The sequence below is a fragment of the Vicugna pacos genome, chromosome 2, assembly GCF_048564905.1.
Source record: "Vicugna pacos chromosome 2, VicPac4, whole genome shotgun sequence".
NCBI classification, from domain to species: domain Eukaryota; kingdom Metazoa; phylum Chordata; class Mammalia; order Artiodactyla; family Camelidae; genus Vicugna; species Vicugna pacos.
The window spans coordinates 1,811,002-1,936,085 of NC_132988.1; the positions used below are offsets into that span (position 1 = coordinate 1,811,002).

The 125,084-nt window shown below is 43.4% G+C and overlaps 3 long non-coding RNA genes and 1 pseudogene across 5 annotated transcripts; 3 read left to right on the forward strand and 1 right to left on the reverse strand.

Moving 5' to 3' along the window:
* The first annotated feature begins 18,650 nt into the window (after positions 1 to 18,650).
* On the forward strand, positions 18,651 to 25,372 carry LOC140688698 (uncharacterized). 3 transcript variants are annotated; one of them, XR_012063448.1, is made up of 4 exons: positions 18,651 to 18,854; positions 20,248 to 20,478; positions 23,622 to 23,751; positions 25,102 to 25,372. It is a non-coding gene; the product is annotated as an uncharacterized lncRNA (long non-coding RNA). The 3 variants fall into 3 exon arrangements; XR_012063450.1 differs by having other exon boundaries at positions 20,248 to 20,413; XR_012063451.1 differs by having other exon boundaries at positions 18,713 to 18,860.
* A 31,605-nt stretch (positions 25,373 to 56,977) lies between these two features.
* LOC140688703 (uncharacterized) lies at positions 56,978 to 92,823 on the forward strand. The gene is made up of 6 exons (XR_012063453.1): positions 56,978 to 57,242; positions 59,802 to 59,916; positions 64,842 to 64,940; positions 84,300 to 84,441; positions 86,703 to 86,778; positions 92,667 to 92,823. It is a non-coding gene; the product is annotated as an uncharacterized lncRNA (long non-coding RNA).
* A 3,904-nt stretch (positions 92,824 to 96,727) lies between these two features.
* Positions 96,728 to 98,011, forward strand: LOC140688705 (uncharacterized). The gene is made up of 3 exons (XR_012063460.1): positions 96,728 to 96,962; positions 97,413 to 97,559; positions 97,743 to 98,011. It is a non-coding gene; the product is annotated as an uncharacterized lncRNA (long non-coding RNA).
* Positions 98,012 to 104,533: 6,522 nt separating this feature from the next.
* Positions 104,534 to 104,641, reverse strand: LOC140688940 (small nucleolar RNA SNORA40; annotated as a pseudogene).
* Between the last annotated feature and the right edge of the window lie 20,443 nt (positions 104,642 to 125,084).

The window sequence follows — 125,084 nt, forward strand, 5'->3', positions numbered from 1 at the left end:
ATTCCGGAATTCCCAAACTGAAAAATATACTTCAAGGTTGATCATATCACCTGGAGCCTTAGGATAAGCAACACAAAATTGTTCTCTAGGGAAACTTTATAAACCAGGATGTAAGGGACAATCATAGGAAAAAAATTGTACTCACTATAGAGAAACTCCCACAACTCTACACACACACAGACACACAACTATAAACAGAAGGAAATAAATGCCACAGGGAAGAAAGAGCTCACCGTAAAACACAGGATGATTAAGATTCCAGAGCCTAAAATTATGAAACAATCTAAGAGAGAGCATAAATAAGTATGACTGAATCATTAAAAGATAAAATGAATCTTATGTAACATAATGAACAAAAAGGACATCATGTAAAAGAAAGCAGACCAATTTTTTTATAGAACTAAACAGAACTTATGGAAACAAAATACAGATATCATTTGGTATATAAAATTCAATGTTTGGGTTAAGTAACATTTTATTCTTCAATATCTAGGGTGTTCATTAAAATTCAACAGTAATCTCTAAAGTAATTGTTTAAAAAGAGAATAAAAATAAAGAAGTCAAAATGAAGAATGCAAAATAGGCCGGTCACTATTCTAAGTTCTCCATCCATTTTATCACTTAATGCTCACAGTCTTTGAGGTGGATAGTACCACTTTTTGTATATGAAGAAAGTGAGTCTCAAAGGGATTACGTATCCTGGTTACATGGTTAGCAAGGGAGGGAACCAAGCCCGGATAGGCTGCCTCTACACGCCATGCTCTTAACCATGACTGCAAGGGATATAACCGGCAGGAGAAAAGCAGCGCAAAGCAAATAGAAATCACAAAACAAGAGGCCAGAAATACAACATCATCACTAATCACACTGTATTTAGATGAAATAATGAGATAAAAGATTTACAGATTTCATTTGTTTACCTGAGACAAAGCAGAATTAAAACTTAAAACTGGTTGAAAGCTTAGAAGAATAACAGAAAGAAGTCAAAAGTTAGAGCCAGAAAATGAGACACCTGAGAAATACTAATCAATGGAAAGGGAATCACTCAAGCCCCCCTCAGGTTCATAGGTACCTGAAACTCACCTTGGCCTGACACTTACCAGCTCTGAGCGAAACACTCAATCCCCCGGAATCTTCGTTCACTCACCTGTGAATGTAAGGAACGATCCCTCCTTCCATCCGGCCAATTTGTATTGACTGCTGTGCCACGGGTACTGGTCAAGCCACCTGAGGTCCGTCAGTGAACAAATAAGGATCCTTGTCCCTATAGGACTGAGGAGGAGCAGAACATAAATTACAGTCGTGACAGTCATGTGAAATATATGGTATTCTAGAAGGTGATAGAAATAATATGATCAGGGAGAGGGGGTTTCTGGGGCAGAGACAAGGGGAAGGCAGTTTCCAGTTTAAAATGAGATGGCCAGAGCAGGCCTCACTGAGGACCTTGAGAAGGGGGTGCTAGTTGCTGAGCTTCCTCTAACACAGCACCGCACACTGGGTGACGGGAACTACAGAGGCTCACTGTCTCACAGCCCTGGGGGCGGGGAGTCTGCAGGCAGGGTGTCAGCAGGGCTGGTTCCTCCTGAGGGCTGGGAGGGAGAGGCTGGTCCAGGCCTCTCTCCTTGGCTTGGAGACGACCGTCTTCTCTCCACATTTCATCACGTCATCTCCCATGTACACGTGTCTCTGTGTCCACATTGCCCCGTTTTATCAGGACACAAGTCATACTGGATTAAGGCCCACCCTAATGACCTCTTCTTAACCAATGACCTCTGCAACAACCCTATTACCAAATGGGGTCATGTTCTGTAGTCCTGGCGGTTAGGACTTCAGCATATGAGTTTGACAGAGACCGGCCAGGGCAACAGGCCTGTGGGTGCAAGTCTGATGTCCCCAAGGGCCAGCAGGGAGGCCAGTGTTGCTGGAGCAGAGTGAGCCAGGGAGAAAACCGGAGATGAGCTCAGCTAGGGGAGGGGGAGGAAACCTGTAAGGTCACCATAAGGACTCTCGCTTCTTCACTGTGTGAAATGAGAAGCCATTGAAGGATTTTGAGCAGAGAAGATCACACCCAGGGTATCACTCATGCCTGACTTAGGCGATGAGGATGAAAATATTTAGGCTTTTGAGCTGATAATACTTAGACTACATGTTGGACTTTGAGTTGATGGTGTAGTAAATGAGACTCTGGAGGGTGTTGGGATGAGGTGGATGCATTTTGCATGTGGGATGGACAAGAACCAGTGGAGCCAAAGGGAAGAACTTTGTAGAATAATGGCCCCCAATATGTCCACGGTCTGATCCCTAGAACCTGGGAATATGTCACTGTGCATGGCAAAAGGGACTCTGCAGGTGTGACTGTCAAGGACCTTGGGATGGCAGATCACTGTGGGAAAGCAAACGTCATCACGGAGGTCCTTAGAGGAGAGAGGCAGATTGGTCAGAGACAGAGATGTGAAGTGGCAGCAGAAGTCACAGTGACACAGGGCCCTGGGCCAAGGAGTATGAGCACCTATGCAAGCTGGGAAAGGTAGGAAGATGAATCCCTCCCAAGAGCCTCGGTGTGAAACGTAGCCTTGGCCACACGTTGGTTTTAGCCCACTGACATTGACTTTGCACTTCTGCACCCTAGAACAGTGAGAAGATGAATGTGTATTGCTTTAAACCACTGAGTCTGTGGTCCTTTGTTACAACAGCAATAGGAAAGGAACTCAGGAACCAACATGAACATGAACCACTGGCTGCCTGCTGTGCTGGCAGGAAGTCCTTTGTCTCTGAACCTGGGGGAGTCTCCTGTCTTCTGGCAGCATCCACAAACTACCTCATGCTAACTTGGCAGCTTGCAGGTGGTCAAATCTTAACCCTGCACAGTTCTTGATATTTAGTTAATAAAAAAGATGGTGTCATCATGGGTATTTTTCCATCTTTTAAATACACTTCAGTTTTCTAATTGAGAGACCATGTAAATAGTTTTCAATCTTAATAATAAATAACTGTGGTTTTATTTGGTTACTTAAATTATGAATAATAATATTCACATTAGTAAAAGTTATTAAAATCAACATTCTTCAATGAAAATATCAAGTTTCTTTTTGCATGAACATGTATTAACTACAAGAAATGTTCCATGCTTTGTTCTACGATTTAGGGTTAGGGTCTTAAAGAATAATATTTTCCTCAAAAGATATTATAGTGAGGGGATGCCTTTTAGTGGAACAGTTCCTACATAAAATCTGGTGCATGGCTCAGGCCACAGGGAAACTAGAAATGATAGAAATCAGGAGGCATTATAAACACAGAACAATTTTTAAAGGAATTAAAAAACTGGATGTGTGAAAACAAAGAATCAGAGAATATTATGGTGAAATAAAAGTATTTTTCAGCTTAAGCAAGACACTGGGTGAATAAATCTAAAATGAAAAAACCACCCAGGGATTAGCAGCGAGTCATGCATGCTGTGTGACTGATCAAAACCAAGTTGTTTCCAAACCAGTGTGCAGGCTTGCTGCCTTCATGAATCAAGTCTGTGTGGCACCAGGCCACCTTGAATACATGTTGATGAGGTATTTATAAGCCCTTCAACATCCCAGCTCCAAGCCCACACACACGAGCCAGACGACCATCACCTACACATCTGCAAAACACACAGCATGGTGAATAGCACTTTTCTTGTTCAGTAGCCGGTGGCAGGGTAGTGTGAGCAGACAGATATACAGGGACACAGGGACACAGAGGCACCTCCCCTCACTCAGCTGAAAAACTTCCGTGCATTCCTGAGGACAGGATCGTCATAAAATGCACCATGCATTGATCCTCCTCCTAGGAAAGAAACGACAGTGTTGTCCTCAGGTTTGAGCAAGGGTGGCCGGGGGATCTCAGAAGAGCTGTTTCAGCACAACCAATGGAAATCTCGGCCACCGTGACCACGAGAGACAAGTCTCCTTCCATCCCGGTAGGCACTTGAGCTCCTGATAAAACTGGGCTCAGTAAATGGTTGAGTAGAAGGCACAGACCTGAGGGGTGCCCCAGCAAGAGACAGGAGGTAGGGCCTGGTTTATGCTGCCATCAGGAATTTTCAAAACAGCAGAGCTGAGATGGATCATCTACCCCACACTCCTAGCCTTAAGGTTAAAAGGGTGGCAGCCCTGACAGGCAAAGCAGCATGCTAAGGGCAGAGCGTGGTAGTGACAGCGTCAGATGAAACGCACCGTGCCAACCCCATTCAAGGCCACTGACACTGAGGATGGGGCCAGGTTTCCAAGTAGGAGAATGAGACAGTGTAAATACTTTGTTCCCCCCAAAACCCCAAATTTTTTTTTAAAGGCACAAAAACTCACCTTAACTAGCTCTCTTCTGAGGGGGCTCTCTTCTGTCTCTGTCTTTCTGTCTGTCTCCATTTCCCTCTCAGACACAAACACATTCAGTGTTGTGAAAGGGGACTTCCTGCCATACAAAGACAGATTTCACATCTTCAGAAAGACACTTGACAAAGCACGTTTCTCAATTCAAGTCTTTGTGTGAGGTTTGAGCAAATGGCTTATTTTCTAGAACAATCGGTGGTTCCAAAATCAGGAGATCATCTTCCCCAAAGGAAGAGTTCTGGTCTGTATTGATGAAGTTGGGGATGTCACATTTCACGAGCCTGTTCAGCTCCTCCTCTGGCCACCTGCTGCATCCGAAGGCTTCCTGGAGCCGAATATCACTGTCAAGGGCAATGGTTGAGATACCAGCTTTGGCCTTGTCCAAGTGGTCCACTTCATTGATGTAGCAGTGAAAGAGGGACCTAAATTCGTCATTGCCCTACCAGAGAACACCTTGGGCACCAGCGGTCTTCCAAAGTCTGACACAAAGCTGTTCAGTCTGAATCTCTTCTCGGGAGACTCTGCATTGCTATAAAGAACACCAAAATAAAAGATCGCTCACACTCTAGCTCGGAGACCTGAAGAATCATAGTTTTTGCCATCTACTAAGTGCAAATCCCTGCACAGAGCACGCTTACAAGCACTGGAAGTGAGAGACATCACTTCTGAACACATAAAATTAAACCCAAGGCAAAAGTCTCAAGTGAGGGCCCTAGGACCATCCTGAAAAGACATTGCTCCCTGAGAATCCTCAATATTGGTGCTTCGAACACCAGTGTTTCTCAGTGGGACACTCAGATCATCTTCACCAGAATTTGTTAAAGTCCTTTTTAAAATGCAGAATTCTGGAGTACACACCCTCAGAGCCTCCAGAGGTAGGGACCGGTAGTCTGTATTTTCATAGACACCAAGATCACTAACCATGTTCAGGTTTAGCAGCGCGGTCTACATCGGGTCACCTGAGCATCGACAATGCTGTCTCACGTGGTGGGGGGGCCATGTGTGTCAGGGTGCTTTCCTACCCACGTGTCTCCCCTGATTCTCAGAACTGACAGTGCAGCCCCATTGGGCAAGAAATACCACCATTTCACAATGCATACACAGGGCGCCCGACTGACAAATACAATCAGTGATAGGAGAGGGGACAAAGCTCAGGTTCCTGATCCCTTGTTTCACTTACTGTGGGACAAATGATCAGTTCAAGGGTAATAAATCAGTGAATGAGTGAATAACATGACTCTCGTTAGTCCAATGAGTGCCTGGAAGAGCGAGCCTAGGCACACTGAGAACCATAACAGCCCATCTACTTAATTTCCATCCTCCTCAGATGTATGTAAAGGTTACTTCCACCCAGGCAGTGACTCCTTAAAGGCAAGAATCATGTCTGAACAAACTCTCAAATCCAGAACAGAACAACTAGGCTCTGGAGTCTGTGTTTAGCGAGTGTTGAATCTCAGTGATTCCAGCTCTTACACCTTGCCTTCCATCCCACCCCTCACGATATGGCCCTTATGACCAGTTCTCCCGGGGCTGGGGCCACGGAACCCATTTACAGGACTGGAAGAATCTGATCATATAAACCATCCCCCAGATTATCATCAAGAGTCACCTGCATTTCAGGAATCGGTAATCCCAGAAGCTTTGCAGTTCAGGCAGCTGAGGGATTTTTATATCAGCTCTGTCTTCTACTGTGACAGCCTGGGTGACATCAGACAAGGAATTATCAAAAGCCTGAGCTTTTCCTTTCAGGAATAATCTACTAAACAAATCTCATTGACCACTCAACAAATGTGATTTAAAGATCAATGATTTACACAAGAGTACAACATTCACTAGGTCGTTGATTTTGAATCCGACAAAAATCATTTGAGAAAGATTGACAGAATGTAGCTTTAATGCAAATTTACGTATTCTTACCTTTCAGTATATAATCTTCTTCCCCTACTTATCACTTCACCCAAGTTTAAAAGATGTCTGAGAACAGGGATGGGTGTGACAGCAATCTGTGATCCAATAACCTAAAATGTCACCTAGGAAAAAGAGGGAAGTAACATATTTTTAAAAAGTATGGTGAGGACAGCAGGGCCATCCCCCAACTCCACACTAAGAAGCTCTGAGTAATAGCTTTCCTGTCTGCCTGGGGCATCAGCTGATGTGAAAACCCACCTAGAAAGCACACTATCCAGCAGCTCTTCCATAACACAGGCTACACTTTCTCAGGATTAAGAATTGGGCCAAGTAACCCCTTCACTGAAGAATAAAGACAAAGGAGAACAAGAGAGTTCTTCCCCTCCCAAGGGGAGAGCCCAGACCTTGGGCTGCATGAACTGAGCCCATCTACCAGGAGAAGGATAAACTGGAAAAGGACGTCCTGCGAAACTAGGGCAGCAAAGGTAGAGATGGGAACAAATTGACCAGCTTGCCAGGGACAGCCCCCTCCGTTGCTGCATTGGTGGCTGCCTCATTCCCCTCAGCACATCATGCCCACCTCCGGTGGCTAAGCTGTCAGAGAAACTGTGCTTTGCAACCTGGGGCAACAGAGGCTGCCCCCAGGCCAAGCTGCTGGGGAGATGGGAGCTAAACCACTAGCTCCCAAGTGGCAGGCCCCATACTCTCACCATCACCCCGCCGCCCCCGCACCTTAACGCACCCCCGTGACAATATGACCCTGAGATTTGTGACCTGGGAACGAGGGGCAGCAGAGGCCGCCCCCACGTCAAGCCTCCAGAGAGATGGGAGGTTATCCTCCAGCTCGCAATAGGCAGCACCCCTCTCCTCTCCACCCCCTGATCTCACAGCACCCACCTCCCAGGAGCAACCTGACCTGGTGTGGTGTGTCAGGCGAATCTTGGGCAGGAGAGGCCATCCCCAGGCCAGGTCAGGGGAAAGGAGAAGTGGCCCCATTAGGCAGCTGCGACGGATGGCTGCCCCTTCCCCTCGACTTCATCGCGCCCGCCTCCCAGGAGAAAGCTGACCTGGAGATGGGCATCCGGCTTCTTGGGCAGCAGAGGACGCCCCCAGGATTGGCCGCGGGGAAGAGAAGAGCAAATTGACAAGCTCCGCCCTGCAGGCCCTCTACCCTCGACGTCGCCACCCTCGCACCTTAAAGGCACCGCCCAGGGCGCCCCTCCCCAGCAGGCTGAATGGGACAGGTGTGTCTGCTGATCTGGGTCAGGAGAGGCCACTCCCACACCAGGCCATCGCGGAGATGGGAGCCAATCTACCAGCTCCCCAATACATCCCCATCCGCCCGCATCAGCCTCCGCTCCTGCCCCCTGACCTCACAGTGGCCTCCTCTAGGGAGCAGGCTGACCTGGAGATGGACGTCCGGCGAACTTGGAGCAACAGGGACCGCCCCCAGGGCAAACCATGAGGAGAAATGGGAGCAAATGGACCGGCTTCATGGGAAAACGCGCCTCTGCTTCCACCACCCCAAACGTATCACGCCCGCCTCCCGGGGTCAGGCTGACTAGGATACACGTGTCCCCTAACCCAGGGCAACAGAGACCGCCCCCAGGACGAGCCGCGGGGAAGATGGGAGTAAATGGGCCCGCTCCCCCGCTGCAGGCCCCTGACCCCCGCCACCCTTGCACCCTGACTACCCTGCCTCCCGCCCCCAGCAGGCAAAGTGGGACAGGGGTGTCCCGGGACCTGGGGCAGCAGAAGCCGCCTGCAGGCCACGTGGTGCAGACATGGAGCTAATCCACAAGCTACCCCGGGGCAGCCTCCCTATCCCCGCAGCCACCAATTTACCAGATCCCTGACCGCACCGCACCCATCTCCCAGGAGCAAGCTCACCTGGAGTCGGACCTCAGGCAAATCTCTGGCGGCAGAGGTCGCCCCCAGGCCAGGCCGCGGGGGAGAGAAGAAATGGAGCAGCTCCCTGGAACGGCCCCCCTCCCCCTGCCGCCGCCGCCGCCGCCGCCTCCCAGGAGCAAGCTCACCTGGAGACCGGCCTCCCGCCTCTAGGGCAGCGGAGGCCGCTCCCAGGCTCCGCCGCGGGGGAGAGCGGGGCGAATTGACCAGCTCCCCAGCGGCAGCCCCCCTCCCCCCGTTGGACCCGCACCTTAACGACGCCGCCTCCACTCCCCACTCAGCAAGCTGAGTGGGACAGCTGTGTCCGGCGACCTGGGGCAGCAGACGCCGCTCCCAGGCCCAGCATCCCGGACAAGGCAGCTATTCCACCCGTTCGCCAGGGGCAGCCCCGCTCCGCCCCACTGCCGCTGCCGCCGCTACCGGACCTAACGGCCCCACCTCCCAGGAGAAAGCTTACCTGGAGTCCAACATCTGGCGAATCTCCGGCGGCCAAGGCCCCCCGAGGCCAGGCTGCAGGGGAGAGAAGAAATCGACCGGCTTGCCCGGGCAGCCTCCCACCCGTCGCCGCCTCCACCGCCGCCTCCGCCGCCCCAAACCATTACACCAGCCTCCCAGGGTCAGGCTGACTGCGAGGATGTGCACTTGCCTTCTAACCCTGGCTACGTGCCTGAGCACCTCCCTGCAACCCTACATTCCCTGCACCTCTGCACCCCTGCCACTATCTGCACTTATGCACTGTCTGCACCCCCGCAACCCCTGAACTGCCTGCACCTTCCACAGCCCCTGCATCCCTGCCACTACTTACACTTTTGCACTGCCTAAACTCCTGCACCGCTGCATGTCCCACACTCCATCTCTTGGGCCTGTGGCAGAGTCTCTGCTGTTAGACCAATGCACAGGGACTCACATCTTTGCCAGTATATGATGCATCAGTGAACGTCTGGGGTTGGCTGCAGGAAGGTACATGTTCCCGTTCACTAGCCTGGGCCACTAGGGTGATCTCTGTGAGGTCACCCAGGACGGGCTCAGAGATGCTGTTCTCTGGGAAGGGAGGAGTTGAAACCGATCTTGAGGGCAGAGCTGGGCTCACCAGGCCGTCCAGGCTTCATGTTTTACACAGGGCTTCGGAGAAATGAAATGCATCCGGCCAAGTGTGCTGTGCTCGCACCTCAGTCCTGGGCTCTGAGGCAGACCGACTGGCTCCCACCCTCAGGGCCCAGTTTGGGCACCTGAATGGTCCCTTGGAGGCATCCTATCACTTCTCAGGAAGAAGTCTGTCTGCTTCCACCCCATGGCCCTCCCTCCCACTGTGCTGGCCTCAGGAAGTTTCCTTATTTGGGGAAGAAGGCAGCCTACCCCCTACCCCACCCCTCACCGTGCTCTTACCCAGGCTGGTGCTCTCTCTGCCCTTCAGAGTCTGGAAAGCCATTCCCCTTCAGTAATGTCCCTTCTGAGATGGACTTGCTTCCTCTCAATTCTAGGCGAGGATGCACCATGGAATGCACTGGGTAAGAGAACCAAAATAAACAGTTTCTTCTGTGAGGTTTTCTGTTTATCTACTGGGGCTGGGCTGTGTGTAGTTTGCTACAGCTATTAGTGCGAGAGGCTAAAGCCACCTGTGTGTCCTTGTTTTCATCTCCCCGCTGTCTTTGTGTTTTCCCTAGACACTCCTGAGAGATTTACTTCTTCTAATTTTATTCCTGTTATTACACAGTGGCCCTACTGACATGGAGATAAGGTGTTGGGGGAGCGGGACAGAGCAGGGCATCTGTAGTCCTGTGATTAGTTATCATTGAGACTGTGCCCTGAGCTGTGACCTCCACAAATGTTTCTCTTTCCCCCCACCCCAATTTGGGTGAGACAGAAGGGATTTCCCTTCCCCCAGGTAGGTTAAGCTCTGGTAAAATAATTTCTCATTAAAAAAAACAAAACAAAACAAAACACAACCCCCCACAATGGAAGAGAATATTCTGGGTGTATTTCAATAGAGCTATTTTTTCCTTTCCTGGCAGGAAACATGAGGAGTTTTCCTATGCTCTTCATTCTGAGAACAGGGTACGGTCCTGGAGGTAAAATGCATGAAAAAGAGCAGGGGGCCCCTCTGACTGTCCCCCTGGAGTTGTCACACTCAGATTTCCTCACGCTGAGCCTCCCGCTGGCCTCAGGGACCTGTTAAATCTGCCTGCCCCCGGGGTTCTTACAAAAGCGGGTCCTCCCCTGGGAGCTGTGACTCTCCAACCCTGCCCGACTGCCTCTCTGGGTTGGAAGCAGCTTTCCCCCTCAGTTTTCTTGTGGATCTAAGAAGAGCAGTGGGTTTTCAGCTCCCTTGGCTCTGGTGTTGTTTTCCAGACAGAAGGGGCAACTTCTGAGCTCCTCACAAGCTGGACCAGAGGCTGGAAGCCTCCCCTCCTCTGCCTCCATGCAATCAGTGGCTGTGGTTCTAGCCGAGTTTCTGACGATATGGATTTAAACACACACATCCCAGCCCCCACAGGAGCACACAGTCCCATAAATCCCTACAACCTCCACTGGTAACTACTGAGCCGATGGGGACACGGGTTTCGGGGCTGCAGAGGCCTGACTGCACGACTTGCTTTGTGGCCTATTTATGTGGTTGTTCTGGGCCTTGTCTGAAGTGGCTTGCTTACTGTATCTGGTACATGGGAAATATAAAATAATACTAGAACCTCCACTTTTTCTCCCTCTTGGGCCTTCCAACCTATAAAGTAATAAGTGAACTTAGACGGCCTAGTCACCACAATGAGGTCAGAACAGCCTGGCTCTCCTGAGTGACGGGCACTGACTTGCACGTTAACTCGGAAGAGTAGGGGAACCACCTTCCTCTAACTGGGCCTCTCCCCACACCGGGCACGCCCTCAGCTGAGACGGGGCCAAATCCCCCATTGAGGTGTGTGCCGGTGGCTTCAGTGTGATCTGGCCCTGGCGGGACATGAACCTGCAGTGAGGTGGAGGGTCAGGAGGAGGGGGGTCCCTGCTGGGGCAGCAGGGGGCCCGGTGACACCCTGCGCAGCCTGGTGCCTGGGGCTTCCCAACATCTCCTATGGCCCCCGGGTCGGCTCTGGTCCGGGCCACTCCAGGCACCCTCCCAGTATCTTTTCATTAAGTCCCTTTTTTGCTTTTATCAGCCAGAGGTGGCTTCTGTTGCTTGTTCATTGAAACAGTGCATCAGGAAACCAGACTATTTCTAACATCAGTAAAATACCAACTTCGGTCAGATCGCCGGGCAGACTGTTCAGCACAAATTCCCGCACAGGGCTGTGCAAATGTCTTACGTGAAGGGTCCTCATCATATGTCTTCAGAGATACAGAAGCTGGTGGTTCAGGTAAAACCTCAGGGAGGGATTGAGGAATCCAAAGCTGGTTGGTTTCAAAGACTAACCGGTCGGACCAGACCCCTGTGCTGTGGTAAGAAGCCTGGCTCAATGTCACGCAGACTCAGCGCCCTAAGTGTCCGGTGGGGCTGGTGCTGTTCCCTTTACAGCCCCTCATAAGGGAGTCACTGTAGCCCCTTACACACAGCAGGGAATCCATCCCTCTTAGCTCCCACCTTGAGGGTTCCATTACACAAATCTCGGGAATGTTTAATTTTCATCTTTGTTTAGGAGGATGAAGGTAGGTCAAGAAGAGACGTAAATTCACACTTAGTGACACCAAGTCACAGCCAGTACCTCCTCCTCGGAGAGCTATGTGCTCCCACAGTGGTGGCTGGGGGCCTGGGCAGAGCCCCTCCACTGGATCCAGAGGGACTCACTCCTCTGCCTGCAACTGATAGGTTGGACAACCAATCCAGAGGGGACAGAGCATCTTTCCCGGGAATTTGGAACTGACACACAGAAATTAATTTCACTCATCTGGGGATTGGGAGGAGGGTGGGAATCAAATGAAACCAGAGCAGGAGAGAAAGTTACAAGTGAAAGAGAGAGAGACAAAGAGACTGAGCTTGTGAGAGCAAATAGTGGGAAGGAAGGAAAACAATCAGGGGAAAGAGGAATTCCAGTTCCTGGCTGTCTAGTTTGTCCCAGCCCATCAACGAACCTGCGGGATGGTTAATATCATTCCAGTTTTGCAGATTAGGAAACAGGCTGAAAGAGACGGGGGTTGGCTTCAGGTGCACTGTTAATTTAAGTGACACTGGACCCCTCACTTCCCACTGCCTGAAGGCACCATGATCCTCACGGGGACCCTGCAGTGCTGACAGCCCAGCATCCTGATTAAAGGGACCCTGCGGGAGTGGGGACCTCTCTGAGTGTGGAGAGTTCCCTGCACCGAGATTCCATGCTTCAGTCGTCTCCCGCTCACCCCAGATTAACGTCTCCCCAGCTGCAAAGTCTCCCGACACTCTTCCCTCCCTGCCAGGCGCCCCCATCCTTGCCACCGAGTGTACTGCTGGAGTTCAGGCACAGGGATGCCCAAAGGAACACGAGCCCACCGGCTGTACAAACAGCACACTCCCAGCCCCACCTGGGCTCCATGGGGATAGTAGATGTCCTCATCTTTCTTGTATCTAAGGCAATCTTCTTCTTCAGCTGGAGGCTATAGAGAAAAATAAAAGGTCCAAAACATCGTTCAGTGAGGAATTCTTCCAAGGACCTGACTCCAGAGTCTACAACCAGTTTTGCTGGCCGCTCCTAGCCCCAGACTTTGGGTGAGGTGGATTATTGATCAGCACAATCCCCGGTGGCCCAGCTCCTGGGCTTGGCTGCCCAGAGGAGGCTGGGGGAATGAGTAAGGCCAGGGCACTCAGGAAGAACACAGAGGCCCTGCCCTCACACCTCCACACTTGTTAACCTTTCCCCAAATCTCAAGACATCGGACAGAGTGCAGCCACCACAATAATGAGATTCTCCCATCTGTTCACTCACTCCTGTCAGTTCACTTACATGCTGAGCATCCACTGGGTCACAGGACATGACACACAGGATGGCCGAAGGGACAGGCTTGGTCCTTCCCCCTGGATCCTGTTCAATCTGATGGAAGAATGATCACTCATAAACGGTTTCTCAAAAGGATACATAGACAGAAGACAAACTGCAGAGTGAATCAAATTTTAAAATATAAATGAAGATCCCCAGTCTCCCCACCTAAGGTTAACAGCATAAAGAAAATAGATCTTGCCTTTGATCACCAAGGAAGTAGTCACCCCCTCTCAGGAGGAAAGGAGAGTTTTTCTTTGAGCAGGACACAGAAGTGCTCCATCGGATTGGACCAGGGCCTCTGCATTCATTCAGCAAATCTGTATAAGCTCCTACTTCATATGAGAATCTAGTAAGTAGACCCGTTCCCAAGGCTCTTGGGCTTTATTAGTCAACAAAATAGACACAACTCCCCATCACTGGGGGCTCAGAGTTTTAGCAGAGGAAACAGGCTGCATGCTGGGGGTAGCAAGAGCTTGGAGAAAAATAAGAGTGATATGAGCAAACTCAGGTGATGGCGGTGGGGTGGGAGGCAGGCAGGAGGGAATAAGGCAATCCTGGCAGATCTCACAGAGTAATGAACTTGAAGCAGCATAGATCCGGAGGAAGAAGGAAGAGCCAGAGCCAGAAGCCCCCAGAATGATGGGGAGAGTATGTGCGGAGAGGCAGAGCACGCCGGGTCCTGGAAGACTTTGGGACGACTTTGGCTCCTAATGAAATTTTGACCCTTTTATTGAGTTTTGATGGGGTGGGTGATGTCCAGTTTATGCTTTTGTTTTGTTTTTTGGGGGGGAGGGTAATTTATTTATTTTAGTGAAGGTGCTGTGGCTTGAACCCAGGATCTCATGCATGCTAAGCATATGCTCAATCACTGAGCTACACTCACCCCCTCAATGTATGCTTTTATAAGCTCCCTCTGACTCTGTGTGGATGAGATTGTAGAAAAGCACAGATGGAAGAAGGAGGCTATTTGTGTCCTAGAAGGGGCTGAAGGTGGCTCCTAGGAGGGTGGGGAACAGGGAGTAGGTTGTTAATGAATTCAGAGTAGTCAGAATTTTCTAACAAGCTGGATTTGCTGTGTGTGTGTGTGTAAGAGAAAGAGAGAGAAACAACATGGTTCCAACATCTGGACCTGGAAAATGTGATGGATGTCCTCTCCATCCACAGGGGATGGGACAAGATGGGGCTGAGCAGGTGGAAAGGGGCTGGAATCAGCTCAGTTCTTAAATGTCATGGTTAAGGAGTCTATTAGATATTGCCACAGAAATGCCTAACAGGTAGAGGAGTCTGGGGTTTTTTTCCTTTCTTTTTGACATTAAAAAATATAATTTAAATGTATTAAATTTATTATGTGAATGAATTTTGAATTTTATTTCATGCCAAGGTATATGTTATAATAGCCAAATGGAAAATATATCAGAAAAGGGGAGAAATGAGGGATTTCACATAAACTGACTGTCCATAAAGTAGGTAAAATTTCAAAAAAAACCAGTTTTCAGTGCAAAAAACTCATCTTTGTGTTACATAAAATTAAATGAAAAAGGAGTATGTTGATGTATCATTATTTCATGTTACATAATAGCCCCAAACAAACACACTGTTTAACTATGAGGCTTGTAGAAATACTATTCCCTTTACTGACATAAATACAGAAATACAGAAAGGTTCTAAGGGAGAATAAGCATCTTAGTGGAAATAATAGAGATCTGAGCATTTTACATGATATGTATGGACTGATTCAAAATTTGGAAAAGTAATTTACACAGTAGAACATATGCATGAATGTGAAAGCAAGATGAATGAAAGAAAAAGAATATGAATATCAGGGAGAGAGTTCCAAATGGAAAGGGCAAATCAGGGAGTTTTGGACAAATCGAGAAATTGATAGCATGTCAATTTCCAAGTCTGGTTGCTTCCACCAAAAGTATAGCAGAGAGATATAGGAGAGACCCAGGACCCAACTCTGGGGCACATTCGCAGTAAATGTTTGGAAAAAAGAGGAGACGTTGGCAAAAGACCAGCCAGTGGATCGAAAGCACAGCGATGGGCTGGAGGCCAAGTAAAGCAGGAACACGGGGGAGGAGTGATGGAAGAGCTGGGTCAAATGCTGCCAAAGGGCCACGCATGATGAAGACTGAAAACTGACCACTATATTTAGCAACATGGGGTCACTGATGGCCTTGACAGAGCAGTTTCCATAGAGCAAGGGATCAGGGGAAAAGCCAGAGTGGGTGCAAAAGGGGATGGCTCAAGAGAATATGCAGACAGTGAGTTTAAAATACCCATTACAGGTTTGCTGCAAAGACATGGGGTGGCAATTGGTGGGGGGGAATTTGGGTCAAGGAGTGTTGTTCATTTCTTTTAAGAGGATGGACTTTTATATACTGATAGGAGCCAACTAGCAGGAGAAGAAAGTAGATGAGGTAGTGACAGAGAGGATGGATGTGGGAGTGACAGCCCGGAGAAGATTGGATGGATGGGCCCCCTGGCGACTTTTGGATGATCTGGCTTTCGATGTCACCTGTAATAAGAGGTGGGGCAGCGAGAGTGAGGTCACAGACATCAGAAGGCAAGCAGTTGTGCTGGAAGTTGCTGGTGAAAGTTCTCTTCTGTTGGCTTCCGTTTGCTTTGTCAAAGTAGAAAAGTAAACTTACCAGCTGAGGAACGAGGAGGAAGAGTTACTGGAGTCGTGAGCAGAAGATACGAAAGAGCCTTCAGGGACAATGGGATAGTGAAAAGAACAGAGGGAGACGCGGGGAGTGTGCTCTCAGAAAGTTACATTTTATCTTTGAGGTCCCCAAGTGTTGGATGTGTGATTGTCCTTCCTCCTGTCTACGAAATAAAAATTGAATGTGGTTCAGGAAAAATGCTATTTCATTCTAAGAGGCTGCCTGTTTCTCAGGATTGGTCATCTTAAACTGCAAACACTACAGAAATGTTGAAAAGAAGAAATTGTGTACCCAATGACCCACTATTTTCTATAAATTTGGTTGCTATTTAGTTCCTCTATCAATACCACAGAACCGATACTGCCTAGGAAGGAGATACATCGATGCTTAAATGGAAATGAAATCTGTATCTTTTTCCTAAACTCCATGGCTTCCTTAACATCCCATTCCCCTTGGAATATAGGGGAGTCAGGTATAAAAAATGAGAAACAGTTTGAGAAAATCCCAGATCAGAATTGCACAGCACAACCTCAGCTCAGAAGTATACAGCCGTAAAAATGTTTAGAAGCAAAACTCCGTAACTACTCTTAAAGAATTTTGCAAACCTGGGCCTACCCAGATGTTTCCAAACTGGAGAGGTACTCCAATCACTTGACCGGTACAGGAACCAGAGGCTGGTCAGCCTTTTCTGTAAAAGCCAGAGAGTAAATATTTTCAGTTTTGCAGATAATTTTGTTATAACCATGCAGGTCTGCAATAAGAAAGCTAAGAGCACTGGGTGACAGGAAACAAATGGGCATGCCTACACCCTCCCTTCCACTCAGGGCAGATTCTCTGTGGTGGGGAGCTTTGCCACAATGACTTGTTTCTTTGTTTCCATTGGTTTCTTTGTTTCCACCTTACTGCTCAAGCTCAGAACTTCAAGTGAGCCTAGTCCTTCAGCATCCATGCAGAGAGAAGGCTGAGTGGGGGTGGGGACCCCACCTGACAGAGAAGAGTGTTGGCTTGTCACCATGACATGAGGCAATCACACCTTCCGGGGTGAAAGGGAACAAAGATAAGGGAGGGGCACAGCTGTGGGACCCCTGGGTCACCTGCCAGGCTTTCTCTCCCTCCAAGGCCACCCTGGAGGCCTGGGTAGTGTTGGAACTCAGCTACAGTGATTAGGCTGAGGGGACTCAGGATAAAGGACCCTCCGTTTCCACACCGGGTTCCAAACGCAGCCTCTCTAAGTCTACCCTCTGAGTTTCTGGAACTCAGCTGGAAGAATACATGATCAGGCCAGACCCAGAGCCCAAGCCAAACACGACAGGGGTCACGTGGGATTGTAACTCCATGCTCAGTGGTCGGGGTCTCCTTGCAAATCTGCAGAAATCCCTGTCCCGCCTCATTCCTGGGAGAAACCCCAGATCTCCTCCTGCTCTGTCTGTTCTTCTCTTGAGGCTATTGTCCTAGAGGGATGCAGAGTCCTTAAACCTGGCCCTCCAAACGTACATAAGCAGCCTGTTCAATAAAATAAATTATGCACTTTTTCACATTTGCCAGTTTTTTGATTCCAGAAAGGCTGCGGGACTCTTTCTCACTGTCTCCTGTGCCCCCATCACTTGGTGGCCCTCTGCTCATGGAAACACGATTTCCCAAAACTGCACCCTGCCTCCCAGATGGTCAGAGGGGATTGACCCACAAAGACACAGGTGTTTGTGAGGATCCTTTCCCCCAGCAGAAAGCCTACTCCTGGAGCCACGGACAGGGATCTGCCCTCCTGAGCCGCTCAGCTTTAATTGAAAGCCTAAACTGGGGACCCCGAACATTGCTGAATGACTTTCTGAGTCACCTGCGCTGGAGGGGCCTGATATTTCTTTCCAAGAAAGGATGTAGCGCAGCCTCCATTTTCAGGGCTGACATTCATGAAGAATCTAGTTCCCCTAACTGCACCCCTGGAAGGAGAGGCCCTTCCATCCCACTGGTTAGAAACCCAGCCCAGGGGAGTTCCGAAACACCGCATCGCTATCAGGTCCAGCATCGCTGCAGAGTGGCCCCTGTCCCTGAATGTGCCCCTTCCCTGGGCCTTCCCTGCCCCGACATGACCACACACCAGGTGGTGCTGGGGAAGGCAGGGAGTGCAGTGAGGGGTGGGAGGAGCAGAGCCTCTTGCTCTGGAGTGAGGATTCTTGGGGAGACCACAGAGCAAGGCACAAACCACCCCCACCCTGTACCCCAAAATCTTAGCCCCGCCAACACAGGGGCCGCTCTGCGCCCTCTCACCATGGCTCTCCTGTGAGACTGCACCCAACCCGGCATCTGGTACCACAGCCCTACCTCCCCTCTTATGACAGACCCCGACTTCTTGGAAACTGCCTAGCAGCGCGTATTCAAGGCCGGCAGCGGGCCTGGCGGTTCTGCACTTCAGGTGCCCTACCTGGCCAGCCGTGCGTGCCTGGGCTCAGTCCTCTATCTTGCCCACCGTTAGCCTGGGTCCACGTCCGGTGCAAGCGGAGGCCGCGGAGCCCAGGCTGATCCCCACACACAGACAGGTGAGGGTGCCCCTGCCCCGCTGCCCCGCTGCCCCGCTGCCCCGCTGCCCCGCTGCCCCGCTGCCCCGCTGCCCCGCTGCCCCGCTGCCCCGCTGCCCCGCTGCCCCGCTGCCCCGCTGCCCCGCCCACTGGTGGCAGCACCGCCCCAGCCTCCGGCCGGCGCCACCTGCAGGTCAGGACGTCCGCGAGGCCCCGCCCTCCCCGGCCCCGCCCAGCTGCCCCATAAGCCTCCCCCCACCCCCATCCTGGCCGCGCCCTGCCTCCCATTGGCTCCGCAAGTTCTGCCCTCGCACGTCTAGCCTCGGAAGGAGGCACGACGCAAGCGCTAGGGGAGGGCCCCGCGGCGTTGCCATGGCTACAGGCGCCGCGCCCCGCAAGGCCAGCGTGCACTTCTGGGGCGGGGAGCGGGGTCCGGAAATGTGTAGCTGCTAGGGACAATGGCTGTGCTTGCTGCTGGGGATGGCGGCTTTCTCGGTCTGGCGACTAGTTCTGGCTTGGTCAGTCGGCGGCCGACATCCTGTCTGGGGCGTCGTCCCACAGACGGTAAAAGTACGGCCGCGCTGTTGGCGGGGCCAGTGGACATGGTCCGGGGTGGGATCCGGGTTGGTATGGCGACCGGGGAGTTGCTGTGGTGCCGGGGAGCGGGTTGGGGCGGGGGGGGGGAAGTGCTGGGGCATAGACTCGGGCTTTCCTCCCCCTCGAGCGCTGGGGCTGGGGCCGCGAGTCCGGGTAGCCCTGGGTGGCCGCGGCCTCCCAGAACCCCCGGGAAGGACAGGCGGAGGACCCATCTTTTATGAAGCGGGGCCTTATCCGGGTTTTGAAGAGTCCCAGAATCAGATGTTGGAATGGGGTGGTTTATCAGCATTGCTTATCTGCAGGGAAATTTCAGTTCTATCCAGATGTTGGCTCCTTCGGTAAACCTCAGGAATAAGACAAGGGTCAGTGCCGATTAGTAGTTATCTAGGGCTTGACTCAAAATGGACTGCGGGCTGTAGGGATGGTAGATGGGCCCTCCCTCTCAAGGTTGGCAGACTTCTGGGATTAAAGGCCCCACTTGAGGATTACATCCTCATCTGCAGTAATGGAGGTTGTGGGAAACATTAACACAGAGAAGGGAGGGGTGTTCCTGCGGTAACTCATTAAAGAAGTCAGGACACTTGCCTGGCTCTTGTGTAGGAGAGTCTCGCCTAGGGTAGGGCAGCAGCTATCAAAGTGTGTCCGAGACCCCTGGGATGCAAGACTATTTTCGCAGAAACGCCGGGAAGTCACCTGCCTTTTGCACACTCTTGCACTCCCGAGATTCCTGTGGGGATTTCCAGGGAAAACCTGGTCTGTGATATCACAAAAGAGGGAATGCAGAGGCAGATAGAATTCAGCTCTCACCAGTCCAAAAGAGATTTGCAGTAATTAAAATCACTGCTATTCTTCTCACTAATGATTTTTGTTTTGAAAAATAAAATTATATTTTGTTTAAGTGTATTAATGGTAACATACAGTAGATTGTTAATATTTTTAAGTGAATTCATACACTTTTTCTAACTTCTTATTTAACTTCTAACACAGGAAATATTGATAGATTTAACTCACATAAATAGCAGAGTTTTGGAGTTCTCAGTAATTGTTAAGAGTGTATAGGGTTCTGTAGAACAAGAAGTTTAAGAGCCCCTGTAGAACGGGTGCTCAGGTGCTAGTCAGGTGCTTAGTGGTGTTAGACGGATGCCAAGATGTCTTCCGCAACTGCTCCCCTACTTAAAGTAATTGGCCACATGGAGATGGGTGGGCAGTGCCTCCACTTTACAAACCAGAAGCTGCTGAATGTGTCTGGAGTCTAGGCCATGGGCTGTGCAGGGATTCCCGTTGTATCTGTTCTATCTAAGCCGGGATTCCTGTGCAGAGTCCTGGCCCTGAAGACCCGCTCTCCTTTGCTCCCTGCCAGATACTTTCTGTGTTACGTCAACACTCCAGAGGGCTTCAGACTCCGTAGGAAGGTCTGCATCCACATTGCCTTCCTCCTGAAGACCCTGCTGAAGATGGAGGAGCCGGTACTGGTGCTATCCCCTTGGGGCCACCTCTACCACTGGCAGAGCCCCGACATCAACCAGGTCTGGATTCCCTGGTCCGACTCCTTTGACCTCCCAAGTCTCAACAGAAACATCCCTGACATTGAGTATGAGCAGTTCATTGCATGTGAGGTGGTGGTCATTTAACTGGGGCCAGGTGGTCGTTGTTCTGGTTCTGATCTGAATATTGGGCTGTCTTACTTTGGGCTTGTCGGTCTGCTTCGGGACCATGCTCATGTTTCCCACACTGCAGGTGAATTTGGCTTCTCCATAGTTTTTTCGGGAAATCAATTTGAAGTGTATGAGCTCTATGTCCCCTCACCTCTAAAAACCCTGGCCTCCTGGTGAGATGGAGCGGTGACAAGGAGGCCACTGCCACAGAGGCCTTGTCGCAGAAGGACTCGCTCCCTTTGCACTCAGGGCTGTTCTTACCTGTAGGAAAACACGATGTGTGTGTAGCATGGGCCACGTGCTGGAGAAGGTATGTAACTGCCAATCCAGTATAATTTGGTCCTGCTCAAGCTTTCCATTTTAAGTTTTGTAACAGGGAATAGTTCAAGGTTTTTTTTGAATAAAGGTATTTAGAGCTTATCATTTTTTTTAATTGAAATGTGGTTGATTTACAATGTTTTGTTAGTTTCAGTTATACAGCTGTTTTGTTAGTTTCAGGTATACAGCATAGTGATTCAGTTGTACATAGACGTAGTCTATTCTTTTTCAGGTTCTTTTCCATTATAGGTTGCAAGATACTGAATATTGTTCCCTGTGTTCTACTGTGAATCCTTGTCGTTTGTCTATTTTACATATAGTAACTTGTATCTGTTAATCCCAAACACCTAAGTTTGTTTTATAAGTCTGTGAGTCTGTTTTTGTTTTATAAATAAGTTCATTTGTATCTTTTTTTAAATTCCACATATAAATGATATCATATGATACTTGTCTTTGTCTGATTTATTTCACTTAGTGAGATCATCTCCAGTTCCATCCATGTTGCTGTAAATGGCCTTATTTCCTTCTTGTTATGACTGAGTAATATTCTGTTATATCTAAATACCACATCTTTATCCAGTCATCTGTCAGTGGACGTTTAGGTTGCTTCTATGTCTTGGCCATTTTAAACAGTGCTCCTGTGAAAATTGGAGTGCAGGTATCTTTTGGAATGAAGGTTCCCTCTGGATATATGACCAGGAGTGGGATTGTTGGATTAGGTGATAAGTATTTTTTCTTTTTTTTCTTGTCTTTTGAGGAATCTCCATACTGTTTGCCACAGTGGCTGCACCAAACTACATTCCCACCAACCGTGTAGGAGGGTTTCCTTTTCTCCACAGCCTCTCCAGCATTTATGGTTTGTGGACTTTTGAATGATGGCCATTCTGACTGGTGTGAGGTGATAAAATTGTAGTGTAGTTTTGAGCTGCATTTCTCTGATAATTGAGCGATATTGAGCATTTTTTATATGCCTATTGGCCATTTGTGTATCTTCAATGGAGAATTCCATGTTTAGTTGTTCTGTCCATTTTTGTATTTGGTTGTTTATTTTTTTCTTATTAAGTTGGATGAACTATTTATATAGTCTAGAAATTAAGCCATGGTCAGTCTCATCTTTTGCAAATAGTTTCTCCCATTCCATAGGTTGTCTTTTTGTTTTACTTATGGTTTCTATTGCTGTGCAAAAGTTTATAAGTTTAATTAGGTCTCATTTATTTATATTGGCTTTTATATCTGTTGCTTGGGTTGCTTAGATTGCCCTAGGAAATCATTGCTGAGATGTGTGTCAAATAATGTTTTGACTAAGTTTCCTTGTGAGAAGTTTATAGTGTCTTGTCTAATATTTAAGTCTTTAAGCCATTTTGAGTTTGTTTCTTTTTGGTTTTTTTGTGACTATGTATGCTTTTGCTGTGTGGTTACTTTATTCTTCAAATATATCACCATATTACTATATCTATTTCCTTTAGACTGATAATCACGTAGGCTCCAACACATCCTAAGAATAATGAAGAAATAAAATAAAGAAAAAAATCTGTATTTTCTTGCTCACCTCTCCCATTCCCTCCTTGTTTTACTTTGATGTCCTTTTTCATTTTTACATCTTTATGTTTATTCTCTTGTAACTCGTTTTTGCATTTCCAACTATGGTTTTCCTGTTTCTATAGCATCCTGCTTCCTTCCTGTTTAGAATAGAACCTTTTAATGTCTCTGTTAGGTTCAATATTGCTGAATTATCTCACCTCCCCTTCCCCCTCCCCCCAGGCCTCTTAATACTCAGTCCAGGAAAGCTAAACCATTCTAGCCTTCATCGGTTCTGGGAAATCAATCCTCAGAGTGGGAAAAGACATTGAAAAATAATATTCTGTGAGTTGCTTTCTAACTTTGCCCAGAGATGAGAAACATCTGAAGATGGAGGAAAAAAGTTGGTAGTAGAGAACACAAAGCCTTTTCTCCTTTTGCTACTGAAGAAATGATTGCTTTTGTAATTAGTGATGATGCCCTTTAAATTGTTGAGATTGAGATACCACAGCTTCAGCGCCTGTGAATAACCAGCCGGGAGAAAGCTCTCTAGGGCCTCTGCAGTGGGAAAGGCAGCCCCTCTGAGCACCTGTTGTTGTGTATTCTTCTTGCCTCCACATGGGTTCGCTAGGCAAGGTGCAGGACGATGCAGTTAACCGAGGTGGAGGACGGAGGACGGGGAGACCCCTGCTGTGTGGTGAGCCACAGGAGCCCACACTTGAAGGACAAAATGTAGAGTAGTGGGGAGGTCATAGGAACAGAGGATGGTTGAGACCCAGGATAGTGTCCTGGAGTCCAGCAGCCAAGGCTGGTGGGGCAGATGGGGTCCTGGGGCATGGGCAGCACTTGAGGGATCTGAAGCAAAGATAGGAACCAAGAGACTGGATTCGTGTGGGGGTACGGCGCCCCTTGGAGGCTGCAGGGCAGCACAGCGAGCCCAGGGTAGCGGGCACTTCCCTAAAGCTGGGTTGACAGGTCACAACCAACTCACTGGGGACCGAGAGGCACTGAGTCATTTTTAACTTTTTGTCCCTCTTCCTGGAAAAGAAACTACTGCCTGTTAAATAGCCTGTGTCGTTAGTGAGAATTAAAGACATGAAGCAAGATTGCCTCAAAAGTCATCCATTGTGTAGTTGTTAATAAGGGTCAAATGCAAACTTGAATAGATTAAATCAAACATTCATCATCAGATTTTAAAACCCTTTAAAATAAAAATTCTTGCTGCCTTTGTTCTTCATTTCAGGGTTCACTTGGTGATAATAATAGTAACCAAAGCAACAGCAAACCCTTACAGAGCTCTGTCCTGCTGTTCCAGGAACGCTGTGTTCATGACAACCCAATGAGGTGGCACCAATATGAGTTGCACTTTAAAGGTAAGGACATTCATTAATCACACAGCTAAAAAATGGCAGAGCTGGGACTTGAACCCAAGCTGTCTGGCCCCAGAGCCCCCTCTCATGCCCTTCACTGCAGCTCATCATTTGGCATGCTCGACACGGGCCAGCATTTAAGAGCAGTTTGACCTTGGCCAAGGCTGCTTCACCACTTGGTCTCTGTTTCCTCATCTGTAGAATGGGGGTGTGGGCAGTGAACTCTGTGAACTCAGTGGTCAGTCACTCCAGCTCTGCTATTCTACTGCTTTGAGTTAGTTTGGTAAGTATCTGAGCCTCTGAATGGCCCACCCATAGGCTGGCGCTTTGCTAGGCCCTTGGCTACGGAGAAAAGTAAGATCAGCCTGCTGCTCCGAGGAGCCTGTGTCCCTCCATGGGAAGCAGCTGCGAGGCCCAGGCTCCCTCGCAGGCTGTCGGGGGCTGGGCAGGAAAGTCTGATAAGAGAAGATGGAGGCAGAGCCCATCCGGGAACAGTGGTGGCCACACAGCTCTCAGGAGCGAGAGCCTCTGTCCAGGCTGCTGAGAGGGGGGTCCTCATGAGGCCAGTAGTCCCCCCAACCTAAGACCTCAGGACAAAGATCCAGCCATCCCTGCAGTGTCACCATAGAGCCAGTCCATCCTCATCACTGTTCCTCTGTGCTCCTTTGTCCTGGGTCCTCTCTTCCCCCTACACCCAGAAGACTTTTCTCCCTCTCTTCTCTGAGTGTCCCCTCACTTCACCCGTGGCCCCTGCTTCCTGGATAACCATCTCTGGAGTTGACACTTTGCCCCCTCACAACCCTCTGTTTGATAAAGAGCCTGGGTTGACCTCCTTGTGCTCACTTTCCACCTTCAGTTCATTGCTCCTCCTCTCTTGGGAGCAACTGGAAAACCCAAATCCTTTCCTAGCAGTGCCTTCCACCCTGGCCTCCCTGCTCATCTGCCTCATTCAGGAGCACCTGGACCACCAGCTCTGTATTGCCTCACCTCCTACCATCAAACGTCAAAGTTGACTCTCCATCCACCACCCAGTATGGTCATTTTAGGGTCTTCTTCTCCTTCAGCCTGAGCCAGCCACCGCCCATTCACCCTACCCCCGGTCACATACCCGGGCATGTCTCCACCCCAGTTCCAGCCTCTCGCCTTTAAGTGCCCACCTCTAGCCGTCCAGGTGCATGTCCACCAGCCTCCCTGGCCCTCCTTCATCCTCACTGGGGCATCAAGCACTGAATCCTCTGCTTTTCTGCCTATCCACATTCCTCTTACTTCCACTTCCCCACCTTCCAGCTCTGCATCCACAGTCAGCCCTCTCTTTATGACAAACAAAACCCCCTTGACCCTTGATCTTTTCAGTTCCTCAACAGGACGACTTCCATCTCGGTTCACCCAGCTCTATTTGTTCTGAGGCTGCAGGCAGCAGGCTCTCCCAGCACAGATTTCTAAGACTACGAATCAAAGCCTACCATGCTGCCACTGCCAGGCAATACTCCAGGATTTCTCTAGTGAGCACATTTCCCCACTTATCACTTAGTGGTGTCAACATTCTCTGCCCTCTGCACAACTGTAAGCTTCCCTCTGACTCTTCCCTGACAGCCAGCAGATGGCCTCGCCTCCTGCTTCAGAGAGAATGACATGTCACTGGAAAGGAACTCGCTCACCTGCAGCAAATCTGCTCACCTCACCTTTTATCTATCCCTCTCCCACCTGGACTCTAGCTGTAGTTGTTCTAATTTAGTGAGTGTAGTTGACATATATATACACAGTTAAAAGCATAGCACACTATAGGCTACCTTCTAGGGCTTACTTTTTCAATTTAACATAGAGTGTATGATTCATCCACTTCATTGCATGTACCTGCAGTTCATTTGTTTTAACTGGTCTTAAATGTTGTGTGTGTGAAAGTAACACAAGGCAAGGGTAAGCCAGGATTCAGGATGCTGGTTACTTCCTGTGAGAAGAGTCCAGGAGCAGGATAGGGAAAGAGGACACAGTATGTCACTGTCAATAGTCCTGTTCTGATGCTGGGTGATAGGTTCAAAACTGTTTCTTATAATATCAATTTTAATACATAAATACCTCTGACAGGCACCTAAGGTGAGAATGTGTCATGAACCAAGACATACAATGGACAATATTACATCATTGTTTTTATGTAATCTTGTTATAAAATATATTAATCATAATCCTACATTGTTATGTTATATATTATATAGATGTATGAATTATATATTCTGTATATAAATACATACATATGTATTATATACTATCTGATATTAAATAAACAAAATAATATGCTTGTATATCTACTATTATGTATTATTTAATAAATAATAACATAATATTTCCTGTTATATGACATGGCACCTAATCTTTAATCAGATAAAAACATGCCACTATATGTAATGGTAATTAATGAAATTAAATGAAAAAGCCCGCAGCTTTAACGCCAACATCGCTCCAGCTGTCACTGTCTTTTTTCTTCCCTTTCATGGTCGAGGTCCTCACGGTGCTATCTGTTCCCCCTTCCATCTCCTTATCCTGAACCTTCCTCCTCCTCCCATCCCGTGCTGGCTTCTGTCCCGGGGCCCGCTAGTCACCAGCGGCCTTTGGGGCACTGATTTGCGGGCACGGTCTCAGGCCCCAGCTCACCTGCCTGTTCGCCGCCCCTGCCACCGCTGGTGGGGTCGGGGCGGGGGACAGAGTGCACCTCTTGTCCTGGAAGAGGACACAGCACAGACTCAGTGAGCAGCAGCAGGTGTGGCAGGGACCTGCAGGACTGGGGGGAGAGCCAGGCTGTCTGCGTCCAGACCTGGGGCACTTGGAGTGTGAAGAAGCCCAGTCCTTACTGCCCCTGTAGTGAGGAAAACATCCTCAGGTGAGTTAAAGTGCTTATGACCTAGGTCTGTTGGCTGGAAAGGACAAACGGGCCACTAAGGGGAGGGTAGTTGATGTTCCAGGCCCCACGAAAGCCCTAAGGGCTGGCGGGGAAGCAGGCTGGACGCTCCACTGGATCCAGTGCCCCTTCGGGGGTGGGGCCTTCGGGAACAAGCTGAAAGCCCTCGGTCTCTGGGGGGAATGGGGCAGTGAGGGAGCATCCCTGCAGCGAGTCAAGTGAAGTCAGGGCTTGTGGGATTTGTTTGTATGGCCACATCGAGCCTCAGCAGAAGCCACAGCAGGAGTGGGTTCCTGTCTCTCCAGGTGCCACCGTGTCTGAGTGCCAGGCTTCAGACCAGATACCCTGGGGTGCTAGGACAGTTATAGACAGAGGCGGTTCGGGGAGGCCTCAAGACGGCGGTACTGGCCTTCCTGCCGACACGATTACACAAAAATCAATCTATCGATGGGAAGAAAATAAGAAACATGGTCATATCTGGACCCCAAGCTTACACGTGGTATATGGGTGACATTTATCGACAATCCAGTGAGGTTCTGGCCAGAGCTAGAGGCCAGGGCATCAAGCCGGGAGTGGCATTAAGGAGCATCGTGGTGCAGAGGATGGACTGGGAGCCTGTAGGTTCCTCCCAGGAGGAACCTCAGTGTTTGGGTGGTGGCTAACATGCCTGCTTCTTGTCACCAGCAAGTGATGCCACCTGCGGAATATCAGCTATGATCCTGAGCCGGGTCACCCCTGGGTGATGTGATGAAGACTCCTACAAGAGGGGGCACCAGACGGATAGTGAACCAACCAACAAGCTGATGAGTTTCTGGCCTGTGTTTATCGTGCTTTCATATCAAGAATGAGGAGAGAGTTGAATGGCTCACCATGAAGATTTTAATAATTTAAGAGGTTTCCGTGTCTCACTGCATTTCAGTGTCACCCGGAGGAATTCAGGAGGTGTTTAGACCCAGTGGAGTCTAATGGCCTGTTGGTTCCTCATCAACCTGGCAAACCCACCAGCCCTCTATGGCCAGACCTTGACAAGTGCCTTCCCTTGTTCTAACAAAACCCTTTCTAACCACACCTGTGGTAAGCTTTTACTTTTTTTTTAATTAATGGGGATGAAGATACCTTACAGCCTTCTCAGGCCTTTTCTTAGGCCTTCTGCCCTTAGACCCCTGCAAGGGGGCTCGCTGCCTTGAGTCCTGCACTACAGAGGGTCCCTCTGGCCCTGACACTTCCTCTGGCCACACCCTCCACGAGGTGGAGTCAGCAGGGCCAAGGGGACATGGTCATTGGCTCCATCCCATGCTCTAGAAACCCAGGAACACAAATGCCCTGCCTCAGCAGCCCCTGACCCATTTCTAGTGCCTGCACCGGCTGTCCCCGGAGTTCAGATTCCCAGGACTCACAGAGAGGCCAAAGGGCAGCTGTTTGCATGGAGGGTATGAGCAGAGCCCGGACGTGAGGTCTGAGTTTCCCCCTGTGCACATCCAAGGCCCCTTGTGGCAGGGAATGGACCCAGCATTGGGAAGAAAAGGGTCAGGCTAGTGATCAGAGCCTGGGAATCAGCTCTCCCCACACACTCACTTTCTTTGCCGAACTCCCCTGTGTCTGGGAATTCTAAATTTGAACCTGGCCTTCCCCCTTATAATGAATGTATATTTGTAAAGGCAGGACTTTAGAACCTACTGCACTTAACATGTTTACATGTATAGGATGTGAGCTCCCAGGTATGCTCTGGCCCTGCACTTCCAAAGGTCCAGGGCAGTTATGGCTCTACTGAGACTGTAAATGGTAAAGACTATCTCCAGAGAGGAGGGGTTCCTGCTTCACGCTCCAAAGTCAGGATCTTCTGAGTGGATAAAACAATGGACACTGTGACCCTCAATTGTAAATTGATTTAGAATAACGGCAAAGCGTGTTAGACGTGTGTGTGCGCATGCACGCACCTGAGGACGTGTGTGGTACATGATTCTGTGTGTGTGTGTGTGTGTGTGTGTGCGTGCGCACGCCTTGGGATGTATGTGGTTCTGTATGTTATGTGTGTGTGTGCGCCTGAGGACGTGTGTGGTTGTGTGTATGTTATGGGTGTGTGTGTGTTACATGACTCCATGTGTGTGTGTGCCCGTGGGGATGTATGTGGACCAGAGCCAGTGTGTCTGCACGTGTGTTTGTGTGTACGTGCGTGCATTAGTTTTAATATTAGAAGCTGTCCTTTAGAATTATGAAGTATTAAATATTGTATGATGTCCTTTGCTGTATAATTCAAAATTAAAATAATCTTCAATCACAAGAAATTTAGTCCCTCTCAGATTCTGATTTTTTTTCCAAATTGATTATGTCTTCATTTTACTGATGAGGAAACTGTACCTTAGAGATGTTAACTGACTCAACCAAGGGCATGGAGCTTGCGAGCCCAGGACCAGGACGCAGTCCAAGCTGTGCTGCTCCAGAGGCCTGGAGCCCTGCTCAAGATCACACGTGGCCTCTTAGCGGGGGAACAGATTCTGATGGGCTGTGGCCAGCGTGCAGGCTGCCCAAGCCGGGGACTCGGGAAGCCGGGCGGAGAGTACCAGACAGCAGACAAGAGTGAAGGGCTGCTCAGAAGTCAGATAGGTTCCTAGGTCTTGGATGAGGAAGGAGGCTCACTGCTCATCCTTGATCCCTTTGCTGGTGGCTAAAAAGGACCAAGACCCATGAAAGCACTTCTGGGAGCTGCCTGCCAACACCTGGAAAAGGACTGCTCAGGACTGGCTCTGCAGTAGGAGCAGAGGAAGGGAATGTCGCCTCCTGGTGGACATCCTTGGTGATGACAGTAGGAGGCCTAGCAGCCTTGGTATAGAGGTAGCAGGGCAAGATCCTAGTGGATGATCATTTTCACGTGTCTTAAAAATCATTGATTCGTATATTGTATCCATTTTGTGGTTTATTGTAGGGTGGTAAATATGGTCAGTGTTACTCCATATTACCTGGATTAATTAATTTTTTATTGTTAATTTTCTCTTCAGTGATATCGAAGCTATATTGCCTCTTAATTGAAAGTCTCTCTAAATTTTTATAAATCATCTCTAAGTTCATAACTTTATATGCAATTGGACCAGTATACCTATAAGAATCTCAGAAATGAAATAATCTATTAGATCCTGTTCCTCAATAATGAAAAATTTAGCATATTTTACCTCTCTGCTGTTCCAAATTGTGTGTGTGTGTGCGTGTGTGTTTGTGTGCTCCAGTTACTACTTTTTAGACAGTTGCTTTAAGTTTGTTACATTAACAAAGAAAATATAGGTAAAAACATCTTGGATTTCATTGCTCACTACCACTATTTAATCCCATGTCTTTCCCACTTTTGAGTTATTTACTTATCGTGATTTCCCAATCAACTGGTCACGTGATTGACTAATTTTTTTCGACTGGTGGACTTGGAACACTTACATATCTATATGCAGATTTATGTTCTCCTCATCAACAGCTCTCAGTGTGTTGTTGATAGCCCAATCCTTTTTTTAAATTAAGACATTGTTTTTCATCACCAAAAAAAAAAAAATTCTTAATTTAAGGTGCTGTCTTTTTATGGCTGGCTAGTCTTGTATGCTGAGTGGATATTAATAGAGATTTCCTTAACCTTCCTCCTTCTTTTTGCCATATCTAGAATTCATTGAGAAGCATGTTTTTACCATTTCTCAGATGGGCTTCCACTTTGACTTCCACTTTAAACCATCACTCCACTCTTTTTCTCCATGCTTATTCCTGAAAAAGTGAGCTCTTTCAGTTTAAAGGTGGTTCCCGTCAAAGATGTGTGACTCCCCGCCCAAAGGTCCAAAGGAAGAGAAAAGGAAAGATTCCTGTTTCTGGTGGTTACATTTTGTCAGGTTAGAGATCTAGTTATCCATGTGGCTGCAGTGGAATCTGCAATATCTTGGCTCAGAGTTTCCTTTTTCTGGCTTACTAGGAGAGCCGCATTAGCTGGGATCACGGCGCTGTGGCCGTTGTCAGGATTCAGGGACTGAGGCAACCCCTCTCCCCCCTTCTTATTTTGATCTTGCAAACTGGATCCCAGTTATGCGAACCCTGCACATGGTGGCCAATCGCCCCCCATGTGACGTGTCTCCAGTTCCTCGGCCTCCCTCACGGCTATCAGCTAGTTCCAGTAAGGGTACGAGATGGCTTCCACTGCGGTCTTTCCTCCTTCCTCTCCAGGCAGGCCCTCCTTTCCCACTAGTTGGCCCTAAGCCTTCTCTCCTGCGCTACATACGCTGTCGGAATTCCTCAGCGTTTCCAGCAGGTAGATGGGTCTCTTCTATGTTTGGACCTCTTCAGTGCTTGCAGTGGAAATTTAGGAGGTGGGAAGGAGGAGCTTGGGGGTTCTCCGTATCTAGGGGCTCCCTATCCAGCAGATTCAACAAACTGTGGATTGAAAATATTCGGGAAAAAACAGAAAGTTTCAAAAAGCAAAACTTGGATTTGCCATACACTGGTACTACTTACATAGAATTCATGTTGTATTAGATACCATGAGTAATCTAGAGATAATTTAAAGTACACATGAGGACACAGCGAAAGAGAAAGTGACAACAAATATATGTGTATATTCATGTATAACTGAAAACTTGTGCTGTATGCTGGAATTTGATACAATGTTGTAAAATGACTACATCTCAATAAAAAAAGTTTGCATATATATAAAAAAAAGTAGATGGAAGGGTGTACATGAGTCTCATGCAACTCCTAAGTCATCTTATACAAGAGGCGTCAGCATCCATGGATGTTGACGTCTGGGGGGAGTCCTGGAACCAGTGCCCCATGGTTACCAAGGGATGACTGGAAGTCCAGGCTCCTTATCCCAGCCTGTCAGGTCCCCACGTGGTCTGAATCCTACCTGTACCACACTTCCCTTGACACTCTCCTCCAGCCCTGGCAGACTGCCCTCTGATTCCTGAACAGGCCACACTCACTGTGCTTCATGTCTGGCCCCTAGAAATACCCGTTAGTTTCTGAGCATGGCTCTGCTTTCACAAAATGGGCTGCTTTGTCACTACAGAAGACAGTGTGGAGATTCCTTTAAAAACTGAAAATGGGCTTAACTCATGATCTAGCCTTCCCACTACTGGACATATGTCAGAAGAAAACTCTAATTCAAAAAGTCACATGCACCTCAATGCTCACAGCAGCACTATTTATAATAGCCAGGACATGACAACAAACCAAATGTCCATCGATAGCTAACTAGATAAGAAGTAGTAGTATATTTATACAATGGAATACTACTCAGCCATGAAAAAAACCAAAATAATATCATTTGCAGCAACATAGATGGACGTAGAGATATTCATTCTAAGTGAAGTAAGCCAGAAAAAAATAAAAATGCCATATGATATCACTTATATGTGGAATCTAAAAAAGACACAGATGAACTTAGCTACAAAAGAGAAACAGACCCACAGACATAGAGAAACAAACTTAAGGTTACCAGGGAAAGAAGGGGATGGGAAGGGATAAATATGGGGATTCGAAAAGTGCCCCTCTTGGGGAGTGATGGAAATGCTGGCTATCTTGATCGTGGTGATGGTTTTCTGGGTGTAGACATTTATCAAATTCATCAAATAGTACATGTGAAATATGCGTATTTTACTGTACAGGAATCATACCACAATAAAAGTGCCTGTAAAAAAACAAGAAAAGATAAGCGGCATTGTGTCATACATTTTTATGTGTCTTCAGTGAGTGGGTCTTCAAGTTCCTGGTCTGCCATATTTTCTGAACCAGAAGTGCCCTGCTTCCCTTTTCTTTGTTAAAATGTCAGTGGGTGGCATTTATTCCCGTGGCTTCAACTGCTCTCTGTGCACTGATTAACTGTCAAATCTTTTTCAGCATGGACATCTCAGTACAGTCCCAGATATATACTTCTAATTGACAAGTAGACATTCCCACTTGATTAGTCCATAAAAATCTCAAGCTCTGCATGTTTGGATTTACTCTCACTCAGAACTAGGTTTAGTTTTTCAAACAATGGCATCACTATCCCATCTGTATTCTGTGACATACATCTGGGAGATTTCCTTTACTTTTCCACTCCCTCACCCCCATCAGTACTACAATTCTGTTCCTAAATGTCCCCCAACTAAGTCCCTGCTCCTCGCTCCCCACTGCATTAATTCCCACCCCTTGCTAGTCTCCCCAGTGCTGTTCTTTAGAGTGAACAATCCACTTTTCTCACTTTTAATGACTAATCTGTGTCACTCTCCTCCTTAAAACGACAAAGAAATCCCTGCTGCATATGTGAGGAAGTCCACGCTCCCTGACTTAACGTCACACCTTCTCATCACCTAGTTGCTGCTTTTTTTCAGCCTCAGCTTCCGTTAGTTCCTCACAAACTCTAGCCTCACTGACCTTCCTTTCCTAGTTGCAAAGTGCTGTTAGACACGACAAGGCGTCTGCACGAGACACGCAAGCTGCTGAGAATCCCGTCCCCACCACGCACTCTCCGGGTCTACAGATTTGATGGAATCCTTCAGATGTCAGTGCAGAAAGCATTTCCTCTCTGACACCTTCCCTTCCTTCTAGAACCCAGCCCCAGGCAGTGCAAGAGCCCCTCTGAACATATAGTATATATGATGCCAAGTGACTCTTACCTCATTGTTTTGAAAACCTATTTAAATTTGTCTCTTTCACTACACACTGTGATCTCCTTGAGGGATGGGGGCTGTGCGGTATTTGTCTAGACAGCTAATGTCTGGCACAGACCCCAGGCCATCGGAAACAGTCTGCTGACTCATCAAGAATTGTCATCTTAGCGATGTAAGAAAGAATACATGATCTCTCATCTTACACCATCCGGCAAGGGTCAAAATAATTTCACATAGAGCTACGCAGGCAAAGTATGTGTATTCTTTTCCTCTTTGTGAGCCCGAGATCATAGGCATCCTGGAACGTAGGTGTCACTCTAAGCTGTCTGTCCCCTAGGCTTTCATGTCCAGATTCAAAAATTTTTTTAGAAGTTGTAGGGATATGTGTTCATCACCCCGTCTTAGAGCAAACGGTGCTTCAGCCTGACCAAGTTTAATGTCCATATAAAAATCAGAAATCTTCCAAACTGAAGCCTGAAGAAACATTTCCCATCTCTCCTTCCAGTATGTCTGCCATCTGTATCCCACATCCCCACTGCTGGTCTGCGTCAGGACACCTTCCATCTAGAAACGTTTTTGGTGGGACACTTGGATGAGAACTAATTACAGCAGTCATGAAAATGGCCCCATGAACGTAGGCTCTGCACAACAACGATGATTTGACCTGAGGCCTCAGCCGTGCCCTGCAGGGTCTGTTCACGTGTTCTGCCTGGCTTCCCTGCAGACGTTCTACAGAAAATCAAGCCGCAGTTAAAGTCATAGAAGGCCCAAGAAATCCAGAAAAATGGAATGAGATTCATCTCCTTGGAAATATTTTTGAAAACCATCCACTAATACGAAGAAGAGCTTTAAGAGGTTCGTTTCAGAGCAGATGATGTCCAACTGCAGGGGGGTCAGTTTTGTCATTGTTGCTTGCTAGTTGGCTTTCTGCTGCTTCTAACACGCCGCTGTTGAGAGAAGTGGCCTGAGTCAGCCCTCAGAGCAGAAAGATGAGCTGGGCCTGACGACAGCCAAGCTCCTCTGCTGTTTAGTAACCCGCTGAGAAGGAAGGGATGGCCCAGGGATTCCTCTCTCTCTCTCCCTCAGTTATAAACTCTATGAAGGGAAAATGGAACAAAAAATCTTAATTCAATATGGTATTGCCAAGTATAAAAATAATTATATTTGGAGGGGTTGGTATAGTTCAAGAGTAGAGTACGTGCTGGGTTCAATTCGCAGTACGTCAATGTAAAAGAAAAATAATAAAAATTCTTTAAAAAAAAATAAGGAAAAGAACAAAGGAGAAAAGAGATCTCAAACAACCCAAGTTTAAAAAGAAAATAAAGTCTTTTAAAAATAGTAGTCAGCTAGGTCTTTTGCTAGATTAGGAGTTTGGGATTAACAGGTACACACTACTATGTATAAAATAAATAACCAACTCTCAGGTCCTTAATAACCTTGTTCAACCTGAATCCTTTCTCTTTCTTCCCCTAAGCAACCCGTGGAAGCCTCTGAAATTCTCATCTTATAAAAGAATTCATTTAAAGGCGGTTTGAATGTTACTGGTTGAAACAGTTATTTGTGGTTCCATTAATATAGGATTAGTAAGAAAGACAGACAATAAACCAATAAGCAAATAAATATATGATGTACTGCCAGGTATTAATAGTTGCCACAAAGAAACATAAAGCATATTAGGAGAGAAAATTATTGAATAGGAAATATGTGCGTGTCATTTTAAATAATGTGGTCAGATAAGTCCTCTCTGAGGGTAAAATAATTTGAATAAAGTCCTGAATGAAGCAAAAGAATAAGCCACTTAGGTAACAGACAAAAAAAGCCTCCCAGGCCGGGAGAAGTGTAAGTACGAGACTTGGAGTTACAAACACAGCTGTCCTGGTGGGGACCATCGGGGCGGTGAAGATGGGCTGGAGCAGAACGTTGAGAACTGAGGCTGCAGAGAAGGGTGAGGGTCCGGATCACACAGGACCTTGGTAGGGACTATGGATATCCTTCTGAATACAATGGAAAATCACGAGAGTATTTTACAAAGCGGAACAACTTTATCCTATTCATACTTTAATAAGACTGTTGTGGGTAACGTATGGGGAATAAGCAATGGAAGCAGGGCAAGGTAAGCTGATGGGAAGCCAGTGGGAAGAGTGCTGCTGACCTGGAGAGAGACACCGAGGTTTGGCTGGGATGATGGCGGGAGACGGGCTGAAAGGGGGACACGATTTGACAGTGACGGTCACAGGCCTTAATGCTCGAGGTGGACACAGACACAGAATGGTTCAGGGTGATGGGTATGTGACATTTGGGGCTGAGCCACAGTTTTTGTGCAGAGACCTGACAGGAGAATAAAATGGGGACGTTGACGTCGGTAAAAAGTGTTGGTGGGTGTTTAATTCCCCCTAGAGCCGCGTCTCTGTTTCTCTGTAGATGAAGTCAGCAGAGCAAGGATAGGTGTTCCTACCTCTGCAGAGAATTGCGTGTCCTCCTCATCGACAAATTCGAGAGGCCGACCTGCCCATCCAATTGCAACATCTTGAATCTGCTTCTTTCTATCCAGGAGGAGATTTCCAACTAAGATGCCAATCAAAAATTCCAGTGTCCAGACTTAGAGCTGTGTGCCTTTGGGAGGATCTCAGAGATGCCTCCACAGAGGCTCGGTGTGCTCTCTCCCTCAGAGCACACAGTTCCCTTCAGTCGGTGGGTCTCAGCAGAGAAGATTTCACAAATAGCCCCTCTCAGGCCCTGGGGACCAACCTCTCTCTTGGCCGAGTTCTGAAAATGAGCACGAGTAAAGACCTTCTCCAGGGCGCCATCTGGCAGATTACATGAGGACAGTGTACAAAAGATTGGGTGGGTTGATGGTATAAATGGATTTTAATTTTTGCTCTGAATCTGATTCTGTCCTTCCATTTTGTTAAGAAAGAGTTCTTAGGCCAGACATGATTCTTCATTTTCTTTGTATTTAATCATCCAAGAGGTTTAGATAGGCTATTTGTTTTAGTGTAAGAATCTTTAAAAAAAAAAATCCTTGAAAATAGCGTCTTGTTAGGCATTTGGACAAGTAAATTCTCCCAGCAGTATTGAATCCCCTTGTTCCTCCAGGGGGTCTCCAAAGGTATACATGTTCCAAATCTGACCCAAAACCAATGAGCCTTTTCTTTTTTTAAGCACTTCACCATGGACAAAAGATGCCACTAAAGAAGGTGAGAAAAGAGCAGATCCCCATAATCCAGAGTCCCTCCCAAAGAGCCCACAGAAGTAAAGAGGAGATGAACGAGAGAAACGGTTTATTTATACACACTCAGGAGCCAACCAGAAAAGTACCTACCATGTTAAATTGTGAAAGTTAAAGGCTTTTTTACCAACTGAACTTAATAGGACAAAGGGAGAGGAGAGAATTGGTTTCCATGATAGGTTTTCTTCTCCATGTATTGAATCTCAGGTTTCTTCAGCTTAAAGTGCTTTTGTATTAACCGTGGGTTCCATCTGACTTTCCATTCCTCGAACTTTGTTCTTCTTTGTCAAGATTCACTCATGTATTCTGACCCCCTGGATTTTCCACGAGAATTTTAGATTGATTGTCAATACCTGCAAAACACCACCTGGGATTTGGGTTAGGCATTCTTTGAATCCTTAGATCTACTCGTGGACTATTCTCATCTTAGTAGAATGAAGCCTTCTGCTTCATGAATATGGGATTATTCCCCGTGAAAATAGGTCTTAATTTCTCTCAACAGAATCTCTCATCTTTTGTAGTCTTCAGTGTCCAAGTCTGGTGCTTCTTCCTCACCTCTATTAGATGCTGATTCAGAAGAGACACGACCTCCTGGAGAACCTCTGCTGCCACAGATCTGACATGGAACTGAGTCCTGAGAAGGCTTTAAATTCTTTTAAAAATAGGATTAATGTATTTTAATTACTCCATAGATGAGTAATGAATGGGTCACATTAACATAGGATTTTAATCCTTTTAGAATTAGTAGAGTAATACAGACACATTACAAAAAATTGAAATATTGCCTAAAAGAGAAGAGATTTGTAATTCTCACACACAGAGGTGAATGTCATGAATGATTTGGTGCTTATGTCTCAGTCTCTGTGTCTCTCAGTCTGTCTCTCCTCATCTCTGTCTCTCACACACTCACAATCAGATCAGTTTACATCTATGCTGATTTCACACATATGTGGTCGTGCAGATGGGACCCTGGGTGCAGACGGTGGGTCTGCATACTTCCACCCTGAGGCCTCCCTTGACATTGGGTTGAGACCAGGCATCCACTTTTCCAACTGCACAGCGTTCATTCATCCACATGAACCAGAATGAATGGACCCCATCCCCTCTCCAAAAACATTAGTGTTGCTTTAATTCCGACTGTTTCAACCAGTGCTGTGATGAACACCCTTAAAAAGGCATCTTTGAATAGGTGTGTAAGGATTTTAGTGGGATGAACTGTAAGGATCAGAACTTCTGGGGAAGAGATGCATCTGTGGCCCTTTGATGCGTCCTGCACCCTCTTCTCCTGGAGAGGAGCGTCCCTTCACTCTTTCCTCCAGGGGATCTGCTAGAGCCTCTGCCTGCTTACATTGTCACCAGGGCTGGTTGTCACCTGACTAAAGACCCTCCAGTGTGATGGTGACCGGTGCTGTCTCTGCAGTGTTTCCGTCTGCCTGTGTTCTCACCTGAGAGATCAAGCATCTCTAACACACACTGGCCACCTGCATTGCCTCTCATTGGAACTGCCCATGTCTCTTCTGTTTCTGTTTAGAACATTGGGTTTCAAAAGGATTTTGGACTACAGGGATGGGAAACCTTTCTCCAACCTTGGGTTATGAGGAATGCATTTTCCAGCTTGTGATATGTATTTCAAGCAGTTTTTCTGGGCTTTTGCTAATGTTTTTGATTTGTTTGGTTTTGTTTTCGCCACAGGAAGAGCTAAGCATCTCCCTTGTGTCTTCTGGCTGTGGTGTCACAGGGGGAACAGCAGTGTCTACCATGAGATTTTGCACAGAGTTACTAAAAGGGCTTCACTTTGTACGTCACAACTTTAATCAACCTGGATATCCCCTTAAAATAATAAAAATGCTGTTTCAAGTGAAGACAAAAATAATACACACCCCAGCTTGAAACATGTGGGCAGGGACAAAAAAAATTTTTTTTTAATTTCATTGACAGGGAACACCCAGGAGAGTTAAAGACACGCAGAGAGAAAGAGGACTTGGGGTTCTCAGGGGCTGGGTGAGGAGGGAAGGGAGTGAGTGCTCAGGATCCAAGGTTTCACTATGAGGAAAGAAATAATGTGAAACTAGATGGTAGTGATTGTCTCACAACATTGTGAATGCCCCTAATGCTCCTGAGTTGCACAACTTAAAAGGGGAAAAGTCTATATTTTATTAATGAAATTCTAAGAAGAATAATAAAGGATGCCATAAATGATGTGAAACAAACAAAGGAAACTAAAGAAAACCAAACAAAAACATCTCCAGAGGAAGGGACTTCAAGTTTGGGAAGGGGATAGGGAGGGAACTGATGGTGGGATTTTGGAGAAGAAGGTGTGGGTGGATGCAGAGGGGGCTTTGCCCCAGCTGTCCAGGTGCAGATGCAGCTTCAGGAGGAGCTGCAGGAGCGGCAGGAGGGAGGTCGGTGTCTCCTGCTGGATCCAGATCGTCCTTATTTTGGTCTCTGACATCTTCCCCTGCTACTGCCTCCTCTGTAACTATTGGATGTGGAAAGAGTTTTAAGTCTTGTGGAAGAGCTCATGCTGTGAAAGAGGAAAAATTTACCTACCTGCCTCCCTTTCCATGTGCCTCTTCAAGGACAGATATCTTCCCAGAGCTTTCCAGACAGCTCCCACCCAGAAAGTGCCCACAGGATGTGTTCTGTAACTAAAGTTTTCCAGACAGGTGGTCTGAGGCCATTCTTTGCTCTGGTCCCAACAGTAGCCTCTGGGGACACCTCCCTTTGTGGCCCAGCCCTCGCCCCTCCCTGACCTACACACAGGCACCAGCCCTGCCTTTCTGAACTTCGGGCTGTGCTTCGGGGGCTCCTGGTCCTCCACCTGACTTGCAGCGAGGTGGGCACGGTGCTCCATTTCAGAGCTGGTTGTGCTGAGCTACCCGTAAGCCCAGGGCAGTTCCCTGGGGAGAGCCCTGGGTGAAGTCTGGGTCCGAGGCCTGCCCCACTGGTTTGTGGGCCATGGCTGTGGGGACCCCTCCATATCCAGACCCACCTGGAGCCTGCGCTGGCCCTCAGAAGAGTGGCACAACAGCCCTTCACTTGTGGAGGGTGCTTTGGTGTTCTTTTTCATCAGCTTCGGTTCAGTATGTGGTATCTGGCTCTGCAATGACAGTGAACAGCAGCTGACCCAGGCTGGAAGTCTCAGAGCCCTGCCCGGTCAGGAACACTCCTGATTCTGTCCACTCGACCCTCTGCTGCCAGATTAGACCGGGACCGTGTTCAGCTCAGACACCCGGGAGGGAAAAGACATACCCAGAATGCATGGGCTCCACCTCGGGCAGCAGGACCCTTCCCCGGCTCTCCACATACCAGCCAGCCAGCTTTGACCTGGGCTGTGGATGTGACTGGCCCCCCAGGCCTCTGACATGCTCTTGCTTGAGGCAGAAACCGATCCCCAACATGACTGCTCCACCTCCACCAGCCAGGACGGGGCCGTGGGGCTACCTGGGTGGGATCTGAGTGGTGGCCCGGCCTGGGCGTGCCTGCCCTGGGCCTCCCTGTGTTACCTTTGTGTCTCTCTGGCCAAAAGGCCAGAGGCCCCTTGAGTGAGACCTGACCCAGCGCCGGCAGCGTTGGTAGAGCACCTCGCTGCGGGCTTTCCGGGGGCTGCGGCCTCGGGATATTGGGATGCAACAGAACATGCCTGTCTCCAACCAGGTGAGCTGAATAGGGGCTTCTGTACAGAGTGGGTGCCTGGTGACTTCGGTTCCAAGTTCTGTCGGGCTCTATTGCCAGGGAAGTGAGGTCACTTCCTGGGGTCCACTTACCCAAGCTTCCTCCTGACACAAAGCTCCCCAAGGGTCTTTCTGGGCTGCCGTTCTCTCATTTCTCTCTCAATGCCATGTCCACACTCAGTGACACCAACTCAGCCCCCCCATAGCTCTGGGGAGGCCTGGATGCAGCCAGCGCCGCAGCTCTGAGGATACAGCTGGGTTCAGACCTGGCTCCCCCCACTCAGCAGTGCTATCATCCTGGACAAGCCACGTGCCTCTCAGGGTCTCCCCAATCCCCCATCGGCACAGTGGGGATCATTCTGGCCCCTGCTTCCTAGAGAAGCCATCCTGTCTCTAGACCTAGAAACACCTACTGCATCTGTCACCCCCATGGGCTGGCATCACAGGGAGCTCGTGCACAGACTCAGCATGGAAGGACCCCACAGAGGGCTGGCGGAGTGCAGAGCACACCCCACTCAGGCCGGGGTCTGCCCTGGGGTCTGGAGAAAGTCACTTTCCTTGCTGCTTGCTTCCCAGCTCCCAGTCGTGTGACTGAAATTAAATACAACTCTGACATCGTCCGCTCTGGCATACAACCTCCTAGGTCACTCTGTCATGTTGACATGCAGGCCCAGTGTCCCATCTCGGCCTCTGTGGTGAGCTGCCCCACAATGGCTTCCTATTTTTTGCCTTCTGTTCCCGCACTCTTGTGTGATCCCCACACCCTCCCCTGGAGGGTGGATGGACTTTGAGACCGGGTTCTGACATGCAGACTGACTTGTGAAAACGTGCGTGAGTTCCACTCCTTCCCAGCTCCAGTGTTCCTTCTCTCTGTCTCTGTCTCTCAGTGCCTCTCTCTCTGTCTTGTCTCTCTCTCTCTGTTTCTCTGTCTCCCCTGCTTCTCTGTATTTCAGTCTGTCTGTCTCTTTTCCTGTATGTATGTGTGCATACATTTATGTGTATATGTGTGTATTTATGTGTGTGTATTTTTCGAGTACAGGGCAGGTCACTTCTGAAAATCCATTGATGACATATTGATTATTTTGAATTCATGTTACTGAAGAAAATTATCTTTGAAAATTGTGCAAGCACTTTGGTGGGATCTTCTCTAAGGATCAGCACTGCTAGGGAAGGGATGCACCTGTGGCATTTTGATGTATCCTGCACCTTGTTCTACTGGGAGGAGCGTCCATTTGCTCTTCCCTCCAGGGGACTTCCTGGGGCCTCTGCTTGCTCACTTTGTCACCAGGACTGGTTGTCACCAGGCTAAAGACCTGCCAGTGTGATGGTGGCCAATGATGTCTCTGCAGTCTGTCCATCTGCATATGTCCTCAACTTACAGGTCGAACATCTCTAGCACACACCGGCCACATGCACTGCCTCTCATTGGAACTGTCTGTTTGTGTTTTGTTTCTTTTCAGAACACTGGGCGTCAAGAGCTTTTTGGACCACAGGGATGTGAAGCTTTTTTCCGACCTTGGGTCATGAGGAAAGCTTTTTCCAGGCTGTGGTTTGTCTTTCCATCTGTCTTTCTTGGCCTTTGTTTTCTGCTTTAGTTTGGTTTTATTTTGCCACAAGAAGAGCTAAGCATCTCCCTTCTGGCCCTGGTTTCACACTTAGAAGAGCAGTGCCTACCCCGAGATTATGCACAGAGTTACCAAAAGGGCTTCATTTGGTACGTCTCATCTTTAATCCATCTGGATTTTCCTCTCAAAATACAAAAATGCTAATTCACGTGAAAACAAACAAAAAATTCACCCGTCCCTACTTAAGATATGTGGGCAGAGAGAAAAAAAAAAAGCCACCTTTTATATGATTTCATTGATAGGGAACCTCCACGATAAGTAAAGACATAGAGAGAGAAAGGGAATTAGGGCTTCTCATGGGCTGGGGGAGGTAGGATGTGGGGTGGGCTTTGGATTCAAGCTTTTAGTTTGAGGAAGGCAATTGTCTAAACCAGTGGTGTTAGTCCCACAGCATTCTGAATGCACTTAATGCTCCTTAAAATTGCACAATTTAAAATGGGAAAAGGCTAAACTTTATTCTTATAAAATTAAAACAAAAATAGAATATAGTACAATAGAAAAGAAAAAAATAAGACTCCATAGAAATTCTGTCCTTTTGGCTTTAACCCTGTGCCCTCTTTTCTAGGCTGTCTTACTAGCTCAGCACATATTATAAAACAATGTTGCCTTTAGCCTGAAATATACAGGAGAGCCTATTTTGAAGGCTTTGATCTTTAAGGTAATTAACACTTTTGCACTTATATAAAGACAAGTTGCAGAATAGAAAATAACTTTTGTTTTGTTAGAGGTTTCACAGAGGCACTATGATCTGGTCTACATAGACAGTTTCAGACCAAGATAATGGCAGACTAGTATCTTGGAGAACCATCTTCCCCAAGTCAGACTTCAGGCTCCTTTTCTAGTAAATAGGGGAGGGGCTGTGGTTGGTTGTTTCAAACTTCTTGGTGTAGCATTTTTTCTTCTTGGAATCCTTTGCAGCTGTCCACGTGGGTCAGATCATGATGTTCCTGTAAAACCTGCAACAAAACAAACTTTTTCTATTCTGCAACTTGTTATCTTTACAGGAGTGCAAAAGTATTAATATCCTTAAAGGTCAGGGTTTTGAGAATAGGCTCTCCTGTTTATTTCAGGCTAAAAGCAACATTGTTTTATAATATGTGCTGAGCTAGTAAGACTGAGCCTAGAAAAGAGGGCACAGGGTTAAAGGAAAAGGCACAGATCCAATATGGATTCAGATTTTTTCTTCTCTATTACAGTGCCTTTTGGTGAGAGCTAAGAGAATGATTCCTGGGTGGGTCCTCTATTGTTCCAGGCTGGAGTTCAGGCAGGATCCCTGCCAGATTCACCATGACTTTGGACCTGATCTTCCGCAGAGAAACTGACAATTATTGGATTACAATTACCTGTCAAAATCCCTTCAATTGCCTGTAAACTATACCACAGCAGGGGATGTCTCATTGGCCAGTCAACTGCTAGTCTCCCCTGGTGCAAGGAACCAGTGTCGCGGCAGGCTCCATGGTGGCCAGGCCAGTGCACCTTCCTACTTTGCTCTCCAGCCTTGGCTTCCTAACTTTGATGCTTTAAAAGCTCCAGTCCCTCTTCCGTCGGGCCTGGTGTGAATGAACAAGATCCCTGCACCCACCTGGGCTGAGGCCAGGACACACACACAGCCCCATGCACACAGCCCACCATCTGCTGTCTACCCCTGGGCTCAAGTGCACCCTCTGAACTCCCCTACCTCAAAGGTCCGCGTCCCTAGTGCCTCCGCCCTAGGGGTCCAGACCACCATAAGAACCATCAACCACCCAAGGCCCACAGGCCAGTGGCAGGCAGCCTGGGATCACCCTGACCCATCGGGTCAGTTGAGGAACAGAGTGCGGGGATCAGGGTGCCAAGGCGGGAATTGGAACCGCCTTCAGCCCAGCCTGCCTCGCCCTGTAGCCTCAGACATTAACTATGAAGGTGCACACTAGGCTGGGTCCCCCACTGGTGGCAATAGTCATCATTACTGGAGCACGGATTCCCTCATCCTAACCACAGGGTGAGGGGTGAGGGAGTGAGTTCAGGGTAGGGATGCACTCAGAGTGAAGGGGATCCCATGGTGAGGGGGTACAGGTTGTGGGGTATGGGGCCCACTTACAATGGAACTGACCTGGCTGAGAGGTGAGGGAGACAATTTCAGGATGTTGGGGGTCCTGTGCTGAGTCATGAGGGGTAAGCTTGTGGGTGTAGGGGCCATAGGTTTGGACCTAGCAGGTTGGAGTGTCAGGGCAGGGACCTCGGTGTGAGGAGAAGCCCTGTCTTCAAGGTCTGGTGGGAAACTGGGCCTGGCCAGGGGTGGGAGCATAGTAACAGGGTGGGGAAGGTGAGCAGGGGAAGTGGGGCTGGCGGGGTGCGGCCTGGCCCAGGGCAGTCATGGTTCTAGTTCAGTGCCAGGACCCAGTCAGTGGTGGGGTGAAGGCTCTGGGGAAGGAGACCCGGCGGGACGAGCAGGAGGGGCCCCACCTGGCTCCTCCCAGCCCCAGTGGCCAGGTCCGGTAAAGCAGGAGACCCACCCGAGCAGTTTGCACTGCGGGCGGGAGGAGGAGGGGCGCGCACGCGCAGACGGACAGACGCGCGGACGCCGGAACCCACCCAGAACGCGTGGAAGCTGGTGGCAGCCGGTTGCTCCCGGACCAGCTCCTGGAAGAGGAACACGGCCTGGGGTCTGGGCCGTCGCTTGCCCTCGGCTCGGCTGCCGCTGCAGGGCAGTTCAGGGGACAATGGTGGGGGAGAGCTGCTTGGGGAGCCGGCGGATGACGCCTGGGCTGTGCGGCTGGGGAGGAGCCCAGGGTGGGTGCGGAGGTGAGGTCCCGGCCGCGCGTCCGGTTAGGAAAATGAGGCGGGTGGCAGCCGGCGCTGTAGTTCATGGTAATCCCGCTATTAGTAGTTCCTGAACCCCCCGTTTTTGCCGCCGCTTATACCCGGGTTTAGGAGAGCAGGTACAGCCCCGGGAGGTGGGAGGGCGCCAGACGGCTCCGGAGCATCTCCGACTTGCCCTAAGACCATGGTCTGCTCCTGGGAGGCGGGTGCGGTGCTGTGAGTGGGCCTCGGATGAAATGGGTGCTGCCCCATGAGAGCCCCTGGATTTGCTCCCATCTTCCCCGTGGCCTGACCTTGGGGGCGGCCTCTAAATCCCCAGGTTCGTGGGACTCAGTTTACAGGACAGTCGGCTCCTGGGAGGTGGGTGCAGTGCGATCAGTGTGCTGAGATGGCTGCAGCAGCAGCGGGAAATGGTCGCAACCCCTGCGCTCTCATAAGGCAGCCACAATCCCGCCATCGCAGCCGCCGCGGTTCCCTGACAGCACAGCACCCGCCTTCCAGGAGCAGACAGAACTGTAACATGAGTTCCACGAACCTTGGGCAGAGACGCCAAGCTCAGGCCATGCGCTGGGGAGTTTGAAGCAATTCCACAGGTACCAATGGGCAGACTCCATAACCAGCCACTGTCTTCAACCACACAGCGCCCTCCTCCTGGGAGCAGGCTGACCTGGGGACCGTGCCTGGAGCAGCAGAGGCCGAGCTCTGGACAGGCCGTGGGGGAGATGAGGGCAAATCGACCAGCTTGCGAGGTTGCTGCCCATCTTCCTGCCGCTGCCCCAGGTTCGTGGATCACTTGTTTTCAAGTCAGTGGGTTCCTGAGAGGCAGGCGCAGTGCAGTCAGGAGGCGGGGGCTGCGGGGAGGGGTGCTGCCCCAGGGGGAGCAGGTGGACTTGCTCCCATCTCCCCCAGGGCCAGACCTGAGTTCGGCCTCTGCTGCCCCAGGTTTGCAAGACGCATGTCACGTCAGCCTGTCCCTTGGAGGAGGGCTCAGTGTACTCGGGGCAGCCTCAGTGGGTGACAAGGATTTTAGAAGTGGGCTCTAGCCCAGCATAACTAACTCTCCTTTCTTCTCTTGCTTCCTCAGTTGGTGGCTGTATCGGCTTTTTCATTATAGGTTATTGCTGGATAATGAACAAAGGTTTCTGTGCTATAGAGAAGAAACTTTATTTAAAATCTATTTTTATATATAGTGGCTAACATTTGTAAATCTCGAACTCCCAAATTTATCCCTTCCCATCCCCTTTCCCTGGTAACCTTAAGGTTATTTACTAAGTCTACAAGTCTGTTTCTGTTTTGTAGATGAGTTCACAGTGTCTTTTTCTCTCTTTTTTTAGATTGCACATATGAGTGGTATCATTTGGTATTTTTCTGTTTCTGGCTGCTTTCACTTAGAATGACAAACTCTAGCTCCAATCATGTTGCTGCAAATGGTTTTATTTTGTCCCATTCATGGTAGAGTAGTATTCCAGTGTATAAATATGCCACAACTTCTTTACCCAGTCATCTGTTGCTACATTTAGCTTGCCTCCATGTCTCGGTTATTGTACACCATGGTGCTATGAATACTGGGGTATAGGTATCTTTTCACATTGGAGTTCCTTCCAGTTATATACCCAGAAGTGGGATTGCTGGGTCATAAGGTAAGTCTACTTTTTGTTTTTTGAGGGATTTCCATGCTTTCCATAATGACTACACCAAACAGGATTCCCACCAGCAGTGTAAGAGGGTACCCTACACTCTTCAGCCTCTCTAGCATTTATCATTCATGAAATTCTGAGTGATGGCCGTTCTGACTGGTGTGAGCTGAAACCTCATTGTAGTTTTGATTTGCATTTCTTGGTTTATTAGTGATACTGAGCATTTTTTCATGTGTCTATTGGCCATTTGTGTCTTCATTGGAGAAATGTTTGTTTAAGACTTCTGCCTATTTTTGGGTTGAGTTGTTTGCTTTTTTGTTATTAAGTTGTATGAGCTGTTTATATATTCTGAAAATTAAGCCTTTGTTATTTGTATCATTTGCAAATATTTTCTCCCATTCGTAGGTTGATGCTTTGTTTTACTTATGGTTGCCTTTGCTGTGAAGAAAATTATGAGTTTAATTACATCCCATTTGTTTATTTTTTTCTCTTATTTCCATTGCCTGGGTAGATTGCCCTAGGAGAACGTTGCTAAGATTTATGTCAGATAATGTTTTGCCTATGTTTTCTTTTAGGAGATTTATCATGTCTTGTCCATCTGCATCTTAAACCTGTATTCTAGATCTGTGCTTCAGTTTTGAATTTTCAGCTTCTTTGAGAACACCTACTCTTAGCTCATATGTCAGATTCAACATGTCTAAAGCTGATTTCATAATCTTTTTTCTTGCAGCGTCTCCACTTATTCAGTGGGATAATCATTCTTCCGGTCTTGAATACCCAAAGGCTTCGAATGGTCTTTGATTCATCTTTCTCTCACCACCCTCCACATTTTGTCAGCTTCTGGAACTGTATGTTTTTGGTTTCAAGTGTCTATTCTGATTGCTGATACTCTGATGAAGAGCTTTCATACCTGATATATGAATTTTTCCTTCTGTTGCATTCTTGGGTATTCTCTACCCCCTTTCAGTCAACCTAGAGTTTTGACCCTTCAACATCTAGAGTCAAGTCAAACCTTACCACAACCAGATCTCAGCCACGTAGTCTCGACCCTCTATCACTTTGGCCTTACCTTATGTGTTCCAATCATTATGTGACTTAGCCTCCTAGGGTAACCTGTGCCTTACTAAAAACCAGGAGTCACCAGCCTTTTCCTAACCAGTCCTCAGTTAAAACAGCTTAGAATTGCCCTGAGAACTACTTGGAGCCCCATCACCTTCATAGTGTCTTCCCTATTTACTCCAATTACTTCTAGCTCCTCTTTGTATTCCTGCAATGTTTATGATCGGTAGCCTGTTATCTTGGCTTTAAGTACTGACTTGGTACCATTCCCGGTGGTTTCCAATGTGTCTCCTTACGTAGCTCGTAACTGGAGAAGACTCCCTTGTTCAGCCTTCTTTATACCCGTCACCCTGCTTAGCATGGGGCAATAGCAGGCATCCAGGCAGTGCTAACCTACTTTATTTTTTCGCAGGGGTGGTGGTGTGGCGTATAGCTAATAACTATTTCTTCAGTGTTGCAATTAAAAAAGAAAGCCAAGAAAATCCATACAATTTATCTCCATGTTCACTTTAGCGCTTTGCCTCAACAGTTTTCTTAACTCTGTGTTTACATTCACATAGTGTTCAGTGACTGTACAGTTCCCTGAGGCAAGCAGGTGAGATGTCATTATGTTTGACTTTCATGTTACATTTCATATTGGATATATTTGTGGAATGACAAAACCTTCTTTTATAAGTAAACAGCCAGAAGCCTAGAGAGACTAAGAGCCTAACCCAGGGTCACCTGGTTAGTGTTTGGCACAGGCCAAGACCACGGTTCACATTTTCCACCTGATCCTCTTCCAGTGCCTTTTCATTCCAGTGCTGGGAAATGTAGCCCCATCGGCCAAACGGCCAAGTCACATTGCTGCCCCTTTACTTGCCAGTGTTGGCAGTGCTACAAAAAGTGGCAAAGCAAAGGTCAGTAATAGAAGTGATAAAAGACATAGAAGTGCGGAAAATGGATCCTCAGCCTCTTCCTCCCTACTTGAGCGCCTCACAATTGTCCCACTCTGACCGTGCTGTTCATTGTTTATAACATAGTCTTTAAAATCAGACTGATCTTTTATAGGACATGCTTTTATCCTGGTCCCTTTCCTGCTAGTAGTCACCGTCATGGGCAGAAAGTGCCTGACTGTGCTCTGTTTGTCACGTAGGTGGGAGGGAATGTGGGAGAGGGAGCGGGTTGAACAGAAGCCGAGCTTTTTACAGGTTGTTCTAGGACCAGAGCAGTTCCTCTCTTGCTTTCATCACCTCTCCACCTCTCTTGCTTTCATCACCTCTCCACCTCCGAGTCCCAGCCACACACTCCTGCCTGCTTCCCCACATGCCACGTCGTGAGGGTGGACACAGTGGTGGGAAATGCCCCCTCCTCCCTCCGCTCTGGCAGATGCAGGAGTCTGCTTTAACTTTTGAGCTGTTTTGGTAATTGTGCTTTTCCAGCTTTTCTAGACATCTCCTTTCCAGCTCTGAAAAATTGGAGATGTAACATAACCATACATGGACTCTACTAATATATTCAGTGGCATTAATGTGATGTTGTCTGTAAGGTGTTCTGTGACTGGATAGGAGGTTTTTTATCTCACAGGATGTTTCACATCCAATTCTAAAGGCCTACAGGATGAAACTGTAATTCAAGTTCTTACATGTCTGTAAGGCAGACATGAACATTATTTGGTAATATGACCATATGTTCATAGATTACGGTTAGTCCAACGTCTCTGTATCTAATAAAAGTTTAAATTGCAAACGCTTGAAGAAAATTTGCAGAACATGTCTTTTTGCCTGTAACTACTTGCAAAAACTGAAATAACAAGTCTAATCACAAGCCACAGTGTTTCCCAGTAGAGAAAGCCCTCTAATTTTACAACCTCTAAGTAATGCGGTGGTTCTTTGGGTGAGATGAGGGATGCCAGAGTATTTTTTGGGACACTAGAGTGGCATGACAAGTATTCTGGGACTGGTTACAGTTGAATCTCTACTTCCTATATCCTGGACTGATTACAGAGGCAATGTTAGTGCGGTAACCAGCTTCTGAATGCAAGTGCAGCTAGGAAGACAACAGAGAAAATAGAAGGGATATAAAGTAATGGAGGGACTTCAGAGCAGTACAAATGGTGACTTTGAGACCACAAGCTACTGACATGATCTTGGCAGGAATTTGTGAGAAGTGGTGGGTGTCATTGCAAGCAGGAGAGTCCTGCAGCTTTTGGGATGAACAGGCAAAAGGGAGAGCAGATACGGTGACCACCCGGGGGCTATTTGTGTCCTGAATGTGAAAATGTCTGGTCCCCTGTTCAGTTTTGCAGCCACAACTTCACATGTCTCAGGGCATTTTTTCCTCCAGAAAACCATAAAAACAAATACAATCTCTGTTTCCCAAAGTGTTTGTTCTCGATCTGAGATGATTGTCCTGTGGTGGGAGGTAAGTGGGCGATGGGGCCTATTACATCACCCCCTTTCACTAAAAGTCTACCTCGCTGCTTTTCACCCTACTCCTAGAGGTGCTGTCATTCTGTTACACCTAGGCCTGTACGACGGGCTTGCCTGAATCTTCACGTGAAGAGGGACGGTTGTGTGCAGTTTTAAAAAATTGCTTGGGTCATGTGGTCCTTTGTTCCTTCCATTGGAAATCACTATTCCAGAGCAAATAGTATGCATCTATACAAACTATATTGTTTGTAAGATGTCTTTAGAGGTTTTGCAGTTGGTTTAAATATTTGCTTGGTGATGGCATCTTGATTGATTGAAGGAGGCAACCCTCACTAGGGGCATTGTGTGCTTTCGGTCTGAGAGTTCCTTTCCTGGCAGCAGAGTGTTCGTAGGCAGAGTTAGAAAGTGACCTGGTCTGAGAAGCCGAATTTGCCCGCAGCTGGGAATTGGCAGAAGAGTCACTTATGGAAGGAAGGCTTTACGATTATCTGGTAGCAGAGTTCTGGGATCCAAACCCGGAGAAACCTCAGGTTTTGTAGAGTATGTTCTGTAGAAATAGGCTATTGGATAATTTTAACACTTGATATGGGATGTAGAGTTGGGGAAAGACTTAAAAGTGAAAGAACCTTAAAAGAGAATCTCCAAATATTTGAAGAAGACAGTTCTCAGAATGAGAGCTTTTCTGGAAAAGACTAGTTCTTCACTTCACAGGGGAAGCAGGAAGCAGGTGTAACTGCACTTACGGTAACTTAAAAGGTAAACCTTACCCTCCCACTTAGCTGTTTCCTGGTGGACGTTCACCTTCCACATCTGTAGTTTTAGACCTGATGTGTCATTTTCTGGTACTCCATTCTGCTTCTGAGTGAGAGACTGACACAAAGTCACATAGCAATTGAAATATTGCACAAAGGACTTTATTGTTAAAAATGTAGACCTGTGGCAGGGTGCTGCATTTGCAAGTGACTTTCGGTACAGAGAACACTTAAAAGAATGCAGTGTTATTTCTTTTTTTATTCCTTTAAGCCTTTGAATAGAAGGTTTTCTTTGCAGAGTTTCTGGAGTACATCAGAAAAAGCAGGAACTAAAAATAGCTTTAAGAAAGCACCAGTATAGACGTTGCTTATACTGTAGTATCTGTCTTAAAGTTAATTCTTTAAAGCAGGAAGCTGTAACTCTCAATTTCTTAAGCAAATATAAACATTCCTGACCCTTAATGACATTCTTTGTGGGGTGAAGCTGCTTTTGCTTCCATTCTGAGCATTGAAAGTCCTTCTATGGTACTTCTCTCAGTCCTCAATATTTTATTTTCCCTCTGTTGTGAACTTGTTATTAAACTTGATGGAGATATAAGTATCATTAACTTGCTACATATGGAGATATTCAGTGTTACATAGTCAGAAAGTTTGTGTACATCACACGTATGTACATAATTCCCCCTTTTCCAACTGTGTTCCTGATGAAAGGATGGTGGGAAGTGGCATTATGGGGAAATGTCTTACAGTACACCATGTTTCCCTTGTTCCCTCTACCAGATCTGGATGTTCTTTCATCTTTTGGCTTCTGAATTTACTAGCTCTTTTTATTAAGCCAGGTGTAACTCATCCCCTTGCTCACACACACATGCGTACACACACACACACACACATACACACATTCTGCAGTAGGGAGTAGTGTGTACCATCCCATTTTCCCACTCCAGCTCTGATCCCGCCCACTGGAGGCAGTGTCTTGCACGAATTCATTTCTAAGTTCCTTTTTAAAACTCGAGTGGTCGGGACATAGGACTGATATCCACACCTAGTAGGCAGGCCCTCAAGGACAACTTCTATGGTTAATGCCAGGTTATCTTAATGTTTGAGTACCTGGGTTTCATGTCTTCGTGTACCACCTGTGTGACCCATAATTCCCACATTTCTGTCTCCAGCTAGACTTTTTCTCTCCAACTCTGGGCTCTTACAATCTTCTGCTGATTTGACATCTTCACTTGGATCTCTGATATCTTAAAACCTACATGTGTAAAAACAGAGCTCTTGGTCCTCCTACACCACAGACTGGTTCTTTCTGCTGCCTCCTCCATTCAGTTAGTGGAAACTTAATCCTTCCAGCTGCTTGGGTCTAAAAACTTGGAGTTATTCTGACTTTCACTGACATACCACAAGAATTCTGTGAATAAATCTGGTTTAACACTGCCTTTAGAACATATCCAGAGCCCAGCCACTTCTCACCATGGCTCCTGCCTCCTTTGCTGCTTCTTTGCACTGAGCCACTGTCCTCTCCTCCTGCACAGCCCTTCTCAGAGGCTTCCCTCCTTTCATCTCTGACCCGTTTCGACTATTCTCACCCGACAGTCAAATGAGCCTTGAAAACCTGTTAGATTGTGTCGTCTTTCTGCAGTGCCTCCCCATTTCACTCCGGGTAAAAGCCACAGTCCTTACAAAGTCCTCCAAGGCTGTACAGGATCTGCACTGACCCTTCTCCGCAGCTCCAGCCGTGCCCCCATTCTGGAACATGCGAGGTGCACGCTGGCCTTGGTGATGGTTATTCCGTCCACATAGGACTTCTCACCTCCTAGTCCTAGTTCTAACCTCAGTCCTCAGTGTGGCCTGCTCTGGAATTTAGTACAACAACATCCTCATCCAATACCCTCAACCTTATTTACCTTGCCTTTTTTTCTTTTTTCCATGGTTCCTCTTTCCTAGCATTCCACCTCCTCTGCTGCTCTGTTGTGTGAATTGTCACCAACACCCCCCACCCCAGCTAGACTCCAAGCAAGCTCCGTGAGGACAGGACTTTTGTTTTGTTTATTGATCTATTCCAAGTGCCTAGACTAGTCCTGGGTACATAGTAGGAAGTCAAAATTTATTTGCTGAATAGATTAAAAGACTATTTTAAAAATGATTCATCCTTTAAGGAATGGGTGAGGAAAGGAAGCTGCATGAAGGAAAATGGTTCAGTAAATAATGATATTTGCCTGTTGTTCTTTGTGTGATATATATATGTGTTTTAGTCTTAATTTGGTATCCCAGATTCTTAATTTAATAGCTGTATTAAGGTGTAAATGACAGTGCATATAATTCACACATTGTAATTGTACAAGTCAGCCATTTTAGCTATTTCTACAGTTGTGCAACTGTGTCCTCAAAAAGTCCCCTTGTTTCCGTCCATATGTAGTTCGGCTTCCCCCCGATGGCAACCTGATTTTATTTGATTTTGTTTTTTGGCAATCACATCTCAAAAGAATAATTTACACAGCAGTACTAATATGGCTTTGCACTTTTAGAAATGACACACTTAAATATGAAATCAGCGGTCATTGCTGAATGTAGTTAGCAGTATCAGACATCGGTGAGAAGAATGGACTTGAGTGTCAGACTGGAGGCCGTCTTACCCAGCTCCACCATTTACCAAGTTTCCAAAATTATTTTCTGCCTCAAGCTCTTTATCTGTTATATGGGGGTAATAAAAGCAGCTTACAGAGTTGTTGTGAGGATTAAGCAAACAGGGAAACAAAATTTAGTACAGTGGCTAGCTTATGTTATTACCCAAAAAATAGCCTTGCAGGTAGACAGCAAAATTCAAATCAGTTTCTAAAGTATGTGTAAAATATGATCCCGTTCCTGCCTGGTTTGTAAACACGTATGCCTACTGCAGAATGTAAAAGCAGACTAATTTCCAAAAGAAAAGATCATTTCTCAGAATTTTTTCAAAGGTAGTTGCAAAATCGTTTTTACTAAATTTTCTTTACCCATCTCTGACAGAGCTTTGACACCAGGGAGGTAATTATCTACTGTTTTGTTAAAATCATGCTGACCCTCTGAAAGTGTTCTGAATTATATTTTAGCCTTTATGTTGGGAAATACTGTGAGAATTCTTCTAAATTAATGGGGGGAGGGGCATTCATTGTAGCTCTTGTAGCCTGATAAGCCTGCACTAAATTAGCTTTTTTAAACTTTTAATTAAAGTAATAAATTAATTTTTTACAGGGGGTGGTAATTAGGTTTTTATTTATTTATTTTATTTTTAGAAGTACTGGGGATGGTACCCAGGCCCTTGTGCATTCTAAGAATATGATCTTTCACTTGAGCTATACCTTCCTCCCTAAATTATCTTTAATAAGGTATTTTTCTCTGTTTTGTTGTTTTCTTTTATGTAGAGATGCACAAAGCAGGGTGATCAGAAGCCTCTCAATTCCAAAAATGATAATAGTGAAAAACATTGTGCAGTGACAGTGAATCATTGACATATGAAGAAAGACTGTAAAGTCCTGAATGAATTAAGAAGGTATTGTTACATTAACATACAGGTAACCATGGCTCTGTTACCTTTATTCTTCACTTTATAATGAAGATACTCATCACCCGTCAAGTTTGCTTTGTTTGATATAGGGAATATCTAAAGCCTTTTCTGCAAGTTTTTTACATAACTAAGAGCAGGTAATTTATCAGAAGTGTGAATGGTGTAATCTACTCTTTCCAGTATGGTAGCCACCAGCCACATGTGTCTATTGTGAATTGAGATGTTCTATAAGTGGGAAATACATAATAGATTTTCAAGACTTCGTACAACAAAAATAATGTAAAATATTTATTAATAAGTTTTAAAAGTGTTAATCACACTTTTGAAATGATAGTATATTGAATATTTTGGGATAAATAGAATTATTACTGGAATTAATTTCACTTGTTCCTTTTATTGTCTAAATGGGATTATTGGAAAATTGTCACTTGCACTATGTTTCTATTGACAGTCCTGGCTTCTAACTTATTGCAAATAATATGAAAAGAAAACTTTGATTAAGAATTTTGTAATTGAGTAGTTGATTTACATCATATTAGTTTCAGGTGTGCAACACAGAGGTTCAACATTTTTATAGATTATATTCCATTTAAAGTCACCATAAAATAATGGCTATATTTCCCTGTGCTGTATGATGCAGCCCTGTTACCTATCTATTTTATATATAGTACTTTTTACCTCTCAATCCCCTACACCCTTCCTGCCCCCCCTCTCTTCCTTCTACCAACTGGTAACCACCAGTCTGTTCTGTGTACCTGTGAGTCTATTTCTGTTTTATTATACTCATTAATTTGTTTTATTTTTTAGATATACATATAAGTTAATACATAGAATATTTGTTTTTCTTTCTCTGACTTATTTCACTCAGCATAATACCCTGCAGGTCCATCCATGTTATTGCAAATGGCATTATTTTATGTTTTATGGCTGAGCAGGATTCCATTGTGTGTGTGTGTTCATGTGTATATGTGTGTGTGTGTTCATTTGTATATATGTGTGTGTGTGTATATGTGTGTGTGTATATATATATATATATATAATATACCACACCTTCTTTATCCAGTCATCTGTCAACATTTGGGTTGTTTCAGTGTCTTGGCTATTGTAAATAGTGCTGCTGTGAACATTGGGGTGCATGTGTCTTTTTGAATTACAATTTTCTCTAGACATATACCCATGAATGGGATTGCTGGATCACACGGAAGTCTATTTTTAGTTTTCTAAGGAACCTCTATAATGTCCTCCATAGTGGCTGCACCAATTTACATTCCCACCAACCGAGTAGGAGGGTTCCTTTTTCTCTTAAAAGGTCAAAAATTCTTTACATTTATATACTTTCCTTACAGCTTAGGACACAATTTGGCAAAAGCCAGATAGAATTTAATAGCAGCAAATACAGAATTTTTTTTAAATGTCCATGCATTATGGATAGATATGTTATTGATGAGTTGGTTCCCTATATTTGTAGATGCCGAAGTTTTTAGAGCTTCACAGACATTTCAGTCTTGCAGAGAGAAAAATGTCTTTGCATTTTGCTGAACTTGTCCGGGTGGCTTTATCGAATTTTGTCCAGGCCTGCAGAGGTGAATACACATCCAAACCTGAAACATTTGAATGTCTGCAAGATATCTAGAATATCAGATCTGGGCTATAACTCTGGTGAATGACATCAGTGAGTGGACTCAAGAAAACTCCATTTGAGTGCAAAGCCTTTCATAAGCTAAAAAAGGCTTTGAAATTGTGGCAAAGCCAGAGACTTTTGTGTGTCATATATGGCCACAAACCCATGGGGACAACCACAGGCCTTCTGGAGTGCCAAGGGAATTCCATGTGAGGAGTCAAGTACTCACAGGAATCCAACAAGTCCCTGCCAGCCAGAGCACTTTCATTGCTACTGTGCTGTTTTGAGCAAATGCCTTTTCATCAGGTTCGAATTGGTTTGTTGTTATTTTTTTACATAAAAAAAGTCAAACAACTACTTGTTCCCTTGGTGAAAGTAAAAGCTTAACATTTTCTCATTTCTTTTGACAGAGAAAGCATGAGCCTATGAATCTAACCTCATCTGTGATGGTCTGCAGCTGGGAGCAACCTGATCAGTGTCAGTCACTTTGCAGCCATTGGCTGGGAGCCTGCATGTTACCTGGAATGATAATTGAAACATGTCACCCTAGCGGTACCTTCCCTGTGGGCTGGGAGGCGAGTCAGTCAGAATCTGCATTATGGAATGTATGTTTCAGATCCAAAGCTAGGAGATCATTTTAATAGCTAGAGAATGTAGTCATAAATATAACTATTAATGTATTAAGGCAAGAACCTTTTTAAAGTATTTTTATTATAAAAATTTACCTCCCAAATTTGAAAATGAAAAAAAGTGGAATTAAAAATCATCTGTACCTGAATTATACATAAAGAAACTTAAAATCCTTCTAAACTTTTTTGTTCAAATGTAGATATTTTTCCCTTCCAAAAGGAAAATTATTATTTCACATATTTTTGCTTTTTACTTTAATTATATATTCCATATCAGTAATAAAATTCTTTTAAATCCCTTTTAATTGCTGTTTAACACTATATTGAACAGATATATAAATAGTCCTAGGTTTCAGAAATTTAAAAAATTGTCATTACAATACCACTGCAAAGAATATTATGGTGTTTCAATTTTTAGTTACTAATTTGGACTAAAAATTAACAAGTTTGCTTTTCTTCATGTAAACCAGTGGTTTTTTTTATGAATAAATTCTAAGGATTTTAAATAACTTTTCAGTAACTTCAACAAAGAAATTATCTTTAAGGCAAAAATGTATGATGGTTTGCAAATCTATTTTTATTATGTCTTCACTTTTACCAGTGTCATATGTGTGTGTGCTTGCACAAGGGCTTTAACTACCAGCAATGTAAGAAAAGTCTGTGTACTAAAAATGAGAAAATAATTTCCTTGTATGTGTTTTCATTCTCCCAATATAGGTTTTGGATGACAAGCTTGTATTTGAAAAGTACACACCCTGTGGGAGGTGCTCTATACATACGCTGAGATACTGCACATCAAATTGCCCCTGAAGCCCAATGATCTGAAAACCCGGTCCTCAGCCTTTGATAATTTCAGCAGTTTTATGAAAGTCCTCCAAGTAGATGAAAGTATCATCAAGACAGAGCAAGAATTTTTCATTTCCCTATTTGTGAAGAGCTGCATGAATGACTATTATATTCAGGATAGAGATACATTCTTCAATCCAGCCACCAGAAGCCGCATTGTAAGTCTAAACCGAGTTTAGCTGCTGTCTTGGGGGTGATTTAGAACCTGCTGTTGAATTATCAGTGATTTGGTTGGGTTGGTTTGATTTGGTTTTTAAAAGCTGCCCATAAAAAGGAAAAAACAGAAAGAAAAGAAATATGCCTACAGATCCCTGTTAGGATAGTTAACAGTGGCTGGTTTGTTATCCCGTATAAACCACACACTCTCTTAGAATATTTTTAGGTTTACTTCATCCTTTCTCAGATCAAGTATCAAGTAAGGGACAGTGTTAAAAAAAATTCGGGATTAACAGGCTAGTGAGCTCCGGGATCTGCAAGGCAGCTTTCCTTCCCCATGGTGTAAGTCAAATGGCAGAAATGAAATAAAGCACCTCATGTCTCCTCAGGTGTTAACAGGAAAAGACTAATCTTCTTGACCTTGTTTCTTCCTGGGTAAAATGAAGATAATATGTCAGGAGGCGACAAGCTCATTTAAGGCAGGAACCATGTTGTCTTGTTCACTGCTGAATCCCAGGCACCGGGAAGGCTGAGTTTAACGAGTGAATGAATGAACTGTATTTCCCCCAGAGTTACCATTTGGGACAGTGAAGATTAGCAGCTAAGAGCATAGACTCTAGAAGGGAGGGTACAGCTCAAGTGATGGGGCGCATGCTTAGCAAGTATAAGGTCCTGGGTTCAGCCCCCATCTCGTCCTCTAAAATAGACAAATAACCCTAATTACCTCCCCACCCCCCACCAGAATTACCTTATTATCTCCGCACCACCAAAAAAAAAAAAAAAGAGAGAAGAGGCCAAGAGCATAGACTCAGGCTGGAACACCTGTGCTGGTCTCTCGCTGTCGACCTTGTAAAAGTCATTAGCCTCTGTGTTTATCAAGTTCCTCATCAATAAAATGGGGATAATAATAATACCCACCTGGTAGAGTTGCTATGGGGATTAAAAATTCTGTGTCAATGTTAGAACTGCCCTGGCTAATAGTAAGTACTATGCATCTGTCAGCTCTTTTCATAATTGCTGACAGGTGTTATTATCAACCAAAGGAATATTAGTTCTTTGTAAGGGAAATGCATGTTAGACCATTTCATTTATCATTTTCTGTAATTCAGGATTTTTCCCTTTGAAATATCATTTTCTGTCTGTGCACTAGGAAGCCACAGGGCTTTCCAAATTTCATCTGTCTGGGTTCTTGTCATGATGGCAATACTGCAGAGTGTTGACATTTTTTAGGGACTCCGTCTGAGATGACAGCAACCCCTCAAATTCAGGAGCATTTCTCTAACTGAAAACATCTTGCATGAAATGACATTTTTAAAATGTAAGAGCTTCAGATGATGAAAGTTGCCATAACTGCAAGGATGTTATATCTAAGCTCTTTAAATAAATCCTGATATTGAAATAAAGGAAATACTATATTATAGTGCTCTACGACTTTGTTATCTTTGCTATCCATTTATCTGACTCTCTAAGACCACAGAAAGCAAAGACTGAGATTGATCGTTACTACTGTGTGTTACACATATTTGTGAATGAAGACAATACTGAAATGCACTGTTTAAGATATTAAAGTGGACACTAAACAGCTGCTTGATGCACATGCATGAACAGAACAGGGAGCTGGGTGCAGGGAGCAGACACTGAGCTTCCTGGATCAGAGACCCAGCACAGCAGTCCAGCCCAGCAGTCCACCTGTTTTATATTTATGTCCCAGCAAAATTAGCAGTGAGAGTCTGACATGAACTTTGGGGACACTTGCAAACAGCTGTCATGATTATTAATGTGGGACACCAGGATTCTACAGTGTTTCGTTGGCAGCTGCGCACAACCAGTTCTTTTCCACTAAAGCCTGTTGTAATTGCTGGTCCCACATCCAGGCTTAGAAATCATCGCATGTGGTGTTTGGGAGGGAGGTAAGTGGAGTCAGGACCCATGTTAAGGCTGGGTGGGTAATAATCTGGTTCTAGTACAGGAGAATGGAAAGTAGGTCAGGTGGGAAGGAGAATGACTGGATTTTAATTTTGTTTCTTGAGTAAGCTAAATATATAACATCATGTCAAGTTTCTTTGTTGTTTATATTCCATGTGCTGTCACCAAATAACTACTGAATTGTGTGGACAAAAAAACCTGGGTTTTAAAATTGACCCTGCCCCTAACCAGCCAGAGTCCAGGTTCCTCTGGTTGTCCAAGGATGGGGCTGGACCGTCAGGTGTCCCTCCACTGCAGCAGTTTGGGCCCTTGGGTGGCCTAGTTTTTTTTGCTGTGGAAGACTGGCCAAGTTGTAGGACGTTAAGCACCTGCAAGTCTCTCACCAGGTACCCACGGTGGTTCCAGGACTGTAACATCCAAGCGTTCCTTTCTACCCACGTTTGCAAATGACCCTCAAGGGGTTAGTATTAATCCTGGGTGAGAATTATGAAAAATTATATGGTACCTCCATACATTCTGGCAAGTGAGGGCCCCTTATTTACAAATGACCACGAAGTGTTAGCACCACATTTTATCAACAGAACATGTGATCACGTGGTGACAGTGATGCTCACCTCTTTGCTTCTTTTTCCCAGTGCAACTTCAGCCTCCATAAGATGACCTCAGCTGTCCCAGTGAACAGGGCGTTCTGTACAGGGAATGGGCTCCTCCTCGAAGCATAGACAAGAAGCAGCCCTTAGATCTCCTCAGGTGAGCTGTTGTGGAGAGCACTCCAGTGGGGAGGGCTCAGGGTTGCCCTCACGGCATCTGAGGGTGACAGTCCTCCAAGAGTGTTACCAACCAGGAAGCTCACAGGAGCTCTGAGCTTTGTTGCCCCAAGTTTTTACTGGAGGCTTTATTACAAAGACATGATTTATTGGGTCACTACCGACATGGCTAACCCAAACCCTAACTGTAACTCAAACCTTTCCTTAGCCCTAACCGTTGAGCCCCTTCCTCTCCTGGTGGTCACGCAAATTGTAACAAAGCTCAAAGCCCCACTCATCTAATCACATGGTTGGTGTCTCTGGCTGGCCAGTCCCCATCCTGAGTTATCCCGTGAACACAAGCCAAACAGCGGTCCACCATGAATAGCAAAGACACATCTATCTTGGGAAATTTCAAGGCTTTAGTGGTTCCCGTCCAAGAACTGGGAATAAAGACCTACCAAATTTTCATTAAAGAGCAGTAAATGTTAGATTTCACTTAAATTATAAAATAAGAGAGAAATTCTCACTGCTTTGCTATATCTGATTTTCGACAACGTTTCACTACACCATGTGACTGTAATGTCGCACTCAGCATGTGTCTTCTCAGAGCAGTAGTGCCGGCTGCTCCCCGGGAGCTTATGCTGTTTGGGCAAGGCTGCTGGTGGGAGGGAGGCCAAGGACAACCGAGCAAATAAAAATAATCGGGCGAATAAGGAAACAATGTCAGATAGAAATGAAGGAAATAACACTGTGTTGAGATGGGAGACTTGGGGGGAAGTGAGTCAAGAAAGCTATATTTGCGTAGGTTACATGTGAGCTGAGATGGTGATAAGGAGGCTGGACTTTGAGGATTTGGGAAAAGTTACCCCAGGAATAAAGGCAGCTTGTCCATTGGCCCGGAGGCACAAATGTGTTCAGCAGGTTTGAGGAGATACTGGAGCCAGCGCTGGTGAGAGGGATGAGACGCGAGGCTTAGAAGGGCATCAGGAGCACAGAAAGGAGTGTAGACTCTAAGCACAGTGAGAAGCAGTCATGGTAGTTTAAGCACTAAAGTAATTTTCTCTCACCCACAATTTGCAAAGATAATGTGGAGAATGAATTGCAGGGACCCAGGAAGCAGGGAGGCCGGGTCGGAGGCTCTTGGAGTGGGCCAGCTGAGAGAAGGTGGGAGCCAGGGAGAAATTCGTTTGGGGAATGGACCTGACAGGATACAGTGATGGGCTGGCTGTGGATGGTGAGGAGAAGAGGAGGGTCAAGTTAGGCCCAGGTCGTCCTGGAGCCGGGTGCCTGATCTTCCTAATCTCAGTGCCCCATGCAGGTGCCCACCTACTTGGGCAAACCTCTTAACCTTCAAAGTGAGGGTTTTAAAACACTGAAATCTTTTTGTTTGTTTCACATTTTATGGAAAGATTCAAACATGTACAGAAGTAGAGAGAACAGCACAGCCAGCCTGCCTGTATCAGTCACCCAGCTCCAGAATTATAAACTCAGAGTCACTGCCGTTGCATCTTTCATCTCCACATCCTCCCCTCCCCCACTACGGGATCATTTCGAAGACAATCCTACATAGCTTCACCTTTCATTAGTGAAATGACAAGATCTCTTTCAAATACAATTGAAATATTCCTTTTTTATTTAGGGTTACAAAGTAATTCCCTAATTGTCAGAAAAATACACTTTTAAGTAGTTTTGGGGTTGAAATCGGGATCCAGACTAGGTTCAGACATTGCAGCTGGTATATGTCTCAAGTGGGCTCTAATCGAAAAATTTCCTGTTTCTCATTTTCCTTGAAATTGCTGAGGGGTTTCTCTATTACCTGTTTGGCTGAATTCATTCTCCCCTGTGGTGTTAGACTTGTTTCTCCATCCTATGTATTTGCTTTAGCTAAGTGATTTGATCCTCCCCTAAAAGCTTGATCTGATTGAGGTTCAACTTTGTGCAAGAATACTTGTTATGTGAAGTTTTGTACTCCTGTCATAAGGTACATAATTTCCAGTTGACTCTCATATTTTGATGACAGCAGCCAATAATGATTGTCACCCGGGATCATTGTTTCATAAGGGATTTTATTTCATGTGGTCATACTCTAATTTCCTCCCTCAATTATCAGCAGGATCACAGTCATGAAGAGGCACTTTCTCCTTAACTCGGGTTATTCGGTAGAACACAGTTTTAAAAGAGGATGTTTGTACATATGTAAATATTTAAAATTAAAACATTTTTTTTTAATTTTTTTTTCTGATGGAGGTACTGAAGATTGAATCTAGGACCTTATGAATGCTGAGCACACACTCTGTCACTGAGTGTACCCCATCCCCCTTGAGATTCATATTTATATGATATTTTCCTTCTGTTATTTTTGTTTTGTTATACAGAATTTGATGGCAGGGCAATGGGTTTTACGGCTCTTTAATCATTCTTTATGGGGTTTTGGGGTTTGTGTCTGTGTTTGTAAAGAAAACAATTTTCCCACTATTCTAAGTATGTTTTGCTAAGGAAAATATGTTGATCTGTTCCCTGCCCCTGGTCCATGTGTTCCCTTTGTTTCTTCCCATTAGTGGCCCCTTGAGGTCTGTGACAAGACTAGTATGTCGTTAATCAAGATTGAAGGAGATCTGAAGAGATTTATTCAAGGAGATGAAATTTGTAGACAATGTATTGGAAAGTATTGAGAAAGTTATTCATCAGGGGAAGGTCTGGGGTTGAATTTTTAAGTGCACAGAAATCTAAGCTATGAATCACCAACACAATTATTAACTCCAGGGAAAACAACGTAGGGAAGAAAAAAGTAAGCCTAGCAGCCAACTTGCTACAGCTGTGAACAGTCTGTACAGAAAGCTAATAATGTAAAGCAAGGCTACTGATCTGATCAAAATTATAATGTAATTGTATCAAAAGGTTGGAAAAATGAAGTTTTGGGTGTGTAGATGAGATGGGGTTTGAAAGAGAGCTTAATCCTCATTTTCCAAAATACAAAGTTAAATAGGTGATACATAAAGCTGAAAAAGTCAGTAGGCTGCGTTACAAGGATACTAGTCAGAGATAGGGAGTAATTATTCCAGGAGTCAGCAGTAGGAGCTGAACGTGGTTGCTTCTGGCCAGGAAATGGGGCGGTTGTTGGGAACTGCTCCTTTTTCCAATTGGTGTTCGAGAACTGTTTGACTCTTTAAGGAATATATGGTATAACTTTGATAATAAGAAATCAAAGATGAATTTTGAAAATTTGATATTAAGAATTGGGTTGTTTTTGACAGAGAGGGATAACAGACAAAATATATTTGAAGGGATCCTCATTATTCCTAGCGTTTCAGCAAGGACTAGGGGGCGACATCTTTTTAAGGTTCAAAAACTCTGTCTGACCTTCTTACCGACATGTAACCTTTGTAAATAATGAACTCCCCGTCACTGTTAAAATCCAGGCAAAGGCTGCCTGACCTGCTCTAACTGTAGCAGGGTGTGTTTACCATTGGGCAGTTGGAGAAGGCAACTTCTAACATTCTTTCAGTTTTGAATGTGGCATTTTCAGGACGGATATTTGATAAGAATTTATTACAAAAAGCTTAACAAGAAAGAGTCCAAGACATCTCAAACCCATTGCCAGGGTTTTCTCTGCGAGACACCATCCTGAGCCTTCCATCTGTGAGCCAGGCCACAAAGCCTAGTCACATGAGAATGAACACACTTTGTCCCTCCTATCTGATTTGGCATCGGGCTCAGCCCTTTTCCCCATCGAATGGTCCACGCCCAGGTCTCTGACGATGGAGCTGGTCTCATAGCAGCCCTGTGAGAGCTGGTCCAGCCCAAGGGGTTTCCTGCGTGAAGATTCCCAGGACTGCAGGCTGTTCTCAGAGCTGAGTCCCCCCTAGGGGTGAGCTCCAGACTGAGCCGGAAGCCTCAGAGAGAACTCAGAGCTGAAGAAATCCACAGGTTTTACCAAGCAGTGCCGAGTCAGTAATGAGCCATTTGAGGGAAGTATCAGCAACAGCAAGACACACCTGAGCAGCCGTCTCATTGTTCCGCCTCATTCCTAAACCGTCTGTGTCTGCCTGTCTGTGTCTGTCTCCCTTTCAGGGTCAGCCTGGCACCGCTCCGTGCCCTGCCTCATTTCTTCTGATCTTGCCTCCCTGGCCTGTTCCATCTACTCAAGATTAACTGAGAAACATTGAACAGTTTTTAAAACCTAGGAATAACAGACGTGCTAGATACAAAGAATACAGGGCAGTACCTTCCTCAGTCACATCCCTTCTGCCCTCCCCCATTGCCACAATAAGTTTTATAAATATTTTTTCAGAGGGAAATTGCACTCCCAGTTGTTATTATTATCAGACATTTCCTTATTATCTGTGGTTTACGATGCATTTGCTTCAGGGAATTTCCCGAGATAAGGCAGGAGCAGATGACTGAGCCACTTGTTGATGTCCACTTGTGTCAAGCCTGTTAAGAATGATCTTTGGGGGGATTTGTTGAATGTGCCAGACTGTCCAGTGAGTGGTGATGATCCCCTGCATCTGCTCCAGAGTCGACCACGTCCCCTCCTTTGCTCTGTTCTCATTTATCTCTCTTCAGCAGGTGAACCAGTCATCTGTACTCCTATGATACGTAAAATACTTCTTATTTCACAGTAGAATTTGGGGGATGCTATGAAAACACGTTTTAAGCGTGAATGGACTCAGAGGTTTAAACTTAAAGCCCCCTTGGTTTACAATCAGAAATTAATATGATGGAGGGAGGGTATAGCTCAGTGGTAGAGTGCATGCCTAGCATGCATAAGGTCCAGGGTTCAATCCCCAATGCCTCCATTTAAAAACAAATAAATAAACCTAATTATGCCCGTCCACAAAAAAAAAGAAAAAAGAAATTAACATGAGGATGAAGTTACAGAGAGATTATGTGTGTCTTCTGAAACTACATTTTGTCTTTCTGCAGGAAATTTTACGGAGAGAAGGTCAGAATCTACTTTGCTTGGCTGGGCTATAACACTCAGATGCTCCTCCTGGCAGCAGTCGTGGGGGTGACTTACTTTCTGTATGTATATTTTAATCAAAATAACTGTACCTGGAGGTAACTTCTCTTTATTCCTTCTTACCGTGCTTACTTAACTTAGAATAACATTCTCCAGGAGCATCCATGTTGTTGCAAGTGGCCCTATATTTTCAGTGTTTATGGCCGAGTAGTATTCCATTGTATAAATATATCACTTCTTTAGCCAGTCATCTGTTGATGGACATTTAGGCTGTCTCCACGTCTTTGCTATTGTAAATAGTGCTGCTATGAACATTGGGGTGCAGGTGTCATCCTGATGTAGGGTTCCTTCAGGATATATGCCCAGGAGCGGGATTCCTGGGTCATATGGCAAGTGTATTCCTAGTCTTTTGAGGAAACTCAATACTGTTTTCCACAGTGGCTGCACCAAACTGCATTCCCACCAGAAGTGTAGGAGTTTCCCCTTTCTCCACAGCCTCTCTAGCATTTGTCATTTGTGGATTTTTGAATGATGGCCATTCTGACTGGTTTGAGGTGATACCTCATTGTAGTTTTGATTTGCATTTCTCTGATAATTAGTGATACTGAGCCTTTTATTCTGTGCCCATTGATCATTTGTATGTCTTCCTTGGAGAATTGCTTGTTTAGGTCTTCTGCCGATTTTTGGATTGGGTTATTTGGTTGTTTCTTATTAAGTCATATGAGCTGCTTATATATTCTGGAGATCAAACCTTTGTCAGTTTCATTTGCAAAACTGTTCTCCCATTCTATAGGTTGTCTTTTTGTTTTACTTATGGTGTCCTTTGCTGTGCAGAAGCTTGTAAGTTTCTTTAGGTCCTATTTGTTTATTCTTGCTTTTATATCTATTGCTTGTGTAGACTGCCCTAGGGGAACATTTCTGAGATGTATGTCAGATATTTTGCCTGTATTTTCTTCTAGGAGGTTTATTGTATCTTATCTTTTATGTTTATCTTGCTGAAGAGACTGTCTTTATTCCATTGTATATTCTTGCCTTCTTTGTCGAAGGTTAGTTGACCAGAAGTTTGTGGGTTCATTTCTGGGCTCTCTATTCTGTTCCATTGGTCTATATGTCTGTTTTTGTACCAATACCATGCTGTCTTAGTGACTGTAACTCTGTAGTATTGTCTGAAGTCTGGGAGAGTTATTCCTCCAGGCTCTTTCTTTCTCTTCAGTAATGCTTTAGCAATTCTAGGTCTTTGATGGTTCCATATAAATTTTATTGTGATTTGTTCCAGTTCTATGAAATATGTCAGGGGTAATTTGATAGGGATTGCATTAAATCTGTAGATTGCCTTGGGCAGTGTGACCATTTTAACAATATTGATCTTTGCAATCCAAGAGAATGGGATACCTTTCCATTTTTTAAAGTCTTCTTTAATGTCCTACACCAATGGTTTATAGTTTTCTGTGTATAATTCTCTAACCTCTGTGGTTAGATTTATTCCTAGATATTTTATTACTTTGGGTGCTATTTTAAAGGGGATTATTTCTTTACTTCTTTTTCTGTTGATTCATCATTAGTGTAAGGAAATGCAACTGATTCTGGAACATTAATCTTGTAACCTGCTACCTTGATAAATCCTTCGATCAGCTCTAGTAGTTTTTGTGTGGACCTTTTAGGGTTTTTAAGATACAGTATCGTGTCACCTTTTACCACTTCTTATCCAATTTAGACCCCTGTTACTTTTCTTACTTGCCTGATTGCTCTATCCAGGACTTCAAAGTCTATGTTGAATAGGAGTGGTGATAGTGGGCATCCTTGTCTTGTCCCAGATTTTAGTGGGAATCTTTGGGTTTTTCACTGTTGAGTGCTATGCTGGCTGTAGGTTTGCCATATATAGCTTTTATGATGTTGAGTTATGTTCCCTCAATATCCACATTGGTGAGATTTTTATCATAAATTGGTGTTGAATTTTATCAAAAGCTTTTCTGCATCTTTTGAGATGATCATGTGGTTTTTGTCCTTTTTCTTGTTGATGTGAAGTATTACATTGATTGATTTGCATATGTTGAACCACACTTATGTCCCTGAGATGAACCCCATTTGAGCATGATATATAATCTTTTTTATGTGCTGTTGGATTCTATTTGCTAGTATTTTGGTAAGGACTTTTTGCATCTGTGTTCATCAGTGATATTGGTCTGTGATTCTCTTCTTTGGTGGTGTTTTTGCCTGGTTTTGGTATCAGGGTGATGGTGGCTTCATAGAATGAGTTTGGGAATATTACTTCTTTTCAATCTTCTGGAAGAGTTTGAGAAGGACTGGTATGAGTTCTTCTTTGTATGTGCGGCAGAATTCCCCAGTGAAGCTGTCCAGTCTGGACTTTTATTTGTAGGGAGGTTTTTTTTATTGTTAATTCGATTTCATTCCTAGTGATTGGTTTGTTCAAGTGGTCAGTATTTTCTTGATTCAGTCTTGGTGGGCTGTATGTTTCCAGAAACTTGTCCATCTCCTCTAGGTTATTCATTTTTGTCCATGTAGTTTTTCATGATATTGTCATATGATATTCTGTATTTCTATGTTATTTGTTGTAATTTCTCCATTTTCCTTTCTTATTTTGCAAATTTGTGCTCTCTCTTTTTTCTTCTTTGTGAGTTTGGCCAGATGTTTTTCGATTTAATTTGTTCTTTAAAAAATCTAGCTTTTGGTTTGATTGATTATTTTCTTTATTTTTTTATACTCTATTTTATTTATTTCCTCCCTGATCCTTACTATTTCCTTCCTTCTGCTGACTTTTGGGTGTTTTTGCTCCTCTGTTTCTAGTTCTTTTAGCTGGTGGGTTAGATTGTTTATTTGATATTGTTTTACTTTTTTGAGGAAGGCCTGTATCGCCCTAAACATTCCTCTTAGCACTGTTATGCTGCGTCACATAAGTTTTGTGTGGTTGTGTTTTAATTTTCATTTGTCTCAAGGTATTCTTTAATTTCAACTTTGATTTCACCATTGACCTAATGGTTTTTTTAAATACCATGTTGTTTAATCTTTGTGCTTTCCTTTATTTCTCCTTTGTTTCTCTGTAGTTGATTTCTGGTTTCAATGGCTTTGTGGTCAATAAAGATGCTTGAGATAATTTCTATCTTCTTAAAATTGTTGAGGCTTCTTTTGTGACCAAGTACATGACCAATCTTAGAAAATGTTCCACGTGCACTTGAAAATAATGTATATCCTATTTTGGGGGTTTGTAATGCTCTAAAAATATCCACTAAATCTAATTTTTCTCTTGTATCATTTAATTTCTCTGTTGCCTTATTTATTTTCTGTCTGGAAGATCTGTCTAGTGATGTTAATGTGGTGTTAAAATTTCTGACAATGATTGTATTCCCATCAATTTCCCCCTTTATCTCTGTTAGTATTTGTTTTATGTACTTAGGTGCTCATGTTGGGTGCATATATATTAATGATTATAATATCCTCATCTTGTATTGCTCCTTTAATCATAAAATGTCTTTATTTATCTTTATGGCCTTTGTTTTAAAGTGTATTTTGTCTGAAATCAGTACTGCTGTACCTGCTTTTTTTGGTGTTTCGATTTTCATGGACTATTCTTTTCCATCTAATCACTCTCAAACTATATGTGTCCTTCTCCCTAAAGTGTGTCCCTTCAATGCAGTGTATTGAATGTTCTTGCTTCATTATCCAGTCTGCCACTCTGTCTTTTGACTGGAGCATTTAGTCCATTAACATTTACAGTAATTAATGATAGATGAGTGTTTATTGCTATTTTGAATTTACTTTTGCAGTTGATTTGGTAGTTCTTCTCTGTTCCTTTCTTCTTCCTTTTGTGGTATGGTTATTTTCCTTTGTATTATCTTGGATTGTATTTAGTTTTTCTGACTCACTTGTAAGTTTTTGGCTTGTAGTTACACTTTTTTGTAAGTCTGTTAACCAATTACTCTAACTATGTGTACTAAACAGATAGTAATGTAATCTCAAACCCACCCTACTGACAACAAAAAATTTAAAAAAAAAGAAGAAAGAAAAAATACTCTATATTTTCTTGCTTCCCTCTCCCACTCAATGATTTAGATGTCTTCTTTTACAATTTCATGTTTATTCTATTTGTACTTCATGGTAGTTATCACCTTTCCAGTTATGAGTTCTCATTTCTGTAGCATCCTTCTTCTTTTCTATTTAGAGTAGACCTTCCAATATTTCTTTTAGCATGGGTTTAGTGTTGCTAAAGTCCTTTAGTTTTTGCTTCTCTGTGAAAATCTATATCTCTCCTTCTATTCTAAAGGATAGCCTTGCTGAAGTAAGTATTGTAGGCTGCATCTGTTTTTTCATTCAGGACTTTGAATATATCTTGCCACTCCCTTCTGGCCTGTAGTGTTTCTGTAGAGAAATCAGCTGAGAGCCTTCTCTTGTAAATCACTCTTTGTTTTTCTCTTGCTGCCTTTAGGATCATTTCTTTATCCTTCAATCTGGCCATCTTGATTATGATATGTCTTGGCGTGGGTCTCTTTAGGCTCTTCCTGTTTGGGAACCTCTGAGCCTCCTCTGCTTTGGTGTCTGATTCCTTCTTTAGGTTTGGGAAGTTTTCAGTCATGATTTCTTTAAATACCTTTTCCATCCCCTTTGTTCTTTCTTCCCATTCTAGAACCCCTATTTTCCATAGATTGGCATGCTTTATATTATCCAATAGGTTCCTTATATTGTTTTCATTGTTTTATATTTGTTTTTCTCTCAGCTGTTCTGATTGGGTGCTTTCTGTTGTCCTGTCTTCTAGGTCACTTATTCGTTCCTCTGCATTATCTAGCCTGATTATTTACAGCCTTTAGGTCAGATCTCACTTCAGCCAATGAATTTACCAATTTTACTTGGCTCTTCTTTATAGCTACTATTTTGTTTTTGACATATTTTATGTCTCTAAACACTATCGCTTTTAGTTCCTTCAGTAATTTGTTCACTTCTTTTTTGAAATGTTGATCTAGTAGGCCATCAATGTCTATTTCATTGATCATTCTTTCAGGGGATTTCTCTTGCTCTTTTAATTGGGAATACTTCCTCTGCTTTTTCATACTGCTCATATATCACTGGCACTGTGGCTTAAGGAGTATCAGTTATCTATTGTGGTCCTTAAAGAAGTTTATTTGTTTATCTATCTAAAGCCTATGTGGGAATAAAATTTAAAAATGAGAGAGAGAGAGAATTTTAAAAGAATGGAGGAAAAGGAGGTTTGAAAACTGTGTATAATCAATAATAGAAGAGCAAGTTGAAACAGAATAGAGGTCAAGTTGTGATGTCTTTTAAAAGCCTTAATAAAAAGAAGAAGAAAATCAGAACACAATATTTGAAACCTGTGAATAATCAATAACAGATCAAAACCAAGAGAATTAAAAATGAAATGAAAACTAAACATATACAACTGTTTAAAAAGTAAAGATTAAAAAGGTAATAGAAAATAAAACAGATACAAAAAGATTTAAAAAGCAATGATGTGTTCTCCTAGAGACTGTGCACTCAATGGTTTTATTGAGAGGTCTTTGTGTCTTTGTCCTGTTTCACGAACTCAGCTTGCCCTGTTGGCCCCCTCGTCTGTGTTATTCACAGTGTCCATCAGCAAGAATATCATGCCCCTCCAACACTGGGTCAGGTGCTGCTCTCCTTCGTGGTGGGCAGGTGGGTCACTCACCCTCGGGTTGCCGCAGTCAGTGCTGTGCCAGTTGCTGCATAGGTGGGCTCACTTCAAGAATAACAACTTTATGGAGATATAATTCACATACCATAAAATGCAGCCTTCGAAAGTGTGCATTAGGGTTTTAAGTACATTTCAGTGCTTTGTAGCCATCACCCCCAAAAGGAACCGGTACCCTTTAGTAAGTCAGTCCCTAACCTTCCTTTCCCTTAGCCCCAAGAAGCCACCATTCTACTTTCTGCCTCTACGAATTTGCCTGTTCTGGGCATTTCATATAAGTAGAACCATACAGTATGCTGCCTTTTTTGATTGTCATCTTTCATTTAGTGTGACTTTGTCAAGGCTCATCCATGGTGTAGCATATATCAGTCCCCAAATTCCTTTTTGTGTTCAAGTAATATGCCATTGTTATAAATACTCCACATTGCTTATCCATCCATCAGTTGATGATGAATAATTCTGCTGTAAATGCTCATGGACAAGTTTTTGTGTGAGCACATATTTTCAGTTTTCTTCAGGATGTATCAAAAAATGGAATTGCTGGGATGTATTCTACTTTTAACATTTTGAGGAATTGCTGAAGTAGTTTTTTTAAAGTGACTGCACTATTTATATTTCCAGTAGTAATGTATGAGGAGTCCAGTTTCTCCACAACCTCAACACTTTTCATTATCGGGTTTATAGATACATATTTATATATCATATATCATATATATTTGTCATCCTAGTTGGTATGAATTGGCATGCCATTGTGCTTTTGATTTCTGTTTCCCTAATGCCTACTGATGTTGAACATCTTTTTATGTGCTTATTTCCCTTTTGTATGTCTTCTTTGGAGAAACATCAATTCAAATACTTTGCCCATTTTAATTGTATTTGTCTTTGTATTGTGACGTCTTAAGTCTTCGTTGTCTATTCTGGATAAAAGTCCCTTATCAGGGAAAATATTGGAAATAATTTCATCCATCCTGTGGATTGTCTTCTTACTTTCTTGATGAAGTCCTTTGAAGCACAGAAGTTTTTAATTTTACTGAAGTCCAGTTTACTTGATTTTTTTTCTTTTGTTGTTTGTGCTTTTGGTGTCATTTATTACAAGTATTTGTAATCCAAAGTCCTGAAGATTTTCTCATTGTTCATTTTCTAAAAGTTTTGTAGTTTCAGGTCGGTGATTTATTTTCAGTTAACTTTCATAAATGGTGTTAAGATAAAAGTTCAGTTTTCTTTCTTTCCAGGAGTATGTTCAGGTGTCCCAGCATCATTTTTGTAAAGATTATTTTTTCCCCATTGGATTGTCATGGCACCTTTGTCAAAAATTAAATGGCTACGTGTAAGGGTTTGTTTATGGACTCTCAATTCTTTTCTCTCAATCTACTTGTGTGTCATTTATGCAAGTACCACACTGTATGGATTACAGTTTTGTTAGTGAGTTTTGAATTTGGAAACTTCAAAACTTTGTTCTTTTTGAAGACTGTTTTGACTATTCTGGGTATCTTGCATTTCCATATTAGTTTTAGGATCAGCTTGTTCATTTCTGCCAAAAAGCCAGAGTTGCATTGAATCTATAGGTCATTTTGAGGACAATGGCCATCCTAACAATAATAAGGCTTCTGATCCATGGAAACAGAAGAGCTTTCCATTTATTTTAGGTCATTTTTAATTTCTATCAGCAGTATTTTAGTTTTCAATATCCAAGTTTCAGACATTTTTCTCAGTATTTCACATATTGTTCTTAATATTCCTAAGTATTTTATTCTTTTTGATGCTATTGTAAATGAAAATGATTCCTTCATTTTATTTTTAGATTATTCACTGCTGTTGTATAGAAATATAATTACTTTATATATATTGATTTGTGTCTTACAATTTTGGTCAGACTGGGTTATTAATTTTAATAGGATTTTTTTTCTTTACTCTCTTTTTTTTCCTTTGTGGATTCCTTGTGATTTCAATATATAATATCATGTCATCTGGAATTGAAACAATTTTATTTCTTTCTTTCTAATCTAGAGTCTTTATTTTCTTTGTCTGGTTGCTTTGACTAGAACCTCTAGTACAATGTTGATTGTGGGAGGAAATAATTCAGTCTTTCAACATTATGTATGATCTTTGCTCCAGGTTTTTCACCGATGATCTCTGTCAAGTTGAGGAAGTTCTCTTCTATTCCTAGTTTCTATCCATTTTTCTATTAATATGGTATATTACATGAATTGAATTTTGTATGTTGAACTGTCTCTGCATACCTGGATACATCCCACTTAATTGTGGTCTATTTTATATGTTACTGGATTGGATTTGCTTGTATTCTGTTGAGGATTTTTGCATTTATATTCATAAGAGATAGTCTTTAGTTTTCTTGTGATGCCTTTGTCTGTTTTTGGTATCAGTGTGATACTAGTCTCATTGAATGAATTGGGAAGTGTTCCCTCCTCTTTATTTTTAGACGAGTTTGTGAAGCATTGTTTTCTTTGTTTGTTTTTGTTTTTGTTTTTTCTTTAAGTAGTTGATGGAATTCACCAGCAAAGCCATACGGGCCTAGCATTTCCTAGTGGGAATGTTTTGGATTACTATTTCCGTCACTACTTACTGTAGGATTATTTGAGTTTTCCATTTGTCCTTGAATTGGCTTCAGTCATTTATGTCCTTCTAGGAATTTATCCATTTCATCTAGATTATCTCATTTATTGGCTATATAATTATCCATAGTATTCCCTTATATTCCTTGTTATTTTTCTAAGGGCAGTAGTGACATCCTTCCTTACATTTCTCATTTTAGTAATTTGAATCTTCTCTCTTTTTTTTAATACTAGCTAAAAATTTGTCAATTTTGTTGATCTTTTCAAAGAACCAACTTTTCTTTTTGTTGGTTTTTCTCTGTTGTTCATCTATTCTCTATTCCATTTACTTCTGCATTTAGTATTTTGATTAGAATGTTTAATTCATTTACATAATGTAATTTCTTATCAGGTTGAAGTTACATCTGCTATCTGCTTTCTATTTCTCCTTTTTCCCCCATTCCTCTATTACTACACTTTTTTGTACAAAGTAGGCATTTTCAAGTGTGCCATTTTAATTTGTTGTTTATTTTATCTTTTTTTCTCCTCCTCCTCCTCCTCTTCCTCCTCCTTACTTCTCCTCCATTGCCCTGGAGATAATAAGTAACATCTTGTTTTAAAGCAATCTAGTTCACATGAGTGCCAACTTAATTTCAATAGTACACCAAAACTTTGCTTTGGTATCAATCTTTTCCCTCCACCTCCTCATGCTGTCACTGTCATACAAATTACACCTTTATGTATTTATAAGCACATCTACACAGTTTCATAAGTATTGTTTTATGCAGTTGTCCTTTACATCAAATAGAACAAAACATTTACATGTAATACTCTATTTATATTGTTTTTTTTTTTTTTGCTCATGTATTAGTGCTTTTTATTTTTCAGGCGAGTGTCCTTTCATTTACACCTGCTGGATTATCCTTTGTATTTCTTATAGGGCAGGCCTGCTAGCAATGGATTCTTTCAGATTTTGTTTTGTAGGGGTGTCTTAATTTCTCCTTTAATTTTTTTGAAGGATCATTTTGCTGGCTATAAAATACTTGGTGACAGTCTTTTCCTTTTATCACTTTGACGATACCATCCCAATGCTTTCTGGTCTCCATGGTTTTTGATGAGAAATCAACTGACTTACTGAGGAGCATTTGTATATGTTGAGCCACTTTTCTCTTTCTGCTGTCAAGATCCTTTGTCCTTGCCTTTTGACACACTGAGTCTGATGTGCCTATTTTAGATGTCTCTACGTTTATACCACTTGGAGTTTGTTGAGCTGCTGGGATGTACAAATTAATGTTTTCATCAAATTTGGGAAGGCTTCAACCATTATTTCTTTATATATTATTTCTGCCCCTTTTTTTCTCTCCTTCCTTCTCGTGCTCCCATTATGTGTGTATTGGTATTGTTGATGGTGTCCCACCTATCTCTGACAGAGTGTTCATTTTTTTTTCATTCCTTTTCCTTTCTGTTCCACAGACTGGATAATCTCAGTAGTTTTAACTGACTTTTTCTTCTACAAGTTCATATCTACAGAGAAACCTCTTATTGAAGTTTTCATTTTAGTCATTATATATGTATCTCTAGAATTTCTAGTTGGTTTTTAATATAAATTTTTTTATTGATATTCTCTGTACAATGAGATGTTCACATAATTTAATTCTTCAGGCATGGTTTCTGTTAGCTCTTGGAACATATGTGTAATTGCTTGTTTATGTGTTTGTCTAGTAAGAACAGTGTCTGGGCTTCCTCAGGGAGTTTCTATTGACTACTTTTCCCCCCTGTTATGGCCAAATTTTCTGTTTCTTTGTACACCTTGTAATTTTCTGTTGAAAACTGGACATTTAAAATATTACAATGTGGCAGATCTGAAAGCCAGATTTTCCGCATCTCCAGGGTTTATCATTGCTTCAATTGTCATTGCTGCTGTAGCTATTTATTTACTTTCCTGAACAAATTCTGTTAAGTCTCTATTCTTTATCACGCATGGCCATGAGATCAGTGTGTGTGCAGAAAGCCTAGTTGTCATCACTGTAATAATGATCAGACAGTGATTTCTTTGAATGCCTGGAGCCAATCGTTTGAGCTGTTGCCAGGTGGCTGTGTGTCCACGTGCTGAGGGATGCCCTCAGCACCGGCAGGCAGTCTGCAGCTCTTCCGTAGCCTTTAGTCCTTGCTTATGCAGAACCTCATGTTCAGCCAGAGTTGAAAGCTGAAGATTTTCTCAGATCTTTCCTTGCCATGTGCCACACATGTGTGCGGCCTTCTACAATTCTCAGAATTTTTTGGAGCTTTTTAACCCTACCTCCACCCACAGAACGTCTCATTACTCAATTTTGCCTTCTAAGTTTCCTAGTCAACATCTAGTTAGCCTCTACTGGTACCACTGCCTCAGGCAGTTGTAACGTTAAATACTCACTGCTGATTGTTTTCCACACACACACTGGAGACAGGCTGTTTGTACAGCATGAGTTTGTGATAGGTCAAATAGTGACAGCTCTCTGGGGGCGGATTTTATGGGTAACTTCAAATCAATTCGACCCCTACCTTGATTGTGAGACTATTGCTTTTAAAGGCCACCATTTAGGTGAGGATATAGGGATGGGGCAGATCAAGTTACAGTGCCACAAAACTCCCTATCTTTATGGAGATTTAGCTGTTTGTTTTTTTTCTCAAATAAACATACCCCGGATTGATGGAAGCCTTGGTTTAATTTCCAGAGTTCTACAGAGGTTAATTTTGACAAATTTTGCCATTGTCATTGCTTCATAGAGGAGTAAGTTTTCCAAGACTTTTACTCAGATATTCTAGAATTGTATCCCATTTGCATTTGTTTTTAACTGAGTTACTTGCAAGACTAACTAATTCTACAGATCCAGCCCCATTCACATAAGAGTCCATCTGCATGGATTCTCCTACAGGGAGCAGTGTGCAACCTGTTGTCAGTTTGTTATTTTTCTTATTAAAGTGTAGGGGTTTTTAAAAATATGCTCATGAATAGCCCTTTGTCATTTTTACACGTTACAAAACTTCCACTACTCTGTGGCTATTTTTTTCCGTCTCTTTTCGTTGCTCTAATGAAGTTCTCACTTTTAAGATTTTTCAGTATAGTAATATGTGGATGCTGATCAGACGGGTCAGGCATTTAACTACTGTCTAAACCTCAGTCTTTGCTTTGATTCACTATCTTGAATATCTGAACATATCTACTGAACCCCGTATACCAAAGGATGCTGACAGCCCTAATTAAAAAATGCTTTTTAAGTAAAGCAAAAAATATTAACTTTCACACTGGAAAAGACAAATCTCAAATTTCCTAGATGATCTTGGTTTCTCTGATCATTAGAAAGATGTTTATAGAGCCGACAGGCATATTGAGATACTGATTTTATTTCATCGGATTTCAGAATGCAGAACACATTTCAGGCCCACTTATACCACCATATGTGTGTCTCTAAGGATATATACATATGATAATGTCTTTATTATAAGTACCATGTTTTATTTTATGTACCAACTGCTGTTAACCTCATTAAGGAAATCTTGGAACTGCAGAATTGAAATTTTTCATGCCACCATCATCCCGTAGCATCTCTTTTGCACTTAGATGTTGTGTGGCAGAGTATTTTTCTGTTCCCTAGAAATGATCAATGTTGAAGGGGAAAAAATACCTTCCTCTAATAAACATAGTCCAAATCATGCACTTATCTGAAAAATGGTCACCATTTTAGTCCACACCAATCCATCTACTCATACTGACTCGGAGTCCTCAACACAGACAATCCACCCCTGTAGTCAGGGTCCTCAGCACACTTTCTATCCCCTCCCCATTCCTTGTTGATTCTGACCTACTTTTGTCCAATGCGTCCTGCCAGACTCTTCGCTGCCTGACTGCAGTTTTTAATCTTTACCTTTGAGTTCCAGGCTGCGCCTAGTGATATCCAGAGAAATGCCAGACACCTAGCCCATCAGGACGGGTGGGGAGGATTTCAGGAAGCTGTTACCCTAACTCACTTGCAGATAAGTGAGTGGCTGTTGTGAGCATTCCTTCTAGATCTCTGACATGCCGGCTTCATCCACCCCAGCAAAATAACGTAGCTCCTCCAACCACCCCGCCTCCATTCATCTGAGTTTCTGCCTTCAGTGACACTCAGATGCTGCTGATGGGCATTATATTTATATGTATTTTTTTTAATTGAAGTATAGTCAGTTACAATGTGTCAATTTCTGATGCACAGCACAATGTTCCAGTCATTCATATACACATATATATGTATGAATTCCTTTTCATATTCTTTTTCATTAAATGTTTTTACAAGATATTAAATATATTTCCCTGTGCTATACAGAAGAAATTTAGTTTTTTTAGCTATTTTTATATATAGTAGTTAATATTTGCAAATCTCAATCTCTGATGGGCATTTTTAAAGCCACTTCTGGAACACTTGCTGCAGAAGAGTCTGAGAAATGTATTTTCAACCTCATAGATTTTTGGTTAGGGAGTTGGAATAAAGGCTGAGCTGGCTCACCTAACTCTCTGCCTTTGTGAATAAAGAGGTCTGGAGATTCAAAGCCCAATATAATGTCCCAGCCTTCAGTAGCAGACTCTCAAAGCAACCAAAATGCTCCCATCTGCCAGAGCATGAATTGTCCTTAGACACTGCTGGACATAACCACCAACTCTGTCTAAGGTATCGTCTTCATCTGGTGCACAATTTCTTTAGATGTCTAATATCCTGATTAACAGGACAAGCTGGTTTGGATTCCCAAGGTCACAGGCAGCCTTCTGCCTGACTTTGGTGTATATATATTCGTTGAAGAGTCCTCTCTCAGATCAGCTAGGGCTGCCTAGTGTGTGGTTTGCCAGAGAATGTGGGTGCAGTGATCCCTACCAGAGTCCTACCAGTTGTTTTATTGCAGGAAGAGAGAGACCAAAAGAGACAGAACAGGAAGTTCTTGTCCAGCCTCAAACACAGTCACCCCCGCCCAGGGCTCTTGCTCTGGGACACACAGAAGTGCAGGTCAGCAGCGATGTGACCTCGGTATACTCCAAAACATGGTGTGGTTGTACTGGGCTACATGTGTCTTTCATGGACCCTGCAAAGTTCTCTGCTTTGTGAAATGGGGAACTAAGGAACTCCCACCCATGCCTGTAGCTCCCAGGGTTTGCACACTTACGTGTTTTGAGGATTTGCTGGCAACTCATTCTTTTTCACCAAGTCATTTCTCAGTTACACGGCAGTCCTGTGACTTCCTATTCAGAACTGCTCCTTAAGTTCGGGATTTAGTGAAAGATGCCATTTTACCCTGTAAGTTCATGTTCAGGGAGGAGGAGGAAGACAGGACAGATCAGAGTTGCTGTTTTGCTTTTGTTGTTGTTTTCATAAGCCATTTCCTGTTGTCGAATAGACACTAAGCATATGAATGACTGTTACACTCCCCTTTGAAGCATGAGGAAAATGACACTCAGGGAAAGGAGGTAAATTTCATAAGGTTCCAAAGACAAAAAGGGATGAGCACAGAATAAGATCCCTGCAAATTTCTTGGCTGTCATCAGCCTTTAGGTCAGTGACAGAGTGCCGTGTGTAGTAGTAAAGTTGTAGCGTGCTTTTAGAAGAGTGCGGACGTACTTGTTTTTGTTGATACAATCACACTGTTTTGTCTGGGACTCTGAAAAAGAGAAATGGGTTAGAAAATGTTGGTTTCTCGTCCTTGGTCCTTCCTCCCCCTCACAGATATGGACCCTTCCATCTGTAGCAGGAATAAGACAGCCCCAGCTTTCCCGTCTCATGAGATCAGTTCTCATTCATTTCATCCCTGCCTACCTGTAGGTGATAAAGCACAGCATGATTTTCATGTCCTGCTTCACTGATTCTTGTGAAATTAAGTGTTTGAAGATAGAAACTTATGAAAGGAAGCTGCTTTTTTTATATAAAGTGCAGTAATTTTCTTAGCAGAGAAGGAAATTGAGGATTTTCTTCATTGAAAATCAATAGAAATTTCAAGAGCATCTGTATTTCTGATGTGTAGATTAAAATGACAAAATCTAGATGGATTACAGAAACACAAGGAAGATACCAAAAATGTCTTTGAAGAGCTTTTCTAAGACTGGGCTTGTAAAGAGACTGTTAGTTGGCAGAGACACTCTTCTCACCCATAGTCCCTCTCCTAAGGTTGGAAAGGACCAGCGTTTCCCCTGTGTGCAGTCCTGGTGCTTCAAGTGAGTTGTGGCGTAGGGCGGTGCACATGGGGCTGCCTTCAGTTTGTCCATCCTAAGTAACCCCTGGCAGTCAAAGGCCGAGTGTGTTGCAACGACATGAACAATTCACCATCATCTCAGGGGTGTGTGCTCATCTCAGCTCATCCTGGCTCAGGTGATGGTAGAGCAGGGAGTGGTGGCAAGAGGTCAGCCATGAGTAGCAAGGAGCACCTGTAGTCAGCTGGGTCCCAAGTGGCTAGGAGTTGCAGGTGGAATTCCCAGGACTTCCCACAGCTCATTCATTCAGCTACTACTACTCCAGCACCTGTGATGTGCTGGTGCTTCCTTTGTGAACAGAACCAATTCCCTGTCCTCATGAAGATGATGTTCTAGTGGACATAAGAATTGATAAACGCAGAAGCAGATCCAGGTCAGGACACATGAGTGCTGTCTACTATGGAGTGCACAAGGTGAGATCCTTTGTGAAGGAATGTATGATACAGGAAAATGTGGGTGAGAGGATGGCCGTATTCCAGGTCTGATTTGGGCCCCTGAGATGCACCTCGTGAAGTGTGGGTCCTTGGTTTGCACAGGAACGAAATCAAGAGAGAGCCAGAGTTCAGTAAAGGTAGATTTATTCAGAGAGATATATACTCCACAGAGTGGGCAGTTTCAGAAGGCAAGAGAAAGGCCATGAGGCGTGGGGGTTGGGTGCTCCAGTTTAAAGGAAAAGTAGATACACACTCCACAGACAGAGTGTGGGCTGTTTCCCTCAGCAGAGAGAGCAGCCATGAGGTGGGGGTTGTTAGTCTTTATGCACTCAGTATCTTCATATGCTAATAAGTGGGAGGAATATTCCAACCGCTTTGGGGAAGGTGTTGGGATTCCCAGAAGTTGGGCCACGACTCATCCTTTGACCTTTCATGGTCAGCCTTGACCCTGTCCTGGCACCTGTGCGAGTGCCATTTAGCATCCTGCGGTATTTCGGAGAGTGTGTATTGAAGCTCAAGATCTACTGGGAGTTGACTTTTCCACCGTCTCAGTGCTAATGGCTCTGCCATCCTTTTAATGGCTGGGCCCTGCCCCCTTCCCTCCTGTCTCATGAAGGAGCTCTGGACTGATTGCACAATTGCAGAGCAGGGGACAGAGTAGAAAAAACTTCATAAGTGGAAGATGGAAGGCATCGTTGGCAGTAGAATTCTCAACTCAATTATAAATAAGGGTCTTCTCTTTGCTGGGGGTAACTGGTGTCACATTAGGGAGCTGTGAGCCTTGGGGACATCAGTGAGTGTGTGGCTCACTGTGTATACTGTGTTGCTTCTTAGGCGGCCTGAGGACAGTTGGATTATAAGTGACCCATTCACTCAAGCAGGCGTCTATTTGGGGAATTTCTGCATGTGAGGCTAACATGGGTCACATGGGGGACAGGACCGGCCAGTCACATCTTGGTCCACAGTCACCTAGTGCCCTCACGGCGTTCATCCCATGGATGCGTCACCTCCCCCTGGATGGGGACAAGGGAGCAAGTGGTGCGGCAGCTTCTCAGTGGTGGAGGAATTGCTCTCCAGACACAACACTCAACAGCATGGACCCCTGGTGTTGGCCACAGTCTTGGCTAAATGAAGCTGTTGGGTAGCTGAGCTCATGAGACGCGGGTGAAATGCTTCGATTCTCACCAAGAGTTTTACTTTTGAAGGTTCTGGTCAGACAGCCACAAATACTCTCTAGCCCATAAACAAAGAACAGTCTCTTTCCCTCGGGTAAGGTCACACAGAAGGAGAACGGATCATCCCGAGAGCAGGAGAGGCCAAATCAGTCCTGCCATCATGGGTCTGACAGAAGAGCCAGCTCAGTTCCTCTTACTAGTTGTTTACTTGGAGGATCTGGGATATTTGAGTGACCTGCAAGTGTCAGGAAATAGTACACGAGGGCTTTGTAGATTTTCTGGTCTGGTGTTTACTCACCCCATTGTAGCTGTCGTGCAAGGAAACAAAACTTGGTGGACAACAGGCCATGGCCTCTGCTCCGTGGTGGAGCCAGGAGATTACAATGATAAGTACGACTGCGGGGCATCATTTCTATGTTGAGAGGCCAGACGGCCTTCCATAGCTCTCATGATGGATGTCTAAGTTGCAGAGGGAAACTGGATTTCATCCAGCTCTCCAGCCAAGAAGGAGACCAGAAGTGGTCTCCCCCACCAACTGTGAGCTCTTTGCCTCCACTGACAGCAGCATCTATAGCAAAAAGCTGGGCTGCCACCTGCGTTTCCGTGTAAACATCCGAGTAGCCACAGCAATGGCCTCGTGAGGGTTGGTGTGCCCAAGGAAGCGCTGTGTGGGACGGAGGAAAGAGTGCCGGGGTCAGACACCGGGCGGGCAGGCAGGCAGTGATGACATCTGTGCCACGCAGGCACCATGGATCTGAGCCAAAGGAAGTCGGGTTTTGGAGCAGGGAGCCTGGGCAGGGCATTGTTGTTCGTAAGAAAATCCTGGGCTCTGGATCCACGAAGTCATTGGCTTGATTCCTGACCCCAACTCTCATCTTGGGCAAATGTTTGACGCTTTCTGTGCCTCTGTTTCTTGGTGTCCCAAATGGGGACATTAGTAGCAATTACTTCTGAGAGTCAGGAGGGCCTATATTGATGTCATTTCATTACGCTCACAGCAGCCCACAAGTACGGTGCTAGGTCCCCCATTTTACACGTGGCAGACGGGTAAACTTTTAATCAGTAATCATGCAGCTAAGAATGGTCAGAACCACCATTTGAATATGATCCCTATGTCCAAGTAATTTCTATTCTCACTCAGTATTACTGGAAAAATGGTAAAGTCAGAACTAACGCTGTTGGGAAGTAAGAGCTTGAAAGATGCTTTTCGTCTTCGCCATTGGGGAGTGTTGAGTTCACGTTCCTCACAGCCCGTCCGAGGCCCCCTGCGTCTCTGGCTGCCCCTGGTGGGGTCAGCAGATCTCTGGGCAGCTTCTCCTTGATCTCTACCCCAAGGCTCTCTGCTCTCTGCAGGTTGATTCTCAACCCTGACTGCTCAGTATAGCTAATGTCTAAAAGCAAAAAAAGGTGGGGAGGGTACGGCTCAGTGGTAGAGCACATGCTTAGCATGCAAGAGGTCCTGGGTTCAATTCCCAGTACCTCCATTAAAGTAAATAAAGCTAACTACCCCCCACAAAAAGGAAAGAAGTATTTAAAAAACAATAAACAGTACAAAGGCCCCACTCCAGTCTGGGACGCAATATGTTTTAAAGGCTCCCAGATGCTTCCCATGTGCAGAATGGTGAGAGCTATCCCTATACACCTCTTCTCGTGAGCTTGTCCACTCACACCCATTAGCCTCTTGAAACAGGAAAATTACTTGGCTCAGCCTAGAACTTTCTCCCGATTTCTAGACTTTTATTTGCCTACTGGACATCTCTCCTGGAGCCCACAGGCACCCAGCCAGAACTGAATCAGTTGTCTCCTCTCATGACCTGCCCCTCTTCCTGCTCTTCTTATTTCAGGGAATGGCAATATAATTTAGGACACTGCCAAAGCCAGAAAGCTGGCCGGCATCTTTGACCTCTTCCTGCCTTTCCATCACACCTGTGGCCAATCCATCCACCTGCTGAAATGTTTTCTTCTCTCCTCCTGGCGGGGACTCATCAGGCCTTCACATGAACCTGCCAATAGGTCTCTCTGCCTCTATCTTGTCTCTTTCTAGATCACTTTGCATGTCACCTCTACGTTGGAGGCATACAGAGTCCATTGTGACGTGCACCTGTGATCACTCCACCTGGTTGCCTCACCTGTCTCCCACACCATGTGCTCACTTCCAGACTATTTGCAGTTCCTGGAAGGGACCTGGCTCTGTTTGGCCTCCCTCCTTTGCATGCGAAGCTCCCCAGGGAGAAATGGCCTTACCATTATACCTTCACCTGATCACTTCTAGGGCATCTCAGAACTCAGCACAGTGGTTCCCTCCTCTGGGAGAGCCTTGGCTACAGTTCCGGCTCTCTGCCCCGAGCACCCTCTGCAGACTGTTATCCAAGCTCTCTTAACAAGCCTCCTCAGCCATCATTACACGATGACTCTTGTGCACCTAGGAGCTCCCGGAATCAGGGACCGTGTCTTTTTTCTCTTTATTCTCAGAGCATGGTAGGGACTCAGGTATAACGGTGGAGGGAACAGTGGTTATTCTGCAATTTCTCTAGATTTGGGGCCTAGGGGTAACAGTCTGGTGGGAAGAAGGGCTTAGGGGATTTACCCTGAAGCCACATTTTCAATTAACATTTCATGTTGTTTTTGTCTACAATTTGAAGCTACGAGTCTTAAAACTGAATGACGATTTCTAAAAATTAGTTTACCGAAGATTGAGGAAAATGGCAGTTTTCCATATTTAAGAATATTATTTTAATTTTGTGTGACTGGGGTGGTGGAAAATAGAAATTCAGGGGTTACTAAAGCATTCTAGTCCCCTTCCCCACCCTCAGGTCTTTTGGACACAAGAGACACAGGGATGTGAGGAGAAGACTTGGAGGTTGGACCGTGCAGTGCTTTTAAATTGTGACAGTTACTTGTGCTTTTTTTTACTTTCTTTTTTAGTGGAGGTACTGGGGCTTGAACCCAGGACCTTGTACATGCTTAGCACGTGCTCTATCACTGAGCTATACCCACCCTTCCCCCCAATATTTGTGTTTTTAGTGGGCACAATGTGCTGGTAGCAGGTACTTTAGCATCTGACACAGTCATCTGCCTCTGACCATCACGTTAATACCTTTCCCCTGAGCTAGAGAGCTAGTCTGTTTCCAAAAGTTCAATAAATTATCTACATTTTCTTTTTTCTTAAAAAAAAGGTATTAACTCATTTTTCTCTTTAGTATCGCCTATAAATAAAATGTGACTTTATTAACCATTTACCAAAGTGTTAAGTGTAATAAATATTAAGTACAGATTTCTGAAGCATCAGTCATCACTGAAGATCCACATTCTGCTCTTCTCTCTCTCTGTTAGTCACCTTACTTCTGGAGCTCTGGAAGCGGCGCCAGGCAGAACTTGAGTACAAATGGGACACGGCTCAGCAGGAAGAACAAGTCCGGCCAGAATAGGAGGCACGGTGTCCCCACGTGGAGATAGATGAGATTACCCAGGAAAAGTGAGCGCTGTTTAGATGCACTTTAGTCTGTTTACTTCTGGACTTGTCAGCCTTGGCTGCATGTTGGAATCACCAGGGAACCTTAAAAATGTTGGTGCCTGGATTCCATCACCGCAAACTCTGATGGTATTTAGTGGCCTGGGGTGCATTCTGGCATAGGGAACTTTATAAAGCTCCTCTGGTTATTCTAATGAGTAGCCAAGGTGAAGGAGCACTGCCTGGAGTGGTGGACACAGAAGAGAAATGTGGCCCTTCCTTCATAATAACAGTAAAAATTGGGAAAAGAAAAAGACTGGTATAATTGTATAAGAGGCATTGATTTGTATCCTTTGATAACACCAAAAAATAAATGCAAAATATAAATTAGCTGCTATGACATAGATGTAGAAGGAAAGACACATTCGGTTTTACAGTTGACTCCCATTTTTTCACATGTGCCTTCATTATTGCGGCCTCCTTTTCATCGTAGACCTGGTGCCCCTTTGTCTTGAACTAAGTCCCGGTCACTGCTCCCCCTTCAGGTTGGGATGTGCACAAAGCAGCATGGCTTTCATCCTAAAGTCAGAGAAAGGGTAGAAGAAGCAGGGAAACATTTGTTGAAGTGCCATCAGTGTTTGAGCAGTGTTTGAGCTAGGCATTTTACATAATTGGAAATGTAAATTTATTGCTGCCACTCCTGCTGCAAAATTAAAAAAATAAAACTGTATATCTTAGCATCAACATTCCAGAGCTATGAAAAGGTGATTTTTTGAGTCATCTGTAATATTGCTTCTTTCCATCAGCTGAGATAATTTAGAGCTGATGGTACTTGCAGTCAGCAGCAGCAGGACAGTATGTTGTGAGCATGAATAACTCTTGGAAGGAAAATGCTTTTATTAGGAGCATCTGAAAATGTCTCCAAATATATATTTAATAAATTGAATCACAGATCTACAGAATGTTGGCACTGAAAAGGTATGGAGGGAGCAGGTCAAACTCCTCTTTTTATAAATGGGAAAAAATGAGGTTCAGCTACCAATAGAAAGTGACATTTGTCTTTTACATTGTAATAAGCTTCTAATAGTCCCCATTATGAGTAGTTCCCATTGTTTACAACTGAAGATGGGGGTAAAAGCGTATGTTGGTGGAAGACTGTACATTCAGAGATGAAAGCTGAAACTTAGACAAAATTAGATGTTCATAATGCTTTGAGTCCTGAAAAACAAAAACTTATCATATTGGCAGCATACAAAAAATACGGAAGAAAAGTTTTTTGGTCATTTAAACTGCCAAGTTTAAATTTAAAATTGCCAGCTAATAAGTTTAAATTTTCATTGGATCATGCTTGCTGAAAAATTGAAGATGGAGACTCATTTCACTTGATAGTTCTTCCTTATTTAAAAAATTGCCTAATTTTTTTTTAGTTTTTTAATTGAAGCATTTTACTTTACTTGTGAAGGCATGCTCCATTGTTTAGAGAGGCCAGCGTTGTGGTAGTGAGAGCTTGGGAATGAAGTTGCCTAAATTCATATTTGAACACAGTAGCTTGCTTCTTGAGTGATTTGGACACCTTAACTTCTCTGTGCCATAATTTCCTATAAAATAAGAATAAGAGTGTTGCTTCTTCATGACTGTGATAAGGACGGGTCGAAGTAATCTACAGAATCTACTTGGAAGACTTCCTGGCACAGAGGAAGGGCCATGTACTTAGTTACAGCTATTTTTATACTATATCTGGTTTTATAATCCAGGTAAATCCTGAGTCTTACTGATTTCATCTCCTAAAAAATTCTAAATATAAACTCTAAAATGGAAACTAAAACTTCATATTTTTAGCTAATTAACACATAAAGCTCAACCAAGAAACACACAGTGGAGGCCAGTTAGCTGCAGACCCCTGTGATACTTTCCGTCCTGCACAGACTCTAGGCTGTCACTACCATCACTTCTGTAATCAAAGGCAAGCTAAGGAATAGAGCTTTAAAGCTTGTCCTCATCAGATGCTCAGACCATGGCAGAGAAACAGTTTACTTTTCACATGTGCATTTTCAAAAAATAATATTAAAATGAAAACTGTACATATTTTGGTATATGTTTGACATCGTTAACAGAAAAGAAAAGAAAAAAAAAACAGGTAATAAAACCCATGCATTTACAAATAAGGAGGCTATGTCTGGAAATTATTATTTTTTTAAATTATGTTTAGGATTTAGTGACAATTTAGGAGAAAAATCATTTCATTGGTGTAATCTATTGATTGACTAAACTTGTTTTTTAATTAGGAAGAAGAGTATGTTCCATTTACCACATGGGGAAAGTGTATACATACAACCCTTTGTGCAAGTGCTCTTTTTCTCGGTAAGAACCTGCCACAGACTTTTAAAATCTAATGTGAAATGCTGAGAAAACTGAAAATCAAGCTGGGAACTATGTAGTCTCATAGAGAAAACTTTATCCAGAGAACATCTGAGCCAACGCAGGGTGCCGCTCTGGAGGTTCCACAGGCTCTTCTGCTCACAGTGCTTCCCCCAATTCTTTTCACCTCATTTGTTTAAATCAGATCAGTGGTTTAGGATTCTCCAGGGTCTGATTAAGAGACCAGATGGAGGCATTAAGATTTCTAAAGTTTTCCAAGAGTAATAACCAAGGTAAAATGTCTAAGAATAGCCTAACAAACAGATAGTAGGAACTATCAAAAAATAAAAGTAAAAACTACTAAAAGATATAAACATGTTTTAATCACATGATTCTAGATTAAAAGATCATATCTCCAAAATATCAGAAGTTATAAAATTGATTTGGGGTTTATTGTGAAAAAATCATATTAGTAATATAATAATTAATAAGATAATGACAGTTTTACTAGTTCAAGAATAGTCAGATTAGAAAATAAGACAGGAAGTCCAGATATGGGCTCTGAAACCAATAATAATTTAATATAAGAGATGGAAGGCATTACAAATCAGGGAGATAAATAAAGGTTATTCAGTGAATGGAACACTTGTTAGCTACTTGGGGGGACAAGAAAAGATTGAAATCATACAGTGAACCATATATTGTGATAAATTCCAGAAACATTTAAAAAGTAACACAATTAAAAAAAACTAGAAATAAATATGGGTGAGTATACAACCTCTAGATGAGCAGTAAGTTTCAGAGGAAAGTATACAAAGATTTCCATGCATCAGAAGCATCCTAATTTTAAACAAAACACCAGAGGATGTTATTTGTTTACAAATCCAACAAGGGGCTAATTCCTTCAATACATAGAGAGTTCACATCAATTCAAACGTAACATCAAAAAATCTCAGGAGTGTAGAAGGCAGAGAAAATGAACACACATTCACAAAGGAAAAAATAGATGTCACACTCCAATGGTAATTCACTCAGTGCACATCAAAATGAAATAGTTTTCCACCTCTCAAGTGACACAGCTCTGTTTATGAGGATGAAATGCCAGTGATCACCAATCTCATGCCTAGGTTTCTGGATATTTTTTGTGAAGTATGGTTGATTTACAATGCTGTGTTAATTTCTGGTGTACTCCTCAAGCCTTCTTAGAAAGCAGTCTGGCAGTTGATATCAAGAGTCAAAAATATTCATATGTTTTAATCAACTAATTCAGCTTTGAAAAACTTTTAATCAGGAATTATTTCAAAATGGCAGGGAAAAGTCAGCATGGATGCAAGTCACAGACATACTTTTATATGTATATAAATATATATAAAATCTCAACCAAAATATTCTTCCAACCCTTCACAAAGTAGAATAGTATGCAGCCATGAAAAAGTGTGTCCATGAAAATACTTTATGACATGTCCAAGTGTTATTCTTAAGATAGGCTTGAGAAAAAATAATTTATAAAATGATTTGCAATGTACAATGTAACCTCCTGAAGGAATTATGTCATAGGTAGAAGCATTTTTCTTATTTTATTTTTTATTCATTTTCAGAGTTGGAGTCTATTGATTGTAGGTGACAAAATCAATCTCCAATGTGTTTAAACAACAACCAAAAAATGGGGATGCATGGGATTTATTGGTTCCTGTAAATGAAAACCTCAGGTCTGAGGTCTGGCTTCAGTCAAGGAGAGATACTGTAGCTCAGATGATGTCAAGGGCTGGTTTTGTCCTGTCTTCATTCTGTGTCCAAAGATGTCTCAGCATACTGCTTCTAGGCACTCAGCATCCCAGATCATCCATCCAAACCAAGAGAGGTCTCTTATGGCAGTTTCCTCACTTGATAGAAGAAACATCATTCACATGGGCACCAGCACGTATCTCCTCACATAATAGTGGCTCTTCCTGGGTTATTTGGCAATTCTCCAATCATGTGCGAGGCCAATACAATGAGGGGTATTATTTGTCTTAAACCAACTGAGATCTACCTCTGGTGCTTCAGAAAGAGTGAGTCAATAGAGCTTAAATCACAGAACTGAAAACAAAAGGTAGGTTATTTATCTTAAAGCAAATTCTGGGTCCTCTTCTAAGACTGGGGACAGGTCTAGGACAGCAGTTCTGTCCACTATTGAGTACTGTCAAATTTTCTTTAATGAACAAATGTTAAATTTATGATCAGAAAAGATGATAAATAAGAAGAAACTTGAGGAAGGAGAATGGAAAACTTTCCTGTTTCTTAAGAAATATTGAACCCATTATGTGCTTGGAAGGAAAATGGAAATGTGTCAAGTTTGTAAAAGTTCTGAAATGAATTAGATTGATTTCACAGATGATGAAGGAGACAGTGATGTACAGTTAGTGTGTCTTTGGGCTCTTTGAGTATTTCAGTACTTTCACTTAATAGTTGCTTCATTTGGGGCAAATTGCATCATCTCCACGTGGCTCTATTTCCTCATCTGTAAAAGAGATATAATATTACCTTCCCCACAGGGTGATTGTGAGGATTTAGAAAAATAGATGTGTGCTGAAGCAATACTAAGCATTTAAGGAATCTTAATTATTATGTTTATTTAACACATAATAAAAAAATATTATGCAGACATTTTAAAAATGCATACTATTTAAATGGCCTATATGTGCCGTACAAGAGAGGAAGGCTTAATATACCTTCTATAATACATTTTTCTCAGTCTTAAATAATTTTCACATTTAATCACACACACACACACAAATATATTCCTTTCACAAGCATGAAGCTTTAATTGTGAAGAAGAGGATGATGAAAGAGAGTAGAGGAGGAAATAAAATGTTTTCTCTACAAACTGATGGCTTAAAAACTAAGAGAAACAACTTTTTAAGACTGTGGTCACCATATTCATAGCTAATACTTAGGTAGAGTTTTTCACATGCCTGTGGTTAATGTTCCAATTGTTTTCACAATTAGTAAATCATTGACTCATCACAATAGTCCTATAAATTGCTATTATTATCCGCCCATTATATGGGTGAGGAGATTGAAGCCCCTAGAGGTTAAGAAATTTGCACAAGGCCCCACAGCTAACATCGGAGCTGGGATCCAGATGCAGGAGTGTGGCTCCAGGAGGGGCTTGTAAACAATCCCTCTGCTCTCCCCTGCAGGTGCAAGGCAGCCGCCCGCTGTTACTGTAAATAACATGATGTGGTTCACTTAGTCTTGAAATTCACATTCTTTGTAGCTTTCTCTCTGGGGCAGCCATCAGGAGCAGCCAGGGACACTGTGTACATGTTTCTGGACTATGACCAAGAAGGTAGATGGAAGGAAAACAGTTTAAGAATGGGATCTTTAATGTGCATTCTTCAGTGGCCAGAAAAAAACCTGCCTAGTGAGGAACTGAAACCTTATCAGCCACGTGCAAATTATGCCTCAGACACCCCCGCTGCCCTTGGGTCCACACAGTCAGAACTACAATGGATCAGGGACAGGAATCTTGTGCAAATGCAGGGAGTATGAATACCTGCCATTTTAAGATCTCAAGGAGTAAGAAAAGCATGTGAAGCTTTCATCAACAGAGACCTGCTGTCACTTCCACTGTTTCCCTCAGGGCATGTCCACAACCTCACTGGTCCTATTCAGAATGAAGACGTCAGCTAGCACTTGCTGAGCCCTGAATCAGTGATAGGTTCTCCCTTGAAAGGAAGCGTATCCCCTTCATGGGTTACAACTAGTTCATAACCTAAGTAATTCTATAGATGTAGAAGGGATATTTTCATTGGTTCTGCTATCAAAGACATGTCTCCAAAAGAACATGCCACCAGTTACTCCATTTTCACCCATTTAAAGATATACTTAACAGGCTTCCTTCTTTACTGCAGTTTTAGGTTTACAGAAAAATTCACAGAAAGTGGTGTTCCCATATATTCCATATGCCCTACACACAGCTGCTCCTGCTGTCAGCATGTTACATTAGTGGATGCCCTCATTCTTTTTGACATCCTTCATTCCTCCTCCCCTAAAGATTAACATGCCTGGTATTCACATCTCTGTGGTATTTATGTGCGATTTACATCACTTCTCACGTTTATGTGAGGTTTATAGCACATGCAAGTTGTCTGTGTAAGCGCGGATTGGGGGCAAGTTTTCTGTGTAAAACTACGATCATTAGTGAGTCTCATGCTGCTGGGTTTTTGCGTTGTCAGGTCCTGATGACCATTGCTTTAGTTATTGGGATCACTGTCTACGGACTTTCAGTGTTCATTGTATTTTCTGCAAAACTTCCCAAGAACCTGAATGGAAGAGACCCAATCCAGAAGTACCTGACTGTGCAGGTGGGCCACGCCCATCACTGCTTCCCTCATCAGGGTTATCATCATCGTGACCCTCAGCGCCATATATGAGACAGTGGCAATCATGATGACTGAGTCTGGTAAGCTCCTCCTGCAGCTGAGGTCATTTCTACACCAGTTTTAGAACCAAGTCAAAACAGAGACTATATTTTAGGTACTTCAATTCCAGTACATTACAGTCTTTAGAAAACTTGAAGTGGAAACGTACTTTCTCTAGCCTATATGAGAAGTGAATTAGCTCCAGCTTTGTATTAGTAAAAGGGACAAAGGAAGCATTAGAATGGCCAAGCTGTGGGTAAACAGGTCAGTGCTTAATAATAATTTCAGTTACATTAGATCATGTATCCTATTGTTGAAAGTAAATAGTCTCTGTATTGCAAATAAGTGGAAGAGGGTTCTGGTTCCAGAGGCAGATTTGCTTGTGCATTATGGAGAGGACAAGTAATCACAGTGTTATGTGTCTTCCCCCCATGCTGTTCCTGTTAGTGTAGCTCCATTCTCATCAGCTGTGGCTTCTATAATAAATGTTTCTTCTCTCTGGCTTGTATCCCAGCCAGCGGCTTAGCGGCCCAAGTTAAGTGCTTCCCACATGCTGCATGTAGCTGGGTGGTTCTCCCAGTGGTCTGCTCAGTGGTCGTCTTCTGAAAACACTAAGACCAATTCAAATTCTGATCTAGGACTTTGACCCGTTTTATGTTCCCCAAACACTTCTAGCAACTTGCCCCGTGTTTTGTTTGTTTTCTTCAATAGTCCTACCTTACTGCCGTTCAGGGAGACAAGATAATATCATTTAGAAGGATATTTAAAGTAGCTTTCTGTCAACTTACACCTGACAGAGGACAGTTTTTGCCCATTGGATATTGTTGTGCTTATAAATTTTAAAGAACAGCTGATTTTTTTTTTTGTCTTGTGGGATATTGCGTTCATAGTGGGAGAAACCCGTACAACAGTGTGTACACTTAGAATTAACATAGTAGCTATGTTAAGGAATTCAAAACACCTTAAATGAAAACAGTGTGAATTGTGTGTGTGTGTGTGTGTATATATATATATGTATATATATATACACACACACACACACATATTTACTGTGTTAACTCATGTGTCCGTGGCTTTGATTAGGGTCTCAAAGCCGCTCACAGTTTTGCAGACTTAACTTTCCTTTATTCTAGCTGCAGAGCTCCCAAGGACCAGACTGACTATGAGAACAACCTAGCCATGAAGGTGTTCTTGTTCCAGTTTGTCAACTACTACTCCTTGTGTTTCTACATCACATTCTTTAAGGGCAGATTTGTGACTTATCCGGGAGAGCTGGTGTATTGGCTGTGAAAATACAGAAATGAAGAGGTGTGAATACAGCTTTGTGTTCTGACGGTCTAACCTGTTTCATGTTTTCTCTTAGTTGCCCAATGAAGAGTGTCTTTACTTCTCTGTTCCTTACATTTTTTTAGGCATAAAATAATGACTTTATTTCATTTTAGAGCTTTCTAAAATTTAAATGAGATTTTCTTTCTAATACCCCAGTGTGACCCAGGTGGCTGTCTCCTTGAACTGATGACACAGCTGACAATAATCATGGGAGGACAGTCCACCTGGAATAACATACAAGAGGTGTTTCTTCCGTGAGTACTCGGTCATGTGATCCTGGGGTGAGAACGGCCCACCTATCCACATCATTTTCCTGTGTGCCCATCTCTAAAACTGGGGAGACTCTCTGCTTATTAAAACTCTCCAGATAAGATGATCCAGCCAACAGAGTAAACGTACCTGCTGTTTAATAATTATGCTTAAATACCTTCCTTTTTATGTTTAACTTAAATCCCCAAGTGCTATAGTTTCTGCTTATTAGCCCATCACTGGGGAATGACTGATCAGAGCCCTTTGAGAGATGGCCCTTTCTGGGGCCATGAACTAAGTTTTCCCACAAGTTCCCACAACTTTCTCCTCCTTTTATACATGCATTTAAAAATCCATAACAGGAATTTGTTGAGTGCCTAGTATGTGCTAGTCACTGTATTAATTGTTGTACATATATGTGTGTGTGCATGTGCGTGTACAATTTAATCACCCAAACAAACCTTATTCTTATCTTCCTTTTGCAAATGAAGATCCTGTGGCTTAAAGAGGGTAAATGATTTGCCCAAGCTCTCATTGCCAATAAGAGACCACAGTGGGACTCAGATGTAAGACCCTATCTCTCTGAATCCATGTTCTTCAAAGAACAGAGACTCTCTTGGGGTCCTAAGTCACAGGGTTACATAATGTTTTAAGAGACATTTGTCTAAAATAATAACTACAGAGGTTTTGACTTACTGTTCTCTTCCTAAAAATGAGAAAAGCATGTGTTAACAAAGGTCACACTGTCCTTTTGATTTTCACATAAGCCCAATCGCACATCAAAGTGGACAGTCCAGTGTTATCTGCAATTTCTGAACATTTCAAGGAGCTCACAGTATTTGCTTCCTGTTGCTGTTGTAACAAGTATCCCCAAACGTCATGGTAGTAGGAAGAAAAAAGAAAAAGTCTCCACTAAACAACACAAATTTAACCTCGTAGGGTTCTTGAATGTAGAAGCCTGCTGAAGTCAAAGTATTGGCAGGGCTGTTTCTGAAGGCCTCAGGGGAACCTGTACCTTTGACTTTTCTGGCTTCCAGAGGCCACCTGCATCTCTTGGCCTGTGACCTCTTTTATCTCTCTCAAGATCAGCGTGGTTGAGTGTCTCTGACTCTGTGTCTTCTTGAGTAGGATTCCGGGAGCAAATGAAGAAGGTCAGTGATGTCGTGTTCCAGGATCCCTTTGAGGTCTCCCCAGCACGTGGATCGGCACCTGGTATAAAGTAGGTCTCAGTCCGAGCCAGCTGAGTGAGTGAGCGACTCACAGGCATCGAATGCGTGACATCAGTGAATTAACAGCATTTTTTGTAGGACTCAGAGGATAAGCTGAGAGCCCTGTGGCCTTCCAAGCCTCACATACTATTTTGATATTGGGGTCATTTCTGGGAGTGTTATTCTGTACTTGACAAAAGTCTACTACAATTCCAGGGTTAAGCAACTTGCCCTAGGGAAATTTTATGATAAAATATTAAGAAAAATAGTTAAATGCCCAAAATGACATAGCATTGTCCTTTGGTGTTTAGATAATGTATGGCTGTAATTTTCTTACTTTATATGTTTTCTACATTTTCCACCATGTGTATCCACTACTATATAATAAGAAAAAGCAAATGTTTAAAAGAGAAAATCTCTCTTCTCCAGATATGACTTGGTTAGAGGACGAGTCAGATACATATAATAAGAGAATCTTAAATACATGTGTCCATAATTCACTCTTTAAATTCAGGAACAGGAAACTCAGGAATGAAATAGATTAAGAGAATCAAAGATACTTGTATTCAAGATTAGCAAGGGGGAGTGTCCTCAACAGAAATGGTGATAATCCATATTGTATGGATTAGATGTGATAATGAAGGTACAAAAACAACATGAAGTAGAAAATGCCACGTGGCAAGCACTGAGTAAAGGGCAATTTACTATGATTATGTCAATATGTGTGGTCAATTCCCAAGCAAATGATTGTGTAACCCCTGCTAGAGGGAGAAATCTTCCAGCCTTGGCTGGAAAGGGGGGCGGATCCAGTGTCTGTATGTTTTAAAATGTCCACAGGTGCTTCTCATGTGCAAATTGATATCCCTGCGTGAGAACCGTAACCCAACAGAAAACCCAAAAGACCGAGGACAATGATGGGTAGACGACAGCCCATGCTTAACTGTCGCAGATGAGTGGTTCCAATCAGGAAGACTGAGCAAGAGGCTCAGAGTTTTAGCTAAGGACAAGCAAGTCGGGACTTCTATTATGACCTAATGCCACCGACGGGGGAGGGCAGTTCAGCGCAAGAAGGGAGCGCCAGGTGCGTTAACATGAACGTTTCATCCTGGATCCACACCGTGATGGATTTGGGTCCAGGGGGGTAAAAGCCCTACTTCCGTGGGGCATGGACCGGATTCCACAAGAGGCTGAGACAGGAAGCATGAGGCAGAGAAAAATTTCTCCAGGAGTCTCCCGAGTCTGGGTGCCAGGAAGGGTGATGGCCGAGCGCGATCCCAGCGCCACCCGCACAGCAGGGCTCTGAGGGGCTGTGGAGCTGGGCGCCCCCGGCCGGACCTCAGACCTGCCTGCAGCGCTCTGGGCTGCGGCCTGGGGAGCGGCTTCAGCAGCCGGCTGGCCCCGTCATCCTCATAGGTTCTGCAGTGACCCCCCACCCCTGTGGCCACGGTGTTCCCAAGCCAAGGGTCTAAGTGACTTCAACCCTATTTACATGTGACCACAGCCGGTTAGCCTGTGCTGATCAAAAGAAAGATCCCCCATGGGGTTTTGATGTGTCAGGGGGTTGCTAATACCTGGCCTGCATTGAATCGTTTCATCCTGACAGCAGCCTGGGAAGTGGAAGTTTCATCTCCCAATTTTATTTCAACTTTTTTTGTTGAAAGTATATTTCCTTCACAATATTGTGTTAATTCTTGGTGTACAGCATAGTGATTCACTTATACATACATATATATATTCACTTATACATACACATATACACATATACATATATATATTATACACACATACATATATTTTTTTTCTTCTCATATACATTTCCACTATAGGCTATTAAAAGATATTGAATGTAGTTCCCTGTGCTATACAGTAGGATCTTGTTGTTTGAAACAAAAATTACTAAACAAAGTAACAAAATAAGCAGACTAAACCTAGCCATGTATATGACACAGTTGAATTTATCTCGGGATTTAAATGTGGTTTAGATCTCCAGGATCCCTTTATCAACTTATCATAAGTAAAGAGCCTGTGGACCACTTCTCAGAAAAATGTTTTAAAATCATAAGGTTTAGAGAATAAAGAAGGAAGATAATTATACTGAAAAGCAGATATCAAAATATAGAAATGGGCATTTGTGATACAGTAATATCTGAATTATTGGAAGAACGTGTTGATTAAAAGGATCCAGTGGTGGGTCTGCTAACCGCAACATTCTGCCATAGCATTGAGTGTAAATCATCTTCTGAGATCTGCAGCAATTGCATTTGGAATGTAAATAAAGTTAAATAACAAATAAGCCATGAAGTGTGGATTCAGATTCAGGGATATCTCGAGACCATATCCCTAACCACTTCCCAGAGCTCCCTGCTCTTCCCCTAATGTTATGGAAAGAGGTGGGGAAAGTTTGTGAAGCGAAGGGCATGTTCCATTGCAAAGGAATCTCGTAAAAAACCTTGGAGGATGGCCAGTAAAAGGTTAACGCTGAGATCAGAGGCAGTGGGAAACCTAGCAGGGACAGCACTTTACAAGTCACATCATGTAATCTGTGTGTGTCCACGTGTGTGTGCATACAGACGTGCATACATACATGTATGATGTATACACCTGCCTTTCGTGTGAAGCCGCCTCACTGTCCAAATTTGAAATCCATCCAAACGTGCAGTGCAGTCAGCCGAAGATCAGCCAGACGCTAAGCTGTCTATTGTTGCTCTGTCTCTTCTGCTGAACTCCAGGAGTAAACCACGCGCCAGCTGTTGCTTTCAGGGACAACAGCTCTGTAGGCTACAGGTTCATGCCTTGTTTCACTGCCAACTCTGATTTCCTTTCAGGACAAATTGCCATTTGAAAAAGGGGGAAGCATTCAGTTGGCCCACAAGCCTCTGAGTGAGGAAAAAACATAACCTTAGAGACAGCTCTGTGGGACAGCGTCCAGAAGGGGGCAGAGCACTGGGCTGCGAGTCGAAGCTGTGTTTCTTTCAAGCTCTGCACTGACTTTGAGGTGGCATGTCACTTCTTTGGCCCTTGATTTCTTCAGCTTATATTAGTTTCTTGGACCTGTTCTATCCAACATTAGAGTATCACTTTTTTGCTCGATGACCCTCCATAGCTCCGCAATTCCTTCAGAAGGAAAAATGCCCACATCCTCACGGCAGCCTCTTAGGCTCCAACCCCAAAACCACCACTTATTTCCTATTCACTCTGGCCCACACCAGTCTCCATGCTGTCTGCCCAGCGTGAGGGCCCTCCAGGCCTGTGATCACTGTTTCCTCTGCCCCTCTTCTGCCCACCACTTTGCCTCCGTCTTTGCCTTACTCAAAGGTCACTGCCCCAGCCCCACTCCTCCCTACCACACATTCCTCGCCCTCCTTTATTTTCCTCCACAGCAATTATCACCAGCTCACAGACCCTATATTTCTTTCTTTTACTTATTTTCTCTGATGTTTTACAGACTGGAAAGGCCATGGTGGATAATACCAGAGGAATGGGGGTAAAAAAGACAAATGAGGGAAGCCATCTTCTAAAAGCTAAAATGCCCACCTGAAAAGGAGGCAGGAGATAAAGTCGTAGTCGTCGCTACAATTTTGCTAAGCCCAAGGTACGTAGTCAGGACTAGTTTTCACAATATTTGAGGGTAGGGAGGCAGCAATAAAAAGAAATTTATCCTGAAAACAAGAAATTAAATTCTTGGGAAGATGATGTGTTCAGCTTGAAATGTCAGTAATACTTCTTTGACCTTGGTCTGATAATATCCTGCTTTATAATTTGATCTGTTTGGCAGCTGGGTCATGAGTCTAATGGTGCCACAGTTTCGGGAGCAGGACAGACCACCTCACGGTGGGAACGGGACAACCATCTGTATCCCATGGGCAAACTGGGGTTATTTTATGAATACCCTGAAATGAGTAAGTCATCAGTGGAGATTTCTGTGTTCTCGGTTATACTAGAGTATGCTTTGGGTCTCAGAAGCATCGGTTACCGGGCCAAACAATGACCTAGCATACCGAAACGGAGCCCGCTTTTCTCCATTAGATGCAATTATGCAGTCAGGCTTTCAAATAGGGTGCCTGTGTGTATATTTGTCAATATTTATGTTGTACAAAGCTGAAGATTTACTGCCAAGGAATGAAATGGAATACTCATTCAGGTACATCTCCACCACTGATTCTCAGATCCTTCTGGTGATGTCGTCTAAAGATGAACTCAGAACCGTAACTAGATGAGACTCAGCTCGGGCTGTAGCCCGTGTGGCAAAGCTGTTGGCTGATATCCTTCTAAACAGAGTCATATGAGCCAGCCAGCCTGTGCAGAAAGCCCGCAAGAGCATCCTGCCTCATGGCAGCAAGGTTCACAGGGTCACCCCTTCCACATCTCACACCTGCCTTTCACATTGTTCCTATTTCTTCTGGCCGATAGTTTCTGCCTGGTTCCTTGAGTGACCTCATGGCACATCACTGGCTTCAATTCAGGATGAATTTGCTGTAGAGAACAGATCCCCTCCTTCTCCAATGTCTTTGTCCATTTCTGTACATTTGCTTGGGCTCTCTTTCTCTTTGGTTGAACTTGGTTTTGAGCTCTCAGTTGCCTTTAAATTGTTGCATCTCAAAATAGATTTCCATAGGAAATCTTTTCTATTATGCATGGCGCACTTTTATCTACTAGAAGGCTGATGATGTGCATGTTTTGTATCTGAGCCCTTTCAGCTCACTACTGCCTTGAATTAGTTCTATTTATTTATTTATTTTTTTGACGCTTAGGAGACAAGAAAGGATTTTGGTCAATAGGATTTGCATTTATGCATGCGGGTTCATGTCTGCAAATGCACCACTTTGTGCTTCCTGTTTATAAGTCTACAGAAAGAGGGAGTTTTCTTTTTCCTAAACTACATTCTATATATAAAATAATTGGTTTTAAAAATATGTATTATATATGGGAACACATCTGGTTCCCTTGGTGGGTGAAAGCTCATGGCATCTTCAGTCAGCTATGCTTTGTGGCCTGGTGTCTGATTTGAGCTTCATCTTTGATTGTGTTGTGTTTAGTGACCAGGTTCCATTAAGGGTGCAGCTGTTGTCCCTGGTGTAGAAATTATGTTCGTTTATTCTGCTTATTTTCAAAAGGACTTTAAGCCAATGACCTGTTATTCCAAAATGAGTCATAATGGTAAATATGTCTTATTGGGGCTATTATCAGCATTAATAATAACAACAACATTCTGAGGGCAGCATATCATTTGGCATTTTAACACACACGAAAAAAGCCTTGGAAAAAAGTTACTGTTCTAATTAAGTGAAATGAAGGTCATTGAAAGGAGAAGTTGTACGCTTTTGGGAGAAGTTGATAGGACTTTTAGAACTTTATAGTCTCATTAAAATATCAATTAAATAATTCAGCCTAACTCTACCCTACATAACAGGATGGAATAACAGCTATTCTAGAGAGATTTTTCAGATTTAGTCGTTTTCGTATTATCTAAATAATCCCTGATGTATTAGAAAATTCAATCCATTTCTGAGAGTAGGCAGTCTGTTATTCTGTATTCAACGCTGGAGTGAAACTTATTTTGTGTTCTTTTCATTCATGGGAGATAGAATTTCCAAGTGCTTTTTGAATTATTTTTGTTCCTCTAAAATAAAGTGCCTTTGGTGGTGATCTCCTGACCTCAGTTTCCTCCTCCCAGTTTTCCCCATGATCATTAATGACACCCCACCTGCCTTTTTAGTTATGCCTCTTAGCTGCTGAAGGGGAAGAGCTACTGACAGATGACCCTGGAGCCCTCCACCCGTGCTTCGTTAGGTGTCACACCCAGCCACCAACACTAGTCTCCTTCGCCTAAAGTACATTTCTCTGCTTTTATGCCTGGAAGGACTCTTCCCAAGCCTTGGCAGGAAACCCTCCACTTTTTAGAGATTTTCTGCTCTCCTCTCTAGGCATGAATTGCACTTGATTCTTGTCTTGATGGTGCGCGATCATGTCCGTGTTCATTGTTCTCCGTGGCTGGACTGATCCTGTCGGAGGCAGTAGTCAGGCTTTTCATCTTCCCGTCCATGTCTGGAGCACCACAGCCTGGACCCTGGTTCTCATACGTGTTTAAGTGACTTGAGCTTGGAGTTTCAACACACTCACATACAGCTGTTAGATGAGTTGGCGGTAAAATTGCCCTCAAGGCCCCCACAAAATTCTATATGGCATATGTTTTTTCTGAGTGAAATTTCTCTTTTATTTGTTTTAGTGAATTCCCCACTGTCCTTTGAGATTATTAGAGTAACCCTGAGTTGTTAACCACAATAGCTCTCCCCCCACCAGCGAAAGATCCTGCTGTCTGAGAACTCAGACATGGGACATAAGAGAAATTATCTATCAGTCTTAAAATCTGGAAGCCATAAGATACTGTTTTGTACTTAGAGCACCCACAGCACAAACACCAGTCTCTCAAGAATTTGGCTCTGTCTTCCCAGAGGGTGGGTGTCATAAGTGAAATGCAGTGAGTGATGAAGTAAGAGCTCTTTGTCTCTGGTACTGCCTTTTCCACCCTTGCTGTGTTAACTTGATCTTCCCTTCATATATTATGTTCTCCATTTAATTTGCTGCAGTTAATATCAGTTGTTCTTCAACATACCCTTGTACCCGCCCCCTCCATTCCCTCTCTCTCCAGTGCTGTCCCCCCTACGCCTCTCCTGCACTCTCCAGGACCAGGCCTGTCTCCCCACACCCTCACCTCTGTTCTGTCTGCCCACCACCTGCACAGATATTTCCTTAACTCTGCAGAATTAACTTTCCAAAATGGCAGCTGAGTAACTGGGGGGGATTGTAGACCTCTCATCCCTTTACTGATTCATTCACTTATCTATCCAACAAACAGTGAGCACCTGCTATGCCAAACACTGTATCAACTGCTGGGCAGACCAAGACAGGTAAGACTTGGTGTCTGCACTCCCCAGGCCAGGCGAGACTTGGCGAGTAGTTGATGGATTGCTAAGCAGGTGAACACAAATTGGACTTCCTAGAGCTGAAAATATTTGAACTGAATCTTGAAAGGTGAAAGGAAGTTAGATCTCTATTGTGTGGTAGAGGGAGTGGACACTTCATGCAGAGAGGTAGAGACATATAAGAGTACACGGCATGAAGCGGCTTGGCCAGACTGAAGAACAAGTAGGGTTAGAAAAAAGTATCCAAGTTGGGAGTATCTGATGCACAAGGCCTCTGTCACGATGGGTCTTGTGTGCTTAGACTTTAATGTATCCTTAAAGAAACAGGGATATATTGGAATATATGTAAGCAAGAGAATTGCATAATGATTATGTTGAAGAATATCTGGTTATACTGGCAGCAGAATGGAAGATACTATTTTGGGGGGAGGCCCATATTTTGGGGGGAAAGGATATTTTGGGGACCACCCCAGGTAACCCAGGCAAAAAGTGGCACATGCCTGCAGAGAGGCCCTGGGCAGAGGGAGAGAGACATGGGCGGCAGAAGTGGTGACTGCTGTAGAGGGGACTGCAGGGCCAGGGCGGCGGGCCGCAGAGCTGCTGAGGTGACTTTCCAGTGACCCATCCGGGGAGCAGATCTGCAGGGGGAGTGTAAGGGGAGGAGCTGGTTTCGAGGAGATGGTTCTGTGTGTGGCATTTTGAGTGCGAAGTGTCAATGGGACATCTAAGGGGTGATGTCCATTGTTAAGCTGGATTCACCAGTCAGGAGCTCAGAGGAGCTGTGGGTGAGGCCGTGCGGGTGATTCAGTCCTGCCAGGCAGAGGCCTGAAGACGAGGCTCTGGGGAAAAGGGCCATGTACATGGCAAATGGGAGAAGAGAGGTCCACCAAGAGAAAGAAGAATAGCAGAGCAGTTGGGAGAAACTAGTTGAGGCAACACAGAGAAGGCTGTAACCTGGCTTAAGAGGGATTTGAACACTGACTAAAAGGAGCACAGTGAGAAAGGGGGGTGTGTGGGGCAAAAAAGCAAGGGCTAAAGCCCACCTTTAGTTGACAAGACTGGGGAAAAGGAGGAGGAGGACTATACTTAGGTAGACTTTAAAAAGCAGATGTGTGTGTATCTGTGTGTGTGCATATGTGCACACACACTTTTCTGCCGGGGCATTTAAATTTATTTAAGTAAAACAAGTATTAAGGGGGGAAAACATTCCACTGAGAGGAAAATATTTGTCCACGGCAAAAGCTAACTGGTAATCAAATAAACAGGAGCTGAAAATGCCGACTGGTTTGAAACACACAACCAGCATCAGTGCAACCCCTGTCTCAGTGCCACGGTGAGGGCCGTGGGGCTGCAGGGCTCTGAGCCCTGGAGGAGTAATCAGCGCAGGCACTTCTCCAAGAAACTGGAATTTAAAGGAAAGAACAAAGTGTAGAATGTATCAGAAAGCAATACAGGGCCGGGAGAGAGGGTTGGGCGAGGGTTAGTTTTGTTTTACACTGGGCGTTTCTGGCCTTGCTGAGTTGCTAGGCCTCTGCTGTTGTTGGTGTTTATTCCAAAAGTTTTTTAGAAAGTTCTTCTCGCTTGAAAATCTGAACAGATTAAATCATGTTGGGTTATTTCTGGTGTTTTATTTTTTAATTAAAAAATTATCTGGAATTTATTTTAATGTCATAAATGAGGACACTGTACCAAGTCTTCCAATGATGTAGCTAATTACTCCAGTACTTGAATCCACTGATTTGAAGTGTCAGTTTTATAATATTACTAAAATCTCATAAATATCCACGTGTATTCTTGAAATGTAATCTATTTTATTCATACTCTCAGTGCACTATTTCTATACTGTTTCCATGACCATAGATTAATACCTCCTAGAGTTGGTCCTATTTTATCCTTTTCCAGAATGTCCCTAATACTATAAATTCAAACATCCCTCCTCATTATTTTATTTGTATATATGTGTTTATTTCTGTAATAAATTTACGATCAACTTTCAGATTTTTTTCTTAAATCCATTTGGGATTATCAACTAAATTTGCATTCAGATACTAAATTTATTTTGGAGAAAAAAATGTTCCATCTCCCCCAAATTTGAGTCTGCCCACTGAAGAGGATGGTGCATTCTACTGTTCATTCAATCATCTTTTTTTTTTCTTTTTTCAAGTCATTTATCAGAATCATCTTAATATTTTTCACTAATTTATTTCTGAATTGTCTGTGCCTTTTTTGTCATTATAAATGATATCTTTTCTGGGTTTTGAGCTGGGTTGATTGCTAATAAACTCTTAATTTCTGGCTTCTCTTGAATAAGAAGGAGATCTGACAGTGTGAGCCCCTATTTCCAATATAGTGACTGTGAGCAGTGCGTTTCATTAGGATGTCCACTTGCCAATTTGCCAGTGGCTGCACCCACTCCACACATTTCTGCAACTTACCTGCCCCCTGTAGGCAGATGAGTTCATGTAGGTTTAGGTGGGTTATGGACACAGATACTGACATCACTGCTGCCACACTGCTGACTCTGTGGCATCACTAACTCTGGTTCTTGCTCTCTGACTTCCCTGAATATGACAGCTCCTTTTGGGCTGTTGACCTGCTGCATCTTTCCAGCACTGCTGGCTTTTCTGCAGCACACCCCTGCCTCTCAGGTCAGAAGCAAATGTCAGCTCCTCCTACCCATCCAACCCATCCACGGTCTTGGAATTCCTGGTCAGAGTGGTCCCTACCCCTTGACTGAGCAGTAACACTAAAGGAACTATAAATTTGCCTCTCATCCAATGTCTTAGTTACATACCTGTGCTAGTTTACTTTAAAGATCTGCCAGTTAGGAGGGGAGGGTCTAAAAGTCTTTTAGATCTCTGGCCTTATAATTTCTAACCGCTCCCCCACCCCATGGAACAGCTTACCTCAGATCTCTGCTGCCCCGTCTGTAGCAATGCCCTGTAAATTACAGAGAGAAAAGAAATTCTAAGCCACCACCATAACTTTGACTTCCTGTGACCACACAGACCATAGAAATATCAAGATAAAAATTCCTGAAGAAGGATATTTTGCTTATGAAGACACTAATTTTTCCTACAAAAAGTGTAGGGTTTTTTTTTATTGTGTAACATAATTTAAGTCAATAAACTTTTTAAGAATTTAACACATGTTCTGATTCTTTCCATTGCCCATCAACCATTAGTTCCTCCAATGTCTGAGTCATATAATCTTCAAGGCAGCCCTTTCAATGATTTTTGGTCAATCAACAGTTGTCTGTCAGCCCTGTAATCTTTGGGGTCTAATTTTCTCAAGCAATTTACTTCAGGAATATTACGTATTTGGCGTCAGGGAAGATTGATCTGCCTGGTTCTGAATTTCAGACACCCTCTAAATATGCATTAAGTTCAAATCATTTACTCCTAAGCTTATCACACCTTAGAACAGTACTGATCGTTGTCAATACCTTTTTGGAAAGTCCAGACACTTTTAAAGATAAAAGCCTAAAAAAAGAAGCCATGTTTGTCTCATGTGAACATTAAAGTCAGAGTCCTAAATCAATGTAACTGATCATTTCTCAACTTATGCTTTTAAATTACCAGTTCTATAGTCCCAGAAGCTATCTTAATGTTCAATATCCATCACTTGAGTCTGTTTTAGGTATCCTGTTCCGTCTTGTCTGTATCAAAACTCATACTGAACAATGAGTTCTGGGTTGCAAAAGAGGATTTACTTTCGCATCTGTCTACAAGTTGAAGACACTTTAATTGCATACCTTTCTGTGACTTGTAATAACTTCATAGACTCTGAATGTGCTTCACTCAACTTCCCAGACTCAAGGGAGCCTGCTCACTTGCCTATTTTCAGTGTAATCCCTCCAACATCCTCTACACATAGCTTTCCCAAAGGTACATTTCTTATTTCTATTTAAATTGTTAGATACATCCACAATATTATTTTTTAATCCTCAATTGAAAATCATCTTCCAAGATTGTATTATTTCAACACTGAGAGTGAATAATATGCTTCAAGATTCCCAAGTTTATTATCAGCAAATAACTATGGTTGGTTAAAGATTTTTATGTATGTTTTTCCTACTGAGGGTATATACGTGAAAGAAACAGGTTGTAATGAGTCTTCTTCCCAGAGATTTTATATTTGCTTTTATTTCGATTCTTTCACTGTTGAACATTATTAATACCATGAATGTCTTTTCTCTTTGGGATTTAGTTCACCATTTCTGCCTCTCTCTTTTCAGGAGTAAAGGAATTTATGTTGTCCTTCCATCCATCTAGCACTCCAGGTTGTGTGTCCATTCCATCAACAGGTATTCAGTTTGGGTTCACCACCTTATATGTGGCCTCTTTCCAGTGGCACCTCTGTTGGCTCTGGAGAAAAATATATTGGAAATCAGAGTGGGTACGTGGAAACTTGACTACCCAGTATAGATGCTTGGTGCCAGAAAAAGCCCAGGACATCGCAGCATGGCAGCCCACCATGCAAGGAACAGCAATTCTGGCTGTGGTGGACCAATGTGAGTAAAAAGGCTTCATGGGCTGAAGACTTTGAAAAGTCCGAACATGCATTGGCATTGCTTCCTAAGGAATCCAGTGTTGGGTATTGTTTAATATGAGAGGGAGATGCTAACACTATCATCGTTATAAACAACATAGTTGTTGCAACAGTAATTGTTATTATTTTTAACATATTTTCTTTATACTTATAATTTGTGACTTACAAGACCCTTACAGAGGCAGTTGTTAAGAAGTGTGGCCATTATACTGTTGCTGAAGTGTTAATTCATTAGAAGCATGGTAACAGTATTAATAAGTAATCATTCTTTTGATCTTCACATGACTATAAAGGTTACCCAGCAGTGCTTATATAATGGAGATAGAAATCTCTCCGTTTAAGAGTTTGTAGAAAATAAAATAAGAGCAGTCATTCCACCGTATTTGACCATATATTCCAGACTATCAGTTTAAAGTAGGAACTACCTGATGAGGCCATAGAAACCCTTTGTGCATCACCAATCATTCATTACCTTCCTGGTCCCCTGGGGCAGAGATTCTTCCAGAAGGTGGTCCCATCTCTCCTCCCCACCCCACTCTTGGCCTTTGCTACCCACTGTTGGTCATTAGCTAAGCATCTTCATGTCCTGCATGTGCCCGAGCTGTGAGGGAACAGAACTCAGCTGTTTACAAACTGTATTGACTATGGCCAGCCTGAACAGCCTCCCTCCTTTCCTGCTCACACCCCCACAGGGCAACAGGGGGTCCCATGCCAGCCCCTCAGGGAGCCTTCTTCCCTAGAAATATTCTTACAACAAAGGCTGTTTCCTCCCTTATTTCACTGCCAGTTTCACTCCCAGGTTACAGTCCCCAACAAAAGGCTATCCCAGTTTGAATTTCTTAATCAAGTGACATTGACCCAGAGTCACTGACATTTTCCTATGAGCACTCATAGAAACAGCAAAGGGCCTGGCAGTGGCTGTGGGCCAGGTTCCTGGGTGAGGGGACTTGCTGGGCCCTTCAGGTTCTGTAGTCTGGCCCGAGCTCAGCTCCCAGCACGGCGTCTTCCCATCTGTGTGATTTAGGGCCAGGGTTCAACAGTTCAGAGCTTCATTTTATCACCTGCAGACAGAATAATTTCCTGCTGCATATTTTAAGACTGCGATGTACCACAAAGCGTCCTTAGGGAATTCAGTGAGTCAATGCATGGAAATCACACAACCTGGTCCTCTGGGAATATTAGTTAACTTCATTATGCACTATCGATAAAATTGGCTGCACAGACCTGGCCAGGTATCAAAGGTACAGGCACAAGAATTTGACAATGTGTCACTGTCTGGATCATAGTCACAATTTTACACAGTAAAACAAGCTACCTGGGACCACCCAGCTGTCAGCCAACCCGACTCCCCACCCCAAGAACCCTCAATTAATCCGATTTGCTTGCAACCCCTGCTTTTTGGAGAAAGTTGGCAAATCCCCCACAGTCAATGACTGCTAGGTTATGTCCATTCCCATTCACTCAAATTGCCCCATTTTCAGTATCCACTGTGCTGCAAAACATAGACTAATATTCAGAGATATGACAGCAAGGTCTTTCCCGTTCCACAGTCAGAGAAGCATGAATCTGTCATGTTTAATATGCCATATGACACTAAGCAAGGCAGGAAAAAAGGCTCCTGTGCTTTAAGGAAATTTTTAGCAATGACGTTTGAAACTTAAACTGTTTTTCTTTGACCTTCAGCTAACCAGAAAGTTCAATTGACTCCTATTACCCATTACTCAGGTGTCCTTGTTTGATTGTATTAGGCACTTTTCCTCATCTCCCCAGCATGACTTTGCTCTGTCAGCAAAGATGGAGTGTCTCCAAGGCTGCTCCGTGTGCACGGGCGTATGTGTGCACACATGTGCACCCACTGACTGGTGCCACTGATTCATATCCAGGGGTTGTTCTGTCTTATAACTCAAGCATTGCTTTATTATACCCTAGAAAACTGCTTTTAGATCATTGATTGAACTATAGACCATCCTTTTGCCCACATTAGGAAGTGACGTCTTCCAAGACGCAGATCCTCTGTGCTTGTATATAAGTATAAGTAAGAAGTAAATATGTATGTCATCCCCTCACATATTTAATTCGTGCCTTCCCAATTGAATGTGCACAGTAAAGGCTAACTTCCCATAACAGGAGAACTTTTAGGAAGAAAGAAGAAGGAATTAGCCACCAGGGAGAAGACAGGACATCAAGCAGAAGCTTGGTATAAAATCATTTACACTGACGCTGCTCTGGCTCAATAAATAAGTGGAATTGACTTTGTTGTATCATGCCAGAGCATCTGCTTTTGAAGACCGATTTTAATTGACTTTGATATAAGTGGAAAATTGTGTCAAAACAGCATGGGAAATGAAGAAAACTGGATCTAACTCTACTCCTGAAGTGTGTCTCAGAGCTGTTCAGTTTTGAGGAAAAGTATCTTGTCTGGAGACAATAGAATTATTTTCATTGTTGGAATTTTTGTAGCTTCCAGAAGCACATCTGCAGGTGATTCTGTTAAAGTCTAGAGTTGACTTAAATAGCACGAAATTTTAGCCTATTGAAATCAGGAGAAGTGAAATATTTTTGCCTACCACCACCAGCAGCAGCAGCAGCAGCAGGCAAGCACATGTACACCCAGAGAGATTTCACATCAGATGGAAAGACAAAGCTGGTTCTGTTGCCGAGGCCAAACTTGTTCTGCTCGCTGCACAACAGTGATAAACAAATCAATCAGGAGACAAGGTTTTGGGGCAAGGAATCGTAACTTTATTCAGAAAGCTGGCAGACCAAGAAGGAGGGGGCTAATGTCCTGGAGAATCATCTTGCCCAAGTCAGAATTCAGGCTCCTTTTAAGCTAAAATGGGGAGGGGGTGTCGTTGGCTGTGCAAAGTTTTTGCTGCAGGCATTCTTTGTTCTTGCAGCCATCCATGTGGGTCAGTCTGTGTTGTCCCTGTAAATCTCCAACAAAACAAAGGCTATTCTCTATTTTGCAACTTGCCATCCCTGCGTAAGTGCAGAAGGGCTAACATCCTTAAAGGTCAGAGCCCCGAGAATAGGCTTTCCTGTAGGTTTTAGGCTAAAGGCAAAGTTGTTTTACAAAAGGCACGGAGCCAGCAAGATTAAGCCTGGAAAACAGGGCACAGTGATTCAAACTAAAGGAACAGTTCCAATGTGGAGTCAGACTTTTTCTCTATTACAGTTCGAGTTAGGGGAAATTTTGCAGTAGAAAATCCCCTCAGTTATTTTTCTTGATTTGCCTGAAATCTTGTTTGTTGGCTTGTGGTCTCATGTGTCTAAACTGTATGTTCAGATGAATATTATTAAAATCATATGGTGCAGAAAATGTATCCGTTCTGCTTCAAAAATGACTGAAACATTTAGCTTTGTTTATTCCCATAGAATTTGGATTGAATCTATTCTCGACTTTCTTCTTCCTTCAAACCAGTTTTTTACTGGAGTGTTTAATGCCCAAACGAAAGAATTGTGGAGAAGACCCATGTAATTCATAAGAGCTTTACATCCGAATTTAAGACTGATCCATATATATACATTTAATCAAGGAACTCAATAAATTTGTTAGTCGATCATTCATGGTGTTTTCAACTTTCTCCATGTAATCTTTTGGATGTTGAGAGGGTTAGACACCTGATCTAACAAAACAGGTGTCATTGCTTGACTCTGTGAATGAAAGAATCCCAGTGTAGTTTCCTGCAAGGATATTTTATTAAAAATACTAAAGAATACTTGCTGTCTAATAAAGCAACAGAGAGAAGAACATACTGAGTGTTTAAAATAAATAAGTCTATGGGTTAACTTATCTAAATAAGTCAAGATAAAATAGAGAAAAAAGTATGAACTTGAAGGAAAATAGATATTGTGCAATTAATATCCCATTTTTAAGAAGCAAATGATAAAAAAACCCACAATAATTAATCATTTTTCTACAAAGGAGTTACAAAAAGCCAACTTATTTTCATAAGAGTTACATAAACAAAAGGGCTATCTAAATCTATATTACTAAAGATTGAATTATACCAAATAGATCTCCAAGGTTGATTGATTTTCATGATATCTATAATTTTTGAAAATATAACTTACATATAACATATACAAGCAGCCTTTCAGTTATCCACATTACCTTAGTATACAGTTATTATTACTGAACTTAAAACAAGTAATAGGCAAGGTTCAGGCCCTTGCTTTTGAACTGCCACTGGAATTCTGGATATTCCCTTATGTTAAAGACCAAAAGCAAAGTAACATTTCTACTTTAAAGCAGTTGCTCAAACACTTTAAGACATTCAATATCTATGTCCAGTTACAAGTAAGAATTAAGTTTTCTAAACCTTAAAAAAAAGAAATCTACTGCTGAAAATGAAATTCTGTCATGTTTGCTGATCACAACTATAAAAGCTCTGAAGTAATGTTCCCTTTACTCTTTCCCTTCGAACATAGGTCATGATCAACGCTTTCAAATTCCATTTATGCTAGATGAACGAACGTCTCTCCACATGTTCAATTCTGACAGTTGAATGTGTGTGAAAGCCGTCAATCACCTAGCTTGCTGGGAAAGCACAGTTACTTTTTTCAGTGGGAAAATACACGACATACATATATATGGGGAGGTACTAGCTCCAACACGGTTTTACAGAGAAAACTGCATGAACTTGAAACTGACACTAAGAAACATACTGAGAAATCACATTAAGTGTTTCTATGGCTCCTCAATCCCTTTATGCTACATTAACGAACGCGTCTCCACATGCTCAATTCTGAGAGTTGAATGTGCGTGTAATCAGTCAATGACCTATCTTGTTGTGAACACACAGTTTCTTTAGAGTGTGGAACTATACTACATATATATATATGGATAGGTAGTAGCTCCAACACGATTTTACATTGAAAACTGCATGAACTTCAAACCGGCACTAGGATACAGACTGAGAAACCAGAGTAAGTGTTTCTCCTGCCACCCTTTCCTTTTGTGATAGATGAACGAACGACAATCCACATGCTCATTTCTGAAAATAAGTGTGTGCGAAAGCCGTCCTTCACTTAGCTAGTTGGGAACACACAGTTTCTATTCATTTGCAAACTCCACTTCATACATATATATGAGGAGGAACAAGCTCCAACTCGGTATTACAGTGAAAATTTCAGGAACATAAAACCTGCAATAGGAAACAGACTGAGAATCAGTGTAAGTGTTTCTCCTGCAACCCGTTCCCCTTGTGCTACATGAATGAACGACTCTGCACATGCTAAGTTCTGAGAGATAGGTGGGTGTGAAAACCATCCTTCACCTAGCTAGGGGGAACACAAAGTTTCTTTTCAGTTGCAAACAACACTGCATACATATATATGGGGAGGTACAAGCTCCAACTCGGTTTGACAGTGAAAACGGCAGGAACTTCAAACCGGCACTAGGAAACAGACTGAGGAAGGAGAGTAAGTGTTTCTCCAGCAACCAGTTCCCTTTGTGCTAGATGAACGAACGTCTCTCCCCATGCTCAGTTCTGTCAGATAACTATGTATGTTAGCCTTACTTCACGTATCTTTTAGGGAACACAAAGGGTCTTTTCTGATGGAAACTCCACTTCTTACATATATATGGGGAAGTACAAGCTCCAACTCGGTTTTAAAGTGTAAACTACTGGAACTTCAAACCGGCACTGGGAAACCGACTGAGAAACCAGCGTGTTTCAACTGCTACCCGATTCCTTTGTGCTAGATGAACGAACGTCCCTCAACATGCTCAGATTGAGAGATAAGTGTGGGTGAAAGCCGTCCTTCACATAGCTTGTTGGGAACACAAAGTTTCTTTTCAGTTGCAAACAACACTACATACATATATATGGGGAGGTACAAGACCCAACTCGGTTTTACGGTGAAATCTGCAGGAATTTCAAACCGGCACTAGGAAACAGAGAAACAGGAGTAAATATTTCTCCTGCAGCCCGTTCCCTTTGTGCTACATTAACGGACGTCTCTCCACATGTTCCGTTCTGAGAGATAAGTGTGTGTGAAAGCCGTCCTTCACCTAGCTTGAAGGGAACACAAAGTTCCTCCTCAGTTGAAAACTCCACTGCATACATATATGTGGGGAGGTACAAGCTCCAACTCGGTTTTAGAGTGAAAACTGCAGGAACATCAAACCGGCCCTAGGAAACAGACTGAGAAACCAGAGTAAGTGTTTCTCCTTCAACCCTTTCCCTTTGTGCTAGATGAAGATACGTTTCTCCACATGCTCAGCTCTGAGAGATAAGTGTGTGTGAAAGACGTCCTTCACCTCTCATGATGGGAACACAAAGTTTCTTTTCAGTTGCAAACTCCAGTACTTATATATATATGGGGATGTACAAACTCCAAATCGATTTTACTGTGAAAACTGAAGGAAGTTCCAACCGGCACTAGGAAATAGACCGAGAAATGAAAGTAATTGTTTCTCTTGCAACCCGTTCCCTTTTTGCTTGAAGAACGAAAATCTCTCCTCATGCTGTTTTCTGAGACATAAGTGTGTGTGAAAGCCATCCTTCACCTAGCTTGTTCTGAACACATATTTGCTATTCAGTTGGCAACTCCCCTACATACATATATATTGGTACGTACTAGCTCCAAACCAGTTCTTGCAGTGGAAAGTATAGGAACATTTAAACTGCAATAGGAAACAGAATGAGAAAGCAATGTTTCTCCTGCATCCAATTCCTTTTGTGCTACGTGAACGAAAGTCTCTACAAACGCTCAGTTCTTAGACATAATTGTGTGTGATAGCCGTCCTTCACCTAGCTTGTAGGGAACACAAAGTTTCTTTTCAGTTGGAAACCACAGTAACTACATATATATCAGTAGGTACTAACTCCAGCACGGTTTTACTGTGCAAACAGCAGGATCTTCAAACCAGCAATAGGAAATAGACTGAGAAAACAGAGTAATTATTTCTCCTGCAATCCGTTCCCTTTGTGCTATATGAACGAACTTCTCTCCACATGCTTATTTCTGAGAGAAAATTGTGTGTGAATTCCGTCCTTCAACTAGCTTGTTGTGATCACAAAGTGTGCTTTCTAATGGAAACCCCACTGCCTACATATATATGGGGAGGTACAATCTCAAACCCGTGTTTATATTAAAAACTGGAGGAAATTCAAACCGGCACTGGGAAACAGACTGGGAAAACAGAATTATTATTTCTGTTGCAAACCGTTCCCTTTCTGCTAGATGAAAGAACGTCCCTACACATGGTCAGTTCTGAGAGATAAGTGTGTGTGAAAGCCGTCCTTCACCTAGCTTGCTGGGAGCACCAATTTTCTTTTCTGTTGCAAACTCCACTGCATACATATATATGGGGAGGTAGATGCTCCAGCTCGGTTTTACAGTGGAATCTGCAGGAACTTCAAACCGGCACTAGGAAACAGACTGAGAAACCAGACTGATTGTTTCTCCTGCAGTCCGTTCCATTTTTGCTAGATGAAGGAACGTCTCTCCACATGCTAATTTCTGTCAGATAATTGTGTGTGAAAGCCTTCCTTCACCTAGCCTTTTGGGAACACAAAGTGTCTTTTCTGATGGAAACTCCACTACTTATATATATATGGAGAGGTACAATCTCCAACACTATTTTTCAGTGAAAACTGCAGGAACTTCAAACCGGCACTACAATACACACTGAAAAAAGAAAGTACGTATTTCTCTTGCGACCGGTTCCCTTTTTGCTAGATGAAATTATATCTCTTCACATGCTCATTTCTGAGAGAATTGTTTGTGTGTAAGACGTCCTTTACCTATGTTGTTGCGAACACAAGGTTTCTTTTCAGTTCGAAACCCCACTACATACATGTATAAGGGGAAGTACTAGCTCCAACCCGGGTTTACAGTGAAAACTGCAGGAACTTCAAACCGGCACTACAATACACACTGAAAAAAGAAAGTACGTATTTCTCTTGCGACCGGTTCCCTTTTTGCTAGATGAAATTATATCTCTTCACATGCTCATTTCTGAGAGAATTGTTTGTGTGTAAGACGTCCTTTACCTATGTTGTTGCGAACACAAGGTTTCTTTTCAGTTCGAAACCCCACTACATACATGTATAAGGGGAAGTACTAGCTCCAACCCGGGTTTACAGTGAAAACTGCAGGAACTTCAAACCGGCACTAGGAAACAGCCTGAGAAACCAGAGTAAGTGTTTCTCATGCAACCTATTCCCTTGTGCTAGATGAACAAAAGTCTCTTCACATGCTCAGTTCTGAGAGATATTTGTGTTTGTAAGCCGTCCTTCACCTGGCTTGTTGGGAACACAAAGTTTCTTTTCAATTGAAAACTCCACTACATGCATATATATTGGGAGGTTGTAGCTCCCGCTCAGTTTTACAGTGACAACTGCCGGAACTTCAATCCGGCACTAGGAAAAGACTGAGAAACCAGAGTAATTGTTTCTCCTGGATCCCTCTCCCTTTGTGCTAGATGAACGAACGTCTCTCCATATGCTCAGTTGTGAGAGATAAGTGTGTGTGGAAGCTGTCCCTCACCTAGCTTGTTGGGAATGCAAAGTTTCTTATCAGTTGGAATCACCGCTACATACATATATATGGGGAGTTACTAGCTCCAACTCGGTTTTACAATGAAAACTACAGGAATTTCAAACTAGCACTATTAAATGTTCTGAGAACCCAGAATAATTGTTTCTCATGCAACCCGTTCCATTTGTGTTACATGAACGAACGTCTCTCCACATGCTCTTTTCTGAGAGTTAAGTATCTGTTAAAGCCTTCCTCATCTAGCTTGTTGGGACCACATTTTCTTTCTGTAGGTATCTACACTACAGACATATATATGGGGAATTCCTAGCTCCAACTCGACTTTACAGAGAAAACTTCCTGACATTCTAACCGGCTCTAGGAATAGACACTGAGAAACCAGAGTTTTTTTTCTACTACAATCCATTTCGTTTTTGCTAGATGTACTAACGTCTCATCACATGCTCTATTCTGAAAGATAAATGTTTGTGCAAGCCATCAACTACCTTACTTGTTGGGACCATGTTTGTTTTCAGTGGGTAACTACACTACATTCATATATAATGGGAGGTAATATCTCCAATTCAGTGTTACAGTGATAACTTCATGAACTTCAATCTGGCACAAGGAAAACATACTGAAAATCCAGTAGAAGTCTTTCTAGTAGAAACCATTCCATTTATGCTTGATGAACGAACGTCTCTCCATTTGCACAATTCTGAGAGTAAACTGTGTGTGAAAGTCTTCAATCAGCTAGCTTGATGGGAACGCACAGTTTCTTATGAGTGGTTAAATTCACTACATTTGTATAAATGTGAAGGTACTAGTTCCAACTCTGATTGACAATGAAAACTGCATGAACTTCAAACCAGCACTAAGAATCATACTGAGAATGCAGTGTAAGTGTTTCTATTGCAAATCATTCCCTTTATGCTAGACAAACAATGTCTCTCCACAATCTCAATATTCAGAACTGAATGAGTGTTGAAGCCATCCTTCACCTACCTTGTTGGAAATCCAGAGTTTTAGTAAATGGAAACTATGCTCCTTTCATATATATAGGGACTTACTAGCACGGACTCGGTTTTACACTGCCAAATCGGCTTTGAGAAACATGCTGACAACTCAAAGAATTTATTTCTGTATATCACTTAACCTTCAATGCTGTATAAAAAACGCCTCTCCACAGGCTTACTTCTGACATCTGAATTTGTTTTGGAGACGTCCTTCACCTAACTTCTTGGAACCCCAAAGTTTCTTGTATAGGGGAACTACGCTACTTACATATGTAAGGGGGGGCACTAGTTCCAACTTCGTTTTCCAGATCAAACCGCTTTTACATTGAAACCGGCGTAAGAAACATGCTCAGAAATCAGAGAATGTGTGTCTAGAAGTCCCTCTGCCTTTTGTGCTGGGTGAAAGAACGCCTCTCCACATGCTCAATTTTCAGGAATGTAGGAGTGTGGAAGCCGCCTTTCACCTAGGTTGTTGGAAACCCAGATTTTCAGTCCAAGGTAAACTTCGCTGCTTTCATATATATGGGGACGTATTAGCACGAACTCAGTTTTTCACTGCAAACCGCTTTTACTTGAAACCGGGTTTAAGAAACATACTGAGAAATCAGAGAACGTGTTTGTACATCTCACTCTGCCTTTTATGTTTACTGTGAAATGCTGGTTTCAAAGAAAAATCACTTTGCTTTGGTAAACTGCTTTGAATCGAGTTCCTGCGCTTTGATATGTAAATTGGGTAGTTCCCGTATTCCAGAAACTCTGGTTTTCCAACATGTTAGGAGAAGGACGTCTCCAACACAAATTCAAATGTCAGAAATGATCTTGTGGAGAGGCGTTCTTTCATCCAGCATTGAAGGTTAAGTGACATACGGAAATAGCCACTCTGTATTCTCAGCAGGTTTCCTAATTCCAGTTTCTAAGGAAGAGCATTTTGCTGTGGAAAACCGCTTTTGAGCGAGAGCCTCTGCTTAAAAATGTAAGCAGAGTAGTTTCCCTAGACCAGAAACCCTTGTTTTCGAAGAAGTTATGTGAAGAATGGCTCCAACTCACATTTAGATGTCAGAAGTGAGCATGTTGGAAGGCGTTCCTTCTTCCACCATTGAAGGTTAAATGACATACTGAAACACTCACTCTGATTTCTTAGCATGTTTCTGAAATCCGTTTCAAGTAAAAACATTTTGCAGTGGAATTGCGAGTTGGTGCTAGATCATTCGCATATATATGAAAGCAGCGTTGTTTCCCTAGTCCAAAAACTGTTGGTTCCCAACGAGCTAGGTGAAGGACGGCTTGCATACATATACAGATTTGAAAATAGAGCACGTGGAGAGGCCTTATTTCACTCAGCATAAAAAGCAGAGTGACATGTAGAAACACATTCTCTGATTTCTCAGCATGTTTGCTAACGCCGGTTTCAAAGTAAAAGTAGTTAGCTGTGGAAAACCGTGTTGAAGCGAGGGCCTGCCCTTAGTCATGTTAGTAGCGTAGTTCCCCTAGACCAGAAACACTGGGTTTACTGCAAGTTAGGTGAAGGACAGTTCCAACACACATTCAGCTGTCAGACGTGAGCATGTGGAGATGCGTTCTTTCATCCAGCATTGAAGGTTAAGTGACATACACAAACATTTACTCTGATTTCTCAGAATGTTTCGCAAAGCCGGTTTCAAGTAAAAGCAGTTTGCATAGGAAAACCGAGTTGGTGCTAGTACGTTGCCATATATATGAAAGCAGCGTAGTTTCTGTAGTCCAGAAATTCTGGGTTCCCAACTAGCTTGGTGAAGGACGGCCTCCACACTTATACAGATCTGAAAATAGAGTATGTGGATTGGCGTTCTTTCATCCAGCATAAAAGGCAGAGTGACATGTAGAAACACATTCTCTGATTTCTCAGCATGTTTACTAACGCCGATTTCAAAGTAAAAGCTGTTTGTGTGGAAAACTGCGTTGGAGCGAGTGCCTCCCCTTAGATATGTAAGCAGTGTAGTACCCCTAGACCAGAAACTCTTGTTTTCCAACATTATCAGTGAAGGATGTCTCCAACTCTCATCCAGTTGTCATAAGTGAGCATGTGGAGAGGCGTTCTTTCATCCAGCATTGAAGGTTAAGTGACATACTGAAACACTTTCTCTGATTTCTCAGCATGTTTCTCAAAGCCGCTTTCAAGTAAAGCGGTTTGCAGTGGAAATGCGAGTTGGTGCTAGGATGTCCCCAAATATAAGAAAGCAGCGTAGTTCCCCTAGTCCTGAAACTATGGTTCCCAACAAGTTAGGTGAAAGACGGCTTTCATACATATACAGATTTGAAAATAGAGCATGTGGAGTGGCGTTCTTTCATCCAGCATTGAAGGTTAAGTGACATACAGAAACACTCTGATTTCTCAGTATGTTTTTCAGAGCCGGTTGCAAGTAAACGCGGTTTGCAGTGAAAAACCGTTTTGGTACTAGTGTATCCCCATAGATATGTATGTAGCGTAGTTTCCCTACCCCAGAATCTGTGGGTTCCCAATTAGCTAGTTGAAGGACGGCTTCCAAACTCATACATATCTGAAAATTGAGCATGTGATGTGGAGTTCTTTCATACAGCATAAATGGTAGAGTGACATATAGAAACACTAACTGATTTCTCATCATGATTCTGAAAGCCGGTTTCAAGTAAAAGCTCTTTGGAATGGAAAAGCCACCTGGAGCTTGTGCCTCCCCTTATATAAGTAAGCACCGTAATTCCCCGAGGCCAGAAACTCTGGGTTCTCAAAAACCTAGGTGAAGATTGGCTTCCACTCACATATGTTTCCAAAATGGAACAAGTGTAGAAGCATTCCTTTATCTCACCTAAAGAGCAAGGCTACATCTCAAGCACTTACCATGATTTCTCTGCATGTTTACTTGAGTAGATTTAAAGCTAATAGCATTTTTCACTCAGAAACCTAGTTAGAGCTTATACCTGCTGTTATATATATCGGTCGGGCAGTGCCCTAACACCACAATTCTGTGTTTCCAGCAGTGCTGGTGAAGGATGGCTTCCACACACATTCGGTTTTTTCTCCTCCTCAATCTTCTGCTTAGACATCAATGCAAGTTGTGTATTGTGGAAGCCAAGGAAATTTTTTTCATTTAGGATCAGCGTCGGAGAAAACTAAGACCTGTTTCTGCTTCTTTTCCCTGCTAGATTTCCTCTTGGTGCATTTCCAATCCTCAAGAGTGAGTTCCTTTAATCAAGTAATTATTTCAAAAAAAAATGTGCAGGTTTCCATAGGGCCATTACTTCTTTTATATTCTTGCTTTTTATACCTCTCTTTCATCTCTATCTCCAGGTGTCTTATTTCTATGTCCTTTGGTTTGGGCTGATGGCTAATCAGCATTAGTGTAGAAATTGTTGCTTGATATTACTGATCTATATTCTTTCCATGGATATTTGATTTATCATTGGATTTTAGGGAAGATAGTTTCTTTAAAAAAATTCTTGTAAGTAACTTATGGGGGATTCTGATTCTCTTGGTCTAGAATTATAATGCTTAATTTCTGAATAAGTGATACTTTCATAGAGCTCAAAATTCCAAAGGTTTGAGTGCCACCACTGTCCCGAAGCCTTTCAAACTTTTATTTAGGGGCACTCAGAACTGAGTGTGTGTGTGTGTGTGTCTCATTCTGGACTTAGTTTAGCCTGAAATGAGCAAAGGCAAGTAACCCCCATTTTACACAAACAACAGACGACTTTCACAATTTGATAACTTTTGAAAATATATGAACTGTAATGTAGAATTTTACAAGAGGCAGTGATCTTCAGGGCTGTCAGCAATGGAGGCAGAACAGTTGGAGGGACAGCAGGTGCTCGTGCTCAGTGACTGAAGTCACACAACATCCACGGCCACCTCTGGTTAATCTTATAGAGTTGGTGCTGTGTGCAGGATTTCAGGGCTGTGCCCCCCTCCCCACCAAACATATATATTAGGAAAAGTAGTGAGCCTCAGTATGAGAAACAATAAAGAATTTGTAGGGGAAATTGAGTTTATTGTTTTTAAAAAGAAAAATTAGCGTCCGGGTAGTTTAATTTCAGCTCCTAATATACTGATGTGTTGACATTCACAAGGATGCGTAACCACATGCAAGATCATGGGACAGGACCGGAGACTCTGAAGCAGCAATCACCACACACAACTTGCACTGCTGTCCTTGACAGCCTTACAGAATTACTTGATAAAGAAAAGGCCATAGATGTTAAATATCATCATTTTGAGAAACCAGTTCTTTTGAAATCTTATATACTAATGTAACTGAATTGGATAAAGAAATGCTAAATGTGTAATAAAGTATCCAAAGAGGTAACGATTACTGAAAACACCACAAATTGAAGAGGACCACAGCATAATGGGCATATATATTTTAATGATCTGGAAGAATCAGCTCAGCAGTGTATTCAAGACATCTAGAGATGATGTCAAAAGGGGGTGTCCTTGGATAGCTTTTTGTGAATGTTAGAGTGAAGTCACTGTCAGGTACACAAATTTAGTTTAAAAGCAAAAGGTGAAACAGATTTCTTTTCAAAAATCTATTGTGTCTGGTTAGAAATCATCAAATCCATGGGTCAAGGGAAGGAAAAAAACCTAGTGACCACGTGACTGTTTCAGGAGCTGGTAGTAAAATGACAGTTGACAATTGTGTAAATTAGATATGATCTTGATGTCCAACTGACCCAAAGATTTTTAGTCCATGTGCCAAAAATATATCAAGGAATAAATAGTGATCTATGTTTTGTCAGCTCTGTTATCCCCCCTTCAATCCTGCATTGTGATTGGGAAACTAAGAACTTCTACTGCAGGGAGGGGGATTTTCAAAAATGGAGTGTCCCCCGACCGAGAAAATAAAGAAAATTTAGCCGTACACTTTAGAGACACAGGGAGATCTGTTGAGCCAGATGACACTTGCTTTACTGTCAACTAGTAGGTGGTGCAGCTTTTTGATGACTTGGGTACCACGTTGCTGCCTTTCTCAAGGTATTGCCCATGACTCTTGAGAAGCGATGAAGTGGGGCCAAGGAATCAGCCTCCGAATGCCCTTTGCCATGGAAGTTGTCTCTATTGTCCACTTTTAAGCTTTAGCTTATACAAGTTGCAGTGTCTTGCCAAGTGAGCTACAGACAGTAAGTGCATCTTGAAGCACACGGCTCTTTCCTCCTCACTGCAGCAGAGAACCTCTGCATTGGAGCATCTTGAGATGTCATCGATGGTCATTTTTCATGTTAGGAATCAGTAAGGATGCTATGTCCACATGGATGAGGAGGGTAAGATTTCAGTCTCTAAAGTGGTAATGATGGGTTGACCTTTTCACTTAAAGAGTCTCACATCAACAAATGCATGTCTGTTCTGGACCAAGAAGAAACAAGTGTTTGAAAAAGAATAGCTTGAAAGGTCAGTGGGACATGTCAGGCATCTTATTCATGTCTTCAAGTTCGGGTATCAAACATGGGTTTCCTATCCTGAGTGATACTGACAATTTGTCATGCTCTGTGCCTCATGTATACCAAAGGCTTTTCTAAATAAAATATCTAGAAATGGTAACATTCTTGATATGTGTTAAACCGGGGGAGATGAAGGAATTAAAATTAGTTCCTAATGTGCATTGATTTTTTTAAAGACATCAATTTTATAGAAACTTTTGAAGAATTAAAGTGACAGAAAATTACGAAGCACCTTTTCCTTCTGGTAAGAAAGGGTTCTGTATTACTTTATTGATGAATGTAACATAGAATCAGTACTAATATTGTTTGTATTGTACTTAGTGTTTACAGAGTGATTCACAGATATTCTCCTATTTCATCTGTGCAATGTCCTCTGGAAGATAAAATTTCCTAGTTATGCTTTTTAATGTCTATTTTTAACTCTGTCTAAAAGCAAATTGATTGAGCTCCATTTGCTCAATTTAGAAGGCTGGACTGATTAATTGTGTCAGAACATTCCAGGAGGCAGATGAAAGAAGATACAGGGGTTCTACACGATGGAAGCTGCTCCTGAAATGATTTGATCAGCAGTCTTATCAATTTTTCCCAAGGCTGGAAACAAAACACAACCCAAGAAAAGGAAAACAGGGAGCCCATTTGACTCCAGCCTTGGCATGTAGAGTCACGGCTGTACTTCTGTGCCTTGGAGAGGAGTATGCTTTGGGTCTCTGTTCTACAAACTCTGTTTTGCTTTATCTCCACACTGTCTTGTTTTATTGGCATATGCTGAAACTTGATTTACATTTCATAGCATTAAAACAAAAATCAAGATCTCTTTATCGTTTATTAACTATTTGGTAAATAGTTTTTGGTGAAACTTTAACTTTATTATTAGGTCTTACCATGGCAATGTACAACACCTAGTTCCCCAGATAACAGAAGTGGCTTAAACATGCTAAAATTGTATTTCCCTCTTACATAAAGAAGTCAAGCAATCGGTAGCACAGGGCTATTTTGCATGATGGCCCCTGGGTCAGAGAACAAGTTTCCTGTTATCTTCAGCCCATCAACCTGATGGCCCAAAGTGGCTGCCTGAGGGTCAGCCATCAGGTCCACATTCCAGGCAGCAGAGAGGAGGGAAGAAAGGTGCTTCAGTTCCCTTTTGGGATGGTTCTGTATAGTCCCAGGTAGCTTTCCTGCTTTTATCTTGCTTTAGACAGAGGACTGAGAGACAGCTTGCTATGAGTTAAGCTCAACTCAGGACCAGCCATCTCCTTCGAGGGGAGGGGACGGAGTGGGCGGGGAGGCACCGCTCATCCTGCACGTGGTGTAAGACACCACGATGAGCCGCCGGGGGCCTCTGCAGTCCGTCCAATGCTTCAGGCTGCACTGAGCAGTTGGTAACAGTTGAGATTTTCACGTAGAGCTGCATGTATGCTGGAACAATTGCTCGGTTCATTTAAACTAGTGGCTACCAGAGCACGTTGGAGAACACAGTTGTTCTCACCTTCTAGCCAGGGACCCTCCCGCCAGGTTTCTGTCCTGCTGTTCATTTCCGCGTTATTTTCCAAGACTTCCAGAGGAAATGTAAGCAGCCTGATGCTCAAATGCTTTTCTGTGTGATTCCCCCCTTGTTCTTTGAAGGAACAATAAGTTGTCTAGGGAAGAGTGGATGAAATTCCAAACCTCCATTTCTTTAAAGCTCTGAGATTTGGTGTTAGGAAATAGAAGAAAATTCCAGAAACACCCTTAAGAAACATTATTTCTTTCAAATGTGATTTGGAACAGCAAAGGACAATATATTTTATAGAACAACTTTTAAGACAACTGAATTGGCAGTATGTTCACATAATGAAACTTACAACAAGTCTTTATATTTCTCTTGGAAATTTTTTGGTTCTTGGTGTAAATTTTTAATAATTAATATCAGCTTTCTATTCTTTCTCTTCCTGTAGTTGTAGAGTTAACGTGAAAATAGCTTGTTGTGCCACTGAGAAAGCCTCCTGGTCAGACTTCTAGTTAAACAGCTTGTGTGTGTTTCAGTGGCAGGTTTGCTAAATAGTAGTTTTCATGCACTTGAGGGATGCCTATCACACCAGCACTGTGGGAGCCTATTTCTCACCCACAACCTGGTGAGACCCTCCTTTCCTCTGCTGCCTCACCCAGGACCCCGCATTCTGGTTCTTTCTCATGACCCATTTTCATAAAGTTCACCCTAAACCAGCAGAGCAAGTCTTTTACTCTCAAAGACCAGGATCTTAGTTCTAGGCTTTCTGTTAAAGGACAGTGTATAAAATCAGGCAAATTTATATGTCTTTTGAGGCCTCAGGATCTCTGCAATTGAAACAAGAACTTCAGTTACAATACTATTCTTTTCCACTTCTGAATTTCTATAACTCCACACAATAGCTTTTTTATTAATTAGCTAAAAGTTTTTCCAGAATATATTTTCCTAAGATTCACAAATACCTGCTAATTTATATTTAAAGATGCTATATTTAAGAAATGGAATAATATTTACTTTTAAAAAGTAATTTAAGTCAAGAAATGTTTGATACTGAATGTTTACTATGAGCTCAAGTATGTAAGCTTAATTTTTGTGGTACTGTCAATAAATCACACAACATGAGAGTTGTGGGTTAAGTTTTATCTTGGGCAAAATGAGGACCAGAGGCCAGGTGTCAGCATCACAGAGAGTCCGGAGGAACTGCTCTGAAGAGGAGGGGGAGCTCAGCATTATATGAGATTTCAGTGAAGGGGGACGTGCAGTCAATATACGTTAAGGCAGAGGCTCCTACTAGTCGAGGAGCAGGTGTCTCTGTTAATGATTTTAGTGCTTTTCTAGATAGGAGGAGATGCAAGAATTTGGGCTCTTAAAATTTCCTGAAAATGTCTATCTAAAGACTTTTCTGCCCATTTTCCCAGAGCACAGAGCACCCCATTCCTGATCTCCACCCTGAAATACTTGCAGAGGGTGTTGAAGGTCAGCAGCTGCAGTGGCTCATGACTTAATAAAATCAGAGGCAGATGACAAGTGCCAATTTTTAGTTGACAATATGTATATATTGTAGGAAAAAATGTTACTTTCCAACACTACCCCTGTTTTACTTTTAGTTAGAGATCAACTGATAACTGTTAGATGACTTAAGTCAGACGAGGGGGTGAAGTAGTCATCTCTTGAGCTGGCCAGTGCTCTGTGTCAGCCTCCTTGATCACATTCAATTTTCTTTCTGTTCAACAAGCATGCATCAGATTTTATGAAGTTTGAAGCCTGTCCTGAGCTCATGGGGTCTGGAGGTGGCCCTGTTCCTGTGGTCTTTGTTTATTCTGTGAATTATGGTGTGAATCTTTATGTGCCCAAGCTTCATCATAATTTCAAACTTTAAGGATTTAAATATGGGAGATGGATGCCAAGTTCTGGGAATAGATTTTCAGGATAACAGGATTGGTAAAAAGTAGGGAGAATGGATTGGTAAAAAGTAGGGAGAATGGATACACCCTTTAAAAAACAAAGGTTATTTTACAATTCTTGCAGATAAATTTAAGTCCTTGTTGGGATTCTATCAGGAAAGTTTAATTGGGAGACCTACCTCCCATTTTCATGAAATAAAATAATTTTATTATCTGTTTAGTGCCTTCTGCCAAGCAAATAAGTATCCCCTTTGCATATAGTTTTATCGTTTAATCGCTACAAAGAGTCCCAGGAGAACACACGTGACACAGGTGAGGGAACCAAGATCATCCAGGGTAAGTGGCAGGAAGGCAGATGGGCTGGAGGGCTTACCCTCCTTCAGGCTGAGACAGAGACACCAATGTTTATTGACAAGCATGTAGCTGAAGTGGTTTATTTAATACTTGGCTTCCTTGATGAATTCGATCTCTTGAAATAGTTTATGTCTGGCTTATCGTCCCCTCTCTCCTCTGCCTCAGGACTTCTCCTCGTAAGTAGTATGAATTCAGCCTGAACTGATTCAGGAAAATCAGAAAATAAAAATTTAGCCCACACAAATGTCTGATTAGTCCTTGAAATTCAGTACTTCCTAAAACTCTCAGAGACGCAAGGAAGGTGTGTTACCTCGGGGACTGAGTGCATTTGAAGAGTGAGAAATGTAAGTGTGATCTGGTAAAGGCACAGGCTCTATAGACAAAGATCCGGGTTTGGATCCTGGCTCCATCAAGTACTAGAAACATGACCACCCCGAGCCTCAGTTTCTTCATGTGTTAAATGGGCTGATGGAGCTCACCTCCAAGCGGTCAGGTCAAAATGAGATAATACGAGTGGCTCTCAGGCAGAATGCTTGGCAAAGTGCTAGTTGCTCTTACTGCTTTATAATGTCTTCTTAGGTAATTCTGTTGTCCATTGGCTTGCAAATACCTCCTCATTTGATTTAAGAAAAATAGCATGTCTTAAGAATTTTAAAAATAAGGAATGAAGATTTACTGATTAATGCTGGGTATATTTTTATAGGTCGTTTATTAAAAAAAAAACTAGGAGTTCTCTAAAGAGAATTTATTCAGTGTGCCTAGAATATGATTCAGTTAAAAATGATTTTCCTTTAAATACTTTTCAGAAATTTTCTGAGCTATTTTTCTTGAATAGTAGTTGAAGATTTCTGAGGAGGTTTTACATTAGGAAAGTTTATTCTTGTAGCATTTGACAAATTAAATAAATGATTCATAACCCTGGACAGCATAAAGCCCTGGATTTTTTTT